Genomic DNA, 124,407 nt, shown 5'->3' on the forward strand with positions numbered 1-124,407 from the left:
GCCCAGGCCAGACTTACTTTTGCAGTGAGGTGCAAGTTTTAAGGAAAAAGAAAAGCCAGTTCTTCTCCAATGAGACAACAGGGGCATTATTTCTGCAATGGATACTCCCACCAATCCAGAACTTGTGGAACCCTCTTGTCTTTGGCATTTTTATTCCCAAATCTTTTTCCAAAGAAGTAAAAGTTAAAACAAATAAATAGATTAATTAATTAATTAAATGGTTCTCTTATCAATTATTAGCTGCTCTCATCCCTGCATGTCCATAGGAATTTCCAAATGGCTCATGTTGGATGATCTTTGATATAAAAAAGAATTGCAAAGTGGGCTTTCCTGTGTGTGTGTGTGTGTGTGTGTGTGTGTGTGTGTGTGTGTGTGTGTGAAATTGTTCTAAAATTTCCCTTTGAGGTCGCCTTCCTTTTACCCCATTACTATGATGACGGAGGCTATGATTTACTAACAATACTCTTCTATTATTGACAAATATCAATCCAGGAAATTCATGTCTTTTCAGTTACTGGACTGCCAATTCCCAATTCAGGATGAAGTTTCTAGTTGCAAGGAAAAAAATACCTGAATTTTTAGATACAACACTTTTCAGTTCCTTGACAGCACTGTCAAAACTACTTAAGTTCTGCCTCTGATAAATACACATACACACACACACACACACACACACACACACACACACACACACACACACACACGCATGTACTCACAGGCATACTTTTGTTTTCAGTTGTTTTCTCCATGTTGTCCTCAATCTTTCCTGTGGGCTAATTTACTATGGCAGTCCCCAGGAAGGAAATAAGCCTGTTCTTTAACGCCCAGCCCCCAGTGAGAGAGGAGTTGAATGTGCAGTGGATATTGATGCAGGCTTGGTTGGATAACCATGTCTGGTCTTCTGAAATACAGACAGATCATTGTTCTTCAGTAAAGAGTACAACTAGATTTCCTGGTTTTTAGGAAAAATAGGAAACCATAATGAATTATGCTCCTTCTCCCATCACTTAGAGTCCATCTTCAGAGCTAAGCACAATGCTTTGGTCAACATCCCAGAATATTATGTTCTGAGGCCCAGGGAATGATACATTCTCCTCGGGGTTCTGTATTCCCTTTAGTCCCTACATCTCCTGTTGGAGAGAAGTTCTCTGACTTTGGATCTATGATTCTTAACTGTTTCTGGACTGAAAATAACAGGGCACAGGAAGTAATGTGGTTAGAGTGTGGTGATGTAGATAACAAACAGACATTGGGGTAAGTATCTGAGTACATCTTAGGAACAAAACAGAATGTGAGAATTTTTAAATAAAATTGGTCAAAGGAGTTTACATAAATGCTAATAATGCCATTTTTATTTATGACCACAGCAATTATGTTGACAGTAACACCAATGATAGAACAGAAATATGATCATCATCAGCATGCTCAATGTAAGGGTGTGATCAAGATGTTTACAACATTCTCATTGGATTCAATCCTACTCAACTACATGCACCTGAACTCTATCAAGTCTATGTTACTCAGGCACGTGGGGCCACGTGTTCGGAACATAGGTTCAAGGTTACAGCTACAGCTGTTGGCTATAATTGTGTTGGGAGGGACTTGCACGTGGCCACGAGAGGACTGTGCCCTCTCATCAGTCCAAGGCTTGAACCTGTCCAAAACACTGCCTTTCCCCACAGCTAAGTCTCCTCTGGCTCCCCCATGTATTCCAAATTTATATTTCTAGTCTCTTTATTAATTTATGTGCAGCCCCCTTTCCAGATTCCTGCCCCTTTTCCAGATTCCTGAACCCTTCTAGGTGCTAATAAATACCTCGGCAATTTCCAAATAAAGTGACTCTCAAATATTCTGGGGGTTAGATTTCAATATCTATTAGAAGGACACAATTCAACTCATAATGGCACTTAATGTGTTTGGAATAGGACAGATTTTATCTCTTCAGTGTATAACCAGCCTTAATATTGAGTCTTTTCTCTCCTAATAACAGATGCCTCATTGGAATTTATGTTTCACAGGTCTCTGTCATGTGTGTCATCCAGAGTATATGAACACATCTCCTCCTGCCTAAACACACATACCTTTAGGTGACTGCTGACACATTGCCTTATGTTCAGGCCAAGGTAAAGACCCACTATCTACAGACACAAAACTCCCAGGACTACCCAGATGGTTTTGCTATCTCTGTTTCTACACCTTAATAGCATTGGGTATCAATCTAGTTCCATGGTACGGATGTTTCTATCCTCTGTGAAATCAATAAAAAAAATATTTTTAAAAAGAACAAATTGGTAGTCAGAAAATAGTCACAGGAAAATAATATTGAGTGTCAACTCTAATTGATAATTAAAATAAAATATTAAATAAAAAATTAATAAAATTAAAAAGAGCGCTCCTTTCTTCAGATGCGTAAATAAAATAAATGGCTTGTGTGACTCAGTGATTTAGCACTGACCCATGAACCAGGAGATCATGGTTTGATTTCTGGTCCAGGAACATGCCTGGGTTGAGGGTTCAATCCCCAGTAGGGGCTGTGCAGGAGGCAGCCAATCAATGATTCTCTCCATCATTGATGTTTCTATCCATCTCTTTCTATTTTATTAATTTATATTTTATTAATGCTGTATTTTACTAGTTATGTTGTACCTTAAGCTTATGTTATTACTTTGATATTTCTTACAGATTATTGAGGACATGTTTATTATTTTCAAATTGACATGTTTATTCTTTTCAAATTGGGCAATTTCTATTAACCAACTTTTAATGTTAATTAGTCTTTCTGTCTTTCTGTTGTGATTCCAAATTTTTCATAGCTAAACCTGGATTTGTTTTCTGAGTGATTGCAGTGTTAGTATTTCAATTAAAAACAAAAACTATTTCTATTTGATTTCTGACATTTCCTATTTGGTGATTATTATAAGTATATTTTCTTCTACATCTTTCACCCCAGAAATAATAGCTGCTATGAAGCCCTTATTTACTAAATATAACATCTGGCTTATTTCAGAGTTGGTCTCCATTGATCGAATTTCTATTGAATATGAGCCATGACCTCTACTTTTTTGTATGTTGAATAATATTAGATTGTATCTAAAATTCCCTCAGGGAAATTGTGAAAGAGGTACAGAGACTGAGGATTCTGTTTCATTTTCTGAAGAATATTATTCTTTGTTTGTTTATTGGTTATCAGTAAGTTAACTTGATTGAACTCAAATTCTAAATTCTCCCTTGCATTTTGCAGGTGCTAAAATCAGTGATCAGTCCCATTAGTCTAATTGGGCTGCTTGTCATCTATCTCCAACATGTCTAGTTCAGAGATTTGACCAGAGTTCTTATGTACAACTTGGAATTTCTCCTTCTGTATCTCTCTTTTAAAGATGTCCTTCTGAGATTTTCTAGCTGCTGCAGAAGCCTCATATTGATTGCGCATCATAGTGACTGGTCGAGCAGTCGACTGATCTGTAGACCTCTCCATTGAACACTTAGCATATTAGGCATATATATATATATATATATGCTCTGTATATATATGTGCATATATATATATATATATATATATATATATATATATATATAGAGAGAGAGAGAGAGAGAGAGAGAGAGAGAGATTAGAGGCCCAGTGCACAAAATTCGTACATGGGGGGTGTCCCTCAGCCCAGCCTGCACCCTCTCCAATCTGGGACTATGATGCACTGACACTAGGAGGCAGATGCTCCAACCAGTAGTTAGCTTGCTGCTGGGGTCCAGCAGATCAGGACTGGGCAAGATGGGGCCAGACATGCCCTGGAGCCCTCCCATCATCCCTCCCCGGCTGGCCAACCTCCCACAAAGACTGGGAGAGTTGGCCCTGATCGGCCCCAATCGCCAGCCAGGTGGAGGGACCTCACCTGTTCACATCCGGTCGACTCAGTGTAATTAGTATATTACCCTTTTATTAGTATAGACTAGTGGCCCGGTGCACAAAATTTGTGCACATTAAAAGGGGATTAATTAGAGGAAATATTTTAATATTGCTATTTGCCTTTTCTCTATAATAGAAGTGTCAGAGATTAAAAAAAATTAGTAAAATGTATATGAAAATCTTCCTCCTGTCAGAGTCTGAGGCATGCCGCGGGACCCAAAGTCAAGTCCCCACCCACCTGCAGCACCTCAAAATCATGCGAAACCCAGACCCTGCCAGCCCCACCCCCACTGGGCTAGATCCAGACCTGGCTGGCCCCACCCTTGTCAAGCCCCACCAGGGGGGGCACAGCCTCAGGTCCCCTGGCCTGGCACCGGGTGGGGGGCACAGCCTTAGGTCCCCCCTCAAACCCCGCCAGGTGGGGGATGCAGCCTCAAGGACCTCGTCAAGCCCTGCAGTGTGGGGGGCACAGCCTCAGTTCCCCTGGCCTGGCGCCAGGCAGGGGGCACAGCCTCAGGTCCCCCAGTGCACCCTCAGGTCCCCCGGCTTGGTGCCAGGGTGGACGGTGTGGCCTGAAGTCCCCTGGCCCAGAACCAGGGCTGGGGGCGCACCTTGAGGTCCCCCATCAAGCCCCGCCAGTTCGGGGCTATGGCCTGAGGTCCCCCGCAAGCCCCGCCAGGCAGGGGGCACAGCCTGAGGTCCCCTGTCAAGTCCCACCAGGTGGGGGGCACGGTCTGAGATTCCCCGTCAAGCCCCGCCGGGCAGGGAGCACAGCCTCAGGTCCCCCGGCCCAGTGCTGGGAAGGGGGCGCAGGTTCAGGTCTCCCATCAAGCCTCCTGGGTGGGGGGCACGGCATCAGATCCTCCATCAAGCCTCGCTGGGAGGGGGGCGCAGCCTCAGGTACCCTGCCCCAGCACAGTGCCACGCAGACTCAGGTCCCTGCTGATTGCTCGTTAGAGCTCATTACGGGAACACGGCCTCTGATGTGGGTACAGCCATCTTGTGTTATGGAAATCCTGCCTCCACTGTGGGCACCACCATCTTTGTGATGGCATGATGGTCAATTTGCATATTCCCTCTTTATTAGACAGGATATCTTCATATGCAACACCTTCTAATAGATCTGAGGCAATAAGCAACAAAATAGGAAAAGTACATACCTGATTTCATGAAACGTACAGATGTGGATGCAAGCTGGGGTGTGCGTAAGAGTACTAATGAAAGTATAACTCTAGGCTCCCTCTGCAGTCTCCCTATTGCCTTCCACTTACGCATTTTCATTTTCTAATCAGGGTATACTAAATGAGTTCTGACCTTCAGACGTAATCCTTGTTCCAGACATAACTTCCTGAAAAATCCTAGTAAAGAAAGCCCTAGAGAAGGAGCCTATGGAGTGTCCATGAGCCACAAGCCCAGGCTTCTGGACCATTCTGCAGAGACCTGTAGAGAAAAGAGCTAAGGCCAGTACTGCTCAGGGAAGAGAGAGGTATTTTGGGAAAGAAAACAGAAAGCCACAGAGTTCTTTGAAGCTTCGTTGTCTAACTTCTATAAGTGTAATGATGTAGGATTTCAGCAGGCTGTTCACATAAATCCTAGCACACTGTCCTCTCAGGGTCCGTGAGCCTTAATGGTGTGACAGCTGCCCCGCTCTGTAGCTTCTTTTGTATTCACTAGTCCCACAAGATTTCCAAGTTTACAACTCACAGCTCTACCATAATTCCTGAAAAATCACTAACCTTGCTCATCTTATTCTTGGGCCATGTCTGTCATTCAGAAATAAAGCATGGAGATAAGGAGCAGGGGAGCACATAGGAAGTATTTCCATAAAGGACATCTTTACAACATTTCATACAGCATAATGAGAGGCTTGATTGGTGTTAATAATCTGAAAAGATACCAGAAGAAGTGTCATGACAACAAGATCTTAAGACCAATGAAAAAAGTGAGTTAAGGTATGGGTGCCTCTTCATTCATTTATTTAACTATCTCTCCTGTTAAAAACATAGCTGTGCCCAGACTGACTCGGTCAAATCTCTCTCTCTCTCTCTCTCTCTCTCTCTCTCTCTCTCTCTCTCTCTCTCTCTTCTCTCTGACTTCTCATTATATGATTTTCTCATACTGAATTAAAGATGACTTTGTGCATTTTCACCTTTACAACATTCTCCTTGAACCCTTAACTATCCTCATCCATTTTTAGGCACACATGTTTTGAAATTGCACTGTTCACCAGAGTCATTTACCATTATCATTATCACATTTCACCTGTGCCACTTAACACGTGATTTTAGAATTGTTTCATACTCTGTTAGTCAGGGTTCTCCTGAGAAACAGAACCAATTTTATAGATATATCCTTGATATATGTGAAAGAGACTGATTATCAGGAATTGGCTCATGTGATTATAGAGTCTGACTAGTTCCTGGCCCTGCCTTTTACAAACTGGAGACCCAGGAAAGCTGGTGGTGCAGATTAGTCCAAGTTCAATAGCTTGAGAACCAGGGTAGTCAATGGTGTAATCCCAGTCCAAGGGCAGGAGAAAACCTGTATCCCCACACAAGCAGGTAGGCAGGAAGCAAAAGGAACACCTTCTTTCTTTCTTCCTCTGCCTCTTTGTTCTTCTTAGACCTTTATTCTAGTTTATTGTGACCAAAGATCCAAATGCTAATCTCATCTGGAAACAACACCCTCACAGACACGCTCAGAAATAATGTTTAATCTGGGCAACTAGTGGACAGTGACCCTAACTCATAAAATTATTCCTCACAATTACTTTCCTGTTTCATTTCTATTATGTTAAGATTATAAAGATTATATGTTAAATAGTATTAGAAAACATTGCCCAAAGATGACACTTCATGCAGTTTGATCTGTGCAGTCCATTTAGGAAAAGTGTCATCTTGTCCTTATTGAATCCAGGTTCTGAAAGCCAGCATCACAGTGCTACCACTCTGTGATAGCCCCCCTGGCTGACCACCTGAGGTCATTTCAGATTTGGGCAGCCATGCCCTCTCACAGGACTGCCAGTGAAAGGGCAGGGAGACTCCATGTTCCTTTTGTTCCATGTCTTCTACCTCGTGGAGTCAGGTTCCCACCCTAGAACCTCTCCAAGAGCCCAACCCACACTTCTGAATTAGCCAATAGAAATGCAAGGGGAAGGTAAGCCGCGCCCTGCCCCCATGTGCAACCTGATCCCGACCAATCAGCAGAGGCGACACTACCTCACCCCTCCTACCTCTCCCAGGCCCCCTATAAATCAGCGCGTTTGGGGGCTGACTCGCTCTCTCTCTCTCTCTCCACCTCGCCGCTGCGCCGGTGGGTGTGTGTGTGGGACTGAGCTCGAGCTAGCTCGATTAAAAGGCTCTTTGCTTTTGCATCGGACTCGGCTCCCTCGTGGTCTTTGGGAATCATGAAATCTGGGCATAACACCAGGACACAAACTGGCCAGGTTCACTTAGCTTAGCTGGTAGGTACAGGACAGGGGAGAGCTGCCAGGATCACTGCCTCAGTGGGCCTTCAGTGAGGGGCCTCCCTGTGGTAAAGGAGGTATTTCATTCTCTCCTCATGATACCTCACCCCTAAGGGAACAAGATGAGGTTATGTGTGTGACAGTGCACAGCTCGGGTCAGCCTAGTTCTCCAGAAGATGAATTACTCTGAGAGCCATGTGAACAGCTTCAGGGAGCAGAACCGAGATAGGATTAAGAATGTAGTCACTGGCCCCTGGGAGCTAAGGCACAAAGTGTTACTATTTCCCTGAGGTCTTTGTGAAGGCCTCTCATTGGTCCACAGATTTTCCTCCTTTCCTGCCCCTCCCCTAAGAATTTAACTTTCATTTTCACTCTGTTCCTCCTGCAGCTGGTTTGGAGAGTGAATTATCACCACGTTTGCCCCTCAGGCTGAGACTCCAGAACAAGTGAGTAGGCCTTTTTCCTGGAAGAATGGGGGTGAGTTTTGCTCTGCTCTCTGTGCCTTCCCTGGCGAGAGGGGGGTGGGGGGGTGGTGGCGAGGAGGGAGGGAGATGGGGGGGTGGGTGGTGCTAGTCTGCCAGCAACTGTGTCTTTCATTATTTCAGACCTCTGGGCACAAAAGCGCAGCTCCTCCCACCTCCACAACCAGAGCCTGAGGCCCAAAAGGTGGGGCTGGGCCTTGGTGGCTGCCAGAGGCCAATCCAGTAGAGTCATGAAGGTGGTGCAGGGGTGATGCCTCTGGGAGGGGGTTGGGGCCTAACACTCCACAGAAAGCTCTGTGGGCGGTGCTGCAGCAGGGGAAAGGGATGGGCACACCCAGGAGCACTGACTGGTTAAAGAGAGCTGTAGCCTGATCTCATAAGGAAGCGGGTGGAGCACCAATGTTGCCTACATTCCCCAGGTCTCAGCCTCAGGTGAGAGAGTCCAAAGGTCTTCCACGCCTGCAGAAGAAGAATTTCCTTTGCACTTGGTCTAGGCACTTTTCAAACCTCTGCTTTTGCGCGGGTCATGGAGCAAGTCCTATAACACCTTTAAGTCCTGTGCACCTGCCCTTTAAAAGAGGAATGTCCTGTACCCTACACCCCTCCGGTTATTCTGGGCACAAGCCTTATTGGTTTTTGAAGGCAGACACTCTGTGGGCTCAGGTTTCTGGTGCAGGTCCCCAGAGAGCCTCTTGTGGGGCACAAACCCCTAAGTCTTCAAGGATGGGCTTCACATTTGTGATATCCTTCCAGCGCAGACACCACTCCTATTCCCATATCTATCTCCCTGCCTGCTGTGGAACCCTGATCTCTGCTAGGTAGTGGTGGGGTCAAACTCCATGTGTGAGCACTCAAGCTCCTCTGCACTTTCTTCTTCTGTGTCCTGTGGCAACAGCTGCTTTGACCTTAGCTCCTTGTAGCCCCATCATAAAAATAAATTCTGCAGCCCCAAGGCAAATGCAGCCCCAAGACAAAATGCATGCTCTGCTCCTCCCTCCTCTACAGGCTCCTGGTGGGTCTCAGGACTGGTTGGCTCACGGATGAGATGCAAAATAATTGGAGGTTCCTACCCCAAATTTGGATCATGCTGGAGTCATAAACCAGGGATAGATATTAAATGATATTTCCCCTGATACAATGTCTATCCCTGATCCTGCAGCCAGGGGCTAACTGCATATGGCCTCTGGGCTGTTTTCAGTATCTGGACCACTAGCTGGAATACACTTCTGTTCTCCTTCAGTATCATTCCTTATCAGGTTCCCTTCATGTATGATGACCATGGCACTAGTAGACAGTGTTAGCAGGTCTAAATTCATCTCTATGCAGCCTTTATAATTTTTCCCTTCAGAGAACAGAGCAAAGGGAAAATTTATTAACTGATACTTCAGATCTTACTTTTTTTAAAAAATATATTTTATTGATTTTTTACAGAGAGGAAGGGAGAGGGATAGAGAGTTAGAAACATCGATGAGAGAGAATCATCGATCAGCTGCCTCCTGCACACGCCCTACTGGGGATGTGCCTGCAACCAAGGTACATGCCCTTGACTGGAATCGAACCCGGGACCCTTTAGTCCGCAGGCCGACACTCTCTCCGCTGATCCAAACCGGTTAGGGCCAGATCTTTCTTTTACCATCAAACTTTGGCAACCATCAAGACATGAATATTTACTGACATTTTTTCTTTCTTTATTGCTTCATAGTCCCATTTACTTGAAGTTCCTGAGAGAACTCCTATCCTAGATTGTAGCCACAGGGCCATACCGAGTCCAGGTGGGAGAAAGAGCATCACGGTGTTACCACTCCTTGATACCCTCTGGTAACTTAAGAAACATTCAAACCTGTGAAGAATTTTTGTGTGTTTATTTAAGCCAAACTGCCCACAGTTGCTGGGAGCAGAATCTCAATGGATTGAGATAATGCTCCAGAAAATGGCAGTTTTGCACCTTGCATTATACATTAGAATCAAAAGAGAAGATATAAGTGTGTTACATGAAACCCATTAGTGATAGATTAGGGAGAATGAGGCAGAAGAAAGCAAAGAGGGGAGGGGATAGAACCTCTGGAATTGGACAAAAAGTAAAATGATAGACATATTCTTCTTTTACTTAGGTGGCTGTAGGATAGTTAACAGTCAACAATTAGCTCAATAACAATGAGGGTATTTATGATCTCCATACAGTGGTGCATGTGCTTTGAGGGGTCCAGAAAAAAAAGGAAAATTACCTGGACATTCCAACGATATGTTATCGTAGATGCAAAAGGACAATGGACAGGTTCAGTTAAAGTAAAGATTGACTTTGTCAGGGAAATACCAGCCTAGGACATGACTACCCACCAAAACTGCTGTTTTAGTTTAAAAACTTTTAATTTCAGACCATTCTTTGTGGTTATTCTAGGTCTCTTAATTTACAAGGCTACCACACAGGCCTTTCCTGAGCTAGTCAGGTTAGCATGCAGTCCTTTTTGTCCACACCTCTTTGACTGACCACCAGCATCATCTCCAATTTGAATGGTCATTACCATCTTGTGACCTGTGAGCTATAAGCTGTCAGGGCCACTTAGCTGAGCTGAGGATACAGGACAGGAGGCAGGGCATGCTGACATTGGCTGCCTTAGCAGAGCTATTAGTGGTGGTCTTCACAGTGCTATGGAAGGTACTTTATTTCTGTTATCTCAGCCTTTTAAGAAGCCAGACTTAGCAGATGTGTGTGAAACCACTAAAGTTTATGTAAGCCTAGAGCTACAGAGTGCAAATTACCTTGTGAAAGCCCATAGGCATAGCATCCATGGGCCATAAAGATACAAGGGTGGTTATAAAAGTCACAATCCCTTTATGAAAAATGAAATCTAAGCATATTAACAGACATTTGAGGTTTATATGAAATCCTCCTAAACCCAAATGCACTTTCCACATCTGGCTAATTTTGCTGTCAACAATCTGGCCTTGTAAGGAAGCTGATCTTCCACTTTATTATAGCCTCATGAGTTTTCCAGACAACACAAACAAAAAACTTATTAGAAGTCTTATCCAATTTTACCTTTCTAGGAAGAAAGAACCCAGGCCTGATGCTAACCTTTTGTTTTCCATAATCTAATCTAACTTCCAATCCTTTCCTCTTACCTCATCCTGTCTCACTCATCACCTGCTCTCCATGTCTGTCATCTTCTCCTGAAAGCTATCATCATCTCTCCCCTGGGCAACTGTATGTGCATCCTACTCATCTTCCCAATCCCCCACTGGATCCATCGATTACTCCACAGCCCAACACTGGTGATTACTTTTGCTCCTGGCAAAGTGTTCCTAAATGTTACATAATTCACTAAGTGCCATAGGTCACTGCAGGCTCATGTGATGCCAAAGGCCCAGCAGTTTTCTCACACCAGCCACACTGGCATTTTACATCTCAGACAATGCGGTGTATCTTCAATGAACGGGTCATTTCCTTTACTTAATAAATTGTTTTTCTCTCTCATATGCCTTATTTCCTTCATCTTCCTCAGGTTTCAGTTCAACCCTTAGTTATTTAAGTTTGAATTGCTGGACAACCCTTTATCTGCCCCAATAATTTGATTTCCCAACAACACGCACATCTCTGTAGTAGTGTTTTTCAGATCAGCATATATATATGGCTTAATTTACTGTTACTTTCCAAGTGTATGTCAGGGTCACAGTGGTTTAAACTGTCTGTTTAGACTCATTTCTGTGTTTATGGGTATTAGTTTAGTTGTTAGCATGTAATTCATAGTGATGAAAAATTAGTTGAATGATCTTGCCTAATATTTTGAGATTTCTTTTGCAAGACTGATATTTACTTCATCTGTGTTTCTATTTTTTCAGATATGTGACTTGTGTGATCCTATGAGTATCTTTATGCTATCTCCCTCCTCATCATCAATATGCATACACACCATTAGGCTCAATGTCCTTGGCATATTTCCAGGCAAACGTGAAATTTTATTATTATTTTATTATTTATCCAACAAGAGCCCCCAGAACCTCCTAAGTTACCTATTTCATCTTTGATGAACCCTGTAAGGTAGGAAGGGGAACCCTGAATACATTAGGATCATTGCAACTCTGTGTATTGAAAATAAATGGTCTTTGTAAGTCACTCACTAACTTTATGTACACATCTGATAAAGGGTTTGCTCTTGCCATTTACACAAACACATTGTCACATATTATGTATATATATAAAAGCCTAATATGCAAAGTGGCCCCTCGGGAATTCGACCGGGACACTGGGAGTTTGATCACTCGCTATGACATGCGCTGACCACAAGGGGGTGGCATGGAACAAAGGAAGGCCCAGGCCGGCAGCCAGCAGCTGGGGAAGGAAGGCCCCGGCCAGCAGCTGGAAAGCCTCAATTGGCCCTGATCACTGGCCTGGCCTAGAGACCCTACCCATGCATGAATTTCATGCACTGGGCCTCTAGTGTCATAATTATGAGAGATACTTTCAAACACAGCAAATGATGGCAATAGTTACACTATAAATAAGCACGTCAGAGCAGGTCTTTCTGATAAAGGAACACGGAAGGAGATTGTTAACTGAAGGATGATAGTGAGTCCTGTTGATACCAAGGCAGCATTGCCTGATGAGAGAAGAGCAGGTATAAAAGCCCAGACCCAAAAGTGGTTTGTGGATGTGTTTGGCATAGGAAAGATTAATCAGGAGAGATGCTGGGTCACACAAACATCTTTTCTTTGTAAAAAAAAGGCCTCAGGTCATCCTTTGGTTTAGTAAAAGTAAAGAGCAATAACAAACACTGCACAGATGAAAATGAAATTTGTCATGTCAGAGTAAATAAAAGTATTTAAAATTCTTATGTGCCTGGCTGGAATTTCTCAGTGGTTACAGTGTTGGGCAGTGCACGGAAAGGTCAAGGACACTTCCTAGGGTTGCAGGTTTGATCACTACCCAGATATGGGTACCTGTATCAGACAACCAATTGATGTGTCTCTCTCACAATCATCTCTCTCTCTCTCTCTCTTTCTCTCTTGTCCCCTCACTCCCTTCTACACTGTCTAAAAATCAATGGCAAAAATATCCTCAAGTGAGGATTAACAAAAAAATTAAAATAAATAACTTATAATAATAAAAGTGTAATATGCTAATTAGACCAGACAGCCGAACTCTTTCTAGACATCTTTCTGGATGAAGCCGCAGTGGCGGGGACCGAGGCAGAGGGCATTAAGGGCAATGAGCCAGGCAGGGAAGCAGTTAGGGGCAATCAGGCAGGCAGGTGAGCAGTTAGGGGCATCAGGCAGGCAGGCAGAGTGGTTATGGGTGATCAGGCAGGCAGAGAGAGTGGTTAGGGGACATCAGGCAGGCAGGTGAGAGGTTAGGGGTGATCAGGCAGGCAGGCGAGTGGTTAAGGGTGATCAGGCAGGCAAGCAGTTAGGAGCTAGCAGTCCCAGATTGTGAGAGGGGTCCTGGATTGCGAGAGGGTGCAGTCTGGGCTGAGGGATCCTCCCCATGTATGAATTTCATGCACCAGACCTCTAGTATTGTTATAAATAGCCTTTTTTCTTAACCAGGTCACCATGCTCCTTGCCTTGTTTCTCTACCTTTTCTTTTTTCTTGCCCTACCCTTCATTTCTACACAATTAGCAACATTTATTCCTACCATTTTTACTCTGCCCCCCTTTAATCTTTCCAATCAGGCAGAGATCAGTGAGCAACAGAAGCCTCAGATCTAGACAGGTAGGAAGGAACAGGGACCAGCTGCGATGGCTTCAGGAATCCTGGTGAACATAAAGGAGGAGGTAACCTGCCCCATCTGCCTGGAGCTCCTAACAGAACCCATGAGCCTGGACTGTGGGCACACATTTTGCCAAGCCTGCATCACTGCAAACAAGGAGTCTATGATTGGCCAAGAGAGCAGCTGCCCTGTGTGCCGGATCAGTTTCCAGCCTGAGAACCTGCGTCCCAATCGACATGTGGCCAACATTGTGGAGGCACTTAGGGAGGTGAAGTTGAGCCCACAGGAGGAGCAAAAGAGGGATCTCTGTGTGCAACATGGAGAAAGACTCCTGCTCTTCTGCAAGAAGGATGAGAAGATCATTTGCTGGCTTTGCGAGCGGTCTCGAGAGCACCGTGGTCACCAAACATTCCTCATGGAGGAGATTGCCCAGGAGTACAAGGTAACAGACCAGGATGGAGGAAAGACAGGGCAGAAAATAATACTTGATGGGAAACCTCAACTTTTGTATTTGACTGTAATTTTCTTGCCTGTGATCACTTTTTTTCCTATATTCACCTTCCAAGGCATGAAGGACATTTCTATACACTTCACACAATTACAAATGATGAGCAAACTCTAAAGGAAAAGTAGATATTTTCAGACCTTGTGCTAATAGGTAGAGGTTTGGTGCACAAGCAAAGCTGTCATCATCTCTTTAGACATGAGGGGTAACTGGGCAGCTGGGTAGATCGAAACCTAAGTTCTTTCCTTACTACAGGATCAAGTATTTTCTTCTAGGGCAAAGAAAATCAGTTTTCTCTTGACATGGTAATGGTGACTTCTATCATCTGAGTTTTAAAGAAGACATAACCACATCAGGTTTCCTTCAAATTACAGATTCTAATGGTCATTTTATAGTTTCTTTAAAGATGAACCTGATTTCTTCCCATTAATCCTCTCTTCTGATGAGGAGAGAGCCCATAGCTTGACCCTGAAGTGATTCCTCTCCCATAGGAAAAGCTCCAGGCAGCTCTGGACAGCCTGAGGGCAGAGCAGCAGAAAGCTGAAAAATTGCAAGATGACCTTGAAGAAGAGAGAACGTCCAGGAAGGTAGGAGGAGACTCTTTCTGGTAATTAAACAAGAATTTGGGCAGGACTTTGGGTTTTAGTCACAAGGAGCTCCCTTCCTTCTTGTTTTCTGACAGTTGATATGTCCAGATTCATTGATTAGCCATTCTTTATCCTTTCCCTGATAGGGATAGGGCTGGAAATAAACATATCACAAAATAATGCAGATATATGTAGGTTAGTTATTCCCATAGAGAGACTCTCTGGTGAGGATGCTAGTGAATTTTATATTCATTTACCATTATTTTGAGCCTTTAACTCTCCAGGGAAGACAATTGCCAATGGTTCATGGCCCTGTCCCAGGTGCTCAACATAGGCTGCGGAGGGGGTGGGGTGAGAAATAATGCATGGAGGCATGACTTTCCTGGACAGCTCTGTGAGAGCTGAGCCACACCCAGGTGTCCCATTTTGTTTCAAGGCTGGCCTCACTAATGTAGACATGAGAGCATTATTTTGGAATATGATGAAGATGAAATAATGGGAAAAATCAGCCTCCCCAAGAATTGCTCCTCTGCTTCCATCTCTCTTCCCTCTGAAAACATCTAAATCAAATATTTTCTTTTCTGGCTCCCAGTCTTCCTGATAGCCTGAGTCCCTGTCTTTCTTTCTCATTTCTGAAGGATCAAATAGAAAATGAATTGAAAAGTGTCCAGGATTGTTTTAAACAACTGAGAGATATCCTGGCCAGTGAGGAGCAAAAGGAGCTGCAAAGGCTGGAGAAAGAGGCGGCAGAAAACCTCGATGACCTGGCTCAGGCTGAGAGTGAGCTGGCCCAGCAGAGGAAGTTGTTGAGAGATCTCATCTCAGATCTGGAGCATCGGTTGCAGGCATCAACAGTAGAGATGCTGCGGGTAAGACTTAGAAATAAGCCCCAGCATCTGAACTTAAGGAAAATTAAGACTAAGTTTCCTTCTCTGCTGTGTGGCTTTGTTGTTTGTGGGGTTGACACTGAGATTCCATTGGTCTTGCAGTAACCCTTCCCTGCCTCTGTTTCAGAGGTTATTGAAATTGTTGAATGCATAAACAATGAGGAAAAATCTTGTTCTTATTAATGTATCAATTAAAGTATAAAATTGACTGTGAAGAGAAGATTCATTGTATTCTGCAGGCCCCTGTATCTGTGATCCAGCCTAGAACTTCATTCAGATACCTCTTCATGATCCAAGAGTTGTGTTTTTTTTTTTCTTTCTAGAATAAGTTGAAATTTTTCTGTTCCTTCTGAATTTTCAGAATAAACAATTGTGAAGGATTGGTATTATTTATTTTTTAATTATTCAGTAGATTTACCAGTAAAACCATTTCACTCTGTGTCTTTATGTTAATTGAAAAGTTTAAAATATATTTTTTTTTTACTTGTATCAGGTTTTCTCAGCTTTTTTATATTTCTTGAGTTAGTTCTTGGTAATGTACATCTTTGTAGAAATTTGTCCATTCTAAGTTGTCAGATTTGTAAGCATTAAATTAGTTATTATATTTTCTTAGAATATTTTTCATTTCTACAATACTAACAGTAATGGCTCCTCTTTTATTTCTGATTTTGTGATTATTTTTGGTCAAGTTAGTTATCATTGGTCAAGGTCATTGACATTTTTTGGTTTGTTTGTTTTTTAATATATTTTTATTGATTTTAGAGAGAAAGGCAGAAGGAGAGAGAGTTAGAAACATCAATGATAAGAGAGAATCATTGATCGGCTGCCTCCTGCCTGCCCCGTACTGGGGATCGAGCCTGCAGCTGGGGCATGTGCCCTTGACTGGAATCGAACCCAGGACCCTTCAGTCCGCAGGGCAACGCTCTATCTAGTGAGCCAAACTAGCCAGGGCTTATTAATATTTTTTAAGAATAAATTTTACTGTGTTATTTATTTATTTATTTATTTATTTATTTATTTATTTATTTATTGTTTATTTATTTATATTTAACCTTTCTATATCACAGGTTTCTACTCTCACTTATATAGTTTCCTTTGTGTGTGTGTATGTAAATGCACATTCATATATGAGAGTGTGTATGTGTTTGTGTGTGTACATTGTATTTAATTCATTGTTCTTTTTCTAGTTTCTTAAAATGAGAATTTTTTGTTTTATTTTGTTAATCCTCACCCTAATATATTTTTTCCATTGATTTTTAGAGAGAGTGAAAGGGAGGGAAGGATGGATGGAGGGAGGGAGAGAGAGAGAGAGAGAGAGAAAGAGAGAGAGAGAGAGAGAGAGAAATATCATGTGAGGGAGACACATTCATTGGTTGCCTCTGGCACACACCCCATAGAAGACCAGGGATCAAATCTGCAACACAGGTACATGCCCTTCACCAGAAATTGAACCTGGGAGTCTTTGGTCCTGGGGCCAACACTCTCACCACTCAGCTACACCAGCCAAGTAGGAATTTTGACCACTGACTTGACAGTCTTTTCTCTTATAGTTTTTAATGTTATAAATGCATTATTTTAGCTATATTCCATTCTTTTGGATTATTTACTTATTTGTTTGTTTTTTATTGATTTCAGAGAGAAAGGGAGAGGGAGAGAGAGATAGAAACATCAATGATGAGAGGCAATCATTGATTGGCTGTCTCTAGCATGCACCCTCCTGGAGATGAAGCCCGAAACCCTGGTGTGTGCCCTGACTGGGAACTGAACCTTGACCTCCTGGTTCATAGGTCAGCCCTCAAGCACTGAGCCCCCACCTGCTGGGCCTTGTTATTTTCAATCAATTTAACTTTTTTCCCCAAATTTTCTTTGTTATTTTTATCTTAACCCTTGAAATATTTGAAATGGTGCTGTTTAATGTATAAACACTTAGTGATTTTTTTTTACTTTTCCTTCTGCTGTGTATCTTAAATTTAATTCCTTTCTAATCAGAAAGCATATATTATTTCAATCTTTTAGATGTATGGACACTTGCTTTATTGACTGAAATATTATTGGAAAAGAATGTGAAGTGTATATTGATTGGATGAAAGGGGCTTTAGTTGTCAGGGGGAGCTGGTTGACATTGTTGGTCATGTCTTCTACATCATGATGATTTTCTTATTTATATTTTTGCTTTTTATTTTCTCCTTTTCTTAAGTCTCTTTAACCTTTCTTATAATACTGATTTGGTAGTGATTATCTCCTTGAGCTTTTTCTTATCTAGGAAGCTCTTTATGTCTCCTTCAATTCTAAATAATAGCCTTGCTGGGTAGAATAATTTAGGTTGTAAGTCTTTGCTTTCTATCACTTTGAATATTTCATGATACTCCCTTCTGGCCTGCAAAGTTTGAGTTGAGAAATTAGTTGGGATTCTTAGGGAGCCCCCTTATAGATAACTAACTACTTTACTCTTGCCACTTTTAATATTTTTTTTTCTTTGTATTTTTCATTTCTCACTGGGTGTTTTTTTATGCTTTTAATCTCCTTTTTATGTTTCCTCTCTCGTTGTTGAAGTTCTCAGTCAGATAATCTATTCTTTGCTAAGTTCATTGAGCCTCCTTATAACCAGTGTATAGAATTCTGCATTTGGTAGATTGCTTGCCTCCATTTTGTTTAGCTATTTTTCTGAAATTTTGTCCTGATCTTTCATCTGGGTCATGTTTCTTCGTCTCCTCATTTGGCTGCCTTCCTATGTTTATTTCTATGTGTTTGGTATACCTGCCACATCTCCCAACCTTGGCAGAGTGGCCTTATGTAGCAGGCTTCCCTTGGGGCCCAGAGATGCAGTTTCTGTGTTCATCTGAACCAGGTTCTCTATGGGTGTCTAATGTTTGGGTTGTGCGTGCTTTCTTTCTTTTTTTTTTTTTTTAAATAAATCTTTATTGTTCAGATTATTACAGGTGTTCCTCTTTTTTTCCCCATAGCTCCCCTCCACCTGATTCCCCACCCCACCCCATGCCCTTACCCCCCACCACTGTCTTCATCCATAGGTGTAAGCTTTTTGTCCAGTCTCTTCCCACACCCCTCACACCCCCTCCCCCCTGAGAATTGTCAGTCCACTCCCTTTCTATGTCCCTGATTCTATTATATTCACCAGTCCATTCTGTTCTTCAGATTTTTTATTCACTTGATTTTTAGATTCACTTGTTGGTAGGTATGTATTTGATGTCATTTTGTTGTTCATAATTTTTATCTTTACCTTTTTCTTCTTCTTCCTCTTCTTAAAGAACACCCTTCAGCATTTCATGTAATCCTGGTTTGGTGGTGGTGAACTCCTTTAGCTTTTTCTTGTCTGTGAAGCTCTTTATCTGACCTTCAACTCTGAATGATAGCTTTGCTGGGTAGAGTAATCTTGGTTGTAGGTTCTTGCTGTTCATCACTTTGAATATTTCTTGCCACTCCCTTCTGGCCTGCATAGTTTCTGCCGAGAAATCAGCTGACAGTCGTATGGGTGCTCCCTTGTAGGTAACTAACCGTTTTTCTCTTGCTGCTTTCAAGATTCTCTCTTTGTCTTTTGCCCTTGGCATTTTAATTATGATGTGTCTTGGTGTGGTCCTCTTTGGATTCCTCTTGTATGGGGTTCTGTGTGCTTCCTGAACTTGTAAGTCTATTTCTTTCACCAGGTAGGGAAAGTTTTCTGTCATTATTTCTTCTAATAGGTTTTCAATATTTTGCTCTTTCTCTTCTTCTGGCACCCCAAAAATTCTGATGTTGGTACGCTTAAAGTTGTCCCAGAGGCTCCTTACACTATCTTCATATTTTTGGATTTTTTCTTTTTGTTTTTCTGGTTGGGTGTTTTTTGTTTCCTCATATTTCAGATCTTTGGTTTGATTCTTGGGGTTCTTTGATCTACAGTTGAATTTCTGTATATTCTTTATTTCAGACAGTGTATGCTTAATTTCTGACTGGTCCTTTTCCATTTTTTTGGCATTCTCATTAAGGTCCTTGAAGGTCTCACTAAGCTCCTCGGAGGTCTCATCAAGTTTCTCGGCGGTTTTTAGAAGATTCTTGAGTAACCTTATAAATGTGGTTCTGAACTCTATGTCGTCCATTAGTTTGCTTTCCTCCATTTCTCTCATGCATGACATGTTTCTTTGTCTCCGCATTTTGCTGCTTCCTTGTGTTGATGGAGTGGCTTTGTGTGGTAGGTGACCTATAGGGGCCAGTAGCTTAGCCTCCCCAATCACCTGAGGTGGACGCCTTTGGTACACCCCTATGTGGGCTGAGTGCAAAGTCTTGGTGTAGTTAAGCCTTGATTGCTGTTGGTACACTGGGAGGAATTGACCTCCAAGCCAATTGGCTGTGAGGACCCGCTGTGTCTATAATGGAAGAACTGCTGCGCTGGAGACACGCTTATGGTGCAGGACTTGTTTCAGTGGGGCTTTGGTGCTCACTGAGTCTGCCTCTTGAATGTGTCACTTATGGATGTGAGGAGTTGAAATCTGGTGTCTCACACTGACCACTAGGTACACTGGCTTCTGGATCTCCAATGGGGTGCAGGTCAGCTACTGTCTGAGGCCACCCAGCAGGAGCTACAGCAAGAACTACAGTTTTCTCCTCTACTTGGGGTTTGGAGGTTTTGGAGCTGTCTGACCCAGGCTGCAAGTTTGCTAGGTTAAGCTGCGATAGGGCAGGCCATTCATATGCTAAAGCCACTGTTTGGAGCTTGGGTGGGTTCGTAGATTGTGCAGGGCGGGGTCTCAGGGCGTGACTAGGCTAGGGCGTGGCAAACCGCGATGGCTGCCAGTAAGCCGGCTCTGTGTCTCCGAATCCTGTCCCCGCGTCTGGTGCCCCACGCCCCAGCACAATAAACAATTGTTCCTGCACGCAGCCCTGCAAGCAAGCCTCCCTCACTTTCCGACCCCACGGCAGACAGTCCAGCTTCTCCCCGTAGGAGTTTGGGTCCCCTACGTCTCCCCAAAAACTGGAGTTTGGAGTAATCGGGAACTTATCTCCCTTCGGGTTGAAGACAGCAGCGCTCCCAGATGCCCGTCGCCAGCCCGATTCACACGTCTCCGTAACTCAGCTTTTCAGCGCTTGTGCACCCCTCAATGCTGTTTGCTCTTTCCTTCTAGTTGTAGAACTTCCACTTAGCCAGCTTTCCCGTGGTTCTGGGTGATAGACGTTTTGTCTTTTAGTTGTAGTTTTGAAATTGTTGTGCGAGGCAGCAGTTTAGGTGTTTACCTACGCCGCCATCTTGGATCTCATTCTTGTGCATGCTTTCTTGTTGTAGTTGAGCCTTGATTGCCGTTGGCACATCGGTGTGTGGGACTGCCTCTCAGGCTGAGTTGGGGTCCCATTTCATAATCTATACCTGTGGGTGTGGTACCAGCCAGTTTCATTTTGCCCCTCCTACCAGCCTTGTGGTGACTTTTTTTTTTTTTTTTTTTTAAAGGTTTTTTTTTTTTTTTTTAAATATATATTTTTTATTGATTTTTTACAGAGAGGAAGAGAGAGGGATAGAGAGTTAGAAACATCGATGAGAGAGAGACATCGATCAGCTGCATCCTGCACGCCCCCTACTGGGGATGTGCCCACAACCCAGGTACATGCCCTTGACCGGAATCGAACCTGGGACCCTTCAGTCCGCAGGCCGACGCTCTATCCACTGAGCCAAACCGGTTAGGGCCTTGTGGTGACTTTTAAAAAATATATGTGTTTATTGATTTTAGAGAGAAAGAAAGGGAGAGGGAGAAACCTGTGATGATAAATAAGGTTAGATGACTGAAAATAGTTAACAATATGGAATGAACTGTTTTGTTAGACCCTGAAATGCAGTAAATATTATAGTGTTTAGAACAGTGACCAAGAGGAGAAAATTTCTTTGTTGAAAAGTAAGTTACATAGTAAACATCCTAATGTTTGGGTTGTGCGTGCTTTCTTGTAGTTGAGCCTTGATTGCCATTGGCACATCGGTATGTGGGTCTGCCTCTCACACTGGTTTCTGTGGCTTCTTTACTAAGCATTATATTAACCTGCATTTAAGAGACAAAACTGAGTAATAATAAAGACTTGGAAATAAATTTTAGATATATGTGTTTTGAATTTAAGGATGTGGATAAGATCAATTATAGATAGTGGGTGAAAAAATAAGATACATTTGAGAAATACCTACATTAATACATTTGTTTGCTAGTACACTCAGCAGAAGCCATGTGAATTTTTGAGGAATACTATAACTATTCATCTTTGTTTCTACAAATTATGGCAAAATGCTTGACAAGTAATAGTACACCACTTTACATTTGTGTTGAGTAAATGAACGTTAAACCATGAAATATTCAAATCATCTCATGAGGAGTCTTATGAACATAGGAAAATATCAGGGGCCTTAAATTTTTCTCATAAATATGTCTCATCTCCAGGTACTGGAAGCTCAAGTTGTGCTGCCACATGGGTTAAAGTTATTTCTGTATTTAAGGAAAACACACAACTATACATGAATATTCTGAAATGATTGACCTGGGTCTTTTCTTTACTATTTTGCTCTCACATTAGAACCATCTCTATTCCCTCCAGATCAGGGGGATGGAGTGGGGAGATGTGTTGAAGTTTTGTTAGTGAAAAGAGCTTATTACTTCATAACTTATAGTTTCTCTTTTCTCCCTAGGATGTGAAAGGCACTATGAAAAGGTATGTATGGAAGACCAGAGATGGTCTTTTTGTGCTGTAAAAAGAGGTTTAAAGCCGTTAAAGTTATCTAATGATTAATTAGAATAAAATATTGCTCAGGGCAGAAAAATTTAGATGTAGTTTTATCTTAAATTTCTGTTCACACGTGGTTTGTGTATTCCATATCTATTGAGAATGAACCAACTTTTATTTAGGCAATTTACATGGGAGGAGTTGTAGAGTATGGATTAGTAGCAATTAAACATCAAATATTTCAGTATCATACCCATCTGAGTTCATAAATTCTATGCACTGAGCATGCCTGTATCTAACTCAGATTTCCACATTTCAAAGGTGATGTATTGACTGTGGGGATGTCATGTCTTCTTTACCTCAGAGGCACCCAGAATTTGAGACAACTCTTTTATATTTAAATGTCTTCTCTGGGAATAGAAAATATGGTTCTCTTTATTTTCCAAAAACCAACTTGAATATCAAGGAATATTTTAACCTTTGGGAAAACCATTGATCCATCCTGTAACATATTTTAAAGTTAGAATGGGAGGACATCATCTTTGTATCTAAATTTGAACACTTACTTGGCCACACTAATCTCTTCCATGCACATGAAATTCAGACCACTATTAGTATCATATTTATAATACCTTCTGTGAATATCCCACATCCTGTGTGGTTCAGGGTTCGGGATCTGGAGAAGGGGCTGGATGCAAATGAAAGAGATAAGAAAAGAAATAACAATTTGGAAATTGGGGGGCCAGTTGGGAGCCCATCTCAAGAGGCTCAGGCCATGCCATCCTTTTATTCAATTTGGGATACACCTATAGCCCTTAGGCAGGCAATTGTCAGTAACAGGCAGACTATCTTATCAGTAAGGATTTACATGACTGTCTGGTGGGGAATTTGCTTCAGCTACCATTGTCTCAACTAAACAGTGGGTGCATAGCTCTGACCTTTGCCAGGGCTCAAGGGTCACCAGCATTCCAGGCTCCTTGTCCACACCTCTCTGCTAGTGAAGACAATAGGCGATTTCCCACAATCTTCTTTTCCAAGGGTTATATTTTTCCCAGAAGACTGAAATCTCAGATATAGTTCTGGAGGCCTCCCTACTGGGGAGTGGAATTTAAACGTGTTCAGCCTCCCAGACAATATTCCCACACTTGACATATCTCAAACATAAGCAGCCATGTTCAATTTCTTTTCAGATTGCTGGGAGTCTACATTCATGTCATGACTTTTCCTTATACTAATTTATTTCAAGGTACTAAATTTTGCATTTTAAAGAAATTCACTATGGTATAGAATTTCACATGATTTTTAGGAGTTAGAAAGGAAGAGGATAGTTATCATTGTGAAAGGAATAAACTACTTCTGAGAGGTCAGTGCCTTTCCAAGGACAGACAGCAGTCAACTGGGAAAGTGGATTGAGCCCATTTCTTCTGCTGCCAAGGTCAGAAGTCTACTATCTCCTTTCTCACGGGTCCATGAATGGGGGCTCAAGTACTCATTGGGGTGAGTAGATAAAAATCAATGATTTTGGAGAGACAAAAATTCAGAGGTGTGTGGATCTATTTTGTCGTCCCTAGGAGTAAGACCTTCACTCTGAAGAAACCAAAAACTCTCTCCATGAAGCAAAGGAGAGTGTTCCAAGCTCCTGACCTGAGAGGAATGCTGCAAGTGTTTAATGGTGAGGAATGCTAGAGCAATGGGTGGCTGTGAGATTTATGTTATGGTTGGGGTTAAAGGTCAGGTTTTAGGTGTAGAGGAGACAAAGGAAGATGGATATTATATGCTGATGATATATTCAGTGGGGAGTGGTCAGCTGTTTTGTTCACCTCTCACTCTTCCATGTACTACCTTACATAGACCCAGTCTTTATAATGTAGAATCTTTTGCCTATACTTAATGTTATGGATTTTTTCTAATTTCAGAACTGACTGATGTGCGACGCTACTGGGGTAAGGAGAAATCACAATATCATGAAGCTACCTTCTCCTCATCTTTTAGTATTTGGCATTTTCTACTAGATCTCATGTAAAAATCCGTATTTTCCCTCCCACCACACACATACATATTATATTTCTGCAGTGTGTATTGCTCTTGAAGAACCAAACCAAATTCTTCCCATTTCCCACTCATTTTATTCTCAACACCTCTCTGACAGTGTCAGAAATAAAAGTACACCATATTCCTCACCAACCCTATAATTTTTCTACAGTACACGTGACCCTGGATCCTCCCACGGATAAATCAAATATTGTCATTTCTGCGGATCGGAGACAAGTGAGGCCTGCCTTTTATTTGAGAACACTTTATTTGTATCAGAAAGGCAATTATGAGGATTATGGTGTCCTGGGGTCACCTCCCATCACATCAGGAAAACATTACTGGGAGGCAGATGTGTCAGATAAATATGCCTGGGTTTTGGGGGTGTATGGTGTAAAATGTCCTGACTCCAATATGATGGATTTTGTAAAACAAGGTAAAAAGCGTCAGCATGTTTGCTCTCAATATCAGCCTAAATATGGCTACTGGGTTATAGGGCTACAGAACCATTCTGAATATAAGGCTTTTGTGGATTCTGCCTCCTCTGACCCCACGACCTTAAGCCTGTTCCTGAGTGTTCCTCCCCGGCGTGTTGGGGTTTTCCTAGACTATGATGCTGGCACTGTCTCATTTTTTAACATCACTAACCATGGGTTTCTCATCTATAAATTCTCTTCATGTTCCTTTTCTCAGAAAATGTTTCCGTATTTCAATCCTATGAAATGCACTGCCCCCATGACACTGTGTCCTCCAGGCTCTTAAACCTCTTACACCCTCACCTGCTTCTCTGGAGTGCCTCTTGCCTGAGGTGCATCTAATGATTTGAGCTGACGTTCTCACCATCCTTTCTGTGCTCTTTTTTTTTTTTTTCAATTTGAACACCCTTCATTCATCAATACGGTGTATAATTTGCCTCATGTCATATTTTCCCAAAAATCTTATTTGCATTTATAGACAATCCTAATTCTTGAGTTTTATCATCTCAAGGAAAATGACTAATGCCTCATTAAAAAAAAGACATATATGGAGGTAACAACTATACCAAGTTCTATAATCTCATGTCCTCTGCCCCTGACTGAGAAGATGAAGGAAAGCTTTTCAGCAAGTTTTATTGAAGACCTTGTATAGAAGTCATTCACTACAGAATGAATCCTCAGAGGTCTGTCTGTTTACCCATGATGTTTGTTATTCATCAAAGAGTGAAGAAGAAAATATTAAATATTGGGTTTTAATTGATTTCTTAGAGAGAGAGGAAAGGAAAGGTATAGAGAGATAGAAACAGTGATGTGAGGGAAACATCAAAGGGCTGCCTCCTGCATGTCGCCTACTGGGGATTGAGCCTGCATCCAGGAAATGTGCCCTAACTGGGAATTTCACCAGCTACTTCTTGGTGCATGGGTCAATGTTCAACCACTGAGCAACAACAGCCAGGCAATAAGAAAATATCATAAATTAGCAGCTCGGTGCATGAAATTCATGCACTGGGGAAAGGGGTCCCTCAGCCCGGCCTGCGCCCTCTCACAGTCAGAGACCCCTTGGGGATGCCCATCTGCTGGCTAAGCCAGCAGTCAGACATCCCTCTTGCAGTCCGGGACTCTCACAGTCCAGGACCCCTCACTCTTTCCCGTCTGCCTGCAGTGGAGGTGGGAGAGGCTCTCACCACCGCCACTGCGCTCTCCAGCTGTGAGCCTGACTTCTGGCTGAGCAGCACTCCCCCTGTGGGAGCACACTGACCACCATGGGGCAGCTCGTGCATTGAGCGTCTGCCCCCTGGTGGTCAGTGCGCATCATAGTGACCAGTTGTTCTGCCGTTCAGTCAATTTGCATATTACTTTTATTATATACGATAATATGTACTACAAGTGTAAGTTCTGTGTCCTCATTAATAAGTTAATGTCCAATTTTTCCAAATATGCACAGTGAATTTTGAATAAAATACCTGAATGCTGATTAATTTTCTTTAAATAATCTTGGTAATAAAACCATACCATAGTTAGTATCACTGTGAGAAGAAAAATGTCATTAAGTATATAACATGTAAGTGTCTCAACTGAATAAATATTTTCTCCATTAATTACTGAGAAATCTAAGCGGTGTGAGTGTATCATGAAACAGGTTTTGCTTTCAGGAGCACTAGGGTGTTTTTTACCGAAGTCTCATGTTTCAGATCCCAGATATCTCTGTGCCGCTATGTAGACCACTCCAGCTCTGCTAGTGTTAGACAAGACTGTGTGTATGAGTGAAAATTTTATTATAAGTCTGGTGTTACTGCATATTAGCCTTGATCAAGTAATCTGAATTATACACACTCAGTTTCACATTTGTAAAATTATATGAAATTTACCTGATGTATTATTGTGAAAATGAAACCACAGACTATTTTCAATAACTTCTGTCATGGCTAACACATAATTAGTCATCATGTATGGTATCGATTCATTTTTGTTTGCTTCTCACTGTGACTGAAATAAATGATTTTAAGAATACATATTAGTTTTCTTTCAACTTTACTATTCTTGCTTTGGTTTAAGAAATAAAAATAACTTGATGAAAGAATTGTGAAATCTAATGAACAAGATAATCTGATGAACAAAATGGAACCAGAAACATGGAACAGATTGGTCAGTACCTGAGGGGAGGTTGGTGGGGGTGACTAGATAAAGAAGGTAAGGGTGTTAGCTAAAGAACATATATGCATACCCCATGGACATGGACAATAGACTTGTGAAGGCCAAGGGATGGGGATGTGGGCAAAAGGAGGTTACAGGGGGAGGTCCACCTGCAAAAATGTCAACCTTAAAAATTTTTAATGAAAAATGTTATTCACGCCCTAACCGGTTTGGCTCAGTGGATAGAGCGTCGACCTGCGGACAGAAAGGTCCCGGGTTCGATCCCGGTCAAGGGCATGTACCTGGGTTGCGGGCACATCCCCGGTGGGGGGCATGCAGGAGGCAGCTGATCGATGTTTCTCTCTCATCGATGTTTCTAACTCTCTATCCTTCTCCCTTCCTCTCTGTAAAAAGCAATAAAATATATTAAAAAAAATGTTATTCACAAAATGATGTAAGTGTAGGAAGTACAATTGTGGGATTTCTTAACAGTGTTTTGTTGCCCAGTTCAGCCTCATTTTTTCAATGAGGTGCAAGTTTGCAGGAACAAGAGAAAAGCCAGTTCTCCTCCAAAGAGATAGCAAGGGCAAGATTTCTATAATGGATATTCCCACCATGCCCTTGTCTTTCGCAATTTTTATTCCCAAATCTGTCCCCAAAGAAGTAAAAGTTAAAATAAATAAATAAATTAATTAATTAATTAACTGAATGGGCTTTCTTGTCAATTATGTGCTCTCTGCATGGCCACAGGAGTATCTAAATTCCTCACTTTGGATTATCTTTGATGTAACAAGGGATTGCAAGGTGGATATTTTAGTGTGTGTGTGTGTGTGTGTGTGTGTGTGTGTGTGTGACCTCTGCCTTCCTTTCACTCCATTGCTATGATGCCTGGGGCTATGACTTACTAGCAATACTGCTCAATTATTGACAAATCAACTCCAGGACTTTTCACTTACTGGAATCCCAGTCCTCCAATTCAGGATGAAGTCTCTAGTTATAAGGAAAACAAGACCTGAATGTTCAGATACATTTTTGAGGCCCTTATCATCACTGTCAAGACTGCTCAAACACACACACACACACACACACACACACACACACACACACACACACACGAGGCATACTTTTGTTTTCAATTGTTTTCTCCTTTATGGCATCACTCTTTCCACACATGCAGTGTTTTGATGTGGAGTGCACATGGAAAGGTTAGGATGTGTGCCTCCCACAAATTTCATATTCATTGTTTTACTCTTGTCTCACTTTGAATCTCTGATCTGAGTCCATATCCTGGGCCCCAGAGAACTTATGCATTCACTCCAGACCTTATGTGAGATGTTTTATGAGGTGCAGAGCTTGGAATGAGAATGAAATCCTTTCGTTAATAAGGTGTATAGAAGCTGTTTATCAGATTTCTCCTTTTAGCCCCCAAGAAATCCCTTTCTTTCAAAACTCAAAGCACAACATATAGTATGCATTTTTAGTCGGTTGAAGGAGGGTTGCTTAGGGCTATAAAGACTTGGACCAATCTATAATTTGAAAATAACAGCTGCAAAGAGGACCTAATGTCTTTGAACTTGTCTGGGAAGAGATTATAAAATCATTAATCAGGCCCTAACCGGTTTGGCTCAGTGGACAGAGCGTCAGCCTGAGGACTGAAAGGTCCCAGGTTCGATTCTGGTCAAGGGCATGTACCTTGATTGCAGGCACATCCCCAGTAGGGGGTGTTCAGGAGGCAGCTGATTAATGTTTATCTCTCATCGATGTTTCTAACTCTCTATCCCTCTCCCTTCCTCTTAAAAAAAAAAATCAGTAATCAGGAAAATGTTTGAGGAAATCAGAAGCCCAAGAAAAGATTTGAGGGCAGGGGGAGTGGTGCTGGTGTCTTGGGAACTTACTCTATGACATTAAATTTTAGGTGGAGAGACACCAGTGAGGAAAACAGCTTGTCAGGGTACAAGGAAGCATCAGCCAACAGGAAACCAGAATGAACCATGCTCCTTCTCCCATCACTTAAAGTCCATCTCCAGAGCTAAGCACATTGTTGTGGTCCCCACCCCAGCATATTAAGTTCTGAGGCCTATGGAATAATACATTCTCCTCAGGGCTCTGTGTTCCTTTTAGTCCCTATATCTCCTGTTGGAGAGAAGTTCTCTGACTTCGGATCTATGATTTTTTATTGTTTCTGGACTGAAAATAGCACTGGGCACCAGAAGTAATGTGGTCCAGCCGTGGGCAAACTACGGCCGACGGGCCGGATCCAGCCCGTTCGGCTGTTCTATCCAGCCCGCGGAGCCAAAAGAGCGGAGGGTTCTCTTGCTCTCCCCTCCGCTCCTTTACTTTGAATTTATATTAGTTCACACAAACACTCCATCCATGCTTTTGTTCCGGCCCTCCGGTCCAGTTTAAGAACCCATTGTGGCCCTTGAGTCAAAAAGTTTGCCCACCCCTGGGTTAGACTGTGGTGGTGTAGATAACAAATAGACATTGAGGTAAGTATCTGAATACAACTTAGGAACAAAACAGAATGTGAGAAGAATTGTCAGTTAAAATTTGTCATAAGAGTTTACATATAAATGCTAACAATACCATTTTGATTGATTGATTTTTTTAAATATATGTTTTTATTGATTTTTAGAGAGAAAGTAAGAGAGAGGGATAGATAGAAACATTGATGAGAGAGAAACATCATTGATCTGTTGCCCCCTGCACACCTCCTACTGGGGATTAAGCCAGCAACCCAGGCATGGGTCCTGGCCTGGAATCAAACTGGTGACCTCTCGATTCCTGGCTGGACACTCAACCACTGAGCCACACCTTTAAGACTTGATTTATGACCATAGCAATTATGTTGGCAGCAATAGTTGAACACAACATAATTGAACAGAAACATGATTATCATCAGCATGTTCAATGTAACTAAAACTATATCCATAGCAGTATAACTGTATGTCTTTCTATTTAAATATCACTCCCCATATTCCAATATTTTGTAACAAATCTTGACACATAAAGGAAGTCCCTTCCTACCTTCATAAATCTAATTCTTTTGGTGTGCAGGGCTGGATGAAGTGGAATACTCAATTATAGTACTATGTGATGATAAGGAAAAACATCCAAGCTCTCAGAATGCACTTTCTGCAAAATTTACATGCTTCTCATTGCACTTGCAAATGATCATGAGTTTATGTGTTGTTAAAAATAAATTCATTCAAACTAGAAACACAAATCAGAAAGGATATATGCACCCCTATGTTCATAGCAGCACAATCCACCATAACTAAGATTTGAAAACAGCCTAAGTGCCCATCAGCAGATAAGTGGATTAAAAAACTGTGGTACATCTACACAATGGAATACTACACTGCGGTAAAAAAGGAGTTCTTACCATTTGCAACAACATGGATGGAGATGGAGAGCATTATGCTAAGTGAAATAAGCCAGGCAGAGAAAGATAAATATCACATGATCTCACTCATTTGTGGAATATAATGAACAATATAAACTGATGAACAAAAATAGATCCAGAGACAGAGAAACATCAATCAGAACGTCAAACCTCAGGGAAGGTAGGGGACAGTGGGGGTAAGGGGGAGAGATCAACCAAAAGACTTATATGCATGCATATAAGCCTAATCAATGGACATAGAAAACAGGGGGGTGGGGCATGAATGGGAGGTGGGGGGAAATGGGAGAATAAACACACATATGTAATACCTTAATCAATAAAGAAATTAAAAAAATAAAAAAATAAATTCATTCATATCCATGAAATGGAAACTGTAAATATGGCTCACCAAATACACCTCTATAAATTCCAGCTCCTGCCTCATAAACATATGAGAATTAAGAAGAGTTTTAAGGCAAGGTTACCTTACTCAACTATAGTTACAAACAGTACCAAGATATCTGCTTTTATTATACTTATTTTTATTTTATTGTCATTCTATTTTTATTATAGGACTATGTCAAACATACACTGAACCTTTCAAAATTTATTTTATTTTTAATTTGAATATTTTTTTCAGTTCTGCTTTTGATTAAATGGTGCAAAAAGTTCCAAATGTTTCCCAAAGAAGTTGGGAAAGTGGATGCTTATGGAGGTGTGAATGTTACCCAGATAAATACTCCACTTGAAGAGTACCTCCATGCATTAACCTCCATCCTCTTCCTGCCTCCTAGTGGCTGGTAACATGTCACTGCCACAGCTGTACCACATTATGTCTGGAAGGCTTTTGTTTCTAGGTCAGAAACAAAAACTGGTAGTCAACTGACAGACCAGCTAAGGTTCAGTGGTATTGTGACAAATTTTTCTCAATAGGTTAAAAAAATTTCTAAATACCAGCTCTTTGTAGCTGCTATTTAGAAAGAAGAATCTTTCCTAAAATTCCAAGGACAGATGCTACCACTCAGCTCAAATTATCAGAGCTCTATCACTGATTATCTTCCCCATCACACTCAGCATTACAAAGGGCAGGTACCCAGACTTCCTGGATCATGATTTTATCCCTAGTTAAGTAGTTCAGGACATGACTATAGGATAAGCTTAACTAGTAGGTATAGAATTGAATTGAAATTCTGAGTATTCAGGATAGCTGTAAAGTGTATCATTGGATTTCACATTCTTCTTATTCAAATTATCTTGCTAGAATAATCTGCAAAAGGAGTAAAACTACAAGAACATATGGAAGCATTGACTTCCCTAAGTGTCCTAACTGGTGACTTCCCATTGTTATTGTTCTTAAGTTTCTATTCTGCTTCTTTAGCTTCTTTTCCATTCCTATGAACTTAACTTTCATTTCTCACTCCACTCCTGTCGGGGACTCCTCTGTGGAGAGCTGGTCACTGGCTTGGTGAGTGAACATTGACCTGACTTACAGCTGATCTCCTCCACTGAGTTAAGACTCCTATACATTTCCTGAAAGTAAGTGGGGCAGTTTCTGAAGACAAAGGGCAGGAGGCTTTGGGGGAGCAGACTGAATGTGTTTGATGTCTTAATTTGTGGTTCTGAAGCTGCTCTGCTGAGTGTCTCTGCTGAGGTGGCAGAAAAGAGGAACACTGAATCTGGGGGAAGAGTGATCTTTAGAGAAGGACCATTTAAAAGAGCAGTCTTATGTGTTTCTTGGAGAGACCATTATTTTTCCAGGCTGAGTTACCTCATCTTCTTCCTATTCTGTAGTTTTGACTTTCTACCTTTCTAAGACAGAAAATCCCTTCCTCCTATTCTCTAGGAAGTCTGTGAGATTAGCCCTATTCTCCCTCTTCATAAATTCCAAGCTCCTGGTGAGGCCAGCAGGAGTGAGAGCCCTTATCAGGAGGCATGTGGGAGGGACAGGCTTTTATTAATTTTGTTAAATTAGCATTATTTATTTAGTTATTTAGTTATTTATTTTTACAAAACTTTATTCTTAAATGTACAATTAGCTCACAGACAACACTTCTTCATTCTATCTGTAGGAGATATTATCACAAAGAATCCAGATGTGAAAACAGGAATGGAATTTAGGATCACCATTGCCCCAAACACAAGGAACAGCTCATTTCTGGCCAAATTTCTTAATTTCACCTGTGTCTTGGGGACCTTTCCCCTTGGCCTTTGCTTTCTGTTAGAATGCCTTTTCTTCCTCATCCATATCCTTGGCCTGCTTCTTGGACTGCCTCAGGAGCTTTTTCTTGTCACCTTTGAGACTACATATGACAACTGCTGTTCTTTCCCTTAGTGCTGATTCTTTTACTTATGTCTTAGTAACTTCTGGGAAGCTGTGCACATCCTTCTTGATAAATGACCAGCACTTTGGCCATCTTGATGAGAGAGGCTGGATAGCCAGATAGCTGCTCATCTCTGTAGTCCCCATGTGGCCACTTGTCTCTCAAAGATGAAGGTTCCGGAACAGGCAATTTATTCTCTCCTGAGTGCCATGTTACCTCAGTGCACCCTATGACTCTCTGGTGCCCTCTCTGGCTTTAGAGTGCATTCTGCATCATCCTGGACATAACCCTTATATTATTTATTACCTTAACCCTTTACTAACTTTTCTCTTGCCTGGAGCTAAGAAAGGGAGTTGGTAATTTTTTAGAAAGAACTCCATCTTAATCTCACCTTTGAACAATTTGTACCTTGATATCTCTGTTACATAGATTTTGAAGTGTACTTAACTTCTCCCCCGTTTCAGAGATTATGGATCTGTGATTCATACCTGGACAAGGTCCATATCTGGTGTAAACTAACTGCATTCTCAAGGGCTATTATAGGTCCCTCAAAACAGGAGAAAATAAGTTTTTAAATATTTTAAAGATTTTATATTAAAATATCAACAACAAATGGATTCACCTGTGGCATAAAACTGCATTAACTTCTACTGATTGTACAATAAATATTAAGAATCTACAAAAATTATATTTTAAGATGGGGAGAGAAAGTAAACAAAGAAGAGTAAGATGGTATAAAATAAGATGGATATTCCTATGGTATAAATGTAAAAACAAGAAACAATAACAATAATAAACCAAAAGGTTATAGTAGGACAAGGTATCTATAGAGCCTTGGACTTTATTGTTTTAAATAAATTTCAGTTTAGGTCTCAGTGTTAGAAGGTGATTTTGAGTAAAGTCTTTGAGGAAATGAGGGGATATTTTTTTCCTGAGAGATTAAGGAACATAAATGCAATCAGTATGGTTTGATGGGAATGTGAGTTGAGTGGGTAAGGCAATAGAAAGGGATGTTTAATATAGGCCTAACTAGGCTATGATAAATATGGATTCATTGATGGCATGCATCTGAGCAAAGGAGTGGCAGGGTTAATGTGTACTTTTAAAAATCACTCTGGCTCAGCGGGTTGAGCGTTGGCTCAGGAACCAGGAGGTCACAGGTTCGATTCTGGTCAGGGCATATGCCCAGGTTGCCGTTGCAAGCTCGATCCCCAATAGGGGGCGTGCAGGAGGCAGCTAATCAACGATTCTCATCATTGATGTTTTTTCTCTCTCTCCCCCTCCCTTCCTCTCTGAAATCAATATATATATATATCACTCCGGCTGATGGTGAACAGGGATGCAAGCAGACGATGAGACCAGTGACAGGATCGGGAAAACTAGTGGGGAAACCATTCCTGGACTCTAGGTAAAAGACTCATTTGGATGGGACCTAATGAGAAGAGGGTGCCGCAGGCTTTTCTGATGAACTGACTATGAGAGAAAGGGATGAATTAGGGGTAGTTTTATGAAGATGACTTCTATTTTCAAATGATTTATTTGAAACAAATTGACATGAGAGCTAGAGGTCTTGTGATGAGGTTCATTAATGTGGTGCAAACTAAACACTGGATGGAAGGAGGCAGTGTAGAAGAAAGAACTCTGAATATAGAGGAATGGTAGGAGTTGCAATGTTTCTCAATTCCCCAGGTGTCTGATGCCAAGAATAGGTTCACCTTCTCATTGGTAGTTACTGATCCAGGGTACAGGAGAGGTTTCAAGAATGTTGGCTGAATCTCTGTAAGATTTTTTTCAACATTGTAGAGACATGTTCATTTTTCTTATCTGAATTGTGCATGTACAGAAAGCCTCTGTAGGGACAATTAGGATATAATAAGATAAAAATAAACTCAAGACCTAATTGGCTCTTACCTTACTCTGTAAAAACTTCTACACTGCACCGTCTCCAAGAAGGAGAATACATTTTGTCTCTGTCTATCTGTCTGTGTGTCTGTCTGTCTTTTTATTATTGTTATTATTATTTATATTTTTTTGTTATTTCTCACCTGAGGATATTTTTCCATTGAGTTGTAGAGAGAGTAGAAGGGAGAGGAAGGGACAGAGAAAGAGAAACATGGATGTGAAAGAGACACATCAGTCTGCAGGTCGACACTCTATCTACTGAGCCAAACTGTCTAGGGCTCTGTCTTCTTAGTGGGCGGGTTTCAATGGCATAATGCTTCTTCAGTGATAGAATACAATAAATGAATAAATAAGTACTTTTGTTAGTTTTCTAAGCCTGCCATACAAAATGCACTACAAACTAGTTGTCTTAAATTTATTCTCACAGTTCTAGAAGCTGGAAATATAACATCAATGATGTTGGCAGGGTTTGTTCCTCTTAGGACTGTGAGGGAAGGATCTGTTCCATGCCTCTCTGCTGCTTTCTGATAGCTCATTGGCATTTGTTGGCATTCCTTGTTATATAGTGGTATATGTCTAACAATTCTACCTATTTTAGAAGAATGACTTTGACCTCTATAAGTCATTTATTTTATTTGCACATTGAAGAAAAAAGTATTATTATTATTAACTTATTTTTCTTTCTTTTATTTGATTTTAATTTTCAATTATAATTGACATTCAATATTATGTTGTGCTAGTTTCAGGTCTACAGCATAGTAGCTAGACCATATACTTTACAAAGTTCCCCTCTCCCCCAATATTTCAAGTTTCCACTTGCACCATACATAGATATTACAATACTCCTATTTCCCCTATGTTGTACTTTTATATTCTTGTGACTATTTTGTGACTACCTGTTTGTACTTCTTAATTTAAGATCAGAGTACTGTTATTTGTCAAAAATATTTACATAAGCCCTAGCCAGTTTGGCTCAGTGGATAGAGCATTGGCCTGCAGACTGAAGCATCCCAGATTAGATTCTGGTCAAGGGCACATACATTGGTTGCAGACTCCATCCCTGCCATTGGTTGGGGCATGTGCAGGAGGAAACCAATCGGTGTGACTCTCTCACATTGATGCTTCTCTTTCTCTGTCTCCCCTTCCCTTCCACTCTCTCTAAAAATCAAGGGAAAATATCCGAGGGTGAGAATTAACACCAAAAATATTTTTAAAAATATTTGTATAAGAAATAAATACGTTAAAGTGATGGCAACATTATAACTGGTTATAAAATTGTTAGTGATAAAATGTCATTTCTATCCTGGTCTCTGCTGTTTCTGTAGATGTGTCTAGGGAATGAGTGTGAGGGCATCAGAAGGCTCTGTGAGGCACAGGTGTGTTAGCAGGTAAACACTTTTCAGGTATTGGAGAACTGCTAATTAATGGGAATAAAGATGAAAGCTGTTAAGAAAATGTCTACCAGATGATCATGTATTGAGAGATGGGGAGCAGGGAGCTTCTGGTTTTCTTTATTCATCAAACACTGTGTTCCTGTGATGCACTGTTATAGATACTGAGGAGACACCAGCAGACAAAACAAGGACCAATCTAATGCATGAATTACTTTTTAAAAAGAAGAGGTAGCCCTAGCTAGTTTGACTCAGTGGATAGAGAACCAGCTTGCAGACTGAAGAGTCATAGGTTCTATTCTGGTCAAGGGCACGTGCCAAGGTTGTGGACTTGATCCCCAATAGGGGATGTGCAGAAGGCAGCCAATTAATGATTCTCTCTCATCATTGATGTTTCTATCTCTCTCTCCCTCTCCCTTCCTCTCTGAAATTAGTAAAAAAATATATTAAAAAATAAATAAATAAAAAATAAATAAAAAGAAGAGGTGGTCAGTTAAAGAAAGATGTTATACATTAGGAAGCTAAAATAAGAAAAATATATCAAATGTACAGGAAATGATAGTATTGGCAGTTTTGCTATAGATAAGTTAGATTAGGCCATGCTGATAAGAGGACATGTGATATGAAGACAGAATAAAATGTAAAAAGAAGTCATACTGACATCAGGCAGATCATCCCATCTAGAGACAAGCAAGTGCAAAATCTCTTAGCATTGGATTTGGTGCTTTTAATATCAAGAATTTTTTTTATGGGAAAGGCTAAAGAGATTAATCTTAATTACACATGCAAAGTGAAAGAAATCAGACTCAAATGACCATATATTAAAATTCTACTCTTATGAATTGATCAGTAAAGGTAATTCCACAAAAACACAGGTGAGGTTAATGGTAGCCTGAGGCTCGGGTTCAGAAAGGGCGACTCTAATGGCATTAGGTTTGTTTTTAAGAAATAGATATGCTCTAGAATTGGATTGTGGTTATAGTTATTCTGTTTCACAAATTTATTAGAAATTACTGTACTCTTAAAATGAATGCATGTGATGCAAATATAACTCAATAAAACTCTTCAAATAAAGTAAGTCACACAGAGAGAAGAGCAATGTAAAAGCATGGTTCATGTATATTACATGCTGGATGTGCTTGAGAGTAGGAAAGAATAGAAAAGAATAATGATGAGTGACACAAAGCTTTTTGGTAGGAAAGGCCGCAATTTGTCCTCTATCCAGTAGAAAAAGAGAAAACAGCAAGCATTGCCTTGATGGGGTGAAATTTGTCATGTGTCATACAATAAGAGTAAAATGTTTGAAATCATTACAAAGGGACCTTTTCATTCTGTCACTGACTATTCTTCTTCTCTTTCTCTCCTTTCTTTACTAAATATTAATGTTTTGTCCTGTTCTAAATGTCTGCCCAATCAGTATCCTTTCTATTCCTGCCTTCCTTATCCTGCTCCCTTCAATATTCCCAGCCTTGCAGGAGTCTGTTGAGGAAGAAGAGACTCTGGAGTCAGGACAAGAAGAAGCCAGGGGAGCATAGCAATGGATTTTTCATCACAGGGGAGCATAAACGAGGAGGTGACCTGCCGCATCTGCCTGCAGCTCCTGACAGAATCCCTGAGCCTGGACTGTGGCCACAGCTTCTGCCACACCTGCATCACTGCAAACAATGAGTCAGTGAGCCACCTCGGAGGGCAACGCTGCTGTCCTGTGTGCAAGAGCACATACAAGCCTTGGAACCTCCTGCCTAATCAGCAATTGGGCAACATATTGAAGAAAGTTGGGGAAATCGACATGGGGCCACACCAGCAGCAGAGGAGAGATCTCTGTGAGCAACATGGGAAAAATTGCCATCTCTTCTGTAAGGAGGACGGGAAGGCCATTTGCAGCCTTTGTGTCCAGGAGCACCAAGGTCACCAAATAGCCCTCGTGGAGGAGGTGGTCAAAGAATGTCAGGTAGGCCCCAGAGTGTGGAAACATTGGTCAGAATGTTACCTGAAGTGAAATCTTTACTGCTTAATCCTATTTCTTTCCCTTGTCATCATAGAACTGAGTGCTGCATTCTCTTTGATATCCTTGGTTCAACTTCTGAGGCCTGAGAGACCTTGACTCAGCTTCTGAGGCCTGAGGGACATTGTTGTGCATTCATTCATTTTCTTCAATAATATGAATATCAAAGAGAAGTTGTATGAGTGAGAGTTGCTTCCCAAGATAAGTTCTGATTGCCCCCATAAACAGATGGGATTTTTAGGAACATGGTTGGTTAGATCTGGTAAGAGTGTTCTTGAGAACAAAAAGACTTTGCTTGCTGCAGGATCAGTTCTTTCTCTAGGAAAAGAGAAATCCAAACTACTCTTGATACAGAGATGGAAACTTGCATCCACCTGGGATAAAGGACACACATACTTCCTCAGATTTCTGCATTCTCAGTTCTAATTGCTAGTTGCAGTTCTGAAATTCTAGTCTCTTCTGAGATGAGCCTGATTTCTTCTCCATTTATCCTCTATCCAGGTGCTGAGAAAACTCATAGCTTGGCTTTGGTGTTTCCTTTCTCACAGGAGAAGCTAGAGGCAGCTCTGGACAGGCTGACTCAGGAGCAGCTGGAAGTTGAGGAGCTGGAAGCTGTCATCAATGAAGAGAGAGCTACCTGGAAGGTAAAAACACATTATTCCTGAGGCAGCTCTAAGACAGCAAACTGAGCAGCACCTTGTCCAATCACAACGAGGCTTCTTCCTCCTTGTTACCTCAGAATTAATGAGTTCAGTAGACTTGTGCTCAGTCCTCATTCAATTCCTTTCCTGTTAAGAGTTGGGAGCTACAGAGTAAACGCTCCCAAGTGAAAGCAACTATTTGGAGGTAAATATATAGAGAGGACCAATGTAAAAGTGATTCGTGCATCTGTGTCCCATTTCAGTCATCAAGTTTGAGGATCTGATACTTCCAGAAGAAATGTTAAGGAAGGCTCAGGATTCCCTGTTTTGGAGATATGAGTGGAGGAATTTCATATGCAGTGTGGCATGGTTATCCAAGACAGGTGCCTGCAATCCAAGTCTCATTCAGGTATCACATTGTATTTCCTGGTAGGCCTTGAGAAAGTAAACTTGAATAAATTACTTTGGGAGCAGTTCAAGGGAAAATAGTTGGAAAAATGCTTTTCCCAGGAATGGCTCATTTTCTTTTACCTCCTAAGTGCCTGAGGAAAATAGTTTTTGTCTTGGATCCTAAGGCCCATAAAAAGTAGGCACACAGCTAGACACCCTGACTGCCTCTTTCTCTTCTCTTCCCCAAAGAATCACATGCAGACTGAGACAGAGAGGATTCGAAAAGGGTTTGATGAAATGAGAGACATCCTGGACAGGGAGGAGCAAAGGGAGCTGCAAAAGCTGAGGGAAGACGAAGTGCATGTGCTGGATAACTTGGCAGTGGTTAAAGACCAGGTGATCCAGCAGAAGCAGTCCATGAGAGAGCTCATCTCAAATCTCCAGCATCATATGTGTGAATCATCTATACACACGCTGCAGGTAGGACTTGGGCCAGAGCACCTATATATGTGATTTGGGGGAATCACAGAGATTAAGCTTCCTTCCCCTCTGGGTATCTGCATTTTCTTCCTCACTAAAAGATATGTTTAATCCTCCAGTGTTCCTTCTCTGTCATTCATGGATCATTGGGAAAATTCAATGTACAAATGGAAAGGGAAATTCACATGATTATCTATACTAATAAAAGGATAATATGCTAATTAGACCAAATGTCTTCCAGATGACCTTCTGGACGTCCTTCTGGACAAAGCCATGGTGGTGGGGCCAAGGCAGAGGCAATTAGGGGTGATCAGGCTGGCAGGGGAGAGCAGTTAGGGGCAATCAGGCTGGCAGGCAGGTGAGCGGTTAGGAGCCAGCAGTCCCAGATTGTGAGAGGGATGTCCAACTGCCAGACATCCCCTGACGGGTCCTGGATTGGAGAGGTTGCAGGCCAGGCTGAGAGAACACCCCCCCATGCACAAATTTCATGCACTGGGCCTCTAGTTATTTTATAAAAGGTTATGAAAAATTTTGAAAGAAGATTTTTATAGGCTTCTATTATCTGTGATCTAGCATTTGTAAGACTTTTTTTAATTAAGCTTAGTCAAACAATTCATATCTCTCTTTATGTTTGATTTTGTTATTGTATTGTTAAGAGGTGGCAAATGTAATGACACCTGTGGGAAGGATGAGCATGTATGAATATGTATGTGTGCTTCTGTGTGTGTGCGTGTGCGCCCGTGTGCATGCGTGTGTGTGTGTGTGTGTGTGTGTGTGCGCGTGTGCGCACACTACCTAGGGAAGAATTAGGAGGAAACATATAGAACCTCAATAAATAAATTGAACCTACTATGAGTGTTAATTTTTTTTCATGGAATTAACTTCATGACTGTGATCTTAAACTATGAAACATATTGGAAATTCACGATATTTCATTTCTCTGTTTGACCTCTTGCATTCTTTTTTGATAGCTGGACAAGAATTTCTTAACTTCATTTTTAATACTGAAGTAATTAATTTCCATCTGCTGGATCATTATTTCTTTTTAAAAAACATGCTTTTGAGGTATAAAATACATAAAAAATCTACTCATTGCAAGAATACAATTCAAAGAATTGTAGTAAATATATTGAGTTGTTAAACCATGTAGAGATTCAGTTTGACATTTATTGAAAAGAACTCTCCCCTCCTCCACTGAATTATTTTGGCACCTTTGTTATACTCTAAGTTTTCCATTATTCTGGCTTCATAGAACATTTCTTCCCCTTCAAAATTGTTTGATAAAAAGTGAAACAATTCAATTCAATTTCAAAACAATTCTATTGCATTAGTAAATCAGTTGTTATCTAAGGAGACCATTTTAAGAAATGGGTGCCCCAGGGATCCTAGAATTGCACTGCCATCTAGTGGGTAGAGGCCAGAGTTGCTGCTCATCCAGCTACAAAGTACAGAGCAGACCCCATTGCAATTACCTGAGCCAGAAACACTATCCTATGTCCATAGAATTTTCTATGAAACTTTTTTATAGCTTGCTAATTTTTATCAAAAGCCTGCTGGGATTTTTATAGAGTGAGAAGATGGCAGTCTGCTAATAAATAGACAGTTTCTGTATGAAACAGTTGTTTGTCTACCCAACATCATTCAATTACTTTTTTTAAAATAACCAACTCTTAAATTACCTTTTGAGGAACCCATCTCAACCATCTATCCATGCAGTTGATTAGGGTTGAGAAAATCAATAGCATAAGTTATTATGTGTCTCTCAATTCTAGGTAAATCAGCATATTTAATTCCTAAAATCGCATATCTATTGCAAAGATGGAGTAATTATTTTAAGATATGCACCTGACCCATTCAGGGCAATGATTTGTATGCCTTAGAATTTTATTGTTATGCCTAGAAAGAGAAATTATATTTTCTGCTATGTGATATGTTTGGGATTATCACTTAAACAAGGATGTTCAAGTTGATGCCATATAGAGAATGAAAAGAAAGTCCAAATTGCAGGTAGAATTTTGAGAATTTTGAAAAAGAACAGACCTTGGTGACGAAATTTTTTTTCTAGAAATCTAGCTAATACAAAAGTTCTGCCTGTTACCTGAGTTTTTCCTTTTTAAAAAAATTTAAGGCAGTTTTAGCTCTGTGTTTTTTTGTTTGTTTGTTTTGTCAGATACAATAACAACTAAAACCTAACACAGAGTGTAAAACCTTTTGAGCAGGTACAGCCAACTGGTAGCCAAGGCTTTGTTGGTATAAAAGGGTTTAGACTAAATAGGGGAAACCAAATATATTGGTGTATTTTTGTTCAAATAAATAAAGCAAATAATGTTATGATAAGAAAGAGTAGATGTCTAAAAGAAGCTAAGCATAGTGACTGAACAGGCTTAATGTGATGTTGGAATTCAGAGTAAGATATACTTTTGAAACATTTTTTAAAAAAATATGTTTTTACTGATTTCAGAGAAAGGGAGAGGGAGAGAGAGAGACAGAAACATCAATGATGAGAGAGAATCACTGACCAGCTCCCTCCTGTATGCCCCCTACTGGGATTGAGCCTGCACCTCAGGCATGTACCCTGACCAGGAATTCAACCATGATCTCTTGGTTAATGGGTCAATTCTCAGCCACTGAGGCACAGCCAGGATAAGATACACTTTTTAATTAAAGACAGTGATGAAGTATCTATTGATACTATTCTGGACAATGGAATGTAAATGTCTGGGAAACAGTCAATTTTATCTTAGACATTCTCTGCTGCTGGTGTCTGTGACTTATATCATACTTACACATTAATGAAATTCCCGTAGGGTAGTGTGTAGAATGTATATAGAGTGAGTAGAAGAAGACAGGGAAAAACATTTGCTTGAAATGCTAGTTTGCTTGTCCCTACAGCAAAAGAAAAATATACATCCTGAGAAATGTAAGCATTAATTAGTCATCTTTGATTCCCCAGAGTTTGGAATTATGTCTAAAAAATAGTTTTTCCTTTGTCACTGGAATATATAAAATCATAATAAATTAAGGGGGTCTTCTCATGAATGTGTATAAAGAAATAGTAGGCTCCTCTCTTCCTTTTAAATATATTCTGTCTTCAGATCCTGGAAGGATAATTTTATTATCCTTACATGAGTCCTCTAAGATGTTTGGTCTGGGTCTTATCTCTACGGTTTGTCCCCCAACTATATTCTGACCATCTATTTATTTACACCAGATCAAGGGGTACTAGGGATGTGAAGAGAAAGGTGAGTAAAACTTTGAAAGGTAGGAAGACTTATCACTCCTTTGAGGGTTGCCAGACAAAATAAGGGATGTGTAACTAAATTTGAATTTCAAATAAATAACACATTATTTTTTAGTGTAAGGCAGGGGTGGGCAAACTTTTTGACTCGAGGGCCACAATGGGTTCTTAAACTGGACCGGAGGGCCGGAACAAAAGCATGGATGGAGTGTTTGTGTGAACTAATATAAATTCAAAGTAAACATCATTACATAAAAGGGTACGGTCTTTTTTTTTTAATTTCAATAGTTTTATTCATTTCAAACATTTTAACAAGAAGAATGTAAACACTAATTATTATAATTTGAAACTTCAAAAAATGGAGGAATCATAGCACAATAACATACCTTATATTGAAGATGGCAAAGGCAAAATAAAATTGCCTAACAAAGGAAAGGTACAAAAGCCTTTCAAATTAAACTTAAATATAATAAAATAATTTAAAACTAAAACAAATAGAAAAGAACAAAATGTGTAAACAGTAAATTAAACATTTTCTTTAGTGCAACTTCCAAATTATTCCCGGGACGTAGATGTAGATGGCAATGTAGACTGGGTTGAAAGGTTTTTGGTCTTTAAAACATCAACTTCAGTGGGAACAGTGTTGTTGGTCTCCTTTTTAGCTAATGCTCTGATACTGTGCTCTCCAGGGGCATGTCTCCCTACATCACCACGATAACGTGTCTACGCATTCCCAGGGTGATGTCGGGGGACGCGTCCGTGGGCATTACAAGGAGCCTCTGGAAAATTGAGAGGTTGTTCCTTCTACTGAATGGGCAGATATAAATCTGCCCACTCAGAAGAAGGAGCTGAGGCCGTGTTTCCGGACGTTGCCATGTTAACACTGCTGCTGGTGAAGGAGCGGAGGGGAGAGCAAGAGAACCCTCTGCTCTTTCGGCTCCGCGGGCCGGATAGAACAGCCGAATGGGCCGGATCCGGCCCGCAGGCCGTAGTTTGCCCACGGCTGGTGTAAGGGTATCTTAAATATTTTAGAGGTCATGCTTATACTGAAACATATTTATGATTTATTCAAAATTACATTTTAACTAGCCATTTTAATTTTCTAAATCTGGCGACCTTACTCTTGACTTATTTTTTCTCTCTTTTCTCCAGGATATGATTAACACCTTAAAAAGGTATGTGTGTGAGACCAAGCATGGTCCTTTTTTTTTTTTTTTTTTTTTTTTTGTATGATGACAATATTATAGCTATAAGAGTAATCTTGAATCAATCATAATTTTAAAAAAATCCCAGATGTGGTAAACTTGGGTATTATATTATTTCAAATTGTGGATAACAGGTGAAACTTTGTAATGGTATAGAATTTGGGTGGTGGGAGGTCACAGATTTTGGGATAATAGAAGCATTAGAAATAAGAGTCCCAAACAAGAAGGATCCAAAAAGGTCTACACCAAGACACATTATAATTAAAATGCCACCAAGAGACTATTAGGTTAAGTGAAATAAGCCAATAAAAGAAAGAGGATGCCAAAACCGGTTTGGCTCAGTGGATAGAGCGTCAGCCTGCGAACTGAAAGGTCCCAGGTTCGATTCCGGTCAAGGGCATGTAACTTGGTTGCGGGCACATCCCCAGTAGGAGGTGTGCAAGAGGCAACTGATCGATGTTTCTCTCTCATTGATGTTTCTGACTATCACTCTTCCTTCCTCTCTGTAAAAAATCAATAAAATATATTAAAAAAAAAAAAAGAAAGAGAAATATCAGATGATCTCCCTTATTTGTGGAATCTAATGAACAAAATGAATTGACCAACAGAATAAGACCCAAGGCATGGAGGCTAGAAACAGATGGACATATCTCAGGGTGTGGGGGGACAAGAAGAGATAAACCAAAGAACTTATATACTTATATGCATAGGCCAGGGACACAGACAATAGTGTAATGAAGGCATTGGAGAGGTAGAGGCTGGCCAGAGAGGGATAAGGGGTGAGGGGAATGAAGGATATCTATAATACTGTCAACAATAAGTATATATTTAAATTTTAAAAATATAAAAGTTAAAGACAAAATAAGAATCTTTTTAAAATATATATTTTTATTGATTTCAGAGAGGAAGGGAGAGTAAAAGAGGGATAGAAACATCAATGGTAAGAGAGAATCATTGATTGGCTGCCTCCTGCACGCCCCACACGGGGATCAAGCCCACAACCAGGGCATGTGCCTGGACCAGGAATCAAACCATAAGCTCCTGGTTCTTAGGTTGATGCTCAACCACTGAGCCAGACCAGCCAGGCAAAAGTGAGAATCTCAAAAGCAGCAAGAGAAAAGTAGTTAGTTACCTACAAGGGAGCTTCCATAAGATTGTCAGTTGATTTCTCAAAAGAAACTTTGCAGGCCAGAAGGGAGTGCCATGAAATATTCAGAGTGATGAAAAGCAAGGAGCTACTACCAAGATTACTCTACCCAGCAAAGCTCTCGTTAAGAATTGAAGGTCAGCTAAAGCGCTTCATAGACAAGAAAAAGCTAAAGTAGTTCATCACCACCAAACCAGTATTACATTAAATGTTGAAAGGTATTCTTTAAGAAGAAGAAAGAAAAAGAAAAATTAAAAATATGAACAATAAAACGCTAATAAAAACATATCTGTCAACAATTAAAAATAAACAAGCACTGCCGAAACCGGTTTGGCTCAGTGGATAGAGCGTCGGCCTGCGGACTCAAGGGTCCCAGGTTCGATTCCGGTCAAGGGCATGTACCTGGGTTGCGGGCACATCCCCAGTAGGGGGCGTGCAGGAGGCAGCTGATCGATGTCTCTCTCTCATCGATGTTTCTAACTCTCTATCCCTCTCTCTTCCTCTCTGTAAAATATCAATAAAATATATTTAAAAAAAAAATAAAATAAACAAGCAGAACAGAAACAGACTCATAGATACAGAGAACATTCTGACAGTTGCCAGATGGATGGGTGAAATAACTATGTATGGTATCAGATAGGTAAGAGATTTTGGGGCATGATTACTTAGTAAGTTTTATAATGTCAAATCACTGGGATGAACACCTGAAAGTAATATAATATTGTATGTCAACTGTAATTGAAAAATAAAAAAATGATTTGAAAGAAAGAATAGGTTACAGTATCAGAACACCATGACTTCACTCATTTTAGTCAAACCTTAATCTCTTGCTTCTATACTTAATAGATGCCTGTCTTATCACAGGGAGGATCTTTTCCTCTTTACCTCACAGGCCAAATCTTCCACAAGGACATTTTCCTTACATATCCATTTCTCCATAGTGAAACAAGGTCTTTCTAGGTGATGTTATTTAGATTGCAATTAATTAATAAACTAATTAATTAATTAATATAAGACTCAAATCTCAGGGAATAGTGACTTTAGTCCTGGTGTCAATAATATATTTCTTTTCTTTTTACATGTGTTAGGAACTGCTAGGAAAAATGGCTTCCTTTGTCTAAAGTTGCCTACCCTCTGGGCAGCATCAAGCACATGAAATTCTGACCACTAGTAATTTGGATGTATTAACTTCTCCTTTCCCAAATGTTTGAAATGATTCCCCAGAGAATGTGACTTTATATGTTATACTCGGCCTCTGTACTGGAATAATGGACATAGAAAACACTTCAGATTTGCAATTCAGAAGCCCCACACTTGCTAACCTAAAGCTCTCAGTAGCCAGGTTCTAGAGAACCTCTCCACTAAGCATCTGCCTGGGCACCATCATCCCTGGTCTCTTCCTGGAGGAACCACTGAGATGGCAGTGACTCCTCCATATGTGAAATACGTTTTATTAGAGGCACCAGTCAACTTTTAAAGGTACCACCATTACATCTAATAGTGTATTACTTTAAGGGGTAGAGAGTATGGAGTTAATTTTTCCATTTGGGAGAGAAGAACATGAGCTTCATGAGAAGAAGTCCTTCCCAAGGTCACACGGAGAGAAAATAGAAAGGTAGACACAAAGACATTCCTTCTGGTTGCAGTGTCAGGGCTCTCACCTGTCCCTCCCTCAAATGGTAAGGCATCAATGGAATGAAAGGTGAGAGAGACAGTGGTCTTGGAGAGACACTAGGTAAGAAGTGTGAGGGATCAATTTTTGTCTTATCTAGGAGCGAGATCTGGACCTTGAAGAAGCCAAAAATTGTTTCGAAGAAACTAAAGAGTGCATTCCGATTTCCAGATCTGCCTCAGATGCTGCAAGTGTTTAAAGGTGAGGAGAGCCAGAGGAAGGATGTGTGTGTGTGTGGGGGGGGGATTCTTATAGTACCAGAGTACATGGGGTAATGGGTGCTTTTCTATATGAGGATAAAAAGTGATGAGGTAGGCTTCACAAGAAGACCTTGATACCCTGTGCTGAAGATGTGAACACATCTAAGTGGGAATGGCTAGCTGTCCTCCTTCACCAGTTGACAACCTCACAGGCTTCCCCTACCTTGTTCCCACTCAAGAGAAAGGACAGGTATCAGAGTTCCCTTTTTTTGCTTCTAACAACATCATTGAAACTTTTGTCATTTCAGAGCTGGCAGAAGCCCAAAGCTACTGGGGTAAGAAGTTACAGGTTCTTCAAAATACCATGTTTTGATCCCTTTTCAGAAGCTGTGCTTACTCTTAGGTCCCATGATCTTAGTTACATGTGTTCCATCAAAACAAGTATACATACAACAGTTCTTAACTGATCTACTCATCATTGACCCCTTGACTTACGTTCCTCTAAGTCAATTTCCCATATTCTTTCTCACAATGTCACAAGACACATGCCATATTTAATTCACCCAACTGTGTATTTTTTCCTACAGTGAACTTGATGCTGAATCCACTCAACTTTCTTTCAAATATTGTCATTTCTGAAGATCGGAGACAAGTGACAGTTGGGAACTATTTTATGTTTGGGAATGTATATCCATGTGATTTTTCTTCTTTTGATGTCTTGGGCAGCCAAAATTTCTCCTCAGGAAAATATTACTGGGAAGTTGATGTGTCTGGGAAAATTGCCTGGATCCTGGGAGTGTACAGCAAAACAAGTAATCTCAATAGAAAAAAAAGCTCTGGGTTTGTTTTTAACCGATATGCAAATTACCCAAATGCTTACACCAGATTCAGACCTGAAAATGGCTACTGGGTCGTAGGGTTACAGAATGAATCTGAGTACAATGCCTTTGAGGACTCTTCCACCTCTGATCCCAAGGTCTTAACTCTTTCCATGGCTGTTGCTCCCTGTCGAGTTGGGGTTTTCCTAGACTATGAAGCAAGCACTGTCTCATTTTTTAATGTCACAAACCATGGGTCACTCATCTACAAGTTCTCTAAATGTCACTTTTCCCAGACTGTTTATCCCTATTTCAATCCTTGTAACTGCTCAGCTCCCATGACTCTGTGCCCACCAAGCTCCTGAATGTTCTCCTTCCCTCACCCACTTATGTGTAGTGACCTTTGTCCTGGGGCTCATCTCCTGCACCTGAGCTCACTGCTCCATTCAGACCTCTTCCTTGCTGTCTCCCTTCTGTAGGATGTTTGTTGATTCTTGGCTTAGAAGAGAAGCTTATTTACGCAGTTACCCATTTTCTGTATTATCAGCAGAAGACATGTAATCCCTCTTAAAAACTAAGAAATACTGGTATAATATCTCTGTCCTCCCATTTCTCCATATCGTCCTTTATCACTAACTTGAAGAGGTGCCAACGATGACCTTAGGACAATCCATAATCACCACCACAACTGAGAAGTGTTTGAGTGTATGTCTGTTTGTTGCTCGACATACAGCAGGTTGTCCAGAGAGTATTTTGGGGGGGGGGGGGATTTGAGGGAGCACACAAATGCAATATATGTACTCAGAGTGAAAATTTTATGTTCAGAGTGTTTGAGTTTAAATCCTCTCTCTCTTAAAGATGTTAATGATGGATACATTTTTTTCTTCTCATAAAATAAAATTTAGATTATAAACTGCACCTAACTCTTAATATTGTTATGTAAAACTAACATTCACTCAATGTAAAGCACCTATTTAAGAGTCCTGCACTATTATAATAAACTAGAGGCCCGGTGCACAAAATTTGTGCAGGGGGGGGGGATCCCTCAGCCCAGCCTGCACCCTCTCGAATCCAGGACCCCTCAGATATTCCTCTCACAATCTGGGACCACTGGCTCCTAACTGCTCACCTTCCTGCTGGCCTGATCTCCCTAACTGCTCTCCCCTGCTGGCCTGATTCCCCTAACTGGTCTCCTCTGCTGGCCTGATCACCCTAACTGCCTCTGCCTCAGCCCTGCCACCATGGCTTTGTCCAGAAGGATGTCCAGAAGGTTGTCCGGAAGATGTCTGGTCTAATTAGCATATTAACCTTTTATTAGTATAGATATTTGCTCTCATAATCACTGAAAAGTATGAGTTGTGTCAGTGTCCTGTGTAACAGATGTGTACCCTTGAAAGAAACAGAAAATGATTTACTGAAGCTCACTTGTCAAGTTCCCAGACTCTGCTGTCAAGACTACTACAGTCCCAATCTTGTGTTACAGAACTTTTTACATGGAGGCTGGAACTGTTTTAAGGCCCTTTATTGGGAATGGGCCAGAAAGCACAAAAGTATGAATTTCCAAGATCTGTCCAGCAGAGGAAGCCATGTTTAGGAACAGCCACTCTTATTAGGAATGGCCTTTTGGTGTTCAGAGCTTGTCTTTGTGCTGAAACATCTAAGTATAACACCCTATATACTGTCCTATGCACTTTTCTTTTCCTTGCACTTAAAATTAGTTTCAAATTATGGTGAGGATAGTAAAGGAACAAACTTTCCTTAGAGCATCATACATTATGAATTAGGGTGGCTACTGCACAGAACCCAAATCAAGACATAGAGGGGTAATAACATGTCCTAGTGGAATGTAAAAGAGAGTACACGGCCTGGGAAAGGTATGTACATGCACTTATACTTACACAAACACACACACACGCACGCGCGCGCACACACACACACACACAGAAAAAAATATATATATACATAATGATATGTATAAATGTATAGAGAGTATCTTTATCCCAGTTAATTTTCAATTATATCATAAAAGGATGAATTCCTTCAGGGAGTTGAAGGAATTTATAAACTTATGAGGTATGTCCCAATGTTCCATGGTTAATGAGCAGATGAGGCAGAATAAGAACTGGGTCTGTGTTTCTACAGCTCCAGTGCTGTTTCTGCAGTTCACTTTCCAAGAAAACATAGGTGCCAAATTCCCTAGGATGGGGGTAGGAGGGAAAAACCAGGAAATGCTGATTTACAGAAGGAACCTGGAGCATCATGGGAAAATCTTAGGTGCCAGGAAATAGTGATTGATATTCTCAATCTACATAGCCATTAATGAAGCAAGAGCTGCTCATGGTAATGGTTAAAAACAAGTTGAATACTTAATGATCAGGGTGCTCTTGCAGGTGATATGTAGAGAGTGAACACTGAACAGTGAAGGCCTTTACTTTGAAATCAGATAGAATTTCATAATCATACTCATATTGCTATTTACCAGCCTAATTTAGATTAAGTTAAATTGGATACAGTTCTCATTAGAAATAAAAATACTAAGAACATGATAAAAATATTATGTTAGCCTGGCTGGCATGGCTCAGTGGTTGTGCGTTTACTTCTGAACCAGGAGGCCAAGGTTTGATTCCTGGTCAGTGTATATGCCTGGGTTGTAGGCTCTATCCCCAGGGTGGGGTGGGCAGGAGGCAGCCAATCAATGATTATTTTTCATCATTGATGTTTCTATCTCTCCCTCTCCCTTCCTCTATGAAGTTTATTTTTTTTTTTAAGTAATAATGTGGGAATTGAAAAATAGAACATTTGCCTGACCAGTGTGGATGAGCATCAACCCGTGAACCAGAAGACCATGGTTCGATTTCTGGTCAGAGCACATATCTGGGTTGCGGGTTCCATCCTTAGAAGCGGGTGTGCAGGAGGCAGCAGATCAATGATTCTCTCCACCATTGATGTCTCTCTTTCTCTCTCTTCCTTACTCTCTCTGACATCAATACAAAGATAAAAGAAAAAGAAAAATAGAATGTTTACACTAACTTTCTCATTTCCTAGCACATAAGCAGTGATCCAAATTGGTATTGATTAATTTGCTCTGTGAGTTCAAATAGTGAATGTTAGGAATGAATATTAATATACTTCAAATATGAGACCTTTGTTGTATTTTGAAATAGAATAACTAGATTAATGAACCACATCCTTTTTAATCTCATCTTTTTGCATAATAAACATTGCGTTTTGTATTTATCTATTTATTTTAAAAAATCTTTATTGTTGAAAGTATCACAGATGTCCACTTTATTTCCCCATTGACCCCTTCTAACCTGCACCCAACATTCTGTTTTTAAAATTTTCAAATATATTTGATCTTATCATTTTCTAGTATATAATTCTAGGTTGTAATTTATTTTCTCTAAACATTCTCTTTGAATTTGCTGTGTGACAGTTTGCTGTCAATCACATTGCAGTTCAACAGTTATGCAAGATGAATATGTTCTAGGGGTCTACTGTATAACATTCTGCCTATGGGTAACTGTACTGTACTGTGCACTTAATAATTATTTCTTTATTATAAAATAAAGTTTTATCTTTTTGTAGCTACCAACTCCTTTATTTTAAGTATGGGAATAGCTTTTTTAATCTAAGTGAATATACTAGATAAAAGTTATTTGACATTCTTTTGTATTCTGATAGTAATTCTCTTTCATTAGAAAGTCTTTTGTCTGTTTGCCCAGGCATGTCTCCATGTTTCAGGGGTTGGTTCATATTATGACTTCCAGTGACAGAGGCAGGTCAGGGGTTCTGTATGGGCTCCTCAGCAGTTAGGTATGTAGGTCAATGTTTCCCTTTCCCGGCCAGCCTTGCTCTTTCCAGGGAACTGAGGCCTGCAGTTGTCCTCAGGAGTGAGTAGAGCCTCTTCTCCCCTCCAGTGAGACAACAGGGCAGATGCTACAGGAAGGAGTGTTCCTGCAGTACGTGTTTGGAATTTTCATTTCCCACTGTTCCCAACCTGTTTATTAGCCAAGAGAAATAGAAACACTGGGCTACTTGGCCAGTGTCTGCTCTGGTCCCTGTCTCACAAGCAGTTCTTCAGTTCTCCATTTCTGGAAACCTGTGGTGGGAGAGGAATTCCAAGATAGTTACGGAATAGATAACTATCTATTAGATAGGTACATACAACTTCTCTCTGTCTCTGCCTCTCTCTTGCACACGCCTTTCTCATAGACACCGGGGGAAATTGATTCTTGTTTATACTCCCTTTGACCTCTGTTTTCCTTTTACCCTATTGCCACGATAACTGAAACCAGAACTCATTAAGAAAAACCTGAACTCTGTGGAACAGGTATACAACAGGTATCTCGCTAAGGCTATTCATGGGTTTTCACCCCCTGGAATGTCTAGGCTTCCAGTTTAAGATGTGAAACAAGTTACAAAAAAGTTCCTGAGTTAGAAAACACAAAGGAAAACTTCTTCAGGCTAAGACATCTTTTTTTTTTTTTAAAAAAAAAAAAAAAAAAAAAAAAAAAGGAAAGCCCAGGCTGGTTTGGCTTAGTGGATAGAGCATCAGCCTGCGGACTGAAGGGTCCCAAGTTCAGTTCTGGTCAAGGGCACATGCCTGAGTTGTGGGCTTGATCCCTGGTGGGGGATGTGCAAGAGGCAACCAATCAGTGATTCTCTCTCATCATTGATGTTTTTATCTTTCTCTCCCTCTCCCTTCCAATCTGAAATCAATCAAAATATTTTTTTTTAAAAGAAAAAACAGCATCCACTGCCCCAACTGGAGCCCTCTCCTCACAGAGTATGAAGCCAGTATGTACCTTTCATTTACATTGCTTCTTCTCAGCAAATGTCCTGAGGAAAGATTCTGGACTCCAAATAAAAAGTTTTGGGCATCAAGTGTGGATTTTCTCATGATTCAAGTATCAGATCTAGGGTTTTATTTCTCTCTCACCTTTGCACCTCTGAGAGGCAAATACTCACATGTCTTGGTTTTAGGACAGTTTTGTGACATTAATTTTGAAGATAGTTGTCCATAATAAAAATCTGAGAGACAGAGGTTTAGTAGAATTTCAGAGAATAAGCAGGCTTCATCCTGTAGGTTCATCCATGGAAACTGAGCATGCAGTGGAATCTAGAGATATCATTAACTAATGACCAGAAGTTTCTAAATCTTGGGGACCTGATATACCTATTGGAATAGAGATAGGTGATCTGTACCTAATGATATCAGATCCCAATGATCAATCATCTATTTTGCCCAAGATTTATAACAAGGAAATCTATTGATTCTGACTCTTAATCTTTCCATATTGTCCAAATATAGGCCTGGTTTTTATACATACATATAGTGCCATGAACTTCCCATACCAGAGGACTCATTTAGTCACCTTGGCATGGAAACTGATGTATTGTTTATCTTACCAGAGTAGTTTGTTTTGGGACATTATTTTAAATAAATTTAATTTTCTAGTTACTCATTGTTTATTTGTAAAGTATAATTGCCTTTCAATATTGGTCTTGGGTCCTATGCTTTCTTAATTCACTTATTAATTTTAGTAGGTTCTTCTAAATTTATTTTGATTTTCTACACAAATTTTCTATCATCTGCAAATAAAGATTTTTAATTTCTCTTGTTCCAATTTTTTAAAATTCATTTTTCTTACCTAATTTTTGGGCTAGGGTCTACAGTTCAATGATGACTATAGTGAGTGAGTATTGATATGTTTCTTGAAATGTTCCCAACCATAGAATTTATTTAATATTTGACCAGTAAATATGATTTTAACTGAAGGCTCTCTCTTATTTTCTCTTATGAGATTGATAGTTCTAATTTATTATTATCATGAACATGTATTGAATTTTGTGTGATGCTTTTCAGCATTGATTGAAATGAACATACAATTTTTACCTTTTGTTTTTCATTTAAATCCTTTATATTTTATTAGAGGCCCAGTGCATGAATTCATGCACAGGTGGTATCTCTCTGGGTGGCCTGCAGGGATTGGGAAACCCAAAGTCCAGCGCTGCTGCAGCTCCTACCCGCCACTCCCGCTCATCCTGGCCCCACTGTGCCTGCTACGGGCTCTCACCCAGATTAGTCCTGATCGGGAGAGGCTTGCGCTGTCACAGCAGCACTCGCCAGCCATGAGCCTTGCATCTGGCGTCCTCCCAAGGAGAGTGGCCTGCAGAATCAGGCTGAAACTGGCTCTTTGACATCCCTGAAGGGGTCCTGGATTGCAAGAGGGCACAGACCAGGCTGAGGGACCCCACTGGTGCACGATGGGGCAGGGGAGGGACTGCGGGAAGGCTCCAGGGTGTGTCTGGCCCATCTTGCTCAGTCCTGATTGGCTGGACCCCAGCAGCAAGCTAACCTACTGGTCAGAGCATCTGCCCCTGGTGGTCAGTGCATGTCATAATGAGCAGCTGAGCAGCCTTAGCATATCATTAGCATATTATGCTTTGATTGGTTGTTCGGTTGTTCTGCCGTTCAGTCTATTTGCATATTACCCTTTTATTATATAGGATTACTCTTGAATTTTAGTAGTTGTTCTGTGGTTTAAGCCTATGTTATTACTTTGATATTTTTAACAGATTATTGAGGACATGTTCATTATTTTCATATTGGATAATTTATTTTTTTTTAAATATATTTTATTGATTTTTTACAGAGAGGAAGGGAGAGGGATAGAGAGTTAGAAACATCAATGAGAGAGAAACATCGATCAGCTGCCTCCTGCACACCCCCCACTGGGGATATGCACACAACAAAGGTACATGCCCTTGACCGGAATTGAACATGGGACCCTTTAGTCCGCAGGCGGACGCTCTATCCACTTAGCCAAAATGGTTAGGGCCAGCCATGTTGGATAATTTCTATTAACCTACTTTAAATTTTAGTTTTTCTTTGTGATTCTAAATTTCTCTGAAGTCAACCCTGGATTTGTTTTTTGATTGATTGCAGTTTGCAGTTTGTAGTTTTAATATTTTAATTAAATCCAGAAACTAATTTTGTTTGATTTCTGACATTTCCTTTTTGGTGATTATTATAAGCATATTTTCTTCTACATATTTCACCCTACATATAGTAGACAGCTGCTATAAAGCCTTTGTTATTAAACATAACATCTGGAATATTTCAGAGTTGGCCATGTTGATTGCCTTTCTATCGAATATGGGCCATGTCTTCTACTTTTTCATATGTTGAATAATTTTACATTGCATCTAAAATCCCCTCAGGGGAACTGTGAATAAGATGTAAAGACTCTTGATCTTGTTAATTTTTCTGAATTCTTGTTTGTTTGTTTGTTTCTTTGTTTGTTTTCAGTAATTTCGCTTCATTGAACTGAAATTCTAAATTCTCCCCTGCATTTTTTAGGAGCTGAAATGTGTGATCAGTTCCATTAGGCCTAATTAGGCTGCTTGTCATCTATCTCAATTATGTGTAGTTCAGACATTTGATCAGAGTTCTTACGTACAATTTGGAATTTCTTCCACTGGATCTATCTTTAAAGATGTTCTAACACTTCCTAGCTGCGTATGGGGACCTGTCTAGAGTATGCCAGATGATCAAAGCCAATTAGAGTATAGAAGCTTTGTTCACAGTACATGGGATGTCTAAGACCACTCAGAGCGTGGGAATATTAATCAGAATGTTCAAGGCTAAGATGCCATTTGCAGGTGCAAGAACACAGCAATCTATGCACTGTGCAAGCACGCTCTTCTATAATCCAAATGATTGCTGTCACTATTTGGAAAGAAACCTCTTTTGTCTAAGTAACATAAAATAACATAGGCTAGCTCCTATGTTAGATGCATTATGGGGAAGATGTATTACTGACCAACTGGCAGCACGAGACAGCTCAGATAATGGCTGTGGGTACAGAGGCTGCTGCTACTGTATGGGAAAAATGTAGTTACCTAGCCAGTGTATGGCTACTGTAAGGGACTTTGCTTAGAAAAACTATTTTGTCTAGCGGCTCCTTGTTAGCAATGGCTATATGGCCACTACTTTCTACAATAAAGACTATCTTATTTATCCACAACTTCTCATGTCTTCTCTGCCTTCCAAGACCCAGCGTCCCAGGAGGTCCAGCCCCTGGCTGAGGGGTTGGGACTCCAAAGTTGGCGTAGTTGAGCAGAGGATAAAGGAGGAACCAAATTCCTAACAGTTCAGCAAGCAGGGTTCAAGGAGGAACTTGCTCTGACACTTGGCCCTCTAAGCAGGATTCAGAAGTATGTGCGGGTTTGAGGAGCGAGTGCTCCCACACTGCGGCAGTAGCCTCAAATTATTCTTACTCGTCCAGCCAACAAGTCTGTATATTGCTAAAATTAGGAAAAGCCTTCAATAATGTGCCCTCCTTCCAAGTGTCTATTTGTCCATACACTATAGATTCTGGCTGCCTTTCTCACACGCCAGTGCCTCCAGGCTTAATTTTCTTTCTCTCTCTCTCTCTCTCTCTCTCGCTCTCTCTCTCTCTTTCTCTCTCTCCTCTCTCTCTCTCTCTCTAAATATATACATTTTTTTCACCTCATTTCTCAGGGTTTATAATGTTGATCTACAGGTTAAGGAGGCTGTTGAAATGAATATCTCCTACAGTGGAAATGAAACCTCACTTTGACTTGCCTGCATATTATTAGCTGTCAACTGAATCACTGCATTTCAGGGTCTCTTGTTATACAAACTGCCGGATTTTTTTGAAAGTGGTTCTACCATTTTGCATTCCAACACACTTCCAGAAGAGGACAGGATGATATGGAGCACAGTGGTTAATGCTGAGATATTAAGAATAGATGTAATTTTAGGTACAGTAGGTCCTCAGGTTATGTCGGAGATCCGCTCCTAGGGTGCGGCGTAAAGCAATTTTTGCCTTAAGTCAGAACCCACCTACACAAGCACCTACGTCACTCACATGGAGCACATACACAGCAGTAATGAAGTGAAACAGTAAAAAAAAATTAAAAGAAAGATAACAATTCCTGACCTTTACTTGTGGTAAATACAGTAAATAATAAAAAGCATAAAGCAGCCGAAACCGGTTTGGCTCAGTGGATAGAGCGTCGGCCTGCTGACTGAAAGGTCCCGGGTTCGATTCCGGTCAAGGGCATGTACCTTGGTTGCGGGCACATCCCCAGTAGGAGGTGTGCAGGAGGCAGCTGATCGATGTTTCTCTCTCATCGATGTTTCTGACTATCTATCCTTCTTCCTTCCTCTCTGTAAAAAATCAATAAAATATATTTAAAAAAAAAAAGCATAAAGCACATATGTACATACGACAAAATGACAGAACTTTTTTTTTAAATAAATAAATGGGAGATGGCGATGTAATCACCAAACAACATGCATCGAGTCCGACATAACCCAAGGACTGCCTGTATATTATATGATAATATCTGGAGGGTTTTGGAGAGCTCAGAGTATGACTTCATGAGTGACAAGCACAGCATAGGGGTATTGATTGCAATGTTCAAAAGAAATGAGCTCTGTTATTCAAAGACCCCATCCCCTGTCTATCACTTCCTTCATTTCCAATCCTTCCACAGATCTGGGCTTGCTTCCCTCCAGCCGCCCGCAGGCACCCAGGACCTGGGCTTCACTCCAGCTACCAGCAGGCACCCAGGACCTGGACTTCACTTCAGCTGCCCACAGGCACCTGGGACCCAGGCTGGCTTCCCTCCAGCCCCAGCTTCGTAGGGAATGACGTCTGGACTAATTAGCATATTACCCTTTTATTATTTTAACTAGAGGCCCAGTGCACAAAATTCATGCATGGGGGGTGTTTGTCCCTCAGCCCAGTCTGCACCCTCTTCAATCTGAGACCCAGTGGGATTGGGCCTAAACAGGCAGTTGGACATCCCTATCACAATCCAGGACTGCTGGCTCCCAACCGCTTGCCTGCCTGCCTGATTGCCCCTAACTGCTTCTGCCTGCCAGCCTGATTACCCCCTAGCCACTCACCTGCCAGCCTGATCACCCCCAACTGCCCTCCCCTGCCAACCTGGTCACCCCCAACTGCCCTACCCTGCAGGCCTGGTTGCCCCTAACTGCCCTCCCCTGCAGGTCTGATCACCCCCAACTGCCCTGCCTTGCAGGCCTGGTCCCTCCCAACTGCCCTCCCCTGCTGGCCATCCTGTGGCTTCCACAGATCAAACATCCATCATTACCATAATCATTATCACAATTTACCTGTTCCACTAAACACAGCTTTAGAATTGTTTCATACTCTATTAGCCAGGGTTCTCCAGAGAAGCAGAACTAATATTATTTATATCCTTCATATATCTAAAGAAGATTGATTATGAGGAATCGGCTTACGTGGTTATGGTATTTGAATAGTTCCTGGCCCTGCCTTGCACAGGCTGGAGACCCCAGGATAGTTGGTGGTGTAATTTGTTCCAAGTTCAACAGCTTGACAATCAGAGTAGTCAGTGATGTTAAGTCCTAGTCCAAGGGCAGGAGAAAACCTATCTCCCCACTCAAGCAGGTAGGCAGGAAGCAAAAGGAACACCTTTATTTCTTTCTTCCTCTGCCTCTTTATTCTGCTTAGACCCTTAATCTAGTTTATTGTGACCAAAGATCCAAATGCTAATCTCATCTGGAAACAATACCCTCACAGACACACCCAGAAATAATGTTTAATCTGGGCACCCAGGAGGCAGTCACGCTGACTCATAAAATTATTCATCACAATTACTTTCCTGTTTCATTTCTATTATGTTAAGACTATAAAGATTATATGTTAAATGGTATTAGAAAACATTGCTCATCAACTGATACATCATGCAGTTTGATCTGTGCAGTCCATTTAGGAAAAGTGTCATCTTGTCCTTATTGAATCCAGGTTCTGAAAGCCAGCATCACAGTGCTACCACTCTGTGATAGCCCCCCTGGCTGACCACCTGAGGTCATTTCAGATTTGGGCAGCCATGCCCTCTCACAGGACTGCCAGGACACAAACTGGCCAGGTTCACTTAGCTTAGCTGGTAGGTACAGGACAGGGGAGAGCTGCCAGGATCACTGCCTCAGGTGGGCCTTCAGTGAGGGGCCTCCCTGTGGTAAAGGAGGTATTTCATTCCCTCCTCATGACACCTCACCCCTAAGGGAACAAGATGAGGTTGATGTGAGTGACAGTGCACAGTTCAGGTCAGCCTAGTTCTCCAAATGTTCCCAGAAAGGGAACCTGACCCTTGGTGGGTCTGCCTAGCGCCAGCTGGTAATGTGTAAATTTTTTACTTCTTGCAGAAAAAATCTCATAACGTGAGTCCAGGTGAATTTTAGAGGACATTTATTAAAGCTGGGACAGTGAAACAAGAAAAGACTGGGGAAATGAGCCTAGGCTGGTCTGGTTTGGTTCACTAAATCAGAGAAAACAGGGCTTTGGGGACAGATTCAGGGAGTTTGTCTGAGAGGAATTGCTGCTGCCCTGATTACAAGCCTCCTGGAGTCCCTTAGGGTTTAGGAGAGGCATGCCAGTGGGGGAAGATGGGGAGTAGGGGAGGCATGAGAGTTCTCCTGGGAAGGAGATAGCATGCTGGACCTTAGTTTTGAGGGACTTTAAAGGCTGGGTGTTTAGGGAAGGTCCCAGTGGAGGATCTCAATGGAATATTCATCAGCTTTATGCAGATGTACCAAAATGAGGTTTATTCTCTTAACTTCCTCTGTCCTTGGGTGTGGTTGGCAAATGGCACTAATTGGATTTCTGTTATCTGTCTCCCTGAGGGGCGATTTAAACTATTTACTTTCTGTTTAGGGAGGAGAAGTGTAAACCATTTACCTTAAATATCCCTGGTTTAGGGAAAAAAAGGTTTACTAGATGGCTGCAAACTTCTTGGCATAAGGTTTACTAGATGGTTGCAAACTGCTTCGCATCTTTATTTTTTTGATAGTTGCCAACTGCTGTTTAACTATCTGGTCTCAGTTTCTCTATTCTGCTTGTGCTGGCTTACAGTCCTGTCTCACAAAGGATGAATTACTCTGAGAGCCATGAAAACAGCTTCAGGGAGAAGAACTGAGATAGGATTAAGGGAGTAGTCAGTGGCCCCTCTGACCCCAGGCTCAAAACCTTGTTATTTCCCAGGGGCCCTATGTGAAGGCCTCCCATTGGTCAATAAATCTTTCTCCTTTTCTGCCCCTCCCCTAAGAATTAAACTTTATTTTTCCGCTCTGCTCCTCAGCATTCTCTTTGAGAACATCAGGCAAGGAGTCGTGGATTCACCACATCAGCTCTTCACACAGAAACTCCAGAACAAGTGAGTAGGTCTTTTTCCTAGAAGATTGGGGGTGAATTTTGCTCTGCTCTCTGTGCTGTTCTGGGGGTGAGGGGGGTGGTAGCCTGCGAAGAACTGTCTTCCATTGTTTCAGACCATGAGGCATGGAAACACACCCCCTCCAACCCAAGCCATGAGAACCAGATGCTGAAGGGGTGTCCCCTGTGAGGGTTGCCAGGGCCCAATGACTCCATCTGGGCAGTGATGGCTGAGTGGCTCCAGGAGAGTCGCGATGGTGGGGCTGGGGTGATGGCCCTGTGAGGGGAGGAGAGTGGGCCCTGAGGGCCCTCCCCAGTCAGCCCTGGCTGCAGGGCTGCAGTAGGAAGATGGGGCCGATGCACCCAGGAGAGCTAACTGGTTAGAGGTAGATGCAGCCCTGTGCTTCCAAGGTAGGGGGTGGAGCTCCAATGTTACCTGCACCCTCAGTCTCTGCCTCAGGTGAGAGTTAAACAGGATTCCACTCCTGCAGGAGAGAGATCCCTTCACACATGATCAGGATACTTCTTGTGGAGGAGAAGGGGCCACATACTATCCTGACAAGCTCAGGGAAGACCTATGTGGCAGACTTGCAAACTCAGAGGCCTAAAGTAACCACAAAGGATGGTCTGAAATGAAAACTTTTTAACTAAAAGCAGTTTATGGCCCTAGCCAGTTTGGCTTAATGGAGAGAGTGCTGGCCTGTTGACTGAAGGGTCCCAGGTTTCATCCAAGTCAAGGGCACATGCCCGGGTTCTAGGCTTGATCCCAGTAGGGGGCGTGCAGGAGACAACTGATCAATATTCTCTCTAATAATTGATGTTTCTATCTCCTCTCCTTCTCACTTCCTCTCTGAAATGAATAAAAATGTATTTTTTAAAAAGTAAAATAGCCCTAGCCGGTTTTACTCAGTGGATAGAGCATCAGCCTGCGCACTGAAGGGTCCCAGGTTCAATTCCAGCCAAGGGCACATGCCCTGGTTGAGGGCTTGATCCTCAGTAGGGATGGTGCAGGAGGCAGCCAATCAATGATTCTCTCTCATCATTCATGTTTCTATCTCTCTTTCCATCTGAAATAAATAAAAATATTTTTTTAAAGGGTAAAATAAAGGCAGTTTATAGTGGGTAGACATGTCCTAGGCTAGAATCTTCCCAGACAAAAGTCAGTCTTTACTTTAACTGAGCCTATCGTTTTTTACATCTGTGATAACATTTCTTTGGAATGTCAGGTTAACTCCTTTTTCCAGACCCCTCAGGGCACAACCAATGCACCAGGGTGGAGATCATAAATTCTCTCATTGTCAATGTTATTAATTGCTGACTGTTTACTACCCTGTATCCATCTGTGTAAATGATGTTTTACTTTTCATTCATTCCCAGAGGTTGTCCTCCACCCCCTTTGTTTTCTCCCACCTCCCTAATCTATCACCCTTGGATTTCTTGTAATCCACTTGCCTCTTCTTTTTTTATTATAATGTATAAAATAACATGTAAAACTGCCTCTCTGGAATATTATCTCAGTCCATTGAGATTTTGTTTCCTGGCAATTGTTGACAGTTTGGCACAAATAAACTCACAAAAATTCTCTAGGTTTGATATTGACATTTCCAAACTTCTGCTTTTGCAAGGGATCCTGGACAAGTTTTATAAGGCCTTTTGGTCCTGTGCAGGAGCCCTTTAAGAGAGGAATCTCCTGTGCCCTACAACCATAGGGCTCTCCTGGGCATAAGCAAAGCCTTGCTAGTATATATTTGTGTGTGTGTGTGTGTGTGTGTGTGTGTGTGTGTGTGTGTGTTTGTTTAAAGGAAGATTCTCTTTTAATATATTTTTATTGATTTCAGAGAGGAAGGGAGAGGGAGAGAGAGTTAGAAACATCAAAGATGAGAGAGAAACATGGATAGGCTGCCTCCTACATGCCCCTCATTGGGGCAAAACCGGGGCATATGCCCTGACTGGGAATCAAACCCTACCATCCTAGTTCATAGATCGATGCTCAACCACTGAGCACACCAGCTGGGCAAGACTTTTTGGTTTTTAAAAGTAGACATTATGTGGGTTCAGGTCACTGGCACAGGTCCCCAGGGAACCTGATGTGGGGCACAAACCCCTAAGTCCTCAAGGATGGACTTGGCATTTATGATATCCTTTTAGCGCAGACACCACTCCTGTTCCCATATCTATCTCCCTGCCTGCTGTGGAACCCTGGTCTCTGCTTAGGTAGTGATGGATCAAACTCCATGTGTGAGGACTCAAGCTCCTCTGCACTTTCTTCTGTGTCCTGTGGCAGCAGTTGCTTTGACCTTAGCTTCTTGTAGCCCCACCTTAAATAAATTCTGCAGCCCCAAGGCAGAATGCATACCTTGTTCCTCCCTCCTCTATAGTGTCTTGATGGGTCTCAGGATTGTTTGTGATAACTGGAAAGGTGAGCAAGGTATTTTTTCCTGGGGTTGTGACTCAGGGTACCAAAGAATGAGCTCTTTGGACCAGAAGTTTTAAGCAAAAGCATGGAAAATTTATTACAAGCAGATTCAGACTCCCCAATGGGAAGGGGACCCAAATAATGGGTTTCCCATAAAGCCTTGTATTCTAGGGGTATATATTTGTTACAAGCCTGCTCTATACCTGCCTGTGTCACACCTGACTGATTCCCTTATTGTTCTTGTCTAGCAATGGACCTGAATTTTCTCTCTTTTATGCATCAGTACACCTTGTTAATGCAGGCCCTCCCTTTGTTTCCCATGCCTCCCGCTCTGAGCACAGTTGGTTTTTTGATTAGGCTTGCTCAAACTGCCATGTTCACCTGCCTTTGTTTCCTACTGGATCCCTACCCTGACTGCCTGCACTTCAAGCTAACATCTCTTATTTGAATCTTGGATGGGATGAAAAATAATTCAAGGTTCCTACTCCAAGTTTGGATCATGCTGGAGTCATAAAACAGGGGTAGATATTAAATGATATCTACCCTGATACAATGTCTATGTTTGATCCTGCTGTTCATCAGAGCCTGATCTAGACCACTGTCTCTCAGCCAGTGCTAACTGCATATGACCTCTGGGCTGTTTTCAGTGTCTGGACCACTAGCCACAGTACACTTCTGTTCACCTTCAGCCCCATTCCTTATCAGGTTCCCTTCATGTATGATGAGCAATGCACCAGTGGATATTGTTACAGGGGTCTAAATTCATCTCCATGAAGCCTTTATAACTTTCCTTATGAGCACAGAGAAAAGAGAAAATGTATTATCTCATACTGCAGATTTTTCTTTTACCATCAAACTTTGGCATCCATCAATACATTAATATTTACTGAGATCTTTTCTTTATTCCTTCGTAGTCCCATTTATTTACTCCTAAGGCGAGACTATAGCCACAGGGCCATATTGAGTTCAAATGGGAGAATGAGCTTCACTGTGTCACCACTCTGTGTTTATTACCTTTATAGCAAGAAAGAGCCCAGGCCTGATGTTAACCCCTTATTCTCAGTTATCCAATCTAACTGCCAATCCTTTCCTCTTACCTTATCCTATGTCTCACTCATCACATGCTCTGCATGTCCTTCATCTTCTCCTGAAAACTATCACCATCGCTCTTCTGGGCAACTAACTGTTCATCCTACTTATCTTCCCAATTCCACACTCAATCTATCAAATACTCTACACCCAACACTGGTGATTACTCTTGCTCTGGAAAAGAATCCCTAAATGTTACACAATTGGGGAAGTACCAGATATGGCCACTGCAGGCTCTCATTTGAATCTTGGATGTGATACCAAAAGCTTATCAGTTTTCTCACACCAGCCACACTGGCATTTTCAGTCTCAGACAAGGTGGTGCATCTTTGATGAACAGGTCATTTCTTTTATCAAATATGTTTTTCTCTCTCCCATATGCCATATTTCCTTCATGCTGAGCTTTTAGTTCAACCTTTAGGTATTCAAATTTCAATTGCTGGACAACCCTTGATCTGCCCTCATTATTTGATTTCCCAACACTATGCACATCTCTAGTAGTGTTTTTCAAATTAGTTTTTTTGAATATATATGGTTGATGATTTAACTTACTGTTACTTGCCAGGTGAATGTTGGTCATAGTGTTTTAAACTCTGTTTATACTCATATTTGTACTTATGGGTACTATTTTAGTTGTTTGTTTTTAAAGCATAGTGATGAAAAATTGGTTAAATGATCTTGCCTAATATATTGAGATTTCTTTTGCAAGACTGATATTTATTTCATCTGCATTTCTATTTTTTTCAGATTTGTGACTCGTGTGGGCCTTTGAGTATATTTATGCTATTTCCCTCCCCACCATCAACATAGATACAAACCATTAGGTTCCTATCAATGTCCTTGGCATATTTTCAGGCAAACATAAAATTTTAGTATTTATCAGCACAAGACTTCCCAGCAGGTTCCATTACCTGTTTTGTCTTAGATTAACTCTGTAAGGTAGGAGCAAACCTTTGAAGGGGGACCCTGAGTACATTAGGTTCATTGAAACAGTGTGCTGAAAATGATCTTTGTAAGTCCCTCACTATGTACCCATCTGATGAAGGGTTTGCTCTGGCCATTTACATAAACACGTTGTCACGTGTTATGTCATAATACTAAGAGAAATCATTTCAAACACACAGCAAATGATAGTAATGGTTACACTATAAATAAGCAAGTCAGAGCAGGTCTTTCTGATGAAGGAACATGGAAGGAGAGAGTTAAATGAAGGATGAGAGTGAGTCCTACTGGTAGCAGGGGCAGCATTGCCTGCTGAGAGAAGAGCAGATCCATAAGTGGTTTTGGTGTTTTTATCACTGAGGATGTGTTCGGCATAGGAAAGAAGAAGTGGGAGAGATGTTGGGTCACACAAAGAGTTTAGTATAAAAGCCTTAAAGTCATTCTTTTGTTCACTAAAAGTAAAGGACAATAACCATTGCACAGATAAAAAATTTATCATGTCAGATTAAATAAAAGTATTTAAATTTGTTATGAAAAGTCCTTTTGCCAGTCACCATGTTTCTTTCCTTGTCCCTTTAACTTTTCTTGTCCTTCCTAGATTTCTACACAGTTAGCGACATTTCTTCCCACTGTTTTTACTCTGCCCCTTTTTAACCTTTCCAAACAGGCAGAGATCAGTGAACAAGAAGAGCCTCAGCTCAGAATAGGTAGGAAGGAACAGGGGAGCAGCTGTGATGGCTTCAGGAATCCTGGTGAACATAGAGAAGAAGGTGACTTGCCCCATCTGCCTGGATCTCCTAAAAAACCCCATGAGCCTGGACTGTGGGCACAGCTTCTGCCAAACCTGCATCACTGCAAACAACATAGAGTCCATGATAAACCTAGAAGAGAGCAGCTGCCCTGTATGCCGGAGCAGTTACGAGCTTGAGAACTTGCGTCCAAATCGACATGTGGCCAACATAGTGGAGGTGCTTAGGGAGGTGACATTGAGCCCACAGGAGGAGCAGAAGAGATATCTCTGTAGGTACCATGGAGAGAAACTCCGGCTCTTTTGCAAGGAGCATGGGAAGGTCATTTGCTGGATTTGTGAGCGGTCTCAAGAGCACCTTGGTCACCACACATTCCTCGTGGAGGAGATTGCCCACTTGTGCAAGGTAACAGACTGGGATGGAGGGAAGACAGGGCAGAAAATAGCACTTCATGGGAAATCTCAACTTTTGCATTTGACTGTATTGTAATTCCCTTGCTACCATAACCCTGGGGCCTGTGATCACTTTTTTTCCCCTATGTTTACCTTCCAAAACCTGAAGAACATTTCTGTTCATTCCACACAAATGATGAGCAGACAGTAAATCAGAAGGAGAAATTTTTATGCCTTGTGCTAATAGGTGGAGGCTTGGTGCACAAGCAAATCTGTATTGTCCCTTTGGACAGGAGGGGTAACTGGGCAGTTGGGTGGCTTCATACCTAAGTTCTTTCCTTACATAGGATCAAGTTTTTCCTTCTAGGGCAAAGAGAATCAGTCTTCTCTTGACATAGTAATGGTGACTTCTATCATCTGAGTCTTAACACCACCTCAGCTTTCCTTCAAATCATAGATTCTAATTGTTATTTCACCGTTTCCGGAAACTTTAGTCTCTTTAAAAATGAACCATATTTCTTCCCCATTTATTCTCTCTTCAGATGCTGAGAAAACCCATAACTTGACCCTGATTTGATTCCTCTCTCACAGCATGAGCTCCAGGAAGCTCTGGATACGCTGAGGGCAGAGCAAATGGAAGCTGAGAAACTGATAGCTGACCTCAAAGAAGAGACAACTTCCTGGAAGGTAGGAAAAGACTCTTTCTGAGATAGCTAGACCAGCAGTTGCCAACTGGTGGTCCACGGACCACTGATGGTCCTTGAGGTCTGAAAGGTTGGCAACCGCTGAGCTAGACAAGAATCTGGACAAGTAGGTCTTTGGGTTCTAGTCAGGAGGGACTCCTTTCCTTCTTATTTATTGACAGTTGATATGTCCATACTCATTGATTAGCCATTCTTTATTCTTTCTCTGGTAGGGGCAGGACTGAAAATGAACATGTTACAAATTAATGCAGATGTTTGTAGGTTAGTTATTCTCATAGAGACTCTCTGGTGAGGATCGTCAAGGAATTCTGTGTTCATTTCTGTCATTATTGAGCCTTTAACTCTTCCAGGGGAAGACAATTGCCAATGGCTCATGGCTCTGTTCCAGGTGTTCAACATAGGCAGAAGGTGGGGTTGGGTTCAGGAGTAATGCATGGAGACATCACTGTCCTGGGCAGCTCTGAGAGCTGAGCCACACCCAGGTGTCCCATTTTGGTTCAGGTTTGGTCTCAATAACACAGACATGAGGGCATTATTTTGGAATGTGATAAAGAGGAAATAATAGGAGAAATAAATCTCCCCAAGAATTGCTCCTTTGCTTCCATGTTCCTTCCCTCTGAGAACTTCCAAATCAAGTAACTCTTTTTCTGGCTTCCAGTCTCTGCCTGGTAATCTGAGGCTCTCTCTCTCTTTCTCATTCCTGAAAAATGAAATACAAAAAGAAGAGAATATATGTCAAGGATTATCTTAGACAACTGAGAGGAATCCACAATTATAAGGAACAGATGGAGCTGGAAAAGCTGGAGGAGAAGGGAGATAATCTTGAGAGCATGATGTTCCATCACAGACAGTTGTTGAGAGATCTCATCTCAGATCTGGAGCATCGGTTGCAGGGGTCAACAGTAGAGATGCTGCAGGTAAGACTTAGAAATAAGCCCCAGCATCTGAACTTGAGGAAAATGAAAAACTTTCCTCTTTTGCCGTCCGTATCAATTATAGTACAAAAATGACTGTGGAGAGAAGATCCATTGTGTTTAATTATGTTCTGTGAAACTCTAGTCTCTTTAAAAATGAACCTGATTTCTTCCTCATTTATCCTCTCTTCTGATGCTGAGAAAACCCCATAACTTGACCCTGATTTTTGTTTTTCTCCTTTTACATTTCTTGAGTCAGTTTTTGCTAATGTACATTTTTGTAGAAATTTGTCCATTTTAAGTTGTCAGATTGGTAAGCATGAAGTTAGTCATTATAATCTCTTAGAACCTCTTTCATTTCTAAGGTACTTAGAGTAATAGTAGCCCTTCTTTTATTCCTGATTTTGATTATTTATTTTTATTTTTTTTGTCAATTTAGTTATATTTGGTTAAGTTTTTAAAAAATACTTTTATTGATTTCAGAGAGGAAGGGAGGGGGAGAGCGATAGAAACATCAATGATGAAAGAGAATCATTGATTTGCTGCCTCCTGCAAGCCCCCCACTGGGGATTTAGCCTGCAACCGAGACATGTGCCCATGATCAAACCCAGGACCCTTCGTTCCACACACCAATGCTCTATCCACTGAGCCAAACCAGCTAGGGCTAGTTAACTTTGATATTATTTCAAAAATAAACTTTGTTTTATTGATTTATCTACTTTATTTAATTTATTTAAACTGTATAGTTTCCTTTGTGTGTATGTGTATATGTACATGTGTACACACATGTGTATTTTTATTTATATTTGATTTTTTTTAGTTTTTAAAGTGCAAATTTAGATTACTGATTTAACACAATCTTTTCTGTTATAGTTTTAATGAAATAAATGCATTTTTCAGCTAGATTCCATACTTTCTGATTATTTATTTGTTATTTTGATTTGATTGCACTTATTTTCACATTTTGTTTGTGATTTTTTTTATGCTAAATCTTGGCATATTTTAAACTGTTTACTTTTCTGTATTAGTTATATCTGCCATATCTCCCAGTCATAACAGTGTGGCCTTATGAATAAGATGTCCTTTAGGATCCAGTGGTGCAACCTCCCTGTTCACCTGAACTATATGCTCCAAGGGTACATATAGCTTGTGTGGGTTGTGTGTACTTTTTTGTTGTAGGTGAACCTTGATTGCTATTGGCATGTTGGTGGGTGGGATTGATCCTCAGTCTAAGTGGCTAATAGGAATGGCATTGGCTACAGTGAACAAGCTGTTGTTCAGGGACTGACTCCATGGAGCAGGGTTCACTGTAGCGGATAGGTAGTGCCTGCTGAATACCTTTGGCTGTGTCATTTGTGGCACTAATTGGGTGATTCTCTGGTATGGTCTGAAGCTGGCTACCAATTGCATTAGTTGTGGGGCCTCTTGGGAGGGTCAGCCACTCCATGTGTCTGTTATAGTGCTACCTAGTAGGAGCTTCAAAGTGATCTGGGGTTTCTGGTTGCCTATGCTGGGCTTGGAGCCGTGGCGGGGCTGGCAAAGTAAGCTGGCACTATTGCCTGACTGAGGCCACGTTTCAGAAGGTAAAGGACATGATGAGGTCAGCCACTGCTTGTTTGGGTTCTGCAGACTTTTGAGAGATTTTAGAAAAGTCTGCAGTGTGAGCTAGCACGCCAGTTGCTTGTGTGGTTTAAATTCTGAGATTCAAGCAATAGGCTTGAACTGGATGGGGTCTCAGTATCACTAGGGTGGGGTGAGAGTGGTGCTAGCCAGGTTAATGAAAACTCGGATTTGTTTCTGGCCTGTATCTACAGGCTGTGTAGAGAAAAATGGTGCCTGCTGGCCCTTTAGTCCTTGGGAGAGCTGCCTTCAACTTTTCATTATATTATTTCAGCAACAACACAGTGATGCTTTTAATATAGGCACTTGAACCAATGCAGGCCAATGCCATGCAGGCCTCAGAATTATTTGATATAACTGGGAAAACAAGTTCTCTATTTTCTGGAACTTATATGAGGAGATTTGTGTTTCCTTCTCAAACTGAGGATAAAGTCAATATAGAGGACATAAATATAATTTGGAGAATGGCATAGACCAGATCTTGATGTAAGTGTTTGAGCTTCAAAATAAGCTTTGCTTGTTTTTTTTTTTGTTTGTTTGTTTTTTAAATATATTTTATTGATATTTTACAGAGAGGAAGGGATAAGGATAGAGAGCTAGAAACATCGATGAGAGAGAAACATCGATCAGCTGCCTCCTGCACACCTCCCACTGGGGATTTGCCCGCAACCAATGTACATGCCCTTGACCGGAATCGAACCCGGGACGCTTCAGTCCGCAGGTCGATGCTCTATCCACTGAGCCAAACCGGTTTCGGCAAGCTTTGCTTAATTGTTATTTGTTATACAACAACAAAGCCCTAATACAGAGAACAAAGCAATTTTTTGATATGTGTAGGTCCGGTGGTTGGCCGAGCTTTTGGTGTCATGGAACAAGTTAGTCTGAGATAAAGGAGACCGAATATATTGGTATATATCTGTTCAAATAAATCTGTGATGATAAAGAAGTTTAGATGACTAAAAACTGTTAATGATGTGGACCAAATGGGCTTGGTAGAGACTGAAATGCAGGTAAATATTGTAGTGCTTAGGAGAGTGTTTGAATGGATGTTGGTAACATGAACAAAGGGGTATAAGGGATGGTACAATTTGGTTGGTGAAGAGTAAGATACACATGAGACATCCTAGGTTACCAGTTCTTCTGAATTTAAAAGACAAAATTGAGTAAATATAAAGGCTGAAGTTAATTGAACATGTGTGTTGAATTTAGGCAGTGCATATGGTCAATGATAGATAGGGTACAAGATGAGAGACAAGAAATGCCAACAATAATACATTTGTTTGCTTGTACCCTCAACAGAAGTAAACTTCTTGAGAAATACTATAATTACTCATCTTTTATTCTCCCAATTACTGACAAATAATAGTATATCATTTTACATTCATTTTGAATACATGAACAAACCATGAATTATTTAAATCATCTCATGAGGAGTTTTATGAACATGGGGAAGATGTCATGGGCCTCATGATTTCCTCCTAAATATATATCATCTCCAGGTACTGGAAGCTCAAGCTGTGCTTGCATTAGTGTCAAAGTTATTTCTGTATTTTAGGAAATCTGACAACTTCACATGAGTCTCCTGGAATGATTGACCCTGGTCTTTACACTTTGGCTCTCACATTGGGACATCTCTATTTCCAATATTTCAGGGGGTGGTGTAGGTGTGATAAATCTTTGTAAGTGAGGAGAGCTTATTACTTCTTAACCCCTGTTCTCTCTTTTCTTCCTAGAATGTGAATGGCATCATAAAAAGGTATGTATGGGAGACTAGAGATGTTCCTTTTGTGTTTTCAAACAGTTTTAAAGCCATTAAAGTATCTGATGATTAATTAGAAGAAAATATTGGGGTGTAGTTTTATATTAATATTGGGGCAGGAGCATTGGGGTGCAAGTATTATCTTAAATTTCTGTTCATATATCATGGTTTGCGTGTTCTATAACCACATACTATGGTAGGGAATTTAGGTGGGAAGAGTTGCCAAGTTTGAGTCAGACCCCTGCTCCTTCATAAATTTTTTTCACCCAGCATGTCTTTATGTAACTCAGGTTCCCGTATTTCATAGCTACTTGATTTATTGTGGATAGTTGTTTCTTTGCCTGCCAAACACTCTGCATTAGAGACAAGTCTTTTATAGTGAAATTTCTGCCCAGGGATTATAAGAGACCAGGTCCTTTTACAACTCTCCTTATTTTCTATAAACAGATTTGAATTGCAAAGAATATTTTGGTCCTGTTACAAACAATTGATCTCTTCATCATGTGCTTTTGAAGCCAGAATGAAAGTGCCCTTGTGTCTAAATTTACACACTTACTTGGCTGCATCAAGCTCTTCAAACACATGAAATTCAGAGCACTGTTAGTATTGTATTCATAATGTCTTCTTTTCCAAGTGTTACAATTTTTCCCAGAGAACCTGAAATCTCAGATCTTATTCTGAGGGCTTCCCTACTGGGGAGCAGAATACTCTCCAGTCAGTATTCCCACACTTGATATTCTCAAACCACCAGGAGCCAGATTCAGCAACCTCACCTTCATGTAATATCCCTCCACACCATTGCAGTGACTGCCTCACAGAAATTTGTTTTAATGAACCAAAATTTCCTCTTTTTAAAAAAATTCATTTCACATAACTTTATATTTTAGGATATATAAATTTAGAGGTTAGTTATAATTGTGGGAGGGATAAACTGCTTCTGAGAGGTGAAGGCCTTCCTGAGATCATACAGACTGTACTGTCAAGGTGGGCATGAGCACATTTCTTCTGGCTCCAGGGTCAGGAGTCTACTCTCCTTTCTCAGGAGTCATTGGTGGTGGTAGTGGTGGTGGTGGTGGGGGGGAGGGGGTCGGGCTCCAGTGCTCAATTGGGTGAATATATATAAATCAGTGGTTTTGGAGAGACAAAAATTCAGAGGTGTCAGGTTCAATTTTTGTCATCTCTAGGATTAAGAACTTCACTCTGAGGAAGCCAGGCATTCTCTCCAGATTTCCTGATGTGAGAGGTATGCAGTAGGTGACTAAGGGTGAAGAATGCTAGAGCAAATGGCTTTCTGTGGGATTCTTGTAATGGTGGGGGTCAAAGAGGGAGGAGGGTGTGAATGGAGGAGACAAAGAATGGATAGCATGTGCTGATGAAATGGACATATTTAATGGGGAATGGCCAGCTGTCTTGTTCATATCTCATTCTTCTGGGTAATACCTCACATAGACCCCAGTCTTTCCCCTGACCTGGAGGGAAAATAGATTTGAGTGTGGACTCCTTTGTTTATATTTAATGTTATAGATTTTTATCATCTCAGAATTGGGAAATGTGTGCTGCTACCAAGGTATGGAGCAATCACAGTGCCATGAAGCTACCCTGTCCTCACTTTCTTTACATTTTATACTAGGTCTCATGTCTAAAAACCCATGTTTTCCCTCTGTACACACATAGTATATTTCTGCAGTGTTAGAGCTCTCCCCAAGAACAGAACTAAGTTCTTTCTAGCTCCCACTCATGTTATCCTCAAGATCTCTCTTACAATGTTACAAATAAAGGTATATCGTATTCCTCACCCAACCCTGTAATTTTTCTACAGCTTGTATTACTGTGAACCTTCCCAAGAATAATGCAGATGATGATTTCAGCGACTCGGACACAAGTGATTGTGTTTGGTTGGAAGGCAATGGTATAGGAGCCATTCACTTCTCAGGAAGACGAGTATAATGATTATAATGTCCTGGGCTTGCTGTTTATTACATCAGGGAAGCATTACACAAGTAGATGTGTCAGAGAAACGTCCCTGAATCTTGAGGTTATATTGTGCAAAACGTAACATTAATAGTTTTTAACAAGATAACTCTAGCTATCAATCTAAATTTGGCTACTGGGTTATAGGATTATAGAATCAGTTTGAATATAAGGATTTTGTGGGTTTTGCCAATCCCTGATCCTTAATCTCCTTCCTTTCTTCTTAGTGTTCCTCCCCATGTGTTGGGGTTCCTAGACTACAGTGCTTGCACTGTCTCATTTTTTTTAATGTTACAAACCATGGGTTTCTCATCTATAAATTCTATTCATGCTCCTTTTTTCAGGAAATTGTTTCCTATTTCAATTTTGTGAAATGTACTGGTCCCATGAGACTGTTCTCTAAGCTCTTAAATCTCTTTATACCATCACCCACTTTTTTGTAGTGCCTTTGGCCTTGGATACACATGCACTGAGCTTAGCTGCCTCCACCCCCCTCTCCATTTTAACATTCTTCATTTAACAATAGAGTGTACAAGTTGCCTTCTGTTATATTTTTCTCAATGTCTTGTTTGCCTTAGTAGAGACTTTTTATTTACCAATTTTCATAAGAAGCAAAATCGCAAATGCTTCATTAAAAAAGACCAGTATGGATGTGATATCTCTGCCAAATTTTACAATTTCATTTCCTCTGCTATTGAGAAGAATAAGGAAAGCTTATACACAGCTGTTATATTATTCAAGACTTTGTATAGGAGTCATTCATTACAGAATGCATCCTCAGGGGTGTTCCAGTTTACCCATGATTTTCCTTGGTTATTAAGGAGTGAAGGAGAGTATATCATAAATTCCAGTCTCTGCAAATACATGCAGTGTAACCTTTAATAAGATACTTGAGAGCTGACTTAATTTTTTTTAAAAGCCCCCTGGTATGAAAACCATAGTTATAGTTAGGATCATTGTGAGAAGATAAATGTCACTAAGTATAAAGCATGCAACTGTCTCAACTTAATAAAACCTTTTCTCTATTAATTACTGAGAAATATAAGCTGTGCCAGTGTCTCATCTCATGAAGCAGGTTTGTGCCTTCAGGGCACTAAGGTGGTTTTTACTGAAGTCTCATGTTTCAGATCCCAGATACCTCTGAGCTGCTGTCTAGACTACTCCAGCTCTGCCAGTGATAAGCCTGTGTGTGTGTGACAGTGAGCATTTTATTATAATTCTGGCTTGCTATGTATTGGCCTTAATTGGGTAATCTAAATTATGTGGGATTCCATTTCTTGTTTGTAGGAAAAACAGTGAAATTTACCTGATGTCTTATTGTGAAAATTAAAAGAATGTTTGTAATAACTTTGGTCATTTCTAGGATATATGAGTAATCAAGTATGCTTCCTGTTTAATTTTTGTTTGCCTCTTACTGTGATTGGAAATAAATGATTTAAGAATACATATTAGTTTACTTTCAACATTATTACCCTTGCTTTATTTTAAGAAGTAAAATAATGATGAAAAATTTCTTTAAAATTTAGCTAACTGTAAAATGTTTCTAGCTGCCTTGTCTCTTTCTCTCTTTTTGGAGTAATTTTTAACAATGTGTAGGTAAGTGTGTTTTCACCCAGTCAGTTTTACATTTGCAGTGAACATTCTCAAGAACTAAGAGGAAAAAAAAAAAAAGAACTAAGAATTAAGAATTCCAGCAACAAAGAGCAAAGCCCATTCTTCTTCCAATGAGATAGGAGAGGCATATCAAGTTCAGAGCTAGAAAAAAATAGTGCTCTTTGGTCAAGTGCCTTCTCTTATTCCTGACTGTCTTCAGGAATTTACAGCTTCCTCACTTTGGATAACCTTGAATGAGACAAAGAATTTCAGGGTGAAAATGTCCAGTATCTCTTGTGTGTATACACAGGATTATATCTTAGCCTCATCCATGGAAACTGGGGGAAATTAATCTTTACAGTTTTCCTTCGACCTCTGCCTTCCTGTCACCCCTTTGCTATTAAGCCTGAAGCTCTGACTCACTAGGATAATCTGCACTCTTGAATTACTGACAAATGACTCCAAGGACATTCATGCCTTCATTTACTGGAATACCCAATTCAGGATGAAGTCCCTTATCACAAGAAAAGACCTGGACTTTTATGTGCAACAGAAAAGATGCACACTTTTATTTTAGCATCCACAGTGCACTTACATGTCATATATGCTTTTAAAGCTTCAGTCAGTAGTTCAATACAAAATAAATATATGCAGCAGTGGTTCTCAGGCATAGAATTTAAGAGATTGGGGCATGTTTTCCCCTAGCATATAGTATTATGAACCATGATAGTAGAATGTTTCCTTCTGACTTAGCTGCCTTTCTGATTGAATTTTATTGCAGTGGACAGCTTTAGTAGGTATGATATTGCTACCTGGAAACAATGAAATTTAAAATACTTTCTTGAAGTCTTTGAGACCTAAATGAGTACTTTTCTCTAATAGAGCTCTAATATCATCCAATGAAAATGTTCTCCGTAAAATATCTGGAGCATCAACCTAAGAACCACTGGCCATGGTTATTCAATGTCTTCAGGCCTCAGGATGAGGTAATGGATGAGGATGGGTTTCTTCTCAGTGTCCCTGGAAAGTGCTTTCCTCATATCATAAGCGTCCTCACTGGGCTCCCCGTTGCCGGCTGAATAGTGCCCTTATGACCATCTTGTACACACTGGCCCAACTGCTTGTGCATGTTAACTGTAACTTGGTTAGATACTCTTACAAAGAGGTCAACAAAAAGTCCACCTTGTCTTAAGTCCATTAAGTATAAAGCCTCGAGTGCTTGTCAGTAGCTATTCCCTTTCCTACATACTTTGTAAATAAAAAGGAATTCCATAAGTTTCTGTAAGTGGATCCAAGTTAATGTTGAAGCCGAATAGGTCATTGCAGGTGAAGGCCCAGAGCATGGTCATCACTCCACCACCAAAGCAGGCTCGCCGCGACTTCGCTTGCCCCACTGGAAGTCCTGACACTTGTTAACAGAGGCTCCTGGCCCCAGAAAAGGAGTCCTCTGATGAAAAGAATATGAAATGTATAAGTTACTTCCAGTTATGCTCTCTTCTCGGTAAATGTACAGAGAAAATTTCCTGCACTCAAAAAGAGAGATGGAAATATCAACGATGATGAGAATATCATTAATTGGCTGCCTCCTGCACGCCCCCTACTGGGGATTGAGCCCGCAACCTGGGCATGTGCCCTTGATGGGAATTGAACCTGGGACCCTTCAGTCTGTAGGCCAATGCTCTATCCATTGAGCTAAACCAGCTAGGGCTGTGATCATAAGTTTCTACATTTAGGGACCTAAGATCTTGATTAAAATAAAACAACCACTCGTCAATATCCTATCTCCGTGACCTTTCATTTTGCTTAATGATGCTGTGCAGTCTTTATCCTGACTGCTAATCTCTTTACGCTGTACAAATAGGTCTGTTCATCTCAGCACCCACAGCCTGTACTTTCCTCTGCTGTGCTATGCGCCCTTCCAATTCAAGTAATGGGAAGGGATTTGGAACAATTATTTTTCTTAGTGTTGCTTTGTCACAAAGACTGTACAGGTCCATTCCTGGATTCAGTAATAGGGTTTTCCAGAGAAATAGAATCAGTCAAATATAAGTGTAGATGGATGAAGAGATAGATCTTAAGGATTTGACTCTCACAACTGTGAAGGGTGACAAGTCCAAAATCTTTAGGGCAGGTTGGTAGGCTGGAGACATAGGGAAGAGCTGATATTATTTTGATGGGTCTAGTAGAACCGGGGACTGGTATGAAAAACAAGCCCTCCTATGGATAAGACATGTTGGGATAAAAGTCCAGCTCCAGGCTGACAATGCACATAAATATTTTTAGGCCCAACTTTGGCAATTATAAAAAGCTTTGCTCACAGGGCAGGCCTCACAGAGCAAATCTGCCCTCCCACACCAGACTTGGTGCACATCTTTAACAAACTCATGCAATTTTATAATTATATTTAATATGGAACATGTGTACCTTTTTGGTGTTTAATATCATCTAGGAAAGTTAGAATAAACTGATGATACATTGCAACTGGTATCTGTGCTCTCAGAGGTCTCAAGTCTTTCTTTTCATTAAGAAATTCATGCTGTTTTAGCCGGGACTGTGGCTCAGTGGTTGAGCATCAACCCATGAACCAAGAGGTCATGGTTTGATTCTGGGTCAGGGCACATGCCAGGGCTGCAGGCACAATCCCCAGTGCATGGTGTGCATAAAGCAGCTGATCAACGATTCTTTCTCATCATTGTCGTTTCTATCTCTCTCTGCCTCCCCCTTCCTCTCTGAAATCAATAAAAATATATTTAAAAAATATATTCATGCATTTTGTACTGCTGAGTACAGAAATATCTTAGACTCCCTATCTCTATCTACCTTCAAATAATATTATGCTGCTCTACATACAGTATAAAAACTTGTAGCCAGAACACTTTCATTTCCCTTTTTCTAACTTTTTGGCTGTAATTGTTATAGGTTTTATTTACTTAAAAAATCTTTATTTTGTCTTTATTGTGAATATTTTCATTGCATACAGAATTGTGGAAGATTCTGTTGCAGGTCAATGTCAAGGCACTACATGTGACTGGCCCTGGGCTACTTCTTAGGAGATACAAAGTGATACATGATTATTAGCTGACCGTGCTGGGTCTGATTGCATGTAGGTTGGGTCAAGCTGTGTAATAAGGCTGGCTGCCACCAGTACTTGGTCTGGGGCAGGTCAGCAAAAGGCCCAAGGCACCCTGAGACCTGCTGGCTGCCCATTAGGGTTAGCCACTGAAAGAGCCTCAGAAGAAGGTTTTCATATCCTGCCTATTGTAAATAATGCTGCACTAAGCATATAGAGGACATATCTTTTTCAAGTTAGTGCTTTAACCAATTTTAATTATTGAGGAAATTAAAAGAAATCTACATTAATGGAGGCATATATTTATACAGAAATATACAATATTTTAAACATCAAGTATTTTCATACTAATATAAATTCAATGCAAACAAAATAAAATGTGTGTGTGTGTGTGTAAATTGAGAAATGGGTATAAAACTTGCATGACAATGCAAAGTGTAAAAAAATGGCTAAGAAATTACTGAGGTCTTTCCAATATCAAGACTAGAAATTTTTAATTGTATTTTTCATTATTGGAACAAGTTTATGCAAATAGGATAAATAATACCTCAAATACAAAAACATACTTAGGCCTCTGAGAATTTATCTCAACTGACTGTGTCTGAATTGCCTAGACTGAATCTCCTAGGGACCCAATATCCACAGCTTACTCAATCCACCAGGCTACCTTCCATCTCTAGGGAAAGGATTTCATCCCTTGTCTGGACATGGGTGATGGAGGGGCCCATATGATCTGAGTTTTATCTCCTAGGAATACAAGGAATTACATAAATGTTTCCGTTTCACCTCTCACAGTACTTCTCCCAGCCTACATTTTTACTTGTTTAAATAGATCCCACGACTCCTGTAAAGCAAGAGAGAAGACGGAGTTTGGTGAGTTGAAAACTACAGTCAATTAGGGAATAAGAAAACCCTACACTGGCTCTATCATTTATTAAATAAGTAGCCTTGCATTTACTCAGTGGCCAAGCAAGGTCTGTCCTCTTGAAAATGTGATTTGGGAAGAAGGCCTCTGACAGCAATGATTCCATAAAAAGTTGACAAATCCTGGCAGAAAACTATTGATTTCAAGCGTGGACCAACTAAAGCAACCATTAGTACAGTAGGGAATTCAGCAGGAAAAAAAAAAAAAAAGCTTTTTTTTGGGTAAAAGAACTGAGGTCAGAATAGGTTGTGCCTGAAGCAGCAGACATTGGTTTGGATGTTTTCCTTTGACACTCCTTTCCTTTGTCGTTGTAATAGTTAGTGGCTTATTTTTCTCCCTTTTAAGTGTATTCCCAGAGGCCCTGAGGAAATGTGCTTCTTGTCAGGAGGCAGTGGGTCTGTGCTACAAGAGATGGACTTGCAATCCAACCTAAATTATAGAGACATTTGTGGCTTTCTCAGTCTACCTGCTTTTCATGCCACAGGAGGTGATGTCACCATCCTTTTAGGGAATGATTTCATTAACTGTTATCATTATATTCTATAACCATAATAGTGCCTATAGTAGTTTAGTCTGCATCAAACATGGAGATACAATTTAGACTATATTCATATGGATATGGGAGCAGGGGGTTGGGAGGTGGGGCAAGGACTACCTCTGGACAGTGGGAACCAGTTGTACTCCTCCTAGTTAGATGTTTTGTTTACTTTGGATAATTAAGAGAAATGGCAATGACAAAGCCATCTATAATAAAAGTGTAATATGCTAATTAGACCAGACGACCTTCTGGACAAAACCAGGGCTGCGAGGGAAGCCTGGGTCCCGGGTGCCAGAGGGAAACCAGTGCTGGCAGCTGGGGGAGGAAGGCCTACTCTTGCACAAATTCTGTGCACTGGGCCTCTAGTTCCCTCAATAAGAGAAGCTCACAATGTTAAGCCTTGTCTGGGGTTCTGGCAAAGGTACCACAAATCCTATGTCTCAATCCCATTTTCTCCCCTATACACAAAACTACAGATTCCTACCAAATGCAGTATTATAGAGCTGCTATGACTTAACCACAAAATCTACTTCCTTTTCATAAAGACTTGTTAGATGACTTTGTAAATTTGTTGGAGAGTATAAGAACTAAACCTCTCCAAAACTGGTCTGAGGATGGCTCAAGTTGTGCTGGGCTTCTCCATTGTTTTTATCCTGGTATCACTGTTACTGAATTCTTTCTCAAAAGTATTTATAAAATAGATCACACAATGGAGTTAAATCTCAAGGGATATTTTTCAATGCAGAAGTCACCGCCAAAGGCAGGTTCTATTTAGTGCAAAGCTACACATCCCCAAAGATGAGTTCCAGGTACTGCAGACTACAACTGAAAACACTGGGTCAAAACTTTTTTATTCATTATTTCTTCTCTATGAGGTGAGAATCTGCTCTGCTAGACTATGTCTAAGCCACATCACACTACTAATACCTGTTATGGAGGCATTGCCAATGTGACTAATGGCTAGAGCTAGCTCCCTACTAATGTTAGGAAACAGAGATCCTCCAAGGTTGAGGGCATTGCCTCCGAAGTCATAAATTACCCTCTGAGCTCACTCTGCCTGAGTCAAGGGAATGTGCTCTCTTTTCCCTGTGCATTTTGTGGTAGATACATTGTCTTGTATTCACATCCCAGTAAGTATCCTAATCTAAACTTTATTTTAATACCAAGTAAAAAAAAAGCTCCAATACCACCCACAGCACTGGAATCTCATTTGTTTTCATTCCCTTTTCCTTATTTTTTTCTACTGCTTTATTGAAACTCTTCAACTCATTTTATCAAATCCATTGTATTAAATATAGTATTTCATCTATAAAGGTCAGTTACTCTCCTATTTAGTCTCTCTCTCCCCCTCTCTCTCTGCCCCCTCTTCCTCCCTCAGACACACCTCTTTCTTATACACATATTTGTTTCCCATTTGAACCAGGGGCTATTCTCCATAATCTGCCTTAAGAAAAGGACACAGTAATTGAGGTTTAATCACATGACATTGCTGACCTACAAAAATAACCATTTCCTATGGTTTATTAAAATATATAATATATAAAAATGAAGGGTTAATGATAAGGAAAAGGAGGCAATAACAAGTAAATTCTATAAGTGCCAGCTCATCTAGGGGACAGGGGGTGCTATTTATGTAGGAACCCTGAATGTGACAGTGCAGTCCTCAACCACGTGCAGTACCAAAGTGGAATTGTCTTTTATAGCCCATTCTAACAGCTTATTTGTCCTCAGGGCTCAAAAAACCAGTGGATCCCTGACTGAAGAAACTATGTATAACTTGAGCTGTTACAATCCTAGTTCCTTTATCCTTGTTGGAATACCTGGCCTGGAGAAGTTCCACATATGGATTGGGATTCCCTTTTGTGTCATCTATGTCGTGGCTATTGTGGGCAATTCCATCCTCCTCTACCTCATTGCAGTCGAGCAGAGCCTCCATGAGCCCATGTTTTTCTTCCTCTCTCTGTTGGCTACCACAGACCTCATCTTGTCCACTGCCACAGTGCCCAAACTGCTCAGTAACCTCTGGCTTGGCTCCCAGGAAATAACCTTCTCTGGTTGTCTCACCCAGATGTTCTTCCTCCACTTCAGCTTTGTGGTGGACTCAGCCATTCTGTTGGCCATGGCATTTGATCGCTATGTGGCCATCTGCTTCCCCTTGAGATATACCACCATCTTGACTCCGCAGGTGATCATCAAGCTTGTGGTGGGCACTGTTGTGAGGAGCTTCTCTGTTATCCTGCCAGATGTTTTTCTGCTGAAACGGTTACCCTTCTGCAGGACACGTATCATCCCACACACATACTGTGAGCACATAGGGGTTGCTCGGCTTTCCTCTGCTGACATCTCCGTCAACATCTGGTATGGATTTTCTGTGCCTCTCATGACTGTCATCTCAGATGTGATCTTTATTGCTATTTCCTATACCTTCATCCTCCGTGCTGTCTTTCACCTCTCATCCCAGGGTGCCCGCCAAAAGGCCCTCAGCACCTGTGGCTCTCATGTCTGTGTTATCCTCATGTTCTATACACCTGCCTTCTTCTCCATCCTTGCTCATCGCTTTGGGCACAGTGTCCCTCGAAACATGCTCATTCTATTTGCCAATCTCTATGTGGCCATTCCGCCTGCTCTAAATCCTATTGTTTATGGAGTGAAGACCAAGCAGATTCAGGAAAAATTTATTCTCCTTTTCTCTTTGAAGAAGACACAATGAGTGGGGAGGGTCACTGAAGGCAAAATTTAGATAAAATTGATTAGATGAAATTTTATATAACACAGGAAGACATAAGAAGAAGGCCTGGAGTGGGGAAGGAGCCAGGTGGAGGGGAACAAAGGAGGGGTCATCTGTAATACTTTCAACAATAAAAATATATTTTTTTAAAATGACACAATTAAAAACAAATAAATAAAAATAGAGCTGTAACTCCTATTTGAAATTTTAGAGTTCTCTCCATGTGCAAAATATAGACAGGAATAAGATAGGAGAAAAAAATCTTTGAGATTTGTAGAAAATAAAGGGTTTTCTTTCCACTTGTATGAAGAAGGTGATGAGGGGTATAGAAGAGCACTAAGACTAAGGTTTACATTTTTCTTATTGCTGATTTTGTGATATTTGAAGTTTAGATATTTCCTAACATGCAACTCATATCTGTGTTTCTCAGTGTCTGAATTAAGGAAAAACTCTCTTACCTTTCCTCTTTAAGTAGCTGTCAATTCTCTTTACTGCAACTATCAAATGTACTGCTTCATACTCTGGTCCTGATTCTATATATCATTAACTTTTCCTCCTGTGTCCTTTACTTGCTTTACTTCTCTCCTACCCATCTCAGATTACATAGAGTTAATCACCTTTTGTATCTATTTTCAGTTGTATGCTCCAATGAAAGCTTTACTACCCTTCATCCATATTTTATAAGTATCAATATGTCTTATTAAAATAATAGAGAGGACAATATTAGTTAATTCATTTCACAGATGAGGAAACTGAGACTTAGAAAGATTACAGAGAAATAATTAGTAAGTTCAGGATCTAAAACTAGGTTTGTCTGATTCTTATTTCTTTATTGATTTACCTCCTACATATCTACTCACTTGAATGGCTCACAAAGTTTTCAAACTTAATTTCTCTAAAACTGACTTGGAAACACACTAACTTCCTCCATAAGAAGTGCTCTTCTTTTTCCGTCTTCCTTTAAGGTAAATGGCACCACCACAAACATGAATTTCAAAGCCAGAAACTTATGGCTTCTCCTTGATTTATCCCATGTCACTCTGACAAAATTAACTCAATATTTGAGCTAAATATTTGATTTTGAGGTGCTTATAAGTCATTCCATCAGATAAATACAGCCCATTTTTACCTTTATCATGATCACCAAGCTTGTCTGGAGCCCTTATCAATTATGTTTCTAGGAGGATATTTGAAAGTCATCTTTTTAAAGGGGTTCCAACCCCACTCCATTCAATCCACTCACTATATAAAAGCCAAAATGGTCATTTTGCAATTTACATGATTGTGTCACTTTATGTGTTGAAACCCTTTAATAATTTTATTGTCCTCAGAAGCATACATAAGCATTGTTCTTAGGGTCAGTACAGAGAATGGAAGACTTTATTAAAAATTATTTTTATTGATTTCAGAGAGGAAGGGAAAGGGAGAGAGAGATAGAAACAGCAATGATAAGAAAGAATCATTGATGGGCTGCCTCCTGCACATGCTCCCACTGGGGATCGAGCCCCAGTCCAGGCATCGAATCCAAGCCCCTGACTTGGAATCCAACTGTGACCTCCTGATTCATAGGTCGATGCTGGACCTCCTGGTTCATAGGTCAATGCTCAATCACTGAGCCATGCCGGCTGGGCTGGAAGACTTTAATAAAAAGAACAACCTTCCATGAGACTCAGAGCCTTGCACTTAATTTACATTTATTTACAATTCATTTATGTTCTTTTCACTCCCTTGACTCTGAGTACGTAATTGAAGAAGTGATATTCTTTTTGTGTGGGTTGTCCTACTAATTGTCTTGTTATTTTACCAAAAAAAATAAGACTTGGTGTGGGTAGAGTGTATATTAGGTGGAGTTGGGTGGAAGCAATCTATGTTTCTCTTGAAAAACTAACTGTCCCAGGATAAAAACATCTATTTCCTGAAGTCTACACTGAAAGTCTCCTAAAGTATGGAAGAAACCATACTTTTAATCAAGATGAACACATTAAATTACATGGAAGTAGGAAGTAAAGCTCCACAGGGCACTTATATTTTGTAGGCATTCGGTGATTTGCAACACCAGAGACCCAAGCACGTGTGTGTTGGACCCACACCCTCTGCAGCTGAAGACAATGGTAAACCACTGCTGCATTTTCTTTTCTTCATCTCTATCTCCTTGAAAACCATATGATAAAACTGTTCTCTTCCTCATGGGATCACTCAGACTCAGAGTCAACCAGACACCAGGTAACAAGATATGAAGAGTAAAATTGGCACCCGGCCAGTGTGGCTCAGTGGTTGAGCATCAACTCATGCACCAAGAGGTCATCAGTTCAAATCCTAGTCATGACACATGCCTGAATTCCAGGCTTGTTTTCCAAGTAGGGTGGCTGCAGGAGGCAGCCAGTCTATGTTGATGTTTCTCTCTCACCAATGTTTCTATCTCCCTCTCCGTCTTTTTTACTCTCTCTCTTAAAAAAAAAAGATAGAGTAAACTTGGCATAATGATCTAAGATGCTGTGTGTGTGTGTGTGTGTGTGTGTGTGTGTGTGTGTGTGTGTGTGTGTGTTGACATTTTCTTTAATGTCTGTAATGACCTTTAGAGCAGTTCAGAAAAAAAAGGAAATTAAAGTGTTCTGGCTACAAGTTTTTATACTGTATGTAGAGCAGCATAACATTATTTGAAGGTAGAAAGAGATAAGGAGACTAAGATATTTCTGTAGTCAGCAGTACAAGACACATGAATATATTTTTTTAAAATATATTTTTATTGATTTCAGAGAGGAAGGGAGAGGGAGAGAGAGATAAAAACATCAATGATGAGAGAGAATTATTGATTGGGTGCCTCCTGCATGCCACACACTGGGGCTTGAGCCAGCAACCCTGGCATGTGCCCTGATGGGGAATTGAACCATGACCTCCTAGTTTATGGGTAGAAACTCAACCACTGAGCCACACTGATTGGCCATGCCATTATTCTAATAATTCTATACGTATTTGCTTCTGTATTTATCCATCCACATCTATATTATCAGTTCCTTAAAGGCACATACTTAGTCATAGGCATATTCTTACACCCAGTACTATGAAAATACCAGGCACACTATGGGTTCTCAATAAAGACTCATGCAAATTCAAACTTCATCAGAAACCCTTTCCTCCATGCCAACCCTAACTTTTTCTTCCTTCTCTATTCAGCTTAGATTCCACGGTATATTATTTTTGTCATCTTATTTATCCTAAACTAAACTTGTTATAAATTCAATTGTTTATTCTACATATTGAGTTGAAAAAAATATTCCAGGAATCTTAATGAAGTTAGCCTTGTATTTGGGGGAAGCTGAAGAAAATGACCCCACAGGGATGACTGATACTGCTGTTAATGACAGAATACTTGCCTAGTTTCAACTTCTCAAATGCATCAAATTTGTGCCTTCTACTAGTGCCTTCTCTTTATTTTTTGCTTGGAAATAGTTATTTAAGCTTCAATTAACAACCTTTCTTCAGATATTTCTTCTTTAATTCTGCATATAGATTAGTATTTCCTGCATACATTCTCATTGCACAATGTAGTATTTTATTTCAGGAATTATCACAACTTTAATAAGGTGATTGCTTGTATACTTAGTCATTTATCTCTTCCCTTGTATCATTGAGGACCAGGTTAGTGTCTGCCTTGTTTATCATTGCATTCCTATCACCTGCAAAGCTCCTAATTCATAATAAGTATGTAACAAATATTTTCTGATTGTAAGAATTGAAACAAATAAGCTGTAATTAATTAATAAAATATCTATTTTGCATGATGAGAAGCTACCTGGATTTGTAACTCTATCTAATCAGAAAGAAAATTATGCAGATTCTAGAGATTTACTTTCTCTACAGTAAGTTAATAATTGTTTCCCTACTTATTCCTCAAAGTTCTTCTTTAAATTAAATATTTCCAAATATTCATAGATACAGAAACTGATTTTAAAAATAGTTAAGTATTTTGTTAGAGCACAAAGGAAAGGATGAGTAAAACAAGGGATAAATCCCAGATATTTGGTCACTAGACATTGGAAGTAGACTTTTTAATTAAACCAATAAAAGGTTGTATCAAGGGATTTCCTGCTGGAAGGATGATACTGTATCAGGCTAGCTATCTATGGTTTTCAGACCTGCATGTACTTTGTGTTAAAGATTTGCCCCACACAAAAATATTATTAGCCTGTACTCTAGTAATGGACTGACGAAGTGAAGTTAGTGATGAATCACCACAGAAGGAAAATGAAGAGAACTGTCAAGCAAGAATGAACATTGAAATAAGGATCTGAAAAGAAAGGACTTTTCACATCTGAAGTGGGGAGGTGGCAGGAACAGTAAAAAAAATGTCTCCCAAGTTATCTAAAGCTAGAAGCAGATTCATTTAATTCCACAGATGTTTATTATTAGCTATGAAATAAAGCTCTGCCAGGAATTCAGAAGTAAAACAGTCTCTGCACAAGTTTTAGTAGCTCTAGACTATACCTAGGGACATGTCAGGGCTGTCTCTTGCCAGGGTTTGTTTTTGTGAAAATCAAATCACTGATCAAGCCAGATCAAGACCCCATTGACACTCAAGTATACTACCAACCTGGATTCCACAATGCCCAAGCCACCACTAATATGAGTAGAGGTGTAAGTTTCTAAGCTGGGAAAGTGTTAATTGGTCCAATTCTCCCTCTTGTCCTAGACTTACTTGGGACCATGGGAACTGAAGCCTATGGGTCCCTCTGGTTCAGAGGCCCTCTGTTCTCACTCGTTTCTAACCCCTGGAGAAAACAAGAGAAGTACATTTCCACTCCACTCTTCCAGGCTCTGTGTTTGTTCTTTCCTACTGTGAGCATGATCCTATGTCTGACCCTTTTGTTCCTGTGTCTGTCCTTACGGATCCTAGAATTGTTTTATGCCTGCTGTAGTTCTACACTCTCTGGTCCTTACCTTGTCTTTGCAAAACATTTCCAGGACCAGGACCTCCAAGGTATACGCCAGTGGTGAGTAATGTACAATTATTAAGGAGAAAAGCTGGTAGGGAGTAGAGTGGAGTGGATGAGAAATGGAGTTGGTGGAGAGGAGACATGGAGGTGGGAGAAGAGTGGGCTTCAGGAAATTGAAAAGGCCAAGATTAGAACTTGGAATACCGATTTTGTGTCTATTAGGGGCTTATTTTGAGCCCCTTCCACTGGACTCCCCAAAATGATTCCAAGTTTTTCTGAAGATCAAAATCTTATGTTATTATGGCAGGCTGTGAGAGTTTATCATGTAAAAAAATTAAAGATTGATTTAAGACTAGCTGTATTAGACTGGGCCAGCAATCTGGGGATTAGAATTTACTTTGCCACCTCAAAGAATTTTAGGTTATCTTAGATGTGTAAGCATGGGTTCAAATTTGTGAGTGCATTTATGAATGAGTGTCCTGTTGTTCTTCTGGGATGATAAGGGCAAGCACTAAGATATCCATTCACCCTACACACCATGGAGAAACACAAATATATAAGTGAGTTCAACAGTTGCTTTCTGAATTGGATCTTACAACAGTCCTTTTGTGACCCATGGACAAACCATGGCTATTTCTTCCTTTGAAGGGGGCAGAGGAGAGATCTTCACAAAGACACACTTAGAATTAAAAAAAAAAAAAAGTACAACATATAGACCACAGTACTTCATGATCAAGATATTACTGAAGAGCCTATCTTTGTTTAGTGCTGGGGAAGATAAAACATGTAGAGATATAGGACATATTATTATAATATTTCTAGTCTTAAGTGAGAGGAGAAAAATTCCAGCAATCAATCAGAGACCTGTCAATAAGATGCAAGTAGAATGTCTGCTAAAGACAAAATCCTATTCAGGATTCTGTGATCAAAGATAGAGACAGTGCTAGTATATAGTGTGAAAGAGAACATACAGTTAGTGACAACTGGAAAGTTTCAACAAAGAATGGTAATGTGAAGCCATGAGCCTTTTCATTATATATAGAACTTTGAAGGTGAGTGAGAAAGGTCCCACTAGTTGTTTCTTTTCTTTTTTTAAAATTAATTAATTAATTAATTAATTAATTTTTAAAAATTGTTTGTACAAATAGTAGTACATATGTTGTGTCTTTTCTTTAAGTACATCTTTCAGTAATGTATAGTGGCTCTGGATTCCCTAGGTTTGTTTGTTGGGAGTCTTCATCCAGTTTGGAAGTATTTAAATATAGGAAACAAGTTTTCATGATTTCCCAGATCTTCCATTTTCCAGAGCTGAAGTATAGGAGCTTATCTTATGTTATTATGGCAGGCTGTGAGGGTACAAGATTAAGGGATGAGTAGCTCAATGGTAGGATTGGGAACATGAGTAAGTTGTATTCACAATATTATCTAGATAATCAAATTAATTAGTGTGAAGTCCAGTGGTCCCTCTGTCACTCATTTATTCAACAAGTATTTATTGGACATTCTGCAGCAGACATGGTTCTAGAGAACAGAACAATAAAATAAGCAAAGCTGACATCTGTCCTCTTACCATTTACCATTTATTAAGTCAGAAAGCTAAGTGAATTAAAAATAGTGTGGTAAGTGCTCTGAATGGATAATGTGGAGTGCCGGGAGTGTACCTGGAAACCTTACCTAATTTGGATATTGTTTAGGAAAGCTTGCTGTGTACTGGAGATGAAGGGAAGTTAGCTAGAGAAAGAGAGAAATGAAGTAACCTGAAGAAACAGTGAAAAATCAAATGTAGGTGGAAAAGAATTCAGACCAAAGAATTCCCAGAAGCTGGAGGTCAATTTGGAGATGAAACATTTGGTGCACTATTATCTTGCTTTTGACATGGGGGAGGGCTGTATGGCCTCTTCCACTTTGATATTCTCATCTGAGGTCTGGTGTTAGTTAATATAATACTTATTTAAAACTGAATAAAGGAAATAAGTAAAGGTATTTAAAGTGGCATCTAGATACTATATGCTAATAATGCAGTCAATAATGCCATGGGGTCTGATTAGATAAAGAACCATGAGTTGTATGCGAATTCTTCAGCTATGAAGTATGCCAGTAAGAGATCTATAGATATGGTTCTACTCATACCACCAGGTAATGTGTCTTCAGGTTAATGTCTATTTGCTTACCTTAGATAGTAAACAAATGGGCATATTTTAAATATTCTTTCTTTAAAATTATTTTCCAAAATTAAGAAACAAAATATAAGCCAACAAAACTGAAAAAAAAATGGCTTAAAGTTCATGGAGATGGAAGAGTTTACTGATGTCTCAATGCCTTTTACTATTCTTCCTTCCATCATAGCCTCTTTCAATTGATAAGTTCTACCATTTTTGTCTTCTTACATCTCTAAAGTCAATTTATGAATTTCTTCTGTTACCTTAATGCAGGCTGCCATTATATACCTCACTATAATAAATATCATACTTTATTGCTTGTTTACAAAATAATGAGTTACCATTTCATTTGGACACAATATTAGGACCTAAAAATATTGTTTGAATGAATTGAGCATATTTAGGTTTTACAAATTAGTTATAACAGCCTTTGAAATAAACCGAGAAGCTATTCAGGCTTCCTATATGTTCAAAAATCAGTTACATCCTACATAACTTATCTGCTCTTTAAAAATAAAAGGATTTATTTTATTAAACTGTCTAGACTAGGCTCCATTTAGAGGGAGGGAGTTGAATATAGCTGTGGGATTTCTAAGTAACGATGGCAGGAATAGGATAACTAGTTCCAAAGCTGAAAAGAGAGGAATATTTTTAAAAATTATAAACTTCAAAATCTTCAACATAGGAGTCATCGTTAAAGTCACGGCATTTGGGGACTGTTTGTCAACCTAAAAAACAGCAGACACAGAGAGAGGATGGCAGGATCCCAACACTCACAAACAGGTGGGAAGAAAATGAGTTACTACTGAAGTTGGTGGAAAAGATTTGTGCATCATATCACAAAATAGAAGAGTTGGAAGAAAGGCTCAAGTGTTTCAATGAAATCTCAAACAAATGAGTCATTATTTTGTTTAGACAGGTGCCATTGCATAATGTTGCCAGGATACTGGGCTCCCCATTCTGGGATTATCTTTTCTGCAGGTTGAGTGAGGGGTTCTACTCTTTCTCTGAGACAAATATGACGTAGTAAATTATTGGAGAAGGTCTCTTGTTAAACTTTTCTAATCTGAGAATATCTGATGTGGCAGATCAAACCACTTGAATCTTAGATTTTAGGAAAGAATATTTTTATATTGGTAAACTTTTCTATAACATTAATGAGAACCAGGGCAGATGTTCTAGTGTGGAGAGAAGAGTAAAGAAGAAAGGAGACTGCATGGTCTGCATTGGCTTTAGACATTGAGCCTGCCTTCATTCAGCCCCATGTGACCCTGCAGTTTTTACTCCCGTTGGCCAGGGCTGGGATTTCACATTGAAGCTGGCTCCAAATCCCTGACTAGTAATCATTTTTCCGCCTAATACTATTTTTGCACATCTTTTCTTAGAAAACTTTATTGGTTGCTGGTAGCTAGGCAGGACTGAATTCAAAGTTTTATGACTTGTGTCTCTAGGGAAAAATATTTTAATACCACATTCATTATGATTTAAAATTGTGACTAAAAGTTTGGCAGGTATTTATAAGGAGAGGAGAAACAGACAGTTTATCACTTTTCAGAGCTGAAAGTGAGGAGCTAATATTGGAGAGGTGGATGTCTAAAGATTATTGTAACAATCAGCCATGACATTTTTATTTTCAGTCTATGAGACACATCCAATCCAAGATCGTGATGACCACATTCAACTTGAGCAGCTTCAATCCAGGCCCATTCATCCTACTGGGAATCCCAGGACTGGAGCAGTTCCATGTCTGGATCGGAATTCCTTTCTTTATTTTCTACTTTGTGGCTCTTGCAGGCAACAGTGTTCTTCTCTACCTTATTTCCATGGAACGGAGCCTCCATGAGCCCATGTTCTTTTTTCTCTCCATGCTGGCTACTACCGATCTCATCCTTTCTAATACTTGTGTACCCAAAACATTCAGCATCTTCTGGCTAGGTCCTCAGGAAATCACCTTTCCTGGGTGCCTTACTCAGATGTTTTTTCTCCACTACAGCTTTGCCATGGACTCTGCCATCCTCTTGGCCATGGCATTTGATCGCTATGTTGCTATTTGCTTCCCCTTAAGGTATACCACTATCCTCACCCATCAGATTGTTACTAAGATTGTAATGGGTATTGTCAGCAGGAGCTTTTGTATTATCTTCCCCTGTGTGTTCCTATTAAAGCGACTGCCTTTTTGCCGAACACTCATCATTCCCCACACATACTGTGAGCATATAGGTATTGCCCGACTCGCCTGTGCAGATATCTCCATCAACATCTGGTATGGCTTTGCTGTGCCTGTACTGACTATTACATCAGACCTGATTCTGATTGGCATCTCCTACACTCTCATCCTTCATGCTATCTTTAACCTTCCATCCAGGGATGCTCGCCAAAAAGCTCTTAATACATGTGGTTCCCATGTATGTGTTATTCTTATATTCTATACACCAGCCATGTTCTCTGTCCTCACCCATCGTTTTGGTCATGATATTCCTCACTCATTCCACATACTAATTGCCAACCTCTATGTAGCCATTCCTCCTGCACTCAATCCAATCATCTATGGGGTGAAGACAAAGCAGATTCGAGAAAAAATCATCCTTCTCTTCCTTAAAAGGACTCAGTGACATGAGACTGAGATCATGATAAAGGAAACAAGTAATACTTTTGGAATACTTTTCATCTTTTAAAAAGCTAGAATCTTTACAATGATGACTTAAATACATATGAAATCCTAGATATGGATTGTGTGTTATAGGATCAATGAGACAAGACAAGAATGTAGATGTCAAGAGAAGTGACAAAAAAGTTAAAGAAGATTATGTCTGCCTGAAAAGATAAATCAGAGGAAAATTTCTATCTCATTTGTATATTTAAGACTTAGGGAATAGGGTTTTGATCATATATAATGTGGATAGAATATCTATATTAATAAAAGGGTAATATGCTAATTAGACCAGCCGTCCTTCTGGACAAAGCCACAGTGGTGGGGGCCAAGGCAGAGGCAGTTAGGGGTGATCAGACCAGCAGGGGAGGGCAGTTAGGGGGATCAGGCTGGCAGGGGAGGGCAGTTAGGGGTGATCATACCAGCAGGGGAGGGCAATTAGGGGCAATCAGGCCAGCAGGCCAGCAGTTAGGAGCCAGTGGTCTCAGATTGCGAGAGGGATGTCCAACTGCCGGTTTAGGCCCCTAAACAGCCAGATCAGGCCTAAACTGGCAGTAAGACATCCCCCTAGGGGTCCTCGATCAGGTCGTGCTAAGGGACCCCCCTCTCCCATGCATGAGTTTCATGCACCAGGCCTCTAGTTATTCTTATAAACAGGTTAAAAGATATGAATAAAGTTTAACAATCTGGGATACCTTTGTAGGAAACTTTCCAAATGAGAGTTTTTAAAGCTAATAGCAAATGATTATCCTAGTTTAAGAACAGCCAAGAAAATTATTAATCTAAGAAAGCTGTTCACAAATGTTGGTAGGGATTAGAATCACCTGAGAAACTTTGTATAAATGCAAAGTTTCAAGTTATATCCTATTGCAATGAACCTCTGTGTAACTTAGTGGTTTTTATTTATTGATTTCAGAGAGGAAGGGAAAGGGAGAGAGAGAGAGAGATAGAAACATCAATAATGAGAGAGAATCATTGATTGGCTGCCTTCTGCATGCCCCACACTGGGGACTGAACCTGCAACCTGGGCATGTGACTGGAATCTAACCCGGCACCCTTCAGTCTACAGGCCGACACTATCCACTGAGCAAAACTGGCTAGGGCTAATTTAATAATTCTTCAGGTGATTCTGGTGGCTAACAAATCTTAGCTCTACTGAAATCATAAAAGTCCTGTTTGTTTTTTGAAAAAACAAAACACATAGATTGGTGCTTGTATTAATTTTCTGTGTCTGAAAATAACATAACTCTCCTATATGCTCCACATAACTGCTTATTGCCAAGTATTAGTATTCCATCTGAAAACTCTGTAATTTTAAATTTAATATCATCAAATATTTTATGAAGTATCTCTATATATTGCAATAATCTTCTCAGCCTGGATTATTCTTCCTCCATTAAAGAATTTTTGCTTCAGGCACAAAAAGAATTATTGCCATGATTGTGGGTGATTTTAATGTCCACAATAAATTACCCTTTAACAAGTTGATGTGGTAGACTTTATTTTCCAAAGATGACCACAATAATATATTCCATCTTTCATGCTTTTCTACAGTGTAAACTTACCACTCCCACATCAACAGTTGGAGTCTAAATTCCACTTCTATTGAATCTGGGCTGGTATTAGGAATTTCTTAACAAAGAGTTCAGTGGAAATGACATACAAATATTTGCAGCTTCTGCCTGGGTCTCTTGGAAGGCTTAATTTTGGCATGTTTCCTGCTGAAACCCAGCTACTTTGCTATGAGAATCCCAAGCAACATAGATAAGCTATGTCTAAATGTTCTGGTGAATGGCCCCAGTTGAAATCTCAGCCAACATTCAGCAACAACTGCCAGTTATATCAGTGAGCCATCTTGAACATCCAGCCCAGCTGAGACTTTAGATATTTGTAGCTTCAACTGACATCTCACCGCAATGCATGGGAGACTCAAAGAGAGAACCACCAAACCAACTGAAACCAATCCACGGAACCATGCAAAGTAATAATAGGCTGTTTAAAGCCAATGAAATTGGGGATGATTAGTTATAGCAATAGATAAATAATGCAGAAATTATTAATAAGAAGTGGGATGTTGGTATAGCAAAAACCTAAAACGTAACAACTTTGGAATAAGGCAGCAGGCAGAATCTAAAAGGGACTTGAGGAGGTAGTTGACAAAGGCTTGAAAGACTGTAAGGAAATTATCATTGGAGGCTGCAGAGAAAGGTATGAGTACTATACAGTTGTAGGAACCAGCAATACCATAGCTCACAGTAAAATGAAAATAGATACCTAGTTAACTGATACATTTGGACAAAGAGATTTTGAAGCAGAGTACTGAAAGTATCAACATTAATTTTATGTCACATATAAGGTACAGATAGATGTGAGCTAAAATTAAATTATTTATTGTTCAAGCAGAATAGACTAAATACAAACAAGCTATGTATGAATAGGTTAAAAAAACACTTTTCACCCAGCCTCTCCAAATGACAAAAAAAAAAAAAAAAAGAGTAGAGAACCATTTGAGGATATGCCTAAAAAATCTTTTCAATTAGAAAAAGAAGCTTCTAAGAATCTTAAGAAAAATTTCCAGACAACCGCAACTCCAGTCAAAATCAGACAGGAGCAACTTGGAAGATACCTTTGGGTGTACTTTTTATCTGATGAAGTAAATCCTAAAAGATTTATATAGAACTCACAGTTTGTTCTTTAAGATAAATATACAGATATAAACACAGATAAAAGGAACAGGGTTAGTGCAAAATGAAAGAACTTTGAATCTTTAACTTCATTAGGCAGGAAGCAGGCAGAGAGAAATACTCAGATGTAAACAGTTTGCTTCTCACTGAGAAGCTAATATGACATAGAATATAGAGCCAATTGCTTAGAGGTTATAGCTAAGAGCCATGGAGAATCATTCCCAGGGAGCAAGAGTGGGTTTTTATTAAGAAACTGGTGATAGCCCTGCCAGCGTGGCTCAATGGTTGAGAATCAACCTATGAACCAGGAGGTTACGGCTTGATTCCCAGTCAGGGCATATGCCCAGGTTATGGGCTTGATCCCCAGTGTGGGGCATGCTGGAGGCAAGTGATCTGTCTCTCACTCCTCCCATCCTCTCTAAAATCAATAAAAAATATTTTTAAAAAAGAAACTGGTGCTATATCTCTGTATTTTATTTTTATTTTATTTTTTAATATATATATTTTTTATTGATTTCAGAGAGGAAGGAACAGGGAGAGAGAGATAGAAACATCCATGATGAGAGAGAATCATGGATCAGCTGCCTCCTGCAAATCCCCCACTGGGGATCGAGCCCACAACCCGGGCATGTGCCCTTGACTGGAATCGAACCTGGGATCCTTCAGTTCGCAAGCCGACACTCTATCCACTGAGCCAAACCGGCTAGAGCTATATCTCTGTTTTTTAAAATCTTTAATGGACTATTTAAAGAGTAATATGATTCTCAATATTTCACAAATGAGTATCTTTGCAATTATTCTATCTCTGTATCACCATTATATGTAGGCAGTTGATTTCTTTCTCATTTCTTTATTATTCAGGTCTTCAAATGAGGAGGAACTGCATTCAAGGAGCTGTATTCAAGGAACGGAGCCCAATGAGCCCTATTCACATTTTGCCCTAATTCAGAGGCTGAGATCCTGAACTTTGGATAAAAGGCATAATGCAAATGAGACTTTGGGATCTTAGGACAGAGATGAATTTTTTTTTTTTGCATATAGGAGGATATATGCATTGTTCTGGCCAGAGGGTAGAGTGTTTTCAGGTTTTATTTCCAAAAGATGGCTAAAATAATATCTTGCATCCCATATATTTTTTCTTAATATGATCTTGTCACTCCTATAAGAAGTGCCATTTAATTCTATCCCTTTTTTATCTGGGCTGGCCATAGAAACTTCCTTGAGAAAAGAATGCAACAGATGTGAAATTTCAGGATATTCAAAGCTAGATTATAAGAAGTTTATGTCTTCCTCATTAGTGGCTTTGGACATTTGTTTCTTGGACACTCTTCCTAGAACATAGCCACCATACTGTGAGATTCCCAGGCCACATGGAGAGTTCATGTGGTTGACATCCTGTCTGAGCTCCTAGTTAATAGCCAGAATCAATTGCATCAATTTTAGTCAAGCTTACAGATGACTACATCTTCATCCAAAATTGATTGTAGCCACATAAGAGAGGGGCCTCAAATGACACTGCCAATCTGTTCCCAGTAAGAATCATAAGAGATAATAATAAAATGTTTTAAACCACTACATTTTGGGGTAATTTTGTGGTGCAATAGTCAATAACTAAAACAATTTGATTTTCTGTTTTTTTCCAAAGATCTTGACCATCCCACCTAATCTTCTTAATTCCCTGGACCTTACAATATGTATTGATAGTAAATTGACCTTATTATTATTTTTTACATTTTCTCATTTCTTATTCTTCTTACCAACATTAATTTCATAGTTCATTCTTAGAATTACTGTTTAATACAAATTTTCTCCTCTATTTCTCTCTCTCCCTTCTCTGTTGGTAACACAATCATAAATATACCACACACACACACACACACACACACACACACACACACACACACTTTGTTGTGCATTTGTCTATCCACTGAGCCAAAGGAGTGCTTTTTCAGCAACTCTCTCCAAATCTAACTCTTCACAAATTTTGTGCCTGTTTTCAGGGAATAACGTGTGTAAATGTGCGAACACCATATTTTAGATTTAGGTTTGCTAAATACAAGAACATGCTTAGTTAGATAGCATATAATTTGAGAATAAAGGGGAAACTTAGTAATTTCACATGGAAAACAAATATAAATTGAGATTTTCCCGTGCAAATTGGGATATATGGCCACCTACATTTTGTATTGCAAGGCAATTACATTACATTTCTCTTTACATTTTATCTCAAACTCTTTAGATGATTATTTTATACACTCTTTTCTATCCTCAAACCTACAAAACCTTCTTTTCTGTCATCATTCTCATTCATAGATGATCTTGCATTTACTTGCCTGGAGACATGGAAACAAAAAGGAAGAAACTTCCACAGACTTTTACAACTACACCTTCCCACCTATCTACATCCACACCTTCCTTTCTACTTTCTCTCTGGTTACTATGGATACCAAGATCCAACTGTTCACTTGTGCACTAAACTCCATTGTCCAATCCTACTTAAAGCAATCACCTCAACAATTCTCTCCTCATTCTTTAATTATTGATTTTCTCTCTATAATGCATCTTTCTCCATCAATATAGAAAGTTAATAACATTTCTCTAACCTTAAATTTTATTCTTGACTATGATTCCCTTCCAGCTCTTATCCCAGTTCTCTAGTTCCTTTTGCATTCCAACTTCTTGAAAGAGTTGTCTATGTTTACTAGTTCTAATTCTTCCCTCCCATTTTGTCTTTAACTCACTCATACTCAAACATTATCACTGCATAGTTCTCACCTTGTCAAGGTCAATAATGACTGCAATTTTTAAAATAGTGATCTTGGTCCTCTTATTGTTTTATTTTTATATTTTTAATACTCATCCAAGGATATTTTTTTCATTGATTTTTAGACAAAATGGAAGGGAAGGGAAGGACAGAGAGAGAGAAACATTGATGTGAGAGACATACACTGATTGGTTGCCTCCCACACGCACGCTCCTACTGAGGCCAGGGATCGAGCCTGCAACCGAGGTATTTACCCTTGACCAGAATCGAACCCTGGACCCTTCAGTCCATGTGGCTGAGGCTCCAACCACTGAGCAAAACTGGCTAGGATTTGGTTCTCTTATTCATTGATTTGTCATCAATACTTTATAGAGTTGACCATTTCCTCCTTTTTGAGCTACTTTCTTTACTTGACTGCAGTGGTTTTTTTTTTCTCCTACCTCACAGCCACTGCTTACTTGTCTCTTTCACTAGTTTTTCCTCATCATGTAATCTGTATTAGGGATTAATTTTTGGTGCTCTTTAAATATATTCACCCTTTTTAAAAAGTGTCATTTAACTTCAGAGCTTTAAATATTATTACAAAAATGCTGGTTAACAAATGTATATCTCCACTGTGGACCTTTTCTTTCAAGTTTTGACTCCTGCCTTAAAGTCCTATTCACAATTTTAACCTTTCTCCTGCCTTAAAAAATTCCCAGCCTTTAAGAGAAGACTCTGATATGACTGATGTATCTCCCCAGGGATCTTATTTAAAAATTCACCTCTACTTTTAGCAGCTGGGACCATTGGTGCTCTGAGCCAACCACAGCCCCTCTGGGCCAAAAATCTTTCAGAGGGTGGAGATAAGTGGGAGCAAATCTCAGATCTAGGAACTATGCTACTTGTGCTGGGTCAAGTGTTTTCTAGTTCTGCTGACCACTGTGGCTGGGGTGAGTATTGAATAAATGAGATGAACAGAAAATTAAGGTTATAGACAATTCTGTCAAGCTAGGAGCAGAAGTAGGGGAAGATAGAGAGGGATGACAATCACGCTAAGATTTGATGACCTTAGCTATTCCAGAGATCATCTCAGATTATCCCCTGCTTTCTATTTTAGGAGGTACAGTTTCTTGAACCCCTCATAGCTAGATAGTATTTAGCTATCTTTATTGCATACCCAAATTTATCATCAATATGTTCTTATTTTCTGTGTACCTAAATCCTTTCTGCCACAGTTAGAGATTTTAGTATCTTGTCATTTTCCTTATGGTTTCAAGATAAGCCAAATAGATCTCCAGGAGCAGCTTTCCTTAAAAATACTGATGAGGTCATTTTTTTTTGCAGACTAACTGCATCTTATTCTTACTTATATTGGTCAGGCCAGCCAGATGAGAGTAAAGCTACATGTATGTTAGGGAGTGACCTCATTCTTGAGTACCTAGGACTTTCACAGTGCCCTTAGAAAGACTGGAGATGTCAGAAAATTCATCTGATTTCCAGTTTCCCTAGTGTCTGAATACAGCTTGAACCCTCCAAATTGAATTCCCTAATTTCCTTCTGTAATTTCACATGCTGAAAACTTAGAAGCCTCTAAGCTACGAATTCTTGCTTTAATAACCCCAGGTTCTGTTTATCTTTTCCATGGCAAAATCAGTGACTGCCATCTGAACAGCCTAATAGATGTTTTTTCTTTAACAGTAATAAGATAAACATTTCTTCATTCTTAGTGGCAACACAGACTCATGCCCATGGCTTCTTTTATGGAGTCTCCATCTCTGAGTAGGCAGCTTATATATATATTTTTTCCATAGTGCGCATATCAGTGTAACATTTTAACACATATAATAGAGATTATTTGACGTTATTATGTTATATTATGTCTTGACATTATTATATTATGTCTTCTATTAAATGAGTTTAATATATCATGGAACATGTATGTTCTTACTCTTCAGTACTTAGTAGACTCTCAATAAAATTTTTTTTGGCAAAGTAATTAAATAAAAGAACAGCATTACAAAGAACAATAATGTTCACAAAATAGAAGCCTAAGACATTGAAGGGGAATCATGCTTGTTTGATGTGGAGTTTTAGAGACATTGACTAATAAAGGAAAATATTCTCAGACTCAGATGGTCTAACATTGAGAATGGCTGCCTCAAAAGCACACATACTCTCTGTCACTAGATTTGAATAAGCAACTGCTAGGTGCTCATTTTTCAAGATATTACAAGTTAGGAGTCAAGCATCACATAATTATTGAACTATATATACCTTGTAACTCATTTTCCAATTGTATGAACATATTATATTCCATTTATTTATATATATGGTGTCCCAAAAATATATACATACTTTAACAGCTGATAGCTCAATTTTGAAAATAAAACATATTTTAATAAACACTGCCTTTATAATTATTCAAAGTGTGTATATACCTTTTTGGAGACACCCTATATTGTTTAAAATTCTTAGGAATTTCCAAGATAGAAGTAAAAAATATTTATACTTTTTCACCATAAGCATTGGTATGTTTACAATAAATTTTTTTTTTCTGTTATAACCTGATTTTTGAACTTTTAAAGATATACAAAATTACACTAGGATTGGCAGTAAACTCTACTGTTTGGCTTTAAAATTCAAACAAAATAATAATTTTATTGGTAATTAATATTTATAATTACATTATTATCTATAATTTATAGTTACAGTAACTGTTGACTTAAAGTAGTAAACTTGCAATAGTATATGAGAAATGCATGCAGTATTGCAATTAATAAACAAAATGATTTGGTCTTTTAATAATGCAGTTGTAGATGAATAGGGGATTGAAGGAAAATATTCTTTTTAATTATTATAGTGTTTTTATACTATTTTAGGTGTTTCCATAGTCTAAAACTTTTTAGATGGCAGCAAGTGAACTTAAAATTGATGTCTTTTCTACACACAAGGGTGTTTGAGTCACAAAGACTGAACTTCTATATGTAAGAATGATGATTCTGACTTCACCTACTAGAATCTCACAAGGTAAGATGACTCCAAGGAAAAAATAGTTCTTTCTCTCTTTTCTTATTTCCTATTGGCATAATTTTAAATTCATGAACTAGTCACTCCAAGAACTGATATAACTCACCACTATGCTTCCCTTCCCATGGCACACTTCATCTTGAAGTTTTCCTGGAGCACACACCTGTGTAGCTCCTGGCCTGACCTGTCATATCAGGGTTCACACTTTAAAGTAGACAAAAGAGACACAGAGGTTATGTTTATAATCAAACTAATGCATGTGGCCAATCAAGAAAACAGACAAAAATGTATAAATTAGATTAGATTAGGTTAGGTTAGATTAGAAGCATAATAAAGACCTTATAAAGGAGCACGTCTTGGAGTATATAGAGTGAAAAAAATACAATGGGCATTGTAGTTCTCATGAGAGAAGATCCAAAAGGAAGGCTCCTAAGAAGAAACACCATTTACAATCATGGTCATTATTCAAAAATGTTTAAAATATTTTCAATTGTAGCATTCAATTCTTTATCCATGTACTTATTAAACATTACTTATTGCCCTAAGGTATAAAAGGCATTGATGGTGAATATAGAGAAATAAATGAGATGCAGAGATTTCATACTGTAATGGGCAAGAAACATACATATAATTTTAAAACAAGTTTATATTTCCTAAGGAGGGTATGCTGAAGATGTATGGTTCTCACACCACAGCAGAAGCAATCTTAGAAGGGCTTCATAGAGGAAGATTACTCAGCTGGGTTTTGAATGATTGTTAGTACCTTGGCAGGTGACTAACTGGGAGCAGCCATTTTAGGCAAAAAAACAAACCATCATATGAAAATGCATGCAGATGTGACAAAACATGCTTTGGGATATTTCAAAATGTCCAAAATTAGATATGACTTACATATGCTTGGAATATGAAGCATATAGTAGAATGTGGTGATAACTAATGCTAGATAATTAGCCAAGAGCAAGAAAAAGATCAAGAAGAGCTTTGCATGCCATTCTATAAAAACACTAGTGGGAAACAAATTTCATGCTCAAATTAGGTAGTTTGCGTACAGTGTGATACAGAAACCATTAGCAAAAATGTGGGTCAGCATAGAGAAATGACGAGTGCTTGTGAAGTCCCAGGGTTAGTGAAATAAGACACTGTTACAACCCTTGGACTGAATGGAAAAGAGTAGAATATGGTTACCAGTGGAAATCAGACCAGAGAAGGCTGTTTACAGAGAGATGCAGCCAGTTTACAGCAATCTCGACAGGAAGGAGCTGAAGGAATAAATCTCTGACCTTCTTCCAATCTCCTGTTGGTGTTTTTTATTGCCAAATCCAACCAGAAGTAAGAGAGTAGGGGAGCCTGTTGATATGGTCCAGTGTCCCAAGGCCCAGACATAATGGAAAGTGGTGGATTGTAGACCAGAGGAGGCCAATGCAAAATATACTGCATTGTGTACACTAAGAAATTTGCATTTTAGCTGACTGTATTCACATGCTAAAATATTTAGGCAGCAATATAGAGGTGTCACTGGAAGACAGACACCAAACAGATATAGAAATCCTAAATGTAAGCATATTAGTTATATAGCTATTTTAATAACCCAGGCAAGAAATGAGGAAGACATCAATTGTAATAGAATTGGTGGGAATGAAAGGCAAGAAATTGAATAAACATGTAGGAAGAATAAGTGGCATTGAGATGACTTTCTTTCATTTTCTAACCACTTTTAGGAGGAGAAAGCTTTCTGTTCTCTGCATCATTATGATCTCTGCATCTGCCTCCAATGACACTGCCTTCCACCCTTCCACATTTATTCTTCTTGGAATCCCTGGGATGCAAGACCAGCATGTTTGGGTTGCCATCCCCTTCTGCTCCATGTATATACTTGCTCTGGTTGGCAATAGTACCATCCTGTACATCATCCTGACAGATAGAACTCTACATGAGCCAATGTATCTCTTCCTGTGTCTACTTTCCATCACTGACCTGGTACTCTGTTCGACCACATTGCCCAAAATGCTGACAATCTTCTGGCTTAGGTCCCACATAATTTCCTACCATGGATGCCTCACCCAGATGTTTTTTGTTCACACCGTCTTTGCCACAGAGTCTGCTGTTCTTCTGGCCATGGCTTTTGACCGCTATGTGGCTATCTGCCGTCCACTTCATTATACATCCATCCTCAATGCCACAGTGATTGGGAAGATTGGGCTGGCATGTGTGGCCCGTGGCCTTCTCTTTGTTTTCCCCTTTGTCATCCTCATTGAACGCTTACCTTTCTGTGGAAATCACATCATCCCCCACACCTACTGTGAACACATGGGCATTGCCAAGCTGGCCTGTGCTAGCATCAAGCCCAACACCATTTATGGTCTCACTGTGGCACTTTCAGTCACTGGCATGGATGTGATCCTCATCGCCACTTCGTATGGCTTGATCCTGAAGGCTGTGCTGCATCTACCCTCCAAGGATGCCCAATTCCGAGCATTTAGCACTTGTGGAGCCCACATTTGTGTGATTCTTGTCTTCTACATCCCTGCATTTTTTTCTTTTTTCACCCACCGCTTTGGCCACCGAGTACCTCCTCATGTCCACATTGTACTTGCAAATCTCTATCTCCTTTTGCCCCCTGTTCTCAACCCCTTGGTCTATGGCATTAACACCAAACAGATCCGTCTGAGACTATTTAGCTTTTTTATGTGGAGGAGGTAACTATACTCTCTCCATACCCCAAAGACCAAAGGGAAAAGTTATAATTAATCTCCCACCTTCTCCAGCACCTCCTTTCCTTGGACTAGAGGTTGCTGCTTCTGTTAATCTAAGCCAGACAGTATCATGTGTTATCCAAGAGTTTTTGAAGTATTTAGAACAACTTATTTATACCTGACCTATCAACAATACTATTTTCCTGTAAACCTACTATATGCCCCATAAACTAGCCTGTGGATCTTGAATCCTCTTAGGGAAAGGTCAGGAGGTAATGCAGTACATTTAAAAGTAAGAGCCAAAAATATTTATTCTCTCAATGTACAGAAACCTCATGTGCTAGACGTAGAGAAAAAGTGGTCATAAAAGAACTATTTACTTATAGCTTCAAGAAATTTAGAATACATACATACACACACATATATTGATTGATTGATTGATTGATTGATTGCCAGCACTTTCTTATACCAAGTGCATTTACAGTAAGACTGTCAGCCCTAGATTAGAGATGTCTGTGAGACTCCATGATCCTCTGAATCCGGGTTTAGGTTTAAAATAGATGAAGATGATTCCTGGGTGTTTTATTGTGAAGCACAGGTATCAATGGGAAAACCATAGCACAACTTTCTAAAGGAATGACTTCAAAGATGAGCCTTCATAGCTAATTACCTCATGACAGATGACCTTTGCATTTTTCATGATATTCAAAGAGTGATGAGCTTCACATGTGGATTATTTTGGGCCCATTGTGGACTCAGTCTGACCTTTTGTTTACCCCATTTATTTATCAGCTCTTTGGTTATATTAGAATTTCCCAAACACAATGTTTCTTGATATTGTTATTTAGGGTACCCTAGGAAAGTCATAGTTGGTCTTTGTGCTTTAGGAAGGCTACTTTTGACAAGAGCTGGGTTTTTTGTATGTTTGCTTGTTTGTTTTGGATACCTTGAAAGAAATAAAAGCAAATAATAAGTCTATCCCCTACACAAGACATTAATCTTCTTCTGAATTTCATAGGTGAATAAGGCACAGTACCCAATCAGAAAACTCACAATCTAAGGAGAGAAGAAGGTAATTACAATAGAATATGGTATTTACAGAGACAAGGAGTAAAAGGTATTGGAGCAAAGATAAATATGTTTATATTAAGAAACTTTTATTTTTTTCTTACAGTGAGGCAATCATTATTGTCTGATCCACCTTGATTCTAGACTTTCTTTCCATGAGCTGAGGCAAAAAGCTACAACCTGTCCATAAATTGAGAGTATGTTTTTGGTTGTTCCCTGTCATTATCACCCTTAAGGACCACTTTGGGACAGAGAGAAGAGATGACCATGACCAAGATTTCTGCCTGTTATTAGAGCACTAGAGGCCCGGTGCACGAAATTCGTGCATGGGGTGGGGGGGGGTGTCCCTCAGCCCAGCCTGCACCCTCTCCAATCTGGGACCCCTCGAGGGATGTCCGACTGCCCTCTCACAATCCAGGACTGCTGGCTCCCAACTGTTCGCCTGCCTGCCTTCCTGATTGCCCCTAACCGCTTCTGCCTCCCAGCCTGATCACCCCCTAGCCCAGGGGTGGGCAAACTTTTTGACTCGAGGGCCACAATGAGTTCTTTTTTAGGTTTCTTTGGCCTTTATTTATTTATTTATTTTTTTTTTTTACATTTTTTTAAATTGTTTGAAGTATTAAAAATAGTAGTACATATGTCTCTTTTTTTCCCCCATTGACCTCCCCCCACCCTCCCCTTCCCCACAGTACATGCCTTTACCTGCCCACCCCCCCCCCCCCAGTGTCTTTTATCCATTGGTTATGCTTATATGCATGCGTGCAAGTCCTTCGGTTGATCTCTTACAGCCCCCCTCCCCCCCAAAACCTCCTCTGCCTTCCCACTGTAGTTTGACAGTCTGTTCAATGCTTCTTTGCTTCTGTATCTATTTTTCCCCCTTTCCTTTCCTTTAAAAAATCTTGCCTCTGCAGACTAGAAATAGACATATAATAACAAAAAATGTTTGAGTCCAAATTTCCATGTCCAACAGTTCTGATTCCCCGTTTCAATGTCAAACAGTTCCTTATGTGTACATGTCAGCAATGATATCTGGATGGTGGGCACATGGTGGCAATGCAGGTCCAACCCTCTCTGGTTTGGTCCTAGGCAAGTGCTGCGTCGCACAGCTTCTGACTGCTAGCGTGGCAAGGCGTCGTCAGCGTCTCCCATCTCTGGACTGTTTCTCCTCTTGTCTTCATGGTTGGAGCAGACCTGTCAATTCCTCTCTGTTGCAGGAATCCACATGGTCTTGGAGTTGTTTTCTGAAAATATACAAACATATTCTCGACCAAAAGTTAATAAAGGAATCTTTTCTATATAATTGATTTGGGATCCTTTTTATTTTTGCCCAAACGATTTTCCTTTGTCTTATTTAGACACCATGTGCGTTTTGCTGTTAGCATTACACAATGAGTTCTTAAACTGGACTGGAGGGCCGGAACAAAAGCATGGATGGAGTGTTTGTGTGAACTAATATAAATTCAAAGTAAAGGAGCGGAGGGGAGAGCAAGAGAACCAGATAGAACAGCTGGATCTGGCCCGCAGGCCATAGTTTGCCCAAGGCTGCCCTAGCCACTCCCCTGCCAGCCTGATTGATTTCTAACTGCTCCCCTGCCAGCCTGTTTGCCCCCAACTTCCCTCCTCTGCCGGCCTGGTCACCCCTAACTGCCCTCCCCTGCAGGCTTGATCGCCCCCAACTGCCCTCTCTTGCAGGCCTGGTTCCTCCCCACTACCCTCCCCTGCTGGCCTGATCGCCCACAACTGCCTTCCCTTGCAGGCCTGGTCCTTCCCAACTGCCCTCCCCTGCTGGCCATCTTGTGGTGGCCATCTTGTGTCCACATGAGGGCAAGAGCTTTGACCACATGGGGGCAGCCATCTTGTGTGTTGGAGTGATGGTCAATCTGCATATTACTCTTTTATTAGATAGGATAGAGGCCTGGTGCATGGATAGGGGCCAGCTGGTTTGCCCTGAAGGGTGTCCTGGATCAGGGTGGGGGTTCCCTTGGGATGTGGGGCGGCCTGGGTGAGGGGCCTGTGGTGGTTTGCAGGCCGGCCACGCCCCCCAGCAACCCAAGCAGAGGCCCTGGGATCTGGGATTTATTTATCTTCTACAATTGAAACTTTGTAGCCTGAAGCGGAGCCAAGCCTTCTGCTCCCTCTGTGGCGGCAGCCATTTCTGTTGGGATTTATGTATCTTCTATAATTGAAACTTTGTAGCCTTAAGCGGAGGCCAAAGCAGGCCAGGGCTGTGGAAACTTGGCTTTCTCCATCGCTGGGGGCAACCCTAGCCTCCTGCTCTCTCCAGCTCCGTGGCTGCCACCATTTCTGTTGGGATTAATTTATCTTCTATAATTGAAACTTTGTAGCCTTAAGCAGAGCCCTGGGCCGGCCAGAGTGTGCGGAAAGCTTGGCTTCCTCCATCGCCAGAGAAACCCAAGCCTCCCTCCTGCTCTCTCCGTGGCGCAGCCATTTTGGTAGGGTTAATTTGCATACTCGCTCCTGATTGGCTGGCGGGCATGGCTTGTGGGTGTAGTGGAGTGATGGTTAATTTGCATATTACTCTTTTATTAGATAGGATGGTATTATTTCTGCAGGGGGAAGCTCTGGATATCTCCATAAGCAGGTGTATCTGTGCTTGCCTCTTTATGGCCCTTTCTGTTGATGTATTGATTGCCCTAGGCCATTTATTCTGCCACTTACTTTCCTCTGCCACTGCTCTTTTCTTACTGACACCTAACTCTGAACAAAGTCCCTACAGGGCCTGTCTGGGCAGAACTTGCACTACATCAGGATTTAGAATTTGGCTCTCTAAGTCCTGCTTCTATTTAGTGTTTGCATAATTTTGTGATTGTTTTGCTCTGCCTTGTATATTTTGAATAAACTTAGCAAAATACTGTTTGACAAACTTTAATCACTTAAGTTTTCTGAACTAACCAGAAAAAAAATATGGCAACATCTGGCCCAGAAGTTGAGGAGATGCTGGGGTCTGAGAGGCTGGAGGTGGGGGTCGGTGTGAATCGAAAAAGTTAAAGCCTGAAAATCAGAAAGAGGCTAGCAATAGCTAGACCTTGAGGCTAAGAACAGCATGGGTTGTATCTCTGATGCCTCCATGAACATGATTACTCTTTCTGTGGAGTTAATCCACTCCTGGCTCTCACTTGGGAATGAGGGCCTCTGGAATACACAAACTACCAGATCCTGAAGAGGCTACATACCCTTCACCCTCTTTCTCCTCAGGTTCCTCAGGACTGGCAAAGTCTGGAATATTCTTGGAATCACTAAAGTCAACCAACCTTATCCTCTGGGAGCTCAGGACAACCTCTAGGGCCAATATTATACATAATTGTAGTTGTATCTTGTGTGTGTGTTTGGGGAAAAAGGAAGTAGCAAAGATATAATTCTGGGCACCCTGGGAGCCCTTACTTAGGTTACTTAAAGGGCCACTCCATGGATTCTGGGGACCTAAAACTGAGGATAAGAGAGATGCCAGGCCACTAGTGTGCTCTCCAAGAGCCACATGAATATTTGCTAAGATATACCTACACACGTGGACACACCTACACACCCGCTTTTGAAGGTGTCTGATACCAGTTTCCCTCTCTCACATCACCTCACTCACATTCAGGTAAGTGGTTCTAGGTGGGGGTGGGCTTTGTATTCACTTTCTGATAGCCTATTCTCTGAGGTTCAGGAGTTCAAAACCCCACCACCTGCTTAATTTCAGTCATCATTGCACAGTTCACAATAGAAAGGTCTTCACAAGTTCCCTATCTTCTCTGAATGTCTATTATTTAATTTGTGGATGAACAATTTTATTATAAACTTTTTAGGTTATCTTATTTTATGAAAACTCTTGTTGAGCTTTTAGATCTTTGGCTGCTGAGAGGCATATGTAATATTTTGTCAATTTCTCTTTGTATTTTTATCCATTTTTGTTTTATATACTTCAAGTTATATTCTTTAAGAGGATATACTTTCATTTATTAATATATACTTATATATGTAATGTTTATTTTGTTCATGAATAATAAATCTGTTTGTCCTCAATAAAACATTATCAAAATACATTATCTCAGATATTAATGTTGTAATAGCATGTTTTACTACTATGATACTGCAGTATAATGCTATCATGATTTCAGAATTATTTTTTTTTTAAAGTATGCATTGTTTTGTTTTTTTTTAAATATATTTTATTGATATTTTACAGAGAGGAAGGGAGAGGGATAGAGAGTTAGAAACATCGATGAGAGAGAAACATCAATCAGCTGCCTCCTGCACACCTCCCACTGGGGATGTGCCCGCAACCAAGGTACATGCCCTTGACCGGAATCGAACCCGGGACCCTTCAGTCCGCAGGCCAACGCTCTATTCACTGAGCCAAACCGGTTTCGGCCAGAATTATTTTTATGTACGTTAATATTCCAATTCTTGTTTTCCACTTTGAAAATTTTCATTTTTGCTTAAACTGATACTGATGCAGTTTCGTCATTGTTCCTCTCAGGTTCTTCACCAGAGTTCTACCATGACTATTTGCAATGCCTCCCAGGGCCATCCTTCTTTCTTCATTCTGCAAGGCATTCCTGGGATGGAGGACAAACACAGATGGATATCTATCCCCTTCTCATCCATGTACTTCTTCACCATCCTTGGGAACTGCACCATCCTCTTCACCATCTCCACAGAGCGCTCCCTGCACAAGCCCATGTTCCTGCTCCTCTGCATGTTGGCCCTCACAGACTTAGGCATGTCCACAACCACCATTCCCAAGGTGCTCTGCATCTTCTGGTTTGGCCTGAGCAAGATCAGTTATGAAGGCTGCCTGGTCCAGCTGTTTTTCATCCACTCCATCTCTGCTTTGCAGTCTGCCATCCTAATGAGCATGGCCTTTGACCGCTATGTGGCCATCTGTGAGCCCCTGCGCTATGCCACCATCCTGTCCAATAGTCGCATTGGGCTCATTGGCCTAGTAAGTTTAGTGAGAGCCATCCTGTTCATTATGCCAATGCCCATCCTCCTTCAGAAAATGCCTTTTCATGCCAATCGTGTCATCCCCACCACCTACTGTGAGCACATGGCTGTAGTGAAGATGGTGTGTGTGGACACCACAGTCAACAGGATATATGGTCTAGTGGTGGCCTTGTTGGTTGTTGGGCTAGACATCTCAGCTATTGCCTCATCTTATGTGCTAATCATCCGGGCTGTACTGCGGCTCTCTTCTAAGGAAGCCCACCACAAAGCAGTTAACACCTGCACCACACACATCTGTGTCATGCTTATTTCTTACACTCCCTCGCTTTTCTCTTTTCTCACTCACCGCTTTGGGAGGGGCATTCCACCCCACATCCACACCATTCTAGGCAACCTCTACTTCCTCGTACCTCCAATGCTCAATCCTATTATTTATGGAGTGAAAACCAAGGAGTTTCAGGAAAAAGTGACCAAACATATATGCTGGAGGAAGGAGCCCATAACCATTACCCATGGTCAGAACCCTGACTGATCATCGAGCATGGTAGGTATGAGAGAAACAGGTTAAGTAGATGCAGTTCCTGGGAGACTTCGCTAGTAGTAGAAATTGTCATATTGACAGATTAGCTGTCTGAATCATTTGAATATGATGCTAAGACACAAGAGACTACTTGCTCTCACTGATTCCAATGTCAGGCAATTATGAAAGGAAAATAATGACATCTGCTCTCCATACCTGACACGGTAGTTGGAAAAATTATATGTGAAAATGTATGTAACAGCACTTTAAACAACAACACACACCAAATACATGTAAAATGTTGTCTTACAGACAGAACATAAGAACAAACAATAACTTGCCCACTACTTAGCACAGGCAAGTCCAGTTGTGTGTCTGTTTGGGTGTGTTTTTGTATTTGTGTGCTTAAGGGGAGGTGGGAAGTGAAGATTATGTATGGAGAGTGGGAAGGTACATGGAAAGTACAAAACTGTATCTAAACTCTTTTTTTTATTATTATTATTATCCCTGCTGTCAGAGCCTTGCATTTGGGCAACATGACTCATTGCTTCCTTGTAAACTAGAGAATATAGACAAGAAACATAATCTCTAATTCCCAGAGAAATTTCAGAAGAAAAATAAAAATGGAAAGTTCCTAAGCTTATAAGATAATTATGCATTTTAAACTAATTTCCCACTTGTAAAAAACTCCTAGGTCAACTGTCCTGCTTGTCTCAACTAATTCCAGTGTTTGAGAAAATCTCTTACAGAGATAATTCTGAGAATGTTCTGTTAGTGGTTATAGTTATAAAAGTCATATTTATACTGAAAATCTTTGGCGACAGACCTCTGCAAGGCAATTTCTCTGGGAGTCCAGAAAGAAGTAAGAGTAAGTACTTGGAACAGTTTGTGCAACTCAGATCCTGTGCCCAATATGGGATTTCATTAAATTCAGAAGATATTGTTTATCACTTTTTGACACTGTTTATAGATTTAGTGGCCAATATTTTAAGATGCATGAAGTTTGAAAACAGAAAGAGTCTCGGATTATTCATCATATTGTAGAACTATGAAGGTAGAATTTAGAGAAAAAGATACCTCTACTTAAGGCTACATAATCACTATTTTAAAAAGACTTAAAAAATTTAAACTACAATAAATAAACAAAACTTCTCTAGAGTGTAGTGCCTGATATGATATATAATAAGAAAGGCTCAAGTTCATGGAATAATTCAATAGCAAGGGCAGAGAAAGCTGGGATATTTCATGTGCTGCCTATCTGAAATGAATACCAAGAGTAGATACTTAACCCACCATAAACATATAATAACAAAAAAAAAAAACTCACTCAGCTAAATGTTTTATGATGAACCACTTAATTGACCAATAAGTATCAGAATGTGAAAGGAATTGTGCTGAGATCTTAAAATTATTCTTAAAGATTTGATTCAAATGGGATTGATGTAGAGAAGCAGAGTTCATATGCCAGAAAATATTATCCAACTTTCATAATTATTTAATTTTCCTTTTTTCTTTGGTTAGATAGTTTTAAAAATAATCTATTTGTACCTAAACACAATATGTGTTGTTGGAATCATGCCAGGAAAACTGGAAGGAGCAATGAATTCTGGGAAAATTGAGGGAACTAAAGAAAATCAAAGAAAATGCAAGAAGAAAGACTAACTGTGCCTGTCCTTTCAGACTTGGATTTTTTTTTCCTTCTTCAAAGGTGTTATTAATCTATGGTTTATTGTTTCTACTGAGGGATGAGCTTGATTCCTCTCTTGTGGGCTTGCTGGAAATGTGACAGATGACACTAATATTAAGTATTTTTCTTTCCATGTCTATAGAATTGTTCCTAGCCATGCAAAAGCTAGAAAAATGTTCACATGTTTCATATTTTGGTCAAGTTTAATCACTTGCACTTGTCTGTTGGGTATTTCAAATTTGAATTATGACAGGGTCTACTTCACTGTTATTATCTCCATTATCTATGTATAATTTGAAATGGCCTCAAGCACCCCAAATGGAGTATAAATAATTATATAATGCTAGTTATATAAATGTCTTCTAATAAGTGATCAGGGAGGTGACACCTCTGACCAGAGTATAGGGTTTAGGGGCAGGTTTTTCAGCATTGGAGACTCAAAAACAGAGTTTCCCCCAATACAGGGCCAAAGACAAAAACTTGCTTATTGGCAGTTTATTTAAAAATGTGATCACACAGAGTGGGCGTGGAAAACAGGCAGAGTGAAGCTGTGAAGGAAGAAAAGTCAATGCAAGGAATTGTAATCCAGTTTTATGCTGCTAGTGGAGACTGGTGTCCAACCCTGCCAGGACCCTCGGAGGAACCTTATGAAATATTTCACAATTGTCCTTCCCAGGGGATGAAAGGATCATACTCAATTGATTATGTGGGGCTCATGGACTGCCTACCAAGTGTTGACTTTCCCATACTTCTGGGTTGTGTATGCATGAGAGTAGAGCTGGTTGCTAGGGGTGTCCTGTGCCATGGAGTTAGGGCAGCTCCATGGGAAGAAGCTCTAGGTTCTATACATGACCTGATTACACCTTCATGGAACTGGTCACTGTAACAGTGGCTGAATAAGGTGTGACCAAGCAAGAGGATTTTGAAGTGGTGTGCCAGGATTGTCTAATGTAACAAGCTACAGCTTGGGGACCACTATAAATTTGGTGGTAGAATATTTTAAATTTTAGCTAATTACTAAGCGAACATAAGAAAAATTCAACCTTAAGATAAGATAGGTGCTTTACATGTCTTTTATGGAAAAAAGTATAAGGTGAGAATTAAACAAGAAACAATTCTCTGTGCAAAATTAAATGATACCTTATTAATTTTACAAAGAAGAACAAATTATTATAATTTTGTGTTTTATTAATTTATTTAATAACATCTCTTAGCAACTGTTCCACATGAGCATAAACAGACCTATTTTATTATTTTTCATGCCTCCTTAGCATTTCTTTGTATGTTTGTTAAATTTATTTCAGCTGTCACCTATTAATGGACAAATGGTTGTTCCAGGCTTTTGTTGTTTAAAAAGGTCATATGAACATCTTGTTACACTGACCCTTTTTTCTGCATATGGCAAGTATTATTGAAGTGTAAATATGTAAATATGGAATTATAGGGAAGAAAATATATTGTCTTTTTACTTTCTTATTGTTGTTCTTTTTGCCTGATCACCAAAATACACCACGTGAAACGTAAGCATTAAAATGTAAAGGGTATAGCCCTAGCCAGTTTTGCTCAGTGGATAGAGCATCGGTCTGTGGACTGAAGAGTCCCGGATTCAATTCTGGACAAGGGCATGTACTTTCGTTGCAGGTTCCCTGGCCCTGGTCAGGGTGCGTGAAGGAGGCAACCAATCGATGTGTCTCTCTCACACCAATGTTTCTCTCTGTCTCTCCCTCTCCCTTCCACTCTCTCTAAAAATCAATGGAAAAATATCCTCAGGCGAGGATTAATAAAAAAATAGAAATAAAATAAAATAAAATAAAATATGAAGAGTATAATATAAACACTCCACTCAGCTAATGACTGGTAATAGTTGACATTGTATTAAGTTTCTCAGAGCTAATGTAGGAAACTATCACAAACTAGGTAGCTTAAAACAATTTTTTTCTTTCATGGTTCTGGACGCTAGAAGTTGTCAAGTTGTCAGCAGGATCACGCTCCCTCGGAAAGTTTTGGGGAGGGAGAAAACTTTCTTTGCCTCTCTCCTGGCTTCTGATGGTTGATGACAATTCTTCCTGTTCCTCAGCCTGAAGACACAATTCTCCAACCTCTGTCTCTGTCATTATGTGGTGTGTTCTGTGTATATCTCTTCACATCATTCTGCCTGTACAAATTTTCTTCTTCTTATAAAGACTCCAGGCACTGTGTTAGGTTCCACCCTAATTCAGTATAACCTTATCTGAACTCAGGAATTAAGCAAAGGAAAAAATAAACAAAAAACCTCATAGACACAGACAACAGTATGGTGATTACCAGAGGGAAAGGGGGTTTGCGGGAGGTAGAAGAGGGGGTAAAGGAGGATGAATGGTGATGAAAAGAGACTTGGTGAACACACAATATAATATACAGATGATGTATTGTAGAATTGTATATCTGAAACCTATGTAATTTTATTACCAGTGTCACCTCAATAAATTCAATAAAACATAGAAAAAACCCCTCCATTATACATGAAAATATATTATTTCCAAATAAGTTCACATTCTGAAATTCTGGACATGTATTCAGAGTTATACCTTATGCAAACAAATTCTGTTAGTATTATTACTACAAAATAAAATCATGTTCATGGTACTGTTTTGCAATTTATTATTTAACCTAATGTTCTTAACTGCCACCCATGATACTACATATAGGTTCATCCCTCTCCCCCTTTTTAAAAACTGTTTTATAATCCTGTATTGGTAGACATTTGGATTTATTTTTATTTTAAAAAATTCTGTGGGTGACCTTAGAGCAGGGGTTGGAAACTATGGTCCATGGACTAAATTTGACCTATTGCTTATTTTGGTAAATAGAATTTTATTGGAACACAGCCACCCATTTGTTTATCTATCATCTATGGCTGCTACTAGCGCCACAGTGATAGTGTTAATTAGTTGTGGCAAAGACCAGGTTATCCACAAAGCCAAAAATGTTTACTATCTGACACTTTACAGAAAGAGTTTTCTGACCCTGCCTCAAAAGAGTCCAAGAGTCAGAGAGAGAAAGTATGTTACTTGGAATTTCCTTTCAGATTGCCCTTCAAATTCTATGGGTGTCCTATGATGACCATATGAATGTGCCTTATACACCTCCTACTATAGGGAGTCAATTGACTGAAGGACCTAACCCAGGGGTGGGCAAGCTTTTTGACTCGAGGGCCACAATGGGTTCTTAAACTGGACCGGAGGGCCAGAACAAAAGCATGGATGGAGTGTTTGTGTGAACTAATATAAATTCAAAGTAAACATCATTACATAAAAGGGTATGGTCTTTTTTTTTTTATTTCAATAGTTTTATTCATTTCAAACATTTTAACATGAAGAATGTAAACACTAATTATTATAATTTGAAACTTCAAAAAATGGAGGAATCATAGCACAATAACATACCTTATATTGAAGATGGCAAAGGCAAAATAAAATTGCCTAACAAAGGAAAGGTACAAAAGCCTTTCAAATTAAACTTAAATATAATAAAATAATTTAAAACTAAAACAAATAGAAAAGAACAAAATGTGTAAACAGTAAATTAAATATTTTCTTTAGTGCAACTTCCAAATTATGCCCGGGACATAGATGTAGATGGCAATGTAGACTGGGTTGAAAGGTTTTTGGTCTTTAAAACATCAACTTCAGTGGGAACAGTGTTGTTGGTCTCCTTTTTAGCTAATGCTCTGATACTGTGCTCTCCAGGGGCATGTCTCCTTACATCACCACGATAACGTGTCTATGCATTCCCAGGGTGATGTCGGGGGACATGTCCGCGGGCATTACAAGGAGCCTCTAGAAGATTGAGAGGTTGTTCCTTCTACTGAATGATATAAATCCGCCCACTCAGAAGAAGGAGCTGTGGCCATGTTTCCGGACGTTGCCATGTTAACACTGCTGCTGGTGAAGGAGCGGAGGGGAGAGCAAGAGAACCCTCCACTCTTTTGGCTCCGCAGGCTAGATAGAACAGCCGAACAGGCCGGATTAGGCCCGTGGGCTGTAGTTTGCCCACTGCTGGACTATGGGAAAGGTACAAAGAAACTGAGCTTTTGTAACTTGAATTGCAAAATGAATGTTATTACATAAATTGAGTTAAAATTGAAATGACCCCATGGTCTATTATATATAAAAACTAGAGGCCCAGTGCACAGATTCATGCACATTGAAAGAAATATTTTAAAGGTTGGGGAGGGACCATGGGAGATTGGCTCCAGGGCATGTCCAGCCCATCTCGCCCAGTCCCGATCAGCTGGATCCCAGCAGCAAGCTAACCTACAGTCAGAGTGTCTGCCCCCTGGTGGTCAGTACACATCATAGTGACTGGTCGAATGGTCAAAAGAATGGTTGGAGGGACAATTAGCATATTAGGCTTTTATATATAGATAGATAACTAGAATAACTAGCACAGAGACACCTCAAAAGATGGTATTTCTTCTGGACCTAATAAAATAGGAAGAATATAAGATAGGAGTCTTACATTCCCTCCTCCCCCAAGACAGAGCTACCCCAACCTTAGTTATTCCCCTGAACTTTTCTATGGTTTTTATTATCCAGTGTCATCATCTGCTTATCCAAGGTTTGAATGTTATGTCTTCTCTGTAATTGAGATTATAGTTTGATGACAATAGGATAGTCAGTATTTTTTAAATTAGTTTTTCTCTAAACTCTGACCTGCTGATCATGAATGTTAGGCATAAAGTCTCTCTGCATGTTCTCACCTTCAATGCGAAATATGGCAAAGGCATCGTTAGCTGCCCTCAGTTTGTTGTGTGGACCCACAGACTATGCAAGTTCTCTGCACAGGCATTTGACCATCTTGTCTCGTATTTCCTTCATATTTATACCATAGATGATGGGATTGAGCATTGAGGGTAGAAGAAGGTAAAGATTTGCAAGGAGAATGTGGGCTTGAGGTGGGATATTGAGACCAATGCGATGAATAAGGGAGGAAAAGAGTGCAGGCACATAAGTGACAATGATGACAAAGAAGTGGGCCGAGCAGGTGTTGAGAGCTTTGAAGGTAGCACCTCGAGACTTGAGGCGTACCACAGCCTGCAAGATGAGACCATAAGAGAAGCCAATAAGCAGCAAATCAAGTCCCACCACAAGCAGTATCACAAAAAGCCCGTAGATACGATTAGGTCTGGTGTGGTCACAGGCCATTTTTACCACAGCCATGTGGTCACAGTAGGTGTGAGGAATGATGACGTGGCAGAAGGTCAACCTTTGAAGTAGAAGAGGCATGGGAAAGACAATAATCACACCCTTTGCTAGAGCTATGAGTCCCAGGCGTCCAACTAAGGTATGACTAAGAATTGTGTTGTAGTGTAATGGCTCACACACAGCCACGAAGCGGTCAAAGGCCATTGCAACAAGTAGGGCTGATCGTACCACGGATGCTCCATGGATGAAAAACATCTGGGTGAAACAGGCATTGGAAGTTATGTCATGATCATTGAACCAGAAGAGGCAGAGGAGCTTGGGCATCAGAGCTAGAGTAGATATGAGGTCAGCTACCATCAGCAGGGCCAGGAGCAGGTACATTGGTGTATGAAGTGTGGGTTCTGTGGCCACCAGGAAGAGGATTGCACCGTTGCCAATGAGGATAACCAAAAACATGGAGGAGAATGGAAGAGCTAGCCACAAGTGCTGTGACTCTAAGCCAGGGATGCCCATCAAAGTAAAGGTCAGGTAGCTGGAATGGTTGAAGAATAGCATACTGGAAACTGTTGGGAGTTGTTAAATTTAGACACCTGTCAATGAGACATAGGTAGTGGGTTGTTTTTATCAGTTTGGCATTTAATGAGTTGCTAAGATGGGGCTCAGAGAAAGATGGAAGAATACCTCTCTGATGTACTAGAGTGTGCACTTGAGCTTTAGGTCTATATCAAAACACTATATTATTTTCACCGTCACTTTTGTATGATGTTCAGGCTTTTCCCCCTGTATGTGGGACGTTTACTCTTTCCTCTCCCAGTTCAGCAATTCTATACTTAAAATTTTTTTCTAGAGTTCTGAGTAAGAATAGGACAAAATATTTTTTATTATTGGTTAAATAATAGAAGAACCCCATAGAAAAACCACTATTTTCTCACTGGGAAACTTCCTAGATAAAGAGGAAATATGATTCCTCATCCCTGTTGCATTTGTGCTGAGCTATTGGGGAAAATCTTCTTTGAGTTTCTTCCTTTTTATGGATTGTTCCTATTTCATGAATCCACTCTCTGGTCGTAATTCTATTTCTCCCTGAGGTTCTCTCTTTTTGGACAAAGTATAAAAGATGTATTGTCCAAATAAAAAAAACCCACTACCTATCAAGCTAAGCATCTATGCACTTGGCCAGTTCTCTGAAGCTTTTCACATGACACGTGCACCTTTCTCTACTACAACTGGCCCTAACATGTAAATTAATTCCCTTAGTCATGAAGGGTTTACCTCAAATCAGTCCGCTGGGCTACCTAAGAGTACTCATCATGAATTAAGCAGATTGTTTTTCTCTTTCCCATATACACACACACACACACACACACACACACACACACACACACACACACACACACACATATACATATACATATATATACCACCTTTCCTGTCTGTTACCATCTTATCTCCTCACCAGGACAGAAAGCATCTATAATAATAAAAGGGTAATATGTTAATTAGATCGGAAGACCTTCCCAACGAAGCTGGGGCTGCAACCCTGGGATCAAGGAAGCCGCTGTGGCTGTGAAGGCCTACTCTTGCATGAATTTCGTGCATCAGGCCTCTAGTGTTTTATCATTAAAATCACTTTCTTGTGTTTTTTTTTTTCTCCACTTCTTTGTTCCTCTTTCTCTTAATTGTACTACTATAGTAAAGGAACAAATCCTGTTTAACCCAAATCTGTCTACTTTACATCTAGACAGGAGCAGCTGAACATGACTTCCAAGAAACATGCAACGTAATCATTGATTCTAGTTTTACCACAGTCCCTAAGTGAGTTCTCATCATAGCCAGGCAAACATAACATAACATTTTTATTCACACACTAGTAGACATGCTACTATCTTTCTTCTTCATCTCCTAACCATGCCCATCTCTCTCCTCAAAATCAGGTGATCTTCCTTTCTTTTTCATTTTAAACACACACACACACACACACACACACACACACAGAGAGAAGAAACTAAAAGATACGTTTCTTACTTCTCCATCATCAAAATAGCACTGATTGCATTAGTACCCATAAACTGTACCTTCCTATTAAAAAGAATATCCTGCCTCATTTTTATTTAAAGTTTACTGATCTGCTTCTGAACTGAATCATATTTCCTTTCCCTACACAAAACTTTTTTCAGCAATTATACTACTGTCCCTTGCCTAATTGCCTTTTCCTTTTCTTGTGGTACTTTCCACACTTCTCATTTACACCTCCAATTCTATCCAGGGCACCTTTATTTTTCACTTGGAATACTGAAATAACCTCCTCACTGCTCTTTCTGCTTCTCCTTTGCCTACACATGGCTTATTGTCTATGGAGTGTCCCTATTATCTTAAAAAATATAAGCAACATGATACTACAATTCTTACTAGTTTCCTATTATATAAAAAATATATAAGAATCAACCTGATTCTTGAAATCTTTCTCTCCCTCACCTTCTATATCCTCTGTAAACTTGCTCAACTTTCAGAAGTGAGGCAGTACTTTTAGGTATCTGGGGTAGAGGTGGCACGGTGGCTAGCAAATAAATACCAGTTAAACAGAATTTGTGGGGGCTACAGATAGACTTAGAGAACAATCTTATTAAAAGGGGAGGTGTGGGTATTTTTAATTATTTATATTGGAACTTACCTGGAAATGTTCTATTATGTTCTTCCTACCAGCCTCCCTTCTGCTGATAATCAGAACCTTGTTGTTCGGAAGTTACAAATGAATCTACCTATCTCATGTTTCACAGAACACTATTTTTATTGTTGTTGTCATTGTTGAGCTGATGTTAGTTCCTGGGAAGGGGCTTACTGCCCACCCTGGCTTCTCCTTCTGTATTTTGTCTTGAGACACAACATATAAGGCTTCTTGTTAGAGTGGACCAAGGCTCTCACACTATATAAGGAAAAATTTAAACTGTTTTTATTACCCAAGAACTCTGAGCACAGCCATGACTCTCCAGAGGGCAAGGAAAGAGGGTAGCTCATTAGGGGATCCCGTTGGGCCTTGTATTCAAAGAGAATGAGACCTGAAAAGCAGTTCTCAGAGGAAAAGGGATAATTTTGGCCATTTCCAGTTTTCATGTAATGATGGTGTTACGTGACTTTCCTCCATTGAGTGATGCCTGTATAGATATAGCTTTAACCCTTTAACAGAGACTTTTGAATAAGGTCATTTTTCAATAGATAATAGTCTATAGTCTTTGTGAAAAACAATTAATGTCACTTGTGAGGAAACTCAGACACTTCTGTGCCATTATAATAAGAGAAGGACTGATTCAACAAATGATAACTTCCTATCAAATAAGAATAGAATTCTCTAAATGGACACTAATTTTGAAAGACAAAAAGACAATAATTTTGCATCATAATGCCTCCATAATGGATTTCTTTATATAACCACTGTTGAAAAAAATGAAGTGGCTGTTATCAAACTTTAGGGGGCTTTTAAAAGCACAGATTGCTGATTTCCATCCCCAATATTTCTGATTCAGTGGGTGTGGGGTGGGACCCAATAATTTGTTGTCTCGCAAATCCTCAGGCGATGATACTGCTGCTCTGAGACACCCCCACCCACCCTTGAGAAGCATGGGAAGTTGTATTTTGGGCACTGCAGGTAGGGACCATTTATAAGTTGTTGTTTTTTTTTAATAAATCTTTATTGTTCAGATTATTACAGGTGTTCCTCTTTTTTCCCCCATAGCTCCCCTCCACCTGATTCCTCACCCCACCCCATGCCTTTACCCCCCGCCACTGTCTTCATCCATAGGTGTAAGATTTTTGTCCAATCTCTTCCTGAACCCCTCACACCCCCTTCCCCCTGAAAATTGTCAGTCCACTCCCTTTCTATGTCCCTGATTCTATTATATTCACCAGTCCATTCTGTTCTTCAGATTTTTTATTCACTTGATTTTTAGATTCACTTGTTGGTAGGTATGTATTTGATGTCATTTTGTTGTTCATAATTTTTATCTTTACCTTTTTCTTCTTCTTCCTCTTCTTAAAGAATACCCTTCAGCATTTCATGTAATCCTGGTTTGGTGGTGATGAACTCCTTTAGCTTTTTCTTGTCTGTGAAGCTCTTTATCTGACCTTCAACTCTGAATGATAGCTTTGCTTGGTAGAGTAATCTTGGTTGTAGGTTCTTGCTGTTCATCACTTTGAATATTTCTTGCCACTCCCTTCTGACCTGCATAGTTTCTGCCGAGAAATCAGCTGACAGTTGTATGGGTACTCCCTTGTAGTAACTAACCGTTTTTCTCTTGCTGCTTTCAAGATTCTCTCTTTGTCTTTTGCCCTTGGCATTTTAATTATGATGTGTCTTGGTGTAGTCCTCTTTGGATTCCTCTTGTACGGGGTTCTGTGCACTTCCTGAACTTGTAAGTCTATTTCTTTCACCAGGTAGGGAAAGTTTTCTGTCATTATTTCTTCTAATAGGTTTTCAATATTTTGCTCTTTCTCTTCTTCTGGCACCCCAAAAATTCTGATGTTGGTACGCTTAAAGTTGTCCCAGAGGCTCCTTACATTATCTTCATATTTTTGGATTCTTTTTTCTTTTTGTTTTTCTGGTTGTGTGTTTTTTGTTTCCTCATATTTCAGATCTTTGGTTTGATTCTTGGGGTACGTTGATCTACAGTTGAGTTTCTGTATATTCTTTATTTCAGACAGTGTATGCTTAATTTCTGACTGGTCCTTTTCCATTTTTTTGGCATTCTCATTAAGGTCATTGAAGGTCTCACTAAGCTCCTCGGAGGTCTCATCAAGTTTCTCGGTGGTTTTTAGAAGATTCTTGAGTAACCTTATAAATGTGGTTCTGAACTCTATGTCATCCAGTAGTTTGCTTTCCTCCATTTCTTTCATTCGTGACATGTTTTTTTTTTTGTCTCCGTATTTTGTTGCTTCCCTGTGTTGATGGAGTGGCTTTGTGTGGTAGGTGACCTATAGGGGCCAGTAGGTCAGCCTCCCCAATCACCTGAGGTGGATGCTCTTTGTACACCCCTTTGTGGGCTGAGTGCAAAGTCTTGGTGTAGTTAAGCCTTGATTGCTGTTGGTACACTGGGAGGAATTGACCTCCAGGCCAATTGGCTGTGAGGACCCGCTGTGTCTATAATGGAAGAACTGCTGCGCTGGAGACACGCTTATGGTGCAGGACTTGTTTCTGCGGGGCTTTGGTGCTCACTGAGTCTGCCTCTTGAATGTGTCACTTATGGATGTGAGGAGTTGAAATCTGGTGTCTCACACTGACCACTATGTACACTGGCTTCTGGATCTCCAATGGGATGCAGGTCAGCTACTATAATAAGAGAAGGACTGATTCAACAAATGATAACTTCCTATCAAATAAGAATAGAATTCTCTAAATGGACACTAATTTTGAAAGACAAAAAGACAATAATTTTGCAGGAGCTACAGTGAGAACTACAGTTTTCTCCTCTTTGCTTTGGGTTTGGAGGTTTTGGAGCTGTCTGACCTGGCTGCAAGTTTGCTAGGTTAAGCTGCAATAGGGCAGGCCATTCATATGCTAAAGCCGCTGCTTGGAGCTTGGGTGGGTCTGTAGATTGTGCGGGGCGGGGTCTCAGGGCGTCACTAGGCTAGGGCGTGGCAAACAGTGATGGCTGCCAGTTAGCCGGCTCTGTGTCCCTGTGTCCCCGCGTCCTGTGCCCCAGCACAGTAAACAATTATTCCTGCAAGCAGCCCTGCAAGCAAGCCACCCTCACTTTCCAACCCAATGGCAGACAGTCCAGCTTCTCCCCGTAGGAGTTTGGGTCCCCCACGTCTCCCCAGAAAATGGTGTTTGGAGTAATCGGGAGCTTATCTCCCTTCGGGTTGAATAAAGCAGCGCTCCCTGCCAGGGCCAGCCTGACAGGTTGAACCGAGCTGAGGTAGGGAGGTGGAAATTGAGAAAAGAAAGAAAGACAGGAAAGCGGGATCGGGAGGACTACAGGTCATCGAGAGACTGCAGCAAGTTTATTAACTGCGTAATGCTTTTTATACACAAAACACTGAATAGGAGGTCTGTCAAGAGGAATGTATTCTTTGTTCCTCTTAATCTCTAAGGGAGAGACAGAGCAGAAGGACAAATTCTCAGTACAGCAAATCTCAGTAAATAGTTACAGACTTCTTGGTAAGCTATGAAAGGTTGCTCTCATTCTACTGATAACCGCCATCCAAACAAGCCTGGGAAAACTGTGTGGGTAGGGGACAGCCTTGCTAGTCCCCCCTTGTCAGCTTACACCTGGTCTCCAACAGCTCCCAGTCGTCTGTCGCCAGCCCGATTCGCGCGCCTCTGTACCTCAGCTTTTCAGTGCTTGTGCACGTCTCACTGCTCTTTTCTCTTTCCTTCTAGTTGTAGAACTTCCACTCAGCCAGCTTTCCCGTGGTTCTGGGTGATAGACGTTTTGTCTTTTAGTTGTAGTTTTAAAATTGTTGTGCGAGGCAGCAGTTTAGGTGTTTACCTATGCTGCCATCTTGGATCCTCCATTTATAAGTTTTAACTGATAACATGTTCATGTTTAGTTGCAGCTGATCAGAGATGCTGATGCAAGCTCTTAAGATTCCACATTTAAAGGATGTAAATCTTTTCACCTTTGTGTAGTTTTTTCTTCTCATTTCTGTCAAAATAGGGGCAGATTTTGGTGATGCCTTTACTCTATAAAGACATAGAATTCTCTAGGGAATTCTAAATTTGGCATTAAACTCTTTCTCTTTGATACAAATTCTAATTAATATTATTCTTATTCATTTTGAGATGGTGGGGGCATGGTTATAATTTTTGGTGAAAATCTGATGGTATGGAGAAAATTTTGCTCTTTAGTGTTAATGTATGCTAAACAGTGAGTCTATCCCTCCCAAGGCCAAATTATTCTTACATAATTCTTAATTATGAAATTCCATGCCTAATTTACTTTATTTTGATTCTTTTCTATACTACAACTAGAATATTATATAGATTTTGTTTATAATTTGCAATAGATGTAATAATTTAGGTATAACATGATACATGCTTATATCATAAGTATATATGTAATATACACATGCATGTTTAATACATATGTGTAATAAAGATAAGTAGTATGTTTTCCAATATTCGATATTCAGGCATAATAAGAAACAGAAATCTAGTGAAGTTAGGAGTTAGTCTCTGTAAACAGGACAGTTGCAAATGCAGAGGGAAAGAGATGAGTGGTGTAGGAACTCAAACAAAACATGCTACATTTCCATTAGACACTTAACATTTCTTTTTTCCCCCCAAGGATATATTTCCATTGATTTCAGAGAGAGAAGAAGGAGGAGAGAGAGAGAGGCATCAACGTGATAGAGAAACATTGATTAGTTGCTTCCTGTAGATTCCCTGATGGGAGATGGAACCCACAACCTTTTGGTGTACAGGATGATGCTCCAACCAACTGAGCCATCTGGCCAGGGCTGACTTAACATTTCTTGGTAAAGTTCTAAATAAATTAAGTTAGGACCAGTCTTTAATTCTTTATTAGGGAAACTCAGTGAATATTAAAAACACCTATGGCAGTGTGAGTTATTTTCCAACAAATACGATTCCCCTCTCCCTCTGGGAAGAATGTTCTTTCCCATTTCATTGGTGTGGGACTTGACCATGGTTTGCTTGAACATTGGGAGACATGACACAAGGAGAGGCCCTAAATGTGTTTGTGCTGTTGGGCTTGGTCCTGTATGCCAGGGATCTATTCTGAGAACAGCATGCCCCAGGTGGCCTCTGTAGCCTTAGCCTGCACTCTAGGGTGAAAACTCTTGGAGCTGACATGTGGTAAAATTCATGTAACATGACAGTTACCATTTTCACATTTATTTGGAATATGGATTATCTGATTTATCTATGCTTAGGTTTGTATATATGAATACACATTTTATAATTTTAAAAATTTATTTAAAGTTTTTATTGTTAACACTATTATATATGTCTCCTATTCTCCCCTCCCCTTTGCCCACATTCATCCAGTCCCAGCCTCCCCTTCCCTTGGCCCTCACACACTATTGTCTGTGTCTATGGGTTATGCATATATGCTCCTTTGTGGTGTTCTTTAATCACATATGTTATGTTTATAAAATTTCTTATATTGCTCATATTTTTCATAAATTTTGCCCACCTATTTATGTTGATTTTATATCTGTCAATCTTGTTGAACTCCTATAATAGTCTAATCAACTCTGTAGATTGTCTACAAAAATACTAATCTCATGCCCTGGCCCATGTGACTTTGGTGGTTAGAGTGTCAGCCTGTGGACGGAAGGGTTATGGATTTAATTCCTGATCAAGGGCATGTACCTGGGTTGCAGGCTCAATCCCCAGCCCTGATCTGGGGCATGCAGGAGACATCCAATTGATGTGTCTTCCATTGATGTTTCTCTCTCTTTCTCTCTCTCTCTCTCCTTCTCTCCCTCTCTCCCTTCCGGTCTCTCTGAAAAATCAACAGAAAAATATCCTCAGGTGAGGATAAAAAACAAAAGCAGCCAAACAAACAAAATTGCTAATATCATTCACAATTATTTCTTTTATTATTTTTTTCTTAGTGCATGAATTTGACATATAGTACACTGCTCGGTATAAAAGGAGTGAAAGTGATTGTGAATTTGTTTGCCTTTTTGCTCTAAAAGCATTTAGAAATGTTTTCAAATTTTTATGATTTACTACATATTTCTAATTTTTTAATTTGAAATATCTAATACCACTTTCTTCCCATTATATTTTCTTGAAAAGTATATAATTTGTCTAAGATTTCATACCTATTTTCATTAGGTTTT

General features: G+C 40.1%; 7 protein-coding genes across 7 annotated transcripts; 6 read left to right on the top strand and 1 right to left on the bottom strand.

Moving 5' to 3' along the window:
• Positions 1–13,519: 13,519 nt before the first annotated feature.
• LOC308233316 (tripartite motif-containing protein 5-like) lies at positions 13,520–25,258 on the top strand. Its single transcript, XM_080640234.1, has 7 exons — positions 13,520–13,999; positions 14,554–14,649; positions 15,288–15,518; positions 22,186–22,208; positions 23,792–23,892; positions 24,137–24,163; positions 24,424–25,258. Exons 1-7 carry the CDS (start codon positions 13,586–13,588, stop codon positions 25,011–25,013), a joined length of 1,482 nt encoding a protein of 493 aa, XP_080496360.1. The 5' UTR covers positions 13,520–13,585; the 3' UTR covers positions 25,014–25,258.
• A 12,138-nt stretch (positions 25,259–37,396) lies between these two features.
• On the top strand, positions 37,397–48,020 carry LOC308233410 (E3 ubiquitin-protein ligase TRIM22-like; the record flags this gene model as incomplete). Its single annotated transcript, XM_080640341.1, has 7 exons — positions 37,397–37,810; positions 38,413–38,508; positions 39,157–39,375; positions 43,766–43,788; positions 46,738–46,838; positions 47,146–47,172; positions 47,425–48,020. 7 exons carry the CDS (start codon positions 37,397–37,399, stop codon positions 48,018–48,020), a joined length of 1,476 nt encoding a protein of 491 aa, XP_080496467.1.
• Positions 48,021–80,338: 32,318 nt separating this feature from the next.
• On the top strand, positions 80,339–81,280 carry LOC308233387 (olfactory receptor 52H1-like; the record flags this gene model as incomplete). The annotated part of the gene is made up of 1 exon (XM_080640318.1): positions 80,339–81,280. The coding sequence occupies one exon, from the start codon at positions 80,339–80,341 to the stop codon at positions 81,278–81,280; it is 942 nt and encodes a 313-aa protein (XP_080496444.1).
• Positions 81,281–90,058: 8,778 nt separating this feature from the next.
• LOC308233373 (olfactory receptor 52H1-like) lies at positions 90,059–91,003 on the top strand (the record flags this gene model as incomplete). The annotated part of the gene is made up of 1 exon (XM_080640298.1): positions 90,059–91,003. The coding sequence occupies one exon, from the start codon at positions 90,059–90,061 to the stop codon at positions 91,001–91,003; it is 945 nt and encodes a 314-aa protein (XP_080496424.1).
• A 10,181-nt stretch (positions 91,004–101,184) lies between these two features.
• On the top strand, positions 101,185–102,198 carry LOC308233325 (olfactory receptor 52D1-like; the record flags this gene model as incomplete). Its single annotated transcript, XM_080640250.1, has 1 exon — positions 101,185–102,198. One exon carries the CDS (start codon positions 101,185–101,187, stop codon positions 102,196–102,198), a length of 1,014 nt encoding a protein of 337 aa, XP_080496376.1.
• A 5,565-nt stretch (positions 102,199–107,763) lies between these two features.
• Positions 107,764–108,741, top strand: LOC308233675 (olfactory receptor 52P1-like; the record flags this gene model as incomplete). The annotated part of the gene is made up of 1 exon (XM_080640648.1): positions 107,764–108,741. One exon carries the CDS (start codon positions 107,764–107,766, stop codon positions 108,739–108,741), a length of 978 nt encoding a protein of 325 aa, XP_080496774.1.
• A 6,480-nt stretch (positions 108,742–115,221) lies between these two features.
• On the bottom strand, positions 115,222–116,157 carry LOC308233676 (olfactory receptor 52P1-like; the record flags this gene model as incomplete). Its single annotated transcript, XM_080640649.1, has 1 exon — positions 115,222–116,157. The coding sequence occupies one exon, from the start codon at positions 116,155–116,157 to the stop codon at positions 115,222–115,224; it is 936 nt and encodes a 311-aa protein (XP_080496775.1).
• Between the last annotated feature and the right edge of the window lie 8,250 nt (positions 116,158–124,407).

This window comes from Plecotus auritus (assembly GCF_963455305.1).
Source record: "Plecotus auritus genome assembly, chromosome: 9".
NCBI classification, from domain to species: Eukaryota; Metazoa; Chordata; class Mammalia; order Chiroptera; family Vespertilionidae; genus Plecotus; species Plecotus auritus.

Bases quoted from the DNA above. Each gene is read 5' to 3' on its own strand.
- LOC308233316 (XM_080640234.1), top strand. From the start codon at position 13,586: ATGGCTTCAGGAATCCTGGTGAACATAAAGGAGGAGGTAACCTGCCCC. The intron at 23,893-24,136 runs GTGAGGAATGCT...TTCTAATTTCAG, and splicing joins AATGCTGCAAGTGTTTAATG to AACTGACTGATGTGCGACGC. The intron at 24,164-24,423 runs GTAAGGAGAAAT...ATTTTTCTACAG, and splicing joins TGATGTGCGACGCTACTGGG to TACACGTGACCCTGGATCCT.